The following is a 126,697-nucleotide window of genomic DNA, read 5'->3' as shown; positions in this document are numbered from 1 at the left end:
TTTCATTACCTCCCAGTTAAGATAAGGGGCTATTTCTTTAGAAGATAACGACAAGTCTATGGTAGAATGTTGTCCGGAGCTGACGCTGAAATGAGTGTTGGAACCGATATTCAGCAATACCAGTTCCTCGCTGTTGTCGATCCAGTGTTCAATTGATTTGCCCCGTGTGTCGGTATAATTCGATTCCCAAATTGCATTATGCCCATTGAAGTCGCTTACCACTACATAAGGTGGGGTTAATTGATTTTTCAAGTGTGCGAGGTCACCAATGTCAAGTTTCGTGCTATTAGGTAAGTAGATGTTACACACTGCCAGAGCGTACGGTTACTTAATCTTGACTGCTACGGCTCCGAGGTTTGTATAAAGGGAAATTTGACTGATGTTTACATCATTATTGACACTGGATAGCCATCATACATAGAACATACCTAAAAATCTTACGCTTTTTTTCCCGTGTTACGGACGTTTTTTGTCGGCTAGGGTACCCCTCCGCAACGCCCCATAAGGAACTTCGTTCCAAAAATAAAAATTTTTCAAACCGTCCGATTTGGCGTGGAATGCCCCATATGTACTTGAGGCGATTTATCTGATTACACTGCTTTAAGCTAATCGAAGAACGAATAAAGCCCGGGTCACAAAATTAGATCTGTTTTAAAATAAATGATAAATTCAAATATTTTTCCTTTAATTCAAGTTTATAAATCGTATTTATTTTATATAAGAATTTAATCTGTTTTTGCCCGTACTATTCCTTATCCAGGCTAATATCAGACTTATTTTCGTATGATATTTAGTCTGTTTTAAATCGCGTTTAGACTAAAAACAGACTTTTTTTATTATAATTATTGGTCTGTGTTCAATTGTTTTTAAGGACAAAAACAGACTCTATTTTCTACAATATTTAGTCTGTGTTCAATTGTTTTTAAGGACAAATATAGGACTTTTTATAAATATAAATAATAATAATAATAATCTAGATTTATTAATTTATTTTAATTTTCTTGGTTGTCGACTTAACTTGAAACAGGGAGTAAAGCATCCAAAAAATTATCGTGCTCTTACAAAAAATGATTATACTGTATCACATTACTTATTACGCGCGAGAAACTTATCGATGAGCTTCAATATCAAGTACTTCCATACATTATAATAATTTTGATGCAGCATAATAATTTTTTACAAGAGCATGTAGTAATTTTTTGGATACTTTACTTTCTGTTTCAAGTTTGGTCGACAGCATAATAAAAATTGGTAGATTTCGAGCCAACATTTTTCTCCGTAGCACAAGAATTTTGATGTTTTCTTATGCCAAAATATTTTCAATTTTATACAGTAAATAAGAGAAAATTCTTGACATTTTAAGAGTTGTTTTATCACTTTTATTCAATGATATAAATATTCAATGAAGACAACTAAAAAATTGAGCTGTCAAATTTTCATTAACTGCCGACATTTTTAAACAAAAGATAGTAAATAAATAGTTAATAAAACATAATCAATTCTGCAACTTAATGTTTTTTCATAAATATTGCCCATAAATTAAAATTTTATAAGTCCATGATTTAATCTAGTTTTGTCCTTGTAAATTTTCAGAACTTAAATTTTTTAAAGTTCACGAATTAATCTAATTTAGTCTGCTCGTAACGCGTTTGTTTTTTAAAGTAGCAGGTCGAAAACAGCTTAAAATTTTCATGAAAGATCAAAATCAGATCAAATAGTCCAATCAGACTAAAATCAGGTCAAATTTTTCAGTCCGGGTAGATCAAAAACAGATTAAAATTTTTATCGAAGTTCAATAACAGACCAAGTAGTCCAAATACAGTCCAGTTAGACTAAAATCAGATCAAATTTTTCGACCCGGGAAATATAATCATATTGTTCGAAAACAACATTTAATTTAATATCGTTTAATTGAGTTTTGTTTTTTCTTTTTACAGCTATAGTTGAAATTTTGAAGGAGCAATATCCAATAAAAAATTAAAAAAAAAAGAATTTTAAAATCGAGCAGGAAATAAGAAGCTGCGCGAGTCAGAATTTTAAGGAAAGGCGGCAGAAACTGAAGGGGAAAAACAAGAGAGAAGGATCTGTAGATGCGGTGAACTCGAGTTTACTTGAAACGGAAATAGAGACAGAAATAGCCGGGCTCAGCTCAAATAGTTTTAATATTTTGAAAAGAAAAATGATGGAACTCGAGAAGAAAGAAAAAGAGTTAAAAAAAAAGAAGAGGATTTAAACGAAAGAGAGCAAAAGTTGAAAAACAAGATTAATAATCTAAAAAAAAAAAAATGGAAAACAATGAATATGAAGAATAGTGTAAGCGGTGTAAAAGATATATAACAGTGCAATAAAATTGTAAGATGCTGCTTCATATATTCAAAAGCTTATGCTTTATAATATAAAATTTAATAAAAAGTTTTACTATTTGATATTTGGTAAAAATTATTTAATAGTTATTGGTGAAACTAGTAGGGTAAGTTATTCATGCGCAATGTGGCTAACACTTCGCGGATGACGGATTATGACTTAACCTACATGTTGCGCCCATAATTTTATGCAATTCATGTGTGCTCCTTATGTATTATTGATTGCCTAAAAAGCGAACTTATAATATTAAGAATATAAAAATTATACGGATGTAATTAACCAATATACAATATCTAATTATCCCATAGGTTTACCGTGAAATATGTATATTTACCGTAATCAACGGTAAATTCGCTATATGTTCCAGTAAGACATCTTAAAACTGCAATACAATCCACCGTAGATAACGGTGAATTTGGTCCGCAATGATACGCCATCATTCATTGAGAATTACTTCGAAGCTACCATAGATTTGCAATAGAATGTTCCGTAAAATGTGGCATATTTACCGTAATAGACGGTAAACCCGCTGCAATGTACGGCGAAATCTACTGTAAAATTACGGTAAATTCAACCGCAATGTACGCTAATTAGCGTAATTTGTTACATAAAGCAGTGAGATACGGCAGTGTTACCGTAAATGTGATCCGCAAGGATACGCAAATATTAAGTAAAAATTACTATGAACCATGAGTTTGCGGTCAAACTTACAGATTATTAACGGTTAACCTACCATAAAATTACGATGAATTTTCCGTAAGACGGGAGAACTCACCATAATGTACGGTAATTACCGTAATTTGCGACAATTTACAGTGAAATCCGGCAGAGACCGTAAAAAACCAAAAATTTACGGTAAATTTGGTCCGAAAGACTATGCTAATATTCTATGAAGATTACTGCAAACCTACCGTGGATTTGCGTTAAAATTGACGTACAGTACAGTAAACCCTCCGTAATTTACGGTAAAACTTACCAAAAAAATTACGGTGAAATCTACCGTAACTTTCGGTAAACCCACGGTAATTTTTGGTAAATCCACTGTAGTTTACGGTAAACGCACTGTAAATTACGGTGACTCCAGCCGGATTATTACGGTAGATTTATCATAAATTACGGTTGGCTTACCGTAAAATTACGGTAAAATCCCCAAAACATATGGTAAATTCGGACGGCAAGGGTATGCTAACATTCAATGAAAATAACTGTAAACCAACCGTGGAGTTGCAGTAGAACTTACTGGAGTTTTACAGCGAAATCTATGATAAAATCTACTGTAAATCACGGTTAATTGACGGTATATTTACCGTAAATTGTGATGGGCCGAGTCGGAATTTTTACGGTGGATTTACCGTGGAATACGGAAAATTAGGTCCGCTAGGGAACCTACCGTAAAGTTGCAGTAGAACTTACCGAAAATTTACGGTAAAGTTTTCGGTAAAGTCCACCGTAATTTACGGTAAACCCACCGTAATTTACGGTAAATCCACCGTGAATTTACCGTAAATGGTGGTAGGCCCAGTCAAATTTTTACGCTGGATTTACCGTGAAATACGGTAAATTTACGGTAAATTAGGTCCGCTAGGGATATAACCTACCGTGGAGTTGCAGTAGAACTTACCAAAAATTTACGGTCAAGTTTTAGGTAAAATCCATCGTAATTTACGGTAAATCCGCCATAACACGGTGTCCACCGTAAATTGTTGTAGGTCCAGTCGGATTTGTTTACGGTGGATTTACCGTGAAATACGGTAAATTTACGGTAAAACAGGTCCGCTAGGGTTAATTTACCTACCGTGGAGTTGCAGTAGAACTTACCGAAAATTTACGGTAAAGTTTTCGGTAAAATCCATCGTAATTGACGGTTAATCCACCGTGAATATACCGTAAATAGTGGTGGGCCCAGTCAAATTTTTCGGTAAATTCACCGTAGTTTACGGTAAATCCACCGTAATTTACGGTCAACCCACCGTAATTTACCGTAAATGGTGGTAGGTCCAGTCAAATTTTTACGGTGGATTTACCGTGGAATAGGTAAATTTGCGGTAAATTTACGGTAAATTAGGTCCGCTAGGGTAATTAATAATTTGACTTATCACTACCGGTGACCTTGACGACGGAATTTATTCTTTTTTCCGAGACATGAATTTCTTTATTTTAATTTTAATTCAATTATGATTATCTTAATAATTAGTTTATTAATTCTACAACTCTATTGTTGACTAGACTCAATAATTTCCGGTACGTAAGTTACACGATCTACCTGAAAAATTCTGAAACATTTCCGGCGAACTGCCTGGAAATATTTTACTACGCAATAGCTCCGGCAACCCGCCTGGAGTCAATTAATTTAGTTAATTTATTCAATTTAATTCTAGCCAAATTATTAATGTTAATTTCCCAAATTAATTTCGACGCGACGATGACAGATATACGACCAATTACTTAATAAATTTTTCCGGCTTCCGGCCTGGAATAAATTTATATAAATACCTTTACAACAATTAATTTTTCGCTGATTTTATCCTCGTCGTTTTATTCGTCTAGTATCTGGTCCTGGGTCTTTGTGTATTTCCTTTTGTCCGTCTCTTTAGTGTTTTTATTGTCTCGTTCTGTCTTGTCTTTGTCCTCTCGCTCTCTTTCTCTCATACCAACCCGCGTTCTCTCCTTCACCTGTTTTTCAAATACAATAAGTAATTTTGCCAGGGAAATACCGGCTATCTGCCTGGTATTTTATATATGCATTATAATTATTATCGCTTGGTTCCACAATCGAAAACCCAAGTGTAAATGGATAATTACCTGAGAATAAACCACGGCGTCGGTTGATGGCGTCTATTCTGTCTTACAAGTTTACTTTTCTACGTCTTGACGGTCCGGTCGTTCTCGTGACAAGTGCCGCTTTCCGTTCCGGCTTCCGTTTATAAAATCTTACACCCCGTATGACTTCGGGTGTCTTCGGTTATCAGTCACTCCTACTTAACGCTAATTGGAGACTGACAGACGAGCCTCCAATTTTCACTCCCCGGTCGACTAGTCGCAACCTACGCGGATAACCCTGGGTGGTATTGCAACTATATCGACGGTGTGAACAATAGATTTTATTTTGAATTTATTTGAACGCGGTAAATTCAATTTACCCCGTTACAAAATATACTTGATGAGTTTGATCATTAATAGATATTGTGATCCCATTTTCTGTGAGGTACTTGCATTCATCTATTACTTTTCTGAAGCATCGTTGTACTCCAAATTCCTTGTAATCGGTATTGTAAATTAATTGTACTAAAAATATATTCTCTAAACTTGCTGAAAATTTTGGAGGTACAGCTGCAGTTGAACAATACATACCTCCAACTTTATGTATTCCAGCAGACGATGATAAAGGGATTATTAATTTCAAATTCATCATAGTAAATATATACTGGAATGAAAGTTTTTCCAGCAAAATTGTTAGACAAGTTTTTCCATAATTCACTTTGAAAAATACTCGTGTAAATTCCTTGTTCTTTGGCTATTGAAGTTTCCATCTGGATATAATTAGATATTGTAGTAATGACTCTTCGAATGACTTTCCAAACTATTAAAAGAACGAAACTCCAAACTGCATGAGGGAATGAAACATTTTAATTTTAAATTACTAGTACTTGAAATTGCATGTTGAGTACGAATATGAAGTAAAACATAAATGACTGAGTTTAATACTTTATTACAGATGTAACACTGAAAAATAATTTTGAAAGTAATTGGTACGTAAATTGAAATTTTTACCACGTAAATCTTATTAAATAACTAATTTTATGAAAGAAATATTATAATCTTAATAACAATAGTTTTACTCTTTAGACATTTAACAGCCAAGTTCTAACTTCCTTCATACAAGTAGTAAACTTGATAGATTCTTTCATTCTATAATTATAACTTTGAATAAAATAAAATACTGTTAAAGTCTTTTCATATTGGACATTGAAAACAAAATGACTTTTGAAAAGAGTATCAAAAGCTTCTGCTGATGTCGCACTGTTTAAAAGCAAAAGTTTTTTGTTAACTGCAACGAAGTAAGTACTAATGCCTGATTTATCAGTATCAACTGCAGCAAGACATGGGTGTCTATATTGTAATCTTCGAGTATAGTACCAGTTTTTATAAAGGGAATCAAATTATCAACAGGGTCAAATGGATTAATTCTTTTTCGACCTCTTGTAGTCGTTGGAAGAAGTCTTCCCTTGTGGAAAAATTTCTCTGTAGGACCTGACAATAATTATTCATAAGTCTGAATAACAGTTCTTAAATTTTTACTTTTTCTTACAAAGTTTGAAAAAGTCTTATAAACTCGGAATAACTTTTAATTTGACGTATAAAGTCAGAGTAATTCCAAGATTTCGGACTCTTCCAGAAGAGTTATTTTGAGTTAATAGAACTTACTTAAAGAGTTACTAAGACTTATTACTTTAAAATAGTTTCCTATAAAAATTTGTGCGACTATAAAAAGAATTTTTTTGAGTTTTTCTGATTTATTAAAACTCTCAGTAGAAAATTTGTGCAGCTGTCAAAAGACAGATTTATAGAGATTTATAAGATTTATAAAATTTTTTTAATGATTCCACTCATGTGTTGAGACAAATCGCTTTTCGTCTTCGCGATTTTTACCAGCAGCCACCAGAATTCGCGGGTTGAACCCTGGCTTAGGCTGGCCTCTAACAAATTTTATTTTACTTGGATAGAGCAGTGGGCTGGGGTTCTTGCAAAGCAAAGACCCGCACTTATTCAAACTCGGCAACGTATGAGAAAACTTATCAACTTACCTCACGGCTTATAAAATTATAGAATATTCTTGTTGATGGTCAAATTACTATTTGTAACTTAATTAATATTTATTTTATAAGACTATTCGATAAGCTTACCAGTAAAATAGGAAATAAATAGGATGAACAGATAATAGATACAGTGAATGATTAACAAGTGCAATGATTGTTTATTGCCAATTATAATAATAAAAAAGGCCATTCGGCAGCTGAAATGGAAGGTAGATTTTCCAATTAATCTATATATAAAGTTTCATACATACATATCTTGTGATTCATGTTAGTGTATAGTCATGATATGAAATTAGGCTTGTTTTCTAAGAGTGAGGGAAAAAAAAAGACAACGACTATTTTCGAGAGAGAACTTCAGATAGTTGATTTGACAGAACATTATATAGGTAATATACCAAACTAACCTTCACATCAACAAAGTATATAGAAAATTTAATTAATATGATCATAATTGTAATCGTTATTACGATGGTAAGACCAGTTATAATTATAGGACGTACAGGTACGTTTGAAACAACATAAGTGATAAAAGAAATACTTTTAAAATATAAAATAGCTGTGAAATTTACAGATTATTTTTCTTCACAATAAAATACAACTGACGAAATTGAATTATAATGGGAAATGCTTAAGTTATGTGGAATAAGATACCATATTCCCAACATTTTTAGATTTTATTAAAAATTTCAAGGCTATCAAACTATTGGAAGAAATAGTCAAAACATAAAGTATAAGGTCATAAATTAAAGATTATTAGACAAGCTTTCACTGTAAAAAATAAGGTACTGAAATCAAACTCCCTAAGAGGTTGACAAATTTCCTTTTCAGTGAAACCAAATTCGTTTGAACCAACGAAAACTAGTTTGTCTCAAGAAAATCGTTTTTATTGAATGAAAATCTCTACTCGATTGTGAGAAATTGATTAAACGTTCATGTTAAAGTTTTTAAGTTTGACCGTAATTAAATTAACATTTGAACGAATAGTAAAATATATTTTAATTAAAGTTTGGATGTACTTGATTTAAAAATAAAAACTTGTTGAAGCAAACTTTTCAATTTTAAGAAATTTAACTGAAGCTCTTGAAACATTTAGTTTGACAACTTCACATGTTTCAATAAAACAAAAGTAGTTTCCTATAATACCGAAAGTGTCGTGTCAACCGACGAGTTTCTTGGGGAGAGAATCCGACGAGGTTGTAGGAATAATTTGACGCACTCACATTAAAACTGAAAAATATTCGACAAGAATATAAATGTATTCGTTACAAAATATCGAACTATATTTGAATGAAAATCTTTATATTATCGGTTAAATAAAAAAATTTATTTATTAAAAGAGTCACATATTTATCACGTTTAGATCAATGTATAAGCAATTGACTGTATATATCCATTCAATATGAGAACAAAGTACTAGAAGCACAACTAAACTAAAACTTTTCTACTGGTTCCGTACCGTAGAGGTAAAGCGCCTGACTCTCGCGCGTAAGGTGCTGGGTTCGATTCCTCCGGATACCAATTCTATGATTATTTAATTTTTCACTAAAAACTGAGTATGTCAGAATTATTTGTGAAGTGTAATGTATATAATATAATTATAAAAATACTATAATGAAATTGTCCCAATACTTAATAAAAAAAAAATAATAATAATACTAATAGTAATAATAATAATAACAAAAATAAAATCAAAATAAAAAAATACGTAAGAAAAAAAATTTTTTTTTTAAATTAATTATTGATGAAATAATTGAAGGCAATATTCTCTTGATGCAGATTACTGTTTTTTTGGATCAATGCAATGCAGCGATTTGAAACAATTTGACTTTTTATTGAATCAATTGCAAGAACAGTTTCAACGGACCTACAAAAACATTACTTTCAACACTAAAATTCATTTGCTTTAATAAAATTTTGATTTAACTGGAAATTCATACTTTCAATCACCTTACAATTTACTTTGAGTGAAATTTTTAATTATTTTATATAAAACAAAAATCATTATTCTATCAAAAGTTTCAATGACTTGAACTAATTTCTATTTTTTTTTAAATGAAAAAAGTTATTGAGTTATATCAAATACTATGGAGTTAGCTCAAACGACTTGGTACCTTCCCTCAAGAAACTCTCAGTTGAAGCAAAATATACTGTCAAACGTAGAGGGCGGTAGGCTCAATCGCTTGACGCACTTGGCTGTATCCAAACGATCCAAACGCACGGAGTACTTGAGCCAAACGAATATGGTTTGACGTCAGGAATCTTTTTTTACAGTGTTCAGATACTTCTTACGAAAATTGTCTATGGATGTTAGTTTTGAAGTTATATAAACTTTAGCAGTGATTAAAAACTGATTTTTACGAAAAATCATGAAAATTTCAAACAGCCATAATTTTAAAACTATTCGAACGATTCAGGGCATCTTTGAACTTGATCAAGGTAATCGCCTATAAAATAAGTGTAAAAAATTTCATTAAGATCCGATAAGAACTGTGGGTGCTATCGTAGTGACAAGACCAGTGATAATCATAGGGATTAGAGGTACATTCGATACATCATAAATAATAAAAGAAATACTTTTAAAATATAAAATAGCAGTGAAATTTACAGGTCATTTTGTGCACAATAAAATACAACCGACGAAACCGGATTATAATGGGACAAGCATAAGTTATGTGGATTGAAAACCATATTTTCAACATTTTTTGATTCCATTAAAATTTTCAAGGCTATCAAATTATTGGAAGAAATGGTCAAAATATAAAGGTTAAGGTCATAATTTAAAGCTTATTAGTCAAGCTTTAAATTACTTTTTACAGAAATGATCTATGAGTTTTAGTTTTAAAGTTATGTGGACTTTAAAATTGATTAAGAACTGATTTTTTCGAAAAATCGTTAAAATATCAAACAGCCATAACTTCTAAACTAATTGACCGATTCAGCCGATCTTCGAACTTAACCGTGATAATTACACATAAAATAAGTGTAGAAAATTTCATTAAGATCGGATAAGAATTGTAGACGCAATCGTGTCCTCAAAAGTCCGTTATATTACATAAATATATATATATATATACATACATATATAAATTTTTTAACGGATGGTATTTTTGAACTCTACTCAACTAATTATGATAGTTTATGACGAAATTCCTTGAAAAATCGACCATGAGGACAAATACAATAGTTAGATTTTTAAAAAAATCTACCTAAAAATTACTTACAAGAAAGTGCAAGCGCTGGATGTAATGTAGACAGATACGTGGCACAGTATAATTTTATATCGCGAATATATCGCCGGTAGCGTACAGTAATATTTAATTGAACTAACTTTGTTTATAATAATCAGTAAACTTGGACAGTAAAGTATATCGCAAGAGAATTGCCAGTAATACGACTATAACGCAAGTTAATTTCCCGATTTACAAAGTAGTTATCCGTATTAACAAAGTCGCAAATAAATTGCTAGTATATGACAGTAAAACTAAATTATATGTCTTATCGCTAATTGATCCAGGATCGAAGTGAAGTTCAATCACCGTAGGGTCTTCGGGCTGAGTTTTTGGGCTCGCTCCCCACTTCCCCTCACGGTCATGCGTTGAGGTGATAAAAAATAATATTTAAATCAAGAAATTTTACTTGGAAATATACACTTTTTTCTCTCAGTGCACAAATTTTCTACAGGAAGTTTTAATATACAAAAAAAAATACTCTGAGGCAATTAAATTGGTTTTGTTAAATTCTATTAAACTAAAATTTATTTGGGACAACTAAATTTTATTACGTTAACATGATCTTTTTTCTCATTTTTAATAAATGATTTAATAGACTCTATTTGGTTGACATTAATAATTCTCTCTCTAAGATAATAAAATCATTTGGTTAAGTTAAGAAAATATTTATTTAATAGACAACTAAATTATTTTACGGTGCCAACAACCTCAAATATTAAAGCAACATATTATGATATCAACTCTAATAAATATTACTTAGACACAAAAAAATATATTCATTTAGAATAAATATATAATTTAAATGAAGGAACAACGGCTTTACTGATCTGCTTTATTGACATCAGTTTATTATCTTGCGGGTAACGTTTCGTTAATGTTAATTAACATCTTCAGACCCATATCTATATTAAAATTACATTGAAAATTTAGTTAAATTATAATACAAACAGTATAAAATGTTTTTCCACGAATTAAGTATCACAATTAATAGTTTTCAGTTATATAAATTAAGTATAAAATTATTATAAAATAAATCAACTTACATAACATTGTTGATGTCAATCTTATTAATAATTTAAAATTTATTTACATTCAATATAATATTTTGTAGGTCATATGTTTTATTCATGGAAAGTTTTAATTTAGAATTATTTATTTGTATTGTATATAATTTTGCTTTAGGTATTTTAATGAATTTGCAAGTTTTCTTGTCCATAATTTTAGTCATTAGATTATTGGTAAAGTGCTTTTTGTTATTAGTAATTTATAAGAAAAACCAACAATCTACAATTCACCGCGTGGTTGCAGATATAATACACGAATGCTATTGTCTATGTATATATGGATAAATACACATAGCTAAAGTAAACGTTTACCATATCTGCAATCAAACAGTCAATTGACATCGATGTTGTCATTATGTGTTAGTTTATCGATGTTGTGTGATATCTGTCGGTAATGTACATTTCTTTATTATTGAACATGAATATTGTAAGTTATAGATGGTAACCATTGCTAGAGTTTATGATTAAATCAGAGTAATTACTAATTATGTGTTCTGTATCTTTTTTTCTATTGACAATGCTATTTTTATGTTTTTCTAAATAGATACTTTCTAAAACCTTCCTTTTGCTATAGTTATTTTCGTAATTGAGAATTTTATAATTATCAAAATCAAAGTTGTGATCAAAATCTAGTCCATGTATTGTTAGTTGTGTGTGTAAATGACTCGGTTTTTTAATGTCTACTTTGTGTTCAGAAACTCTACTTTTAATTCATCTGCCTGTTTGTCCGTTATACGATGAGTTACAATCTAAACAATTTATTTTATATATGTATTAGGGTGCTTCAAAAAAAAACTTTAATTTTTTTTTTTTTGCTTTTACCCCCTAAAACGTTAGTGGTTGCCAAGAAAAAAATCCTCCCAAAAGATGGGCTCTCTAGCTCAACTCTAAGAGGTCGCTATTTTAATTTTAATTTCCCATCTGATTAACATGTTAAAATTTATTTTTTCATTCAAAGTGTAATTACTCGTACGCTGCTCAATATTTTTCAAATTTATACATAAACCTTTGAAGCTGAGTCCTCAAGCTTTCCAAAACCCTATGACAAGTCATAATTATCCCCAATTGAAGCTAGCAAAAAAACAATCGAAAATTAACAATTTTATTTTGAAATACAAAATCGATACTTTTCAGATAGCTTCAATTGACATTTGAATAATAGTAATTATGACTTATCATAGGGTTTTGGAAAGCTCGAGGACTCAGCTTTAAAGGTCCATGTATAAATTTGAAAAATATTGAGCAGCGTACGAGTAATTACACTTTGAATGAAAAAATAAATATTTACGTGTTAATCAGATGGGAAATTAAAATTAAAATAGCGACCTCTTAGAGTTGAGCTAGAGAGCCCATCTTTTGGGAGGATTTTTTTCTCGGCAACCACTAATGTTTTAGGGGGTAAGAGCGAAAAAAAAAATTGGTCTGTCAGTTGACCCTGCGGGCTAGTCCCAAAACTTCCCGCTGTTTTCGAGCTCAAGAACCCCGAAAACGTTACTGTGAATATATTTTCGAGCTCTGCAAACTCGAAAATACGTTTGTAAGCTGTTGTTTTCGAAAAAAAACGTTTTTTTACCATTTTTCTCCAACGATATCTCTTAAACGAATTAACCGATTGAGACGGTCGAGGTGGCAATCGACGCGTTTTATCAAGTTCTAAAGCTGATCAAATTTTGAAATTGATTTATCGAGACGATTTTAAGATATTTAAAAAAAACTAAAAAAAAAAATTGTTTTTAATTCTTTCGACAACGGTTTCTCTTGAACGAATTAAGCGATTTTGATGGTTGAGACGGCATTCGACGCGGCTTATAAAGCTCTAGAGCCCAGTCCATTTTGGAATCAATCCATTGAGCACATTAAAAGTTATCCAAAAAAAACATTTTTGAAAAAACTTTATTTTTGGAATATCTCTGAACGAGCCCTACCGATCAAGCTCAATTTTCTCTCGGCTTCAATATATGGACAATCCGCGTCGAATGACACCTTAAAGTTCAAAATCGGTTCATCCGTTCAAAAGATACAGGTATTTACATACGTACGTACATATATACATACATACACTTGGACATCATCTTGAAATTAGTCAGAATTGCTTCCTAGGACCTCAAAACGTTGACATCTGATGAAAATTCGATTTTCGTAAATCGGACCAAAACCAATAACTTCCCGAATTTTTGAAAATTTACAATTTTCTTAGCGGGAAGTTAAAAATTAAAGTTTTTTTTGAAACACCCTAATATGTATATACGTATATATGTATATATAATATATATACATATATATTATATATATATATATATATATATATATATATATATATATATATATATATATATATATATATATATATATATATATATATATATATATATATATATATATATATATATATATATATATATATATATATATATATATATATATATATATATATATTAGGGTGATTCCAAAAACAAACAAATTTTTTTTTTTTCTTCCAAACAGGTTCAAAAGTTTCGTTTAGATAAAAAAAGACGCCTGTGAAAATTAGAGCTCTTAATATTAATATTAACATTGTCCGCATTGTACTTTTCTATTTCCCATAAGAATAACATGGGAAAAATTTTTTTTATGTCTTCTGATCTTTATAAGGAGCTAACGATGCGTCATAGGAATAATTGGCAGGCATATTTTTGTAGGGAATTGAATGCTCTACAAAAAAAGATTCTTATCATTTTTTGCGAAATCTATTTGTTCAAAAGTTATTTGAGGTTGAAGTCGAATTCATGTTAAATTTTGAGTTTTTTTTACTTTTCCGGCGAAACTATCAGACCTATTACAAAATATCATGGTACCTTTTTTGTAGACAATTTTATTCCCTAGAAGTTATACCGAATAAAGTTTTTTCGAATTCCGCATTATTTTCTAGTTATTTTCATTTTAATGTCATGCTCATAAAAAAATAGTCTTCTGATCGATTTTAAGAGCTTGACATTAAAATAAAAATAACTAGAAAACAATGCGGAATTCGAAAAAACTTTATTGGAAATAACTTCTAGGGAATAAAATTGTCTACAAAAAAGGTCTGATAATATTTTGTAACAAGTCTGATAGTTTCGCCGGAAAAGTAGAAAATCTCAAAATTTAATATGAATTCGACTTCAACCTCAAATAACTTTTGAACAAATAGATTTCGCAAAAAATGATAAGAATCTTTTTTTGTAGAGCATTCAATTCCCTACAAAAATATGCCTGCTAATTATTCCTATGACGCATCGTTAGCTCCTTATAAAAATCAGAAGACATAAAAAAAATTTTTCCCATGTTATTCTTATGGGAAATAGAAAAGTGCAATGCGGACAATGTTAATATTAATATTAAGAGCTCTAATTTTCACAGGCGTCTTTTTTTATCTAAACGAAACTTTTGAACCTGTTTGGAAGAAAAAAAAAAAATTTGTTTGTTTTTGGAATCACCCTAATATATATATATATGTCGGAAAGTCATTAAAAGCTTGGGCGTTATCCCGAGTATTGGTCTCAATATTAATATCTCTCAATTTTATTTAAACTATAAACAAATAATAATTATGCAACACAGTGATTTAATATTAAAAGTATTGTTCACAAATAATGATACTTAGACAAGTAATATAATGAAGATAGTGTCGCACGAATATCAAAATACACTAAATACTAATTAATGCAATAATCGATTACAAAGGAAATTATAATAATTGTAATGCACGACAGTCCCATAATATTCAAATAAAACCCGATCGAATAATTTACAAATACTACGGCAAACTAGGCTCGAAACGAATACACGATCGGTCGGATAGCAATGTCGTCCGTTCCTTGGCTCAATTAGAACTAACTCTCTGTACCCAATATTCTTGAGTCCCCGAATCGACCAAAACTATATCTCAGGTAATTTTTACAAACTCGTACAATTACTTCCATACGTTTGAAAACTCATTATACCGAAAATATTGCTATCTCTCGATCGTGTCTACGTTGGATGCCCAGACGGGCTCCTTCGACTTAAGTCTACCATCATAAACGTAAATATGAAAACTAACAAAATCTTAAGCGGATTAAATTGTAAAATATTTTTACTAAGTTTTTATTGTCTAAAAACGAACTCAATATAGTTGGGACTTTCCCAAGTCTCAGGAAAAACCCAAGTATTATTTTATCTCCGACATATATATTGTAACATGAGGAAAATTCGACATCGACCCGTGGTTTAAAAATTATTTGAAATAATAAATAATTACCCGGTGAGCAACTTTTGGTGACATCTATGACGAAAAATTCCGACTTTGACCGAGCAATCGATCCAACGCATGGATTGAAACGAGAGATCCGGGATAGACGCCGTACTGATCGGCCACGTTTATTTTATTTGAACAATTCGACTCTGAACAATTCTCGATTCCGACGTATGAACGATTCGAATTACGACATGTAAGATCAATCCGAGTTTGATCAACGAACAATAATTCGCGACAATTAATTACGACCGACAATAACCGATTAAGTGAACAAGTGAACAAGCCGAAGCTCGGCCCGAATCTGAACAAAGTGTACGAGTGCAATAATAAATAAATAAGTGCAGTGCGTACGTAATAATAATCAATTAAATAGTTAATTACGCGTAAAAATTATATGATCGTGCAAGTTAACGCGTTACCGAAATAAAATATTATTTTATATTTTATTTTATTTCAATCGAGCAATTCTGAGAATTCCGGATTATCCGTGTCTCATTCGTACCGCAGTCGAGTCTTACGTTTACAATACTCTGACGTCATTCGTCAAGTATTTTGTGTGAAAAATAAAATAAGTTTATTTTATTTCGACAACCGACTGTGTTTTCTCCGAGCAATGAACTAATTGTGTGTTTCGATCAACTACGATTTTTTTATAATATTGTTTATATCGAGTCAAGCCGACAACGGCATTTATATTTTTTTTGTAACCGATAATAATTTCGTGATACCGATCAATTATTTTGTGTTCAATATACGACTAATTATTTTGTTTAATTCTGATCAATTATTTATCGTAATCTTAAGTGCCTGACCTTTCCCCGATCCGCCACCCTGAGTCGACATTTTTGATAATTGTTTATTTGGTGATTATAAAATCACCTGGCGCCCAACTTAATTATTTTTGAACAAGGTTGCCCATAATCGTAAGTGTATTCGGACTTCACTCCGGTAGATCCCCGGTGGTGAAAAACCCGTTACAATATATATTTATATATATATATATATATATATATATTTGTTCGAGATTAATAAATATATATTTAATCCTAATAATTATTGATTTAAAAAGTTATGATGCTAGGCAGCAGCAGCGGGAGTAGTTCAGTGCTCACCACTAGATCGCGCCCACCTTTTGCAGTGTCCCTGGTAAGATTATTTCGGCTCTAAAACGCGTTACACAAAATTTCGCACAACGTATTTTATTGTCAAATCCTAAGTTGTTATTGAGCAAGTTAGGTGTTTTTGTGGATAAATAGACTGGGTTAAATTATAACAATTACTATATTCTATGTTTACGGTATACAAAATTTAGAGAGACAGGGCAGGCGCAGTACTGTACTCTCTGCGGGTCAATTGGTAAGTGTCAGTACAATTTTACAAGCTTAGGTATAAGGGTTGTCCTCGTACTAGGTGGGGAGAAATTTGGTATAGTGGCGATAAAGAAACGTTAGATGACGTCAAAGTTTTCTCAAAAACCCATGGATAGAACTACGTCTCAGGATAAGTGGTAAAATGGTCAAAAAGGGGATAGGTTGAAGGTCGAAGTAATATAACTGTAGGCACTCAATTTTATTGCTTTATGACAGGAAAGGATTTACTCGCCAAATGTTTAAATATTATTTAGAAATTTCCCGACCATACCGTGAGAACAAACGTTTTATTTACAAAGATACTTATTTCAGAAGTTATAAATTCTGATCTTGAAGCATTGATAGAACGCGTTACTCGCTGAATGTTAGCAGAGAGATGATAATCCATTTTTGATAGTAATATAGGGGTATCTTGTATTACACTATGACATTAATGTTTTCTTGAACAATTTGTGTCAAAGTACAAAAAAAAATACGTGTTAAGGAAATCAATTATTTTTCTAAAAAACTCTAAATGACTCTTTTGACAGCTGCAAAAATCTTCTAATGAGAGTTTTAATAAGTCAGAAAAACTCAAAAAAATTCTTTGTATAGTCGCACAAATTTTTACAGAAAACTATTTTAAAGTATTAAGAAGTCTTAGTAACTCTTCAAGTAAGTTCTATTAACTCAGAATAACTCTTCTGGTTAAAAGAGTTATATAAGCTAAAGTTGTTTCATCCCAATCAGTTTCCGCAGAAGATTTTTTCGAAGTTGGGATTAAGTGAATTTTACTCACATTAAAAATTTTTGAAGGATTAAAATTATTAATTTGGATTCCAGGATGTATCCAAGAAAATTCCAGTATTATGAGACCAGGTGTATCTACGAATCGAGGAAAATCTTCAAGTATTTTTTCAGTTTTTTCTCTGCGAAAAATTAGAGTATTTTTCATCGCTTTTTCGATTTCACTTCGATCATTTACTGGATCTGCATACGTTAAGTATTCTACAGTTTCAGATATATCTTTAATTACGATTTTATGAATAAGAGGAGATTAGTTTTCAAGTTCAAATAGTTCAGTATCTTCTTTTTCTTGAACTAGTTCTTCGTTTATTTGTAATAATTCTAACTTTTCCTTTTCTTTTTTAATCCGCATCGGGTTAAGAGTTTTTAATCTCCATTCTATACATCCACTTCTAGACCTGCTATCATAGTAAACTTCATAACCATATTTTGATTCTGTATCTTTCAACTTGGGAAAAGTATTTATTATTTTTTCAGCGTACTCGGTTTTTCGTTGGGAGAAGGATGATTGCCAAATCTTTAAATTAGACAATCGACAACGATATTAACTAGTTCTCGACGATTTGTTACACTAAGCCCATTTAATTGATCATATTCTTTGATAATATTTTCACCATAGGGCATTGAACGTATAATTTCTAGCAAATCCTAAAAGAAAAAAAAAATGAAAACATTATATAGAAGCAAATAGTTAACACTATTGTGACAAATTATCCTCATTCAATGTTTGATATTATACTTACGAAACTTTCTTTATCTTATAATCCTTTATTAGTATCATTATTATTAATGTAAGTATTATTATTACTACTATTATTACACAGGTCTACAAAAAAAAATTTTTTGTTTGGTGCCGCTAATTCTAGGTTATATTTTGGTTAATTAGCCCACAAGATGTCGTGTGAAGCTGTCAAAATTATGAAGCTACGTTCAGGTTTGTATCGATCGTTATAATAACCTAAAAAACGTATTTCATCATAATTAATGTCATTATAATCAATAAAATTTTTTTTAAGTTAATAGTATTGATATGCTGTCGATATGCCACCATTTAAATATAGTGGAAACCTAAACATGCAAACCTTCTCAATAAGACAATTTATAGATAAATTGAGAAAAATATACATAGATAGCCCGAACTGGGAATCGAACCCAGACCAATTCGATATCGCGCCGAGTGCTCTACCAGTTGAGCTATCCGGCACTATAATGAGAACGTTTTCATCAAGATTTAAAGGTGATGGAAGATAGATAACAAGGTCGCTGGGATGAGCATATGATGGCAGATTACTGTTGGAGTATTACACGGGAATGTCCTGAAGACATCCATCGGAGAAAATCTAAAAAGAGAAGCTTCTAACCTGTGACAAAAAATGTGTAATTAAATGTATTTAACTGTTTTGAATTAAATGTTCTTTTGTTTTTTAATAAATGAAACCTCGAAAACTATACGTAGCATTAAAAAAGTAAGTGTCACGTTTTTATCAGGGTACCGAATGTACTTGAAATCAGTTCTACTTTTAGCAGCACCAAAATCATTGTAGACCTGTGTTATTATTATTCAAAGTTCTCAAATCTATATTATTTAAAAAAATCATCACTGGCAGGTAAAACAAGAAAATCATCAATTGGAATTGGATTCCCTTTCGGAGTTGTGACTGAAACTGAATATAAAAAAAAAAAATTTTTATTTGCTGAATTTCAAAATATTATTCAATTATATAATTCTGCTGATAGTATTTAAAATGAAATAACAATGAAGAAAACAAATAACCTTCAAGAGGAGTCGGTTCAGAAGGATTGGTAGGTAAAACTATCAAGCTTTGAGGATGAAGGAGAAGATAAATATCTTCATTTACAATAACCTCATCTTCATCAGCTACATAAAACTCACACTTTATATTGAAAGCTTTTTTAACTGAAAACAACCGAAATAATATATAAGAAATTATTGATGAACCACACACAACAAGTGGCTTTGTAAATAATCAGTAACAAAAATCAATATTTTGAAAATAAATAAATAAATTTATTGATAAATTAAATAATTGAGTTTAAAGTTATTCTTTTTTTAAATATTTATTATTTTAATTTAATCCTCGATTGTAAATTTTATTACAAATTTTGTATTAAATTTATTTATTTATTTTTTAAATATTAAACAACCATAGTAATAGATATTTAACATTAATAATCTAAATTATTAAGAGAATAAGGAATATTTTGTTCCCGGCATATCTATATGATACATATATAGCTACATTATTTATATCGCGTTATTTATTCCAAAACGACATATTTTTATGCTCCCTTTTGGTTTTAGGGAGCTTCTCAAAGCCAAAAGAGCGTCCACAGAAAAAAAGGATTCATTGACGCAAAAAATCTTTACTCGCCTAAAGAAAATTTTTACTTACCCCAAAAATTTTTTTTCAATAATTTGCCAATATTTTCCCGTCTACTTGATCAAATGATGTTAAATTTTCAAGAAAGTTGATGACCAACAAGCTCTTTTGATTGCCACCTTAACCATCCAAATTTGTTCATTAGTTAAAAAGTTATTGAGCGTTCACATCCACACACACACGCACGCACACACATACATAAATGAACACACATACATTCGTGCACACACATACATAGACACATACAGACACTCGGACATCATTCTGGAAATAGTCAGAATAGCTTCCTAGGACCCCAAACGGTCGACATCTTATAAAAACTCGATTGTCGAAAATCGGGGTGACAACAATAACTTCCCAACTTTTTCAAAACACATCGATTTTCATAGCGGAAAGTTAAAAAAATTTTTTTTCCTTTCGACACTGGTTTTCTTTTAATAAATGAACTGATTTTGATGGCTTAGCTGCTTCGAATGCCACCTCGTAGATCAATATCGGTTCACCCGTTCAAAAGTTATAGAATATTCACATACAGACGTACGTACACATACATACTTCATACAAACACTCGAACATCCTCTTGAAAATAGTCAGGATGGCTTCCTAGGACCCTAAAACGTCGAAACTTGGTCAAACTCGGTTTTCAAAAATCAGACCGAATCCAATAACTTCCCTTGTTTCGAAAACTTTCAATTTTCTTAGAGGAAATTTGAAAAAAACAGTTTCTTAATATGAGACAGTCTAATATATATGTAAATATTTACCGCCGAAGTATTATACCTATCGACGAATCATCGTTTTAAGTTCGATGAGAGTGAAGGTGAAATAAAAGTACAATAATGGGAAATGTACATCATGACCTATTCAATAACGGATCCAGCACGATTGTTCTAATGTCGGGTCGATAAAGGCTCGTGAACCTCTATGACTATATATATATATATATATATATATATATATATATATATATATATATATATATATATATATATATATATATATATATATATATATATATATATATATATATATATATATATATACAGTCACGTAAATCGTGTGAAAGAACGTATACTAGCTATTCATGTACTCACATAACAGTTGAATTGCACATTCTTTGGATCAGTGACATTATCGGCCGTGAATATCTCAATTTCGTAACATTTACTCATCTTTTGCGAGCTCCCACAGACTTACAATACGAGAATGTTATTTCTGATTGGAAAGACTCATATTGCAATAATCGATAATACCGACTCATATATGTGTACAACTTAAAAACTGAATCTGGGCAACGGTTGGCACTGCGGGCCAGCCCCTAAATTTCCCGCAGTTTTCAAGCTCAAGGGGATCGAAAACATGGTTAAGAATACAATTTCGAGCTCCTCTAGCTCGGAAATACTCTCGGATGTCATTGTCTTCTGATGATCTTTTCAAACTTCAACCCATTATATTATGATTTATCCGGGAAAAATGACATAAAATGTTATTTTTTTAACTCTTCGTCATCGATATCTTTAAAACTATTTAAGACGAAAAAGTTGAAATCAAGTCGAAATTGACTTGATTTAGACTTATTTGACTTAAATTATCAGGCGAAAAAGTCAAAACTTAGGTGAAAAATTTTATACGAAATCAGTTATAATAGATAGATAAAAAATATCAATATTTAATATAATAATCAAAATTTCCATATATCCTTTTTTAATTAGCCTGTTTTCTCTGAAGATTTAAAAATATCCACCAGAGACAGTAGTAGTGGGGGGTACATATGATTTGAATTCTCTATTGACAGTGACGTTAAGCGCATGTCTAATTATTAAAATAAATAAATTAATAAAGCGAAAAAAAAATACTAAAAAATAAATTATCATGCCGACCAACCATTGTGCATTCGCGAATTGCACTTTTGACAGTTGATACAAGCTAGATGTTATAAAATTTGTGATGTTTATAAAACCTCAGATTGACACGAAAAACTGTTTGGAAATACGTAAAGGTCGAAAGCTTGTCAGTGCTACTAATAATTAATGTATTATAATAAATAGTATTTAGAGTGCTAATAACTATGAAAAAGCTTTGTCAACAATTAATTTTATCTCTGAGTGCACAGATAATAATATAATTACAGAATTTAAGTCCTCTGTAACACATCTCTGCTTTTTTTTTACAATCTTTGGGAATCTAAAAAAATATTTTCAATTAATAAAACCACATATATTTTACATTTTAAATACAGATATAAGAAAATTATACTTTTGTATTCGTTATATTTTAATAGATTGGCATTTAGAGTATAACCTCATAAAGTTACTAACCTTTGATTCAGTCTTTAATAACGGATTTGGATTTCCTGTTGTTGGACCATTTGGGTTTATGAAATGTTTAGCTAGTACATACATAAATATGTTTTTTTATTTTTTCAATTGTTAAATCGGTTCTTCGCGATAAATGAATCCACTTCAAACAGTTTTTCGTGTCAACTTGAGGTTTAATAACTATCACAAATTTTATAACACCTAGCTTGTATCAACTGTCAGAAGTGCAATTCGCGAATGCACAATGGTTGGTCGGCATGATAATTTATTTTTTAGTATTTTTTATTCGCTTTATTAATTAATTTATTTTAATAATTAGACATGCGTTTAACGTTACTGTCAATAGAGAATTCAAAACATATGTACCCCCCCACTACTGCTGCCTCTGGCGGATCTTTTTTAAATCTTTAGAAAAAACAGGCTAATTAATAATAAATTAAAAAACTGACATGATTAATTATAAAAATCAATTAATAGTTGTAGTATATAATTATCTAATTATGGTAAATAATTTCAATTATAACATTGGCCCTTTAGATATTTTTATTTCTGTCACAAGCGTATCAAATCTGACTTAGTGTTCGATCCTTCAGATTCCTCTAGTGACTGGATCCGATCAGGAAACAAATGATTCTGATATCCGTTATGTGGAGACTCTGTTATAGGGACATTATAAAGCTGCGGAGCAGTTAGTGGTGGTTGAGTATAGTAACCCAGAGTGACATAAGTAAAAGGCTGAGTACAGTTACTTAGAGCAACATCCGTAACAGACTCAGGATCTACAGTTCTTGGCATATGATTATAATAATCTGGAGTTGCTCTCACAGAAGATTGAGAAGTAAAATCTGAAGCGATAGCTGTTGATGGCTGAGCAGAGTGGCTTTGATCCATAGTTCTTGGCGGATGATTATAGTAATCTGGAGTTGCTGTCACAGAAGATTGAGAAGTACAATCTGAAGCCAAAGTTTTTGATGACTGAGCAAAGCGAGTTTGATCGACAGTTTTTCGGTGGGTGATCATAAAAATTGGCAATCAGACTCACAGAAGACTGACGAGAGTTATGTGTCGCTATAGTTGTTGGTTGCTGATCAGAGTTACGTGAAGTCGCGTTCATGAAAGACTGTCTAAGTTTATTCGGAGTTGAAGCTTGCTTTGGTCAAAAAGATCGTTCAAGTTCATTGAGACCGGTACGTAAATAATTAAAATTATCTGCAGTTGAAGTTGTAGTTAGCCGGTCAGATGTGGATTGCAGTGAATGGTCATCTATTTTTTTATGCTTCAGTTTACGATTTCCACACATAGTGTTAATATGCTTACATAAATCCTTATCTGTTACAGAGGTAGGCAATTTGTTTTCAATTAAATCTGAAATATATAAAAAGACTTGTGTAAGAATTAAAATAATAAAAAACAGAATAAAAAAAATTATTTTACAGCTTCGCACCTCTAATTGCTTGAAGTAACTGCCAGTATATTCCTACAGAAACTTTGCTGCCTTTTGATGAAAATTTATTGAAATCAGCTCTATATAATTCAGGTACAATTTCCGTAGCTATTTTATTCCAATCTTTATCGTTTTCATAGCGCAAACCCGGGGAAAACGATTTAGATCTGACCATATATAATTATATCTGATCAGATCTGATTTGTCAGATCTGGCCAGATCTTTAAATTGTCTCTATCTGACGAGATCTGGACAGATCTGATCAGATATAATTATATGTGGCCAGATCTAAACCTTTTTTCCCGGGATCCCTATTAAAAAAACAAAATAAATTGCAAAAAAAAATAATATAGTTTTCATTCGATCCGAAATGTAATCTAACGTATTAGAAACGTTACTTAGAAGAGTTATACATGAATTTGATTGATGAAAAAATCCCGATGACTGCTGGGCTCGAACCTGCATCCTTCAGATCCAAAGTCTTTGACGCTATCCACTGCGCTGCTCCACGTATGTGATCGCGTGAATGTAAATAATCAGATATGAACAATTTTCATGATTATATCTGAGCAGATATAACAAGATCTGATTATGTTAATTGTTGTATTTAGTTCAGATATAGTTATATCTGGTCAGATCTTACGACATATACGCCGATCTGACTAGATATAATCATGTCTGACAGTCTATCTAGCCTAGATCTAATTATATCTCATTAGATCTGACCGGATATAAACGGTGGTTGGCCAGATATAATAAGATCTGATCATGTGTAATTATTAGTTCTGATCAGATATAAATGATCTGCAAAGATATAATTTTATCTGATCAGATATAATTTTATCTGGTCAGATCAAAATCATTTTCCCCGGGTAACTACGTAATCGGATCTGATCGAATCTGATGCTGTTGACAACTTCGATATAGTTATATCTGGCCAGATATGATAAGACCTTTTCATGTCTAATGCATTTTGCAATTCAGATATAGTTATATCTGTTTAGATCTGGCCAGATATGATAAGACCTTTTCATGACTAATGTATTTTGCAATCCAGATATAGTTATAACTGTTTAGATCTGATCAGATATGACTAGATCTGATCATGTCTGATGAATTTTTTAACTCAGATATAGTTATATCTGTTTAGATCTGATCAGATATGACTAGATCTGATCATGTCTGAGCTATTTTTCAACTCAGATATAGTTATATCTGTGTAGATCTGATCAGATATGACTAGATCTGTTCATGTCTGATGAATTTTTCAACCCAGATATAGTTATATCTGTTTAGATCTGATCAGATATGACTAGATCTGATTATATCTCAAATCCCATATCTAACCAGATATAAATAGATCTGATCAGATATAATTAGATCTGACCAGATATAATTATATCTGGTCAGATCTAATCCGTTTTTCCCGGGAAGGAATTAAATTTAATCTACGTTTATTGATGTAGCATCCAGATCGTTCAAAAATTTCTACCTATCGATAACATTAATGACATAAATTAGTTAATACTTCCAATATATGTAAAAATTAAAATTGATGAGCAATGACAAATACACAAAGATGATTTAACCTTATTCATTGCAGACGATGTAATTGATTTTATAATCTAGAAATATTGATATTGTTTAGTAGAAAGCAATTAAACGAATAAATTATTTTATTGATCAAAAACATATAAACTATTAACTTAATTTTTCTTAAATTTTTTATTTATTTATAATTATTTTAAATTCAAATGTTTTTTTATTTTATTATTTCATTTATTAATATTTATTTACAAATTTTCAATAGTTAAATTTGAATTTATTTATAAATAAACATAAATAATTTATATATTCTTAGTGATATATAGAATATAAATTTTATATATAATTTAATATTTAATTTTAAGTTAATTTAATAAAACAATCTATTTAATAAATGTTAGTTATTTAATAAAAATTCAAATATTAATAAACAAAAAAATAAATTATGTTTGGTTCTAAGTATTGAAGCTTACTCGAAATAAAATGTATGAAAAATTCCCATTTACCAGCTCATGAAGTTGTTTTATATTTGTTTCCAGAAAGTTTTGATTTTCATAATTGTATTCCAAACAGCTTATCCAATTTCTTATTATCTCCATAAATTCACGGGACACAAAAAAATACTACCAAAAATTTTTGGCCACAAACATGGATGCTTACATCAGTATTTAATTGCTTACATGTAGGCAGGCACATTACTGCAGCATTGTTTATTTTGTTGCCGATTATATTTTCTTCACGATCATTTTCTTTGTCATCACTGTCACTTAAATTGACTATAGATGATTTAGTATCGGAATCTTCACGTGCTGTTTCGCTTTGTTCTACACCCGGGAAAAAATGATCAGACCTGACCATGACTGTTCATGTATGATCAGGCCTAAAATTAGACATGATCAGGCCTGATCATACCTGTCTATCCCTGTTCATATCTGAAGCGTTAAATACGCTCAGACCTAATCATACCTGTCCATGTCTATTCATGCCTATTCATGTCTGTTCGTGTCTGAAGCGTTAAATACGTTCAGGCCTGATCATGTCTGATCCAACCTGATGTATGGAATTAAATTTGAAATCTTAATAGTTATAATTAAATATACTTAACTTAGTTATAATTATATATAGCTAACGTAGTTATAATTATATATAACATATATAATTTCATATAACTATAAACCCGATGTAAAAAGGTTTTGTCTAATCATATATAATTATGCATAATCATCTATATATGATTGGATCCAAAAACCGGCCAGGTTTAATCATATACAATCAGATATGTTTATACATGATCATATATGATTATACATAATCATGCATGAACGAATATAGTTATTTTTAGAATCTCATTTAGAATATCCGTGAATTATTAATTAAGTAATTTAATTAGAATTTATTGTCTTCATCAATATACATGTCGGTTAAAATTAAATAATAAAAAAAAAAATTATTATCCGTTGACTACTATTTTACTACGAAGTCACCCGTCCAATTAACGTCCCACGCCGATGCTGCTTAACTTCGGTTATCGATAAATTGTAGTCTTATGGTCTAGTCTGTTCTACACTTACAATCAAGAAAAGTTTATGGCATTACTTAACTCAAATAAACAAATTGATACTTGATACTTTTAAATTGCTGCCGAAACCGTTGAACATTTTTTAAGTATTGGGGATTTAAGTTTAGTTCATAGTTGACAGAATAAAAATTTAATAACTTTGATATTAAAAAATTGTCTTATTATTTAATATACATATATAAATATCTATATATATATATTGTGACGTTATTTTTTTGTATGAGGCTTGGATTAAGTTGACGTCACAAGCACCAACTGATTTGGGGCATAACCGAGCATGGTAACTCAAGATTTAGAATTTAGCTACAGAAAATTGCGATTTTTAGACAGTTTTTTTTTGGTGATCGAGATATAGTTTAAGAATAAAATATGGAGTAACGTTTGGCTACAGAAAATTCATATGAGAAATTTATTATGGGATATGGTTTGAGATTAAAGTTTAGTAGGATAAAGCTTGAGTTTTGGAATTTACAGTTTTTGGTGTATTGAGTATGTGGAAAAGTCGGAGCAACAGTGGAATGGGGCTCAAGTAATTGCCACCCGGTTGCATCTGATGTCAGGATGCTTGCCTGACCCTATGAGACTCCCATGTGGAGTGCAGAGGTCTAGCTGAAATGCTAGCGCTCCAAAATAAGGACTATGGATTAGGAATATGAGATCAGGTTTTTGTTATTATGATTGGCAGGACTCAGCGATGGTTTAGTGACCACTATCGCTGTGGAAGCCGCTATTTCTGGTCATTTTTGGAGTTTTGAGTTTTGTTGGTAGGCCTCAGTAGACAGCTTTGACCAGTGTGCTGCTGAGGGTAACCGTTGGACACTTAAATTTTAGAATTATAACGTTCACTACTAGTCGTCACAACCCACGGCCGAGTGTGGTGTGTGCAGAATAGCCGTTATGGCCCACTGATGGTAAAACTGAAAATAAAAATAATAAAACAAACCAAAAATATCCCTTGGAGATGCCCACGATCCCCAGTGGACACTCAGCTCTTCCCAGGCTGGGTTAGAAAACCGAATTGGGCGCCAGTTCGTGTACCCCACGAACAAAATAACAAATAAACACTAAATAAGAAATTGAAATGAAAAAAAAATGAAATAATAGAAATTAATCAGAGAGCAGTTTCAAGTGTTGGAAAAGGATAGCAAGAAAGAAATAGTGTAATAAATAAACAAATAAAATTAGATAAATCCCAGGTTGGTAGCCATTTAACAACCCGATGTATTTTAAATTATAATACTGTTTCAGAGGATATTAATAAACAATAATGTAAATAATAATAGTTCACTTTACAATAAATTATTAACCACTGGTTAAATAACGCAAAACAATAATCATAAAAATGTTCGCCTTGACATCACTCACACGTAATGGCAAATAAATATAAATAATTATAAATAATAATTGTTGTCCACACAAATATAATTTTATCACAAATTATACTCATATAATACGCATAAATATTTTAATACGTTGAGCGATTGTAACTATTTACCACCAATAATAGCAATCGCTGATAATACTCGTAAATAGTTACAGCAAATAATCACCAGTATTTATAAATAATAATTCAATACTTGTACAATAATCAACGCAAAATAATACGGAATGATCACAAAATAATAATTACTGGTGTAAATATTTAACGCAAAATAACTGATCACTGATAACGATAGAAAATATTCAACTCAAAATAATAAATACTGATCACAAATAATAATTTACATACGAATAGATATTTACCGCAAAATAATAAATAAACCAAATAATATTATCGCATTAAGTCAAAAATGTTTCCCAGATAATAATTAATCCATTGTAAATATCTACCGCAACTAATATGAGACGTTCCCAATAATACTCAAAACTAGGATGAATAATAAATGTAAATATTATTAATTATTTACCGTCATACCATATGAACAGTCACCAATAATTATTTAATAATAAAATATAATGAATATTACTTTCCAAGTTTTGGATAAATTTCCGCTGGGACAAACAACTACGCAAGTATTTATATACGTTGAACTCTACTATAAGTATTGCGCTCCCTCTCTCACTCACACGTGTGATATATACAAATGGCCACCAACGCGGGAACAAATTACACGCCAATGTATAAAGCACAAAGGTACTTACAGTCTTCGTTGTAATATAAAATGCGTACAGGTTCCATTGGTATCAATTATTAATTTGACAATAGTTATTGCAACAACTCTAATCAACCCTGATTGCCAAGTGTCCAATACACTTTATAAATTTCAATAATTGCCAAATGGCGTCCCAACAAAGAAATATTTTACGGCAACAGCAACACACCTTGCTCTTACAATTGCTTATCCACGTCTGGCCATGGCAGCACGTGAGTACCATGCCGGCACCTCAGCCGGCGCCATCTTATAATGTTTTCTCATTTCAACCAATGGAGCAATCTACCTGTCGCATGTTAATTCACTCATCGACACCAACATGATGCATGACTTGTTTGGCATGTAATTTGTCCATTCCCGACATTAAATGACCATTCCCATATTTCAGAGCCAATTAATAATATAATTTTATAAATAAATCTCCGCTTGTTTTATTTATAAGACCCGTAAATTTATTTAAAATAAATAAATTTACGGAGGCCAACTGCTGCGTTGCCGCGCATGCGTCAACCAACCAAAATAATAATAATAGTATTCAAATAATTCCAATAAATAAATACGCAATTATATATCCCGGCGGCTATAAAATCCATTTATAAATGTATAAAATGCAGTAATTTTTACTGATGTAGCCGCAATTTTTGCCTAGGAAATTAAACAAATAATAAACACACAGTAAATAAAATAAGATAATACCATAAATAATAATAACATAAATAATAATAATAATAGTAATAATAATAATAATAATAATAATAATAATAATAATAATAATAATAATAATAATAATATTAGAGACGTGCTGAGCAGCGTGTGCTGCCATTTGTTGCCCCTCTCCGACCTAATGCGAAGATGCCGCGATATTTAAATATCGTGACAGAATTTAGTCTGCGATCTTACCGAAGCCAAGTCCAGGAGATCAAACACATTGGGATATCCATACTCAATATCGAGTTGAAGTCATGGAGTAAAGTATAGAGAGTCGGTATAAATGGCGATGATGTTTTTAGTTTGGGAAGTACAGTAAGGGATTCGACTTTGGTCGCTCGAAGCGAGCAGACGAGTTCAAGAGTGATGCTTCAGAAAGCTATAGGTTGGAAATATTGCTACAGAAGTATTATTTTAAACAGTTTGAGACGTTACTTGATATTTTATCCATCAGTAATCAGGTATGAAATAATTATTATAAATAATTAATCGATTTCGAGTTAGAATCTTGAGGTATTATGCTACGGTTTTAGCCAAAGAAAAGATGTAAGATCTGCGAAAGTTATGAGAAAGTAGTTACAGTTTAGAGTCATGTTTGCGATCTATTGTTAATATTATTTTTATGAAATAATTATAAGGAATATGTTAGTCAGTAAGTTAATTATTGCCTAATTAACGTCAAAATGAGATACAGGTACGTTAGTCGTACGATTTTGCTAAAGAAAATATGCTAGAGTAATGAATTTAAGATTATTGTTCCCGTTTACCGAGTACTATTTGAGTATCGGTTGGCTCCAGTTATTTAACTATTTTAATTAATTTAGTCATAAGGTTTTGACACGCATCATTTAGATGCCAAGTTGCCGTCCGGATTTACCTCCCCCCAAGCCGCCCAACTTTAATTTGGCTTAAATAATTAGTGTGCTATCTGGCTTGGGGAAAGTAGAAAATCTTAGAGGGGACGTTTCGAAACAAGCGGATAATTGTTTGTGGGAACCCGAAAGAAACAAGTGGAGTGGCCCTTTACATAGGGTATGGGGAGAACTTGCGTCCCACCACTAATCTATGCAAGCAGTTCACCAGAGCTGAAGTCTGGTACCATGGGGGATCCATTCCAAGCCCCACTTCGACCAGAGTCTCTCTATTTCCTGAGATGGGAGGAGTGTATGGGTCCAAATGTGGTTGGTCTCGTGGTGGTTGTTGGTGAGACACCCACATGCAATGCATGCCTAATGGGTAAGTTAATGTGAGCTTATGTTCATATTTCGCTTTTATAATATATGGTTGAGTTGATTATAAAAATAGGGACCACACGCAACGCAAGTATGCCCAAAAGGGGGAGGTATCGGCTTCCGGTCGGCGGAGGTGGACTTAGGTCCCGTAACATTAATTAATTCGTCCGGATTTACCCAATTGTTGTATTTTTCCGATTCAGTATTTTGTTATAGAGAGTAAGATTATTTGTATTATGTTCTAGTATTTCATTTATTGTTAAAAAAAAATTGCAAATCCGCTAATAATTTACACGAGTTTGGGGTGATTTAACCCGGACCACTCCCTCTCTCCAGAAACCTACACACTGAACGACACCACGGCATACCGTAACTCAGTTTTTGGTGTTCCAGTCTCTGTCTTATTTTATTTATAAGTTCTGAGCATTTTCGTTTTAGTTAGAATTTTATTTCTGCGTGGTTTTGAGGATAATTCCACAGATCAAAAATTATCAAAATTATCGTGATTTACTGGTTTGGTGATTCCAGTGATAAAAATTACCTGGCGCCCTATTTGTGTTGAGACTGGAGGCTAAAGGCAGAGAACGAAGTTATAGCGCAAAAATTAGCGAATAGTTTTTGCGTTATAATATATATATATATATATATATATATATTTATTGGAACTATATACATCATTAAATATTTATAGGTTTCATATCAATAAGGTCTGATAAGATTTAATCATACATAGACACATATAACTACATATAAGTTTATATCATTCATGCCTGATCAGATCCAATCATATATAAACTTATGCACGACTGGACATGAATTTATATTCGCTATGTCTGATCAGATTAAATTATATATAGGCCTAAATCTAATTATATATGGGTTTGTATTAGTCATGTTTGATCAGATCTAATCATGTATAGACTTATATATGATTGTATATGGGGTCATAACAGCCAGGTATGATGATATCTAATTATATATAAACTCATATATAATCAGATCTGATCATATATAGACTTATATATGGTTATAAATGGAGTTATAACAGCCGAGTATGATCATATCTAATTATATATAGCCTCATATATGATTAAACCTGATCATATATAGACATAGATGGGGTTATAACAGCCAGGTATGATCAGATCTAATTATGTATAGGCTTATATATATTCAGATCTGATCATATGTAGACTTATATATGATTATATATAGGGTCATAACAGCCAGGTATGATTAGATCTAACTATGTCGATTAATTAGGCTTGTATATAATTCCATGTATAATCGTGTATAATTATGTATAATTTCATGTATAATTATATATAATTATATATGATTATACATATGATCATATTTAATCATATATAATTAGACAAAACTTTTTTCATCGGGTAATCAATAATTAATAAATTAGATATAAAATTTTGTTGACTAAAAATCTATCATGTCGATACTGCCATTCTAATACGTCATATCCCACAAAATTTGACATTTTCGCTTTTCTTGAAAACTGGAATCATTGTAACAATGTGCACCTCATGTTAAAATTTTAGAGGTCAAATTGTTCATTCAGTATTTTTAAATAAATATTCGAATATGTCGTATGCCACACGCAGACTTTCACGCCATTCTAATATGTCGTATCCCACATCCGCATAGGTTTAGATACGCTTAACATTTCCAATTTTAAGTTAATTTTAAGGAGGTAATTAACGACATCAGTAGAAGGTAAGTACTCATAATTTTTGACTCTTCTTACAGCATATAATTCAAAATTATTTATTCACTACAAATACCTTTATTTTATGGAAAACATGAGAATAAAGTTGTAGGTCATACCAATGTAAACATACTACAAATAATTTTTCGTTCCCGACCGTGAAACATTTTTATCGTCTCCTGAAAAATTTCCCAAATGTGGGATACGACGTTTTAGAGTGGCAGTATCGATTTATAAGATATAGAATTTTGTTGACTAAGAATCTATCACGTATAAGATTTTTATTACTTGAAGTTAATACGAAACTTACATCCAGTTATCCCAGTCAACAGTGTGAAATATCTTGATATGCATCTAGACAGTAAACTAACATTCAGAAATCGTATTAACCATGCCATAAAGAAAGCCTACTCGGTGCCAAGGAAGCTATACCTACTTATGGTTAAAGGAGCACCACTATCGATGAACAACGAATCATTAATATATAAAATGATACTGAGGCCGATTCTTTTATATGCTGCTCCTGTGTGGTGTGGTGTGGCTCCAACTACCATCAAATTGCTCCAAAGATACAAAAATACATGCCTAAGACTAATTCTATCAGAAGATAGATACGCAAAAATCACTGATTTACACAATGACACTAGTATAGAATATATGAAAGAATAAATTGATAATTTATCTAATACCTTTTTTGAAAATCAACTTAATGTCAATAACTTAGCTAAAAACATAACTTACATTAGATCTTATAATTCTCCATTTGAAATTGTTGCGTAGTCACAATTACATTTAAATTCAAATGTAGTTGCACTACCGGCAGATAGAGGCATCACCTACTGGGGCCACGTCTATTAATTTAAAGTTGATCACGCGCAAAACTGGCGCATGCGCATTGGCTGTTTACTGCCTCGTGTCGAGAAGACCGATGCTATTATCGTTTGTTATATATACTGTTAAGTGTTAACACGTGCTCCCTGTTACATTCTGGCTTATCTATTGATCATACAGAATATTTTTAATTCGACCAGGTTGACGTCGTTAGGGTGTCAATAGACCCCAGGTGCGTCAGCTGTTGACCTTCTCTTATTTTAGGCAAAAAGTTCAATGACTTACCATGGTGGAGATTATGGGCCCCATAAGTCAGCCCAAATAATCCCTTTCTTGCGTAACTTCTTCGCCTCCGCTGGTGCGTACGCGTCTCGGCCGGTGGCCTTGAAGTAGGCCTCTGAGTAGTACCCGTAACGAGGGTCGTGAAAAGGGATGCTCCCACTGGGTGGATGGACGGATGGAACGTCCACTGGATCCAACTGCCAACCCTCACTGATACCAGTCCAGAAGACTGGGTTTGCCCGTGAATCCTCCTCTGCACAGGAAGAGCTTTGGAGGCTCGGTTTCTCGGTGAGGACGAGCGACTCTAGCTGTTGGACCACACCACCAGAGCTCGACGGCTCAACAACACAAGAGCTCGACGGCTCAATGACACAAGAGCTCAAAGGCTCAACGACACAAGAGCTCAAAGGCTCAACGACACAAGAGCTCGACAACTCACGAACCTCACTTAACGCGATACCCGAATTTGGAATAATCAATGTCACTGGATCGAGAAGAACTTCCTCGGCAACAATTTCTAGGCGGCGGCGTTGGTGAACTGAACGACCGAGATCCTCATGGATCGTACGAATGACCCGACGTAATTGGGCCTTTTTACCTGCCCTTCGGCTTCTCGGCATGAATTTTGGAAGTCAGGAAGGAAGTGCTTGGGCTGCCCGTATCGGCGCCCAAAACAGGTGAGAATATTAGGCTGCCGGGGACGGCGCCCAGTATGAGGTGTGTATTAATATTGGGCTGCCAGTGGCGGCGCCCAAAGTTAAAAAGGAAAACGTATTTTGAATGAAATAAGGATAGATATATATATTTTGCCTTAAAGTCCGAGTGACAGGATCAAGCCAGCGGATTTGTACAGAGTTCTTAGCTCTACTAGATCTTGTGATCGACTGACTTGATTCTGTCGCTTCTTGGTATAATGCATTATCAAAACTGTTAACGATGCATCTCAGGTTTCCTATGAGAGAATCGTCGTGGCCCGGGTCTCATGCATCGTCATCTGTTCAGACTATCCGCGAGCCACGGCGACTCTCTTATCGCAAGAGATTTTCGTTACATTGTTGGCGGTGGATAAGAATAATATTGCCAACAAAGTAACGATTTATTAATTTATTATTTAATTATGATTCTAAGAAGTGTCGAACCGTTTATTCGCCCACTGCGGCGAATAAATAATTCGAAACTTCAAAAAAAAAAAAAATTTCTAAAAATGTGTATTTAAATTTAATTAAAGCCAGAACGTAACACTCCCATTAATCGTTTTATTGCGCACTCATCTCGAGAAAATAAATAAAAATAATTATCTAAATAAATCAAGAAATCATCAAGCTCCAAAATTATATAATTATTTATATTATTTACAAATCAGAACTCAACAAAATAATTAATATCCAGAACTCAGAATTTCAGTGATCAATGACCACGTTTTTGAAGAGGTTACTCCGACGGAAACCATTCCAAGTGCGTAATTATTCATCAATTAATTAATTTCAGTGCTCATATACATAAAAGACTCAATATTATAATTAATTAATTATCATTATGCTCAATATATTAATTAAATTAAAATATTATTCTCGCTCGGTAGTTTCTGTTATCCTGCTACCACGTATTCATAACCAATTTAAAATCAGTCTAAATTATTATTATTAGACTCATTGCAATCAAATAAACTTAGGGTTCAATTTTCTCGAGATTTAATATACTCAAATATCATACGTTTGGTGCTCCAAAAGTAATTATTAAGTGTTCAATCATTAACATCGCTCGGTAACCTCTGAATTCATGTTACTCATTCTCATGACATTTTTACAATCAACTAAGTGTTCAACCTAGACTCAAATTTATTGTAAGCTCATTCAAATCAATTAAGTTAAGTGATCATTATCATTAGAACTCAATGAACTCAATTATTTATGCGTTTGACGCTATAAAACATAGTTATTAAAGTATTCAACTATTAACTTCGCTCGATAACCTCTGAGTTCATGTTACTTACTATCATGACATTCTTGCAATCAAATAAGTGTTCAAGTAGACTCAAATTAATCATCTCAATTTACTGCAATTAATTTCTCGAGTTCAATTCTAGAATTTGTATTCAATTTATCAAGTATTCATGAGCTCAAAAAATCAACAGTATTAATAAATTGAATCAACGATTTAATTTTGTAACCCAGTGATATTATGTGCTGTGACAAATAAAAATATCGTTATATTATTTAACATGCGTATTTTCCCAACATCCCAACCACCAACCAGTCTGGCGTGTATTTATTCAATTATTATAACAACATTTTATGGTCCTTCGAGCCGGATGGTTGGTTGGTTGTGTCGGTAGCATCATCAGTGGTTAGTTGTATCATATACAACCATTCCAGGTTACGAAGCTCAACATGGAGAATGACGAGAAGAATAAGGGTCCTCCAATGGACCAGCAGCACTCAGAGGTTCCTGAAGGCATCACTCCGGATCCTCACCTCTTTCCTGAGATCACCGTCGACGACAAACATGTGCTCAGCGACTCCAGTGTCACTGACCCTGGAAGGAATGGCGATGGAAATCAGCCTAAGTTCAAAACAAGACGCATTCTAAAGAAATCTGCGATTTCTCTAGCATTCGAGATGAAGATGATTAGTCAGCACTCACGGCTCAGAGCCTTCTCAGACTGGGAAGCTCTGGCTGCAACACTCACCGTTGCCGATGGTTTAGCTCAACTGAAGTCTCGGCTTGAGTTACTCGAGGGTGAATGGCACCAATTCAACCTCACTCACGACTCACTCGCACTCACCTGCACCAAGGAGTTTTTGGAGAGCTCATATGTCAAGGACGGGGTATACGACCTGGTGTATCGGTCGTATATTGCCTCCAAAGGCAAACTTATCGCACTCATCAACTCAATGCCAGTTCCAGCTGTAGTGCACTCAACCCGGGCTCCAACTCACCTACCAGCACTCGCGATTCCCCAGTTCGATGGCAGTTACGCGAACTGGCCTGAATTCAGGGACTCATTCACCTCAATGGTGATTAATGCTCAGGAACTCGCTCCAGTTCAACGTCTTTAGTACTTGAGAAGCTGTCTTCAGGGACAGGCCACACTCAGCCTTGCCTGTGCATAAATGTGCGATGACCAATTTGTACCTGCTTGGAATCAGCACAAGGAGAGATACAACAATCCTTGTTTACTCATCAGTGCTCAATTGGACAAGTTCCTGCACATACATACGCTCACTTTACGCTCATCTAAGCAGCTCAATTACCTCCTGAACATCGTTTTGGAGGTAATCAACGCGCTCAAAGCACTAGGTGTGCAAATTAACTCAGACATGAATCCACTGCTTACGCAGTTGATGATATCCAAGCTGGATTGATACAACCGGGAGCTCTGGGAAAACAAAATGGGTGCTTCCACGGAATACCCAACACTCAAAGTACTCACTGAGTTCTTGCTCAGTCATGCTCGTGCTCAAGAACGAGTAGAACAGGCGTCTTCGTCCAAACCACCGCGCTCATCCGCAAAAACAGCTTCATACATTGCTGCAGTTTTTACACACTCATCACCCAGCACTCATCTACTGCACTCGACTGTACTAAACACATCCGGCATTATTCATACTAGTACTCATCGCTAAGCAATCTTACTCACAACTTACCTACTTGCCCTTATCATCAGTTAAGTACTCATCCAGCATGTATATTGCTGGATCCAGGTTCAGAATCATCTTTTGTTTCAGATTCCTTGGTGCACTCACTTCAACTCTAAAGCACACTCATCTATACAGATCATCGGTATCAATGTATCCAATGCTGGTAGAACTAAATCTCAATTCGCACTCGAGCCTTCATCTAGGCATTCAAACGACTCAGTCATCATCGCAAACGTGTTAGGTGAACGTATTACGACAAGTTGCTGATTAACTTGAAGCACTCTGCAAGGCAGGTGGATTCCCTCTTGCTAAATGGGCAAGCAATCATCCAAATTTACAACAACTCAATCATGTGGAAGCGATCAAGAATCATAAATTCGAGGATAAAGACTCCAGCACCAAGATTCTGGGTATGTACTGGTCTTCACACTCAGATCAATGTTACATCACATACTCACCACCATGCTCTACTCAAAAATTCACAAAAGGATCATTTTATCAGAGATCGCTCAAATATTTGATCCTCTTGGATTTCTTGCACCACTCATCATTCGAACCAAGGTATTCATGCAGGAGCTTTGGCTTGAAAAGCTCAGCTGGGACACTCCATTGGCAGCTAATCATCGGCATAAATTGAAAAACTTTAAGAATGAACTCAAACGCATATCTGAAATGAATATTCCAAAATGGATCCACTCATCCACGTGTTCAACCACCGAGATCAATGGCTTCTCGGATGCCTCGCAATTGGCAATGGCAGCTGCCGTGTTCATCAAAGTCCACACACCTGCTCATAGAGTCAGAGTTACGCTGCTCTGCTCAAAAACCAAGGTAGCTCCGTTAAAACGATTAACAATACTAAGGTTGGAACTCACCGCTGCTCACATGTGGGCAAAACTCATTATACACTGCCAGAGGAGTCTGAATCTCACTCAATCACCAACATACTTGTGGACGGACTTAACAATCACTCTCACGTGGATCAAATCTCACCCGTCTCTCTGGAAGGAGTTTGTCCGAAAAAAGGTGTCACAATTTAAGATCTATTTCCAGATGGCCACTGAAAGTTTATTCCGGGCACACTAAACCCAGCAGACTGCGGAACACGAGGGTTGACACCTACTCAACTCCGTGATCATCAACTGTGGTGGACTTTCCCACCATGGTTGCTCAAGAGTTCATCGTCCTGGCCTAAATGTCCATTAATCGATGATACAGGAGCTCAAGCAGAAGAACGGCCTGGACTGGCCCCATTCTCATCGAATTCATCAATGAAATCAAGGTGGCCTATCATGGAACGGCCAATACCACTACTACGCATGTTACGAGCTACTGCAATCTGCTTTAGACTCCGTCACATGATCAAGAAATCACCGAACTCATCACTCAAGACTCCAATTACTTTTGACGAAGTAATTTCGGCACTCAACTTCTGTATTAAAGAAACTCAACGTATTTATTTCTCAACCGAGATCAACATGTACTCCAAGCACGCACCATGGCCAAATGGTCATCCATTTGCTCGATCGGTTGCATTCATTGACACTGACGGCATCATTCGAGTAGGCGGAGGATTGGAAAATGCTCCAAATCAAGACCAAAGTAAGCATCCTGCTACTCTACCGCGAAATGCGGCACCCGCTAAACTCATCATCTCTGATGCTCATCAGCGTACCATGCATGGTAGTACTCAACTTACTCTTGCATTCATCTGACAGAAGTAATGGATCATTGGCGGTAGACAACCAATACGCTTAGTTATACTAAAATGTATAAAATGCGCACGAAATCGTGCTGATAGAGCTCAACAACTCATGGGTCAGCTACCAGTATTACGAGTCTCTCCATCATCTGCATTCACACACACTGGAGTTGACTATGCTGGTCCAATATCACTCGAAAATTGGAGACGCAGATTGAAGCTATCCTGAACTCAAGACCATTGGAGCCTATCACTGAAGATCCAGATGACATTGATGCACTCACTCTTGGTCACTTTTTAATTGGACGAGCCCTTAACATGATTCCTGAACCTGCACTCATCGATACAAATAGTTCTCGATTGTCTAGATGGCGATTTTTACAACAACGTGATCAACAGTTCTGGAATCATTGTTCTACAAGTTATCTGCAAAGACAACTGGCAATCACCAAGTGGCAACTTCAAACTCATCAAATTCAAGTTAGGTCACTGGTATTACTCACCGACGAAAGGTTTCCACCAACCAGGTGGCCTCTCGCTCGTGTCATCGCACTCCACCCTGGCAAAGATCGATTGACCAGGGTCACTACACTCAAAACAGTAAACTCGACACTCACTCGTCCAATCACGAAGCTTGCACTCTTACCAATTGATCCAGAACCTCAAGAAGATGACAACGAATAACTCACCTGATTCAATGGCATGCTCAACAAAAGATCACGTAGTCAAGAACTCAACAATCGTCAACTCTGTTGCTCATGGCGGGCGGAATGTTGCGCAATCACAACTACATTTGAATTTAAATGTAGTTGCACTCCCGGCAGATAGAGGCAGCACCTACTGCCACGTCTCTTAATTTAAAATTGATCATGCGCAGTGCGGCGCATGCGCATTGGCTGTTTACTGCCTCGTGTCGAGAAGACCGATGCCATTATCTTTCGTTATATATACTGTTAAGTATTAACACATGCTCCCATTAATCGTTTTATTGCGCACTCATCTCATGAAAATAAATAAAAATAAATCAAGAAATCATCAAGCTCCAAAATTATATAATCATTAAAAGGAAATGATCGAAAGGTACTAACAGAAAAAATCAGTCGATCGGTTGACCCTACGGACCAGCCCTAAAACTTCCCGCTATTTTTGAGCTCCTTGAGCTTGAAAACATTATTGCGAATATGTTTTTGAGCAATACGAGCTCAAAAATACTTTTGGATGCCGATTGAGACAGTTAAGGTAGCAATCGGCGCGTTTATTGAGTTCTAGAGCTAATTAGATTGTTAAATCGATTAATTCAATTTCATTGTAGATATTTGAAAAAAAAAACGTTTTTTACTATTTTTTTCATCAACGATATCTCTCAAACGAATTGACTGATTGAGACGGCTGAAATGGCAATTGACGCGTTATATCACGTTCTAAAGCTGATTAAATTTCGAAATTGATTTATCAAGTCGTTTGTGAGAAATTTGAAAACTAAAAAAAAAAATTTTTTTCAATTCTTTCGTTAACGGTTTCTCTTGAACGAATAAACCGATTTTGATAGTCAAGATAGCATTCGACGCGGTTTATAAAGTTATAGAGCTGTTTAGATTTTGGAATCAATCCATCGAGCACATTAAATGTGTAAAAACATTTTAAAAAAATCTTATTTTTGAAATATCTCCAAATGCACCTTACAGATTAAGCTCAAATTTTTACAGCGTCTAGATATTAATAAGCTGCGTCGAATGACACTCCAACGATCGAAATCGGTCCGTCCATTCAAGAGCTACAGATATTTACATACTTACGGACAAACACACATACATACACTCGGACATCATCTTGAAATTAGTTAGAATAGCTTCCTAGAACTTCAAAACGTCACAATCTGATAGAAATTCGATTTTCGAAAATCGGTCGTAAACCAATAACTTCCCGAATTTTTGAAAATTTTCAATTTTCATAGCGGGAAGCTACAAAAGTTATGAAGCTTTAAACTATATTTAATAGTATCACTTTATGTTGTAATTAAATAAACAGTTTTTTGACAGATATTTAGGTTTTTTGGTTTGAAAAGTGCCATCTGGGATTTTATTTTGAACATGTGAAAAAAAATTCTTTTACTTTCAAAACAGAATCTTTTCGTTAGGTTAAAAATACAGACCCATGCAGGAGCCGCCAGAGTTGAACGACAGAGCTCTTCTTGGCCCAGCACTGGAGAACCCATCTTTGGCACATCTATATTGATTCATGCTTGGCTCAAGATTGGGTACTCAGTCCTGGCCATTCAATGGCAACCCAGGCTTGGGCCAAGACTGGGTGTCCCTGCCTTGGCCGACCAAAGGCAACCCAGACTTGGGCCAAGGTAGAATTACCCAAGTTTGGCTATAACTATTGTTTAATAAGTAGATCATATAAATGTATCAGTTCAACGTTAGTAGGTTTGTCCAGTAACTATCGTTCGGACCCAGCAATCAGAAGGACGGCAGTTCGCGCCCAGATTTCAGCAGAATTTTCACCGAGTTTGCCAAGCCTGCGCCAAGCCTAGGTCCATCGTACTTTCTTCTCTGGAGAAAGAAGAAAAATGTTATTCCTTTAAAAAAAAATCGGTCTGTCAGTTGACCCTGCGGACCAGTCCCAAAACTTCCCGCTGTTTTCGAGCTTAAGAACCTCGAAAACGTTACTGTGAATACATTTTCGAGCTCTTCAAACTCGAAAATACGTTTGTATGCCATTGTTTTGTAAAAAACCATTTTTTAGCATTTCCTTCTCCCACGATATCTCGCGAACGAATTAACCGATTTCGATGGTTCAGGTGGCAATCGACGCGTTTTATCAAGTTCTGAAGCTGATCAAATTTTGAAATTGATTTATTTAGCCGTTTTTGAGAAATTTCAAAAAAACCAAGGAAAAAATTTTTTTTGAATTCTTTCGTCAACAGTTTCTCTTGAACGAATGAACCGATTTTGATGGTTGAGGTGGCATTCGACGCGGCTTATAGAGTTTTAGAGCTGATTAGATTTTGGAATCAATCCATCGAGCACATTAAAAGTTATCCAAATAAAACATTTTTGAAATATCTCCGAACGCACCTTACCGATTAAGCTCAACTTTTAACAGCTTCAAGATATTAACAAGCCGCGTCGTATGACACCTTAAAGATCAAAATCGGTTTATCCGTTCAAGAGTTATTAATATTTACATACAAACGTACGTACACACATACATACACTTGGACATCATCGTGAAATTAGTCAGGATAGCTTCCTAGAATCTCAAAACGTCAAAATCTGATAGAAATTCGGTTTTTGCAACTCAGACCGAAACCAATAACTTCCCGAATTTTTGAAAATTTTCAATTTTCTTAGCAGGAAGTTAAAAACCTTTTTCTATCGGAATTCATACGGAAAATAAGTAAGATTTCAGAAATTTTTTTATAACAGGTGACTGATTATATATAATGCTGTTTTCTAGTTATTTTTATTTTAATGTCAAGCTCTTAAAATCGATCAGAAGACTATTTTCTTATGAGCATGACATTAAAATAAAAATAACTAGAAAACAATGCGGAATTCGAAAAATCTTTATTGAAAATAACTTTTAGAGAATAAAATTGTCTACAAAAACGGTCTGATAATATTTTGTAACAAGTCTGATAGTTTCGCCGGAAAAGTAGAAAATCTCAAAATTTAACATGAATTCGACTTCAACCTCAAATAACTCTTGAACAAATAGATTTCTTAAAAAATGATAAAAATCTTTTTTTGTAGAGCATTCAATTCCCTACAAAAATATACCTGCCAATTATTCCTATGACGCATCGTTAGCTACTTATAAAAATCAGAAGACATAAAAAAATTTTTTCCCATGTTATTCTTATGGAAAATAGAAAAGTGCGATGAGGAACCTCTTAATGTTAATATTAAGAGCTCTAATTTTTACAGGCGTCTTTTTTTATCTAAATGAAACTTTTGAACCTGGTTGAAAGAAAAAAAAAAAATTTGTTATTTTTTAGATCACCCTAATATATAGTCATATATGACTATCTAAAGGTTTCCATATGGTTTTCACTATATTTAAATGGTGTATTACTGTACGATGGACGGTGTGGCTCAATAAGTTATAGATCACATTGAACGGAATATAGTATAGGGCCGAATAGCTCAACTGGTAGAGCACTCGGCACGATACCGAATTGGTCTGGGTTCGATTCCCAGTTCGGGCTATCTATATTTTTCTCAATTTATCTATAAATTGTCTTATTGAGAGGTTTGCATGTTTAGGTTTCCACTAAATTTAAATTCCACTAAACAATAATTCCATATGGAAAACTATATGACTAAAATTTTCCAACAAACGAGACCAAACAAGAATTTTTTCCAATTTTTTTTTTTTTATGTTTTATTCGGGGGGTTATTTTTTTTTTCGTTTTTCGGAAAAAAAATTTTTTTTTTCTTAACCTTACATTTACTGAATAACTAACGCAAAAATGGAAGAAAATCCGAAAAAAATTGATTTTTTCATTTTGATAATGATTACATAAATTAAGGAACAAAACTTGTTCCTTGAATTGTTTTGTAAAACTTTGAGCAATCGGACCGGACAAACGGTTCAATGGATCAATCTGAAAAATTCCAGGGTTTTTGGGGGTATATTAAGCTGTAAAATTACCTGGCAACATTATTTTTTTTATCAATATTTGCAGAGTAGCGATGAGTCGAATAAAAAACCAGAAAATGGCCATTTTTAAAAGGTTTTTCAAATGGGTGTCAAGGATGAAAAAAAAAATTTTTTTTGAAAAAATCAAGAATGGAGCTTGTAGGGGATTTATTCAAGTTTATTAAACTGCCCTTTAAATTACTGTGTGACCATTTCTTGCTGAGATATCAATAATCAAAGACAAAAGGATCCTTATTTATTGGAAGGCTGATATCTCAGCAGCAAATTGTCGTACAGAGAAACAAAAAAAAGCAAATTGTAGCTAAATAAATTTCCTAAATAAGCCATGAATTCGTTTTTTTGAAAAAATTTTTCCCGGCCCCGTAGACCTAAAAAACGAAACCAAAAAATTTAGAAAAATTTTGTCTCGACCTTTTTCTTATGATTCCGCAAAAACCGTGGCTCAAAAAAATATTTTGCTGAAAGATCTTCATACTAGAGATTTCAAGCTTTAATTTGCTTCTTTTATTTTTTCGTACGATCATTTTTTACGAAAATACAGCCTTCCAAAAATCAGTAAAAAATTTATAAAATTTTCTCGTTCCTTTAATTTTTTGGATAAGTGTATAACTTATATAAAATTACTAGATGAAGTTTTACATGCTTGTATATAATTATATATTATCATATAAAAATCATATGATCTTATAAAAACCTTATAAGGTTTCTATAACTTTGTATATAACCCTATAACCTTCTTATAAGAATTTATATAGTTTTATAAGGATTTTAGAAAAATTGATGTGATTTTATATAAACCCGGGAAAAAAGTTTTTATAGAATCATATATAAACATGTGTTTATATATGATTACATGAAACCTTACATAATCTTATAAAATTCTTATCAGAATTCATATGATCTTATAAGAATTTTACAACAATTGATGTGATTTTATTTAAAGTTATATATAACTTCATAACAATGGCAGGTAAAGTATCATATGCTTATATATAATCATATATGCTTATATATAATCATATATGATAATATAAAAACTCATATGATCTTATAAAATTCTTATAATAATCAAGGATTATATTCAAGATTTCAACCCCGCCCTTTAACTTTCTGTGCGATCATTGGTACCTGAAATATCGATGATTAAAGCCAAAAGGATCATTTTCTGTTTGAAGGCTGATATCTCTGCGACCAATCGTCCTACGAGATTAAGAAAAAAACCAAATTGAAGCTGAATAAATTTGCTAAACGAGGTATGCATTCGTTTAGTTAAAAGAATTTTTCCGCGGTCCGTGGGCTCTTCGGAAAACAAAAAAAAATTTTTAATTTTTTGTCTCGTGGTATTTCTCATGTTTGCGCAATAACCGGAGCTTTTAAAAAATAAAAAAAAATGCACCAAAACTAGAGATTTTAAGCTATAAAATGCTTTTTGTAAAATCTCGACACGATTATTATTCAGCAAGTTACAGCCTTCCAAAAATCACTAAAAAATTCATAAAATTGTTCTGCTCCTTTAATTTTTTGCATTAGTGTATATGTTTAGGTAAAATCATTTTTTCCCAAGTATATATAACTTTATATGATTATATACGATTTTATATGATGATATAATATTTTATTTGATTATAGAAGATTTTATATGATTATTTAAGATTTTATAAAGTCATATAAGTTTTTATAAGACCAATTTCATTATAAAACTTTGTATGATTTTATATGAGTCACTTTTATATGATTTATATATGATCGTATAAGAACTTTTTTTCCCGGGAATAGCCGTGAAAAGTTTATTCCATCGAGGCTTATAACAATACATCGAAATTGTGAGTCTACAGCCGATATGAAATCTTCTTCACTGGCTGCATATAAGATCGATGAGCTTCGTAAAGATTTTGTCCGAATTTCTTTTTTATGAATCTACAGGTTCGTGACGTCTCTAACTATTAAATATAATCATTTTGTAAATGAATTATGGTAGCTTTATACAGTTTCCTTTTTTCATCTTTTTACATTAATTACGTATTGATGAAAGATGACGAGCTATTAACATCGTACAATTAATTGCGGTTTTCGTTAAGTTATGACTAAGATAATAATAGTTATCACAAAAATCATATTAGGCAATTGAAAGTGTGTTGAGTGATGTTCTCAAGGTGGGACTTTAAGTGTGAACTCGTTATATGAATTAGTCAACCAGCGTGACGTTATACTGTTGCTTGAGAGTATTGATACAATCTGTTTTCTTTCTATTTTTTTTTTTTTATTTATTCATTCAAAATTTAAAACTTTATAATAATTTATGTGCATAAATTAAAATTACAAAAAGTAATGAGATAAAGTGTGGTTATCAGCAGATTATACACAATAAACTACTACTATTTACAATTACTACTACTGTATATACTGTACACGAGTCATCAGGATTGCTATCCCACCTCTACAGAATACGTTGTCAGAGAAGAGGTACTACTCTCATGTACCGGAATATAAAACTGGTGAAAGCGCCTAGTGGCGCTCCAGACTACTGCACGGTGCGTTAGCAAAACGAGCTCCGACAACATCTTACTTTTTATAATTTTTTTTTATTTTGTTTATTCAAAATTAGTGTAACTGAAAAAAAAATAATAATAATATATCAAATAAGCTTATATTAAAAAATTAAACTATTGCCTAAAAATTTCTGAATTAATAAAAAAAAAGAATTTCTGCGTAAATAAAAAAAGAAAAAGGACAACAATAAAAAAGTTTTTCCGGATGACTAATAATCGATTCATGTAAAATTTTTAATTTTTGTCTGAACACAAAAAGGGCGTCGAAAGACGTGACACAGTTGTCGAATCGTTCTGAAGAATATACCAAGAGTGAAATAATGAAAGTTTATTTAATAGTATTGACTTTAGCAGTCTTCGATGTACTTGGGACTACCACAGGATACCCATCGCGAGTGATTCTATCAAGTGAGTAAGAGCAAATTCTTTTTTATCTGTTTCTCAATGTTCAGTGTGTATATGCATATCTAAATTATATACTGAAAGTACTTTTTGCGTTTTTTTTTTTTTTTTATATTTTATCTTGACTTAATTTGTGTTAATTCATGTGAATTAATTAAAAAAATTTAGATGAGAAATAAGTTATAAAGGAAAGTTAAATTCACTGAATTAAATGAACGTGAAAGTCAGTTTTGTAAATGATATATTAATGATAATACACTAAATAATTTTTGATTCATTATTCGCAGCGAAATAAATTATTTATTTCATTCGCGATTGTACTAACGATTCTTAAATCATGCTTGAAATATCCTTTTTTCATGATAATCAAGTTGAAGTCAGATAGGTCAAAACAAAAAAATTATTTGTATTATGAGTTTTGAAATAATATTATAATTAAATTCTATCAATTTGGTGTCAATCGTTTTTTTGATTGATCATTAGATATTTTGTTTGTTACTTCATGTGACTTTCGTTATTTATTTGATTAGAATATGTTTTATATCTTCGAAATGTTTGTTATTACTAGTTACTCTCCATTGTCAATAATCATCGATAGTTTAGTGATAGAACAAATATTATGTGTTATACCATCATTTTAGAGTTTTAAACACATTATACCGTTACTTTTAATCAAATTCGAATTATCTCACTTGAAAACAAAAGACCCATCGCAAATATTAAACAATCCGCATGATTTCATGTAAATCATAAAATAACAACAGAAAAGAAAAGTACATTTTGTATGATTGTTAAACAAAAAATATTTTATAATATAATACATGAGTATAATACCTTTATTATGTCGGAAGAAAAATTTTTTTAATTACATTCTATTATTGCATCAATTAATCATCAAAGTTCCTTAGTTAATTTTAGTTCTTTTATTAATTGAATTATTGCACGTATATTTAAAATCTCTTTGTCTCTGAAAAAATAGAACGCTACGTAAATGTGGTCCATAGTAATATCTTGACTTTTCACTTGAAGAAAAAAAAATATCAATTGCAATACAAGATATAAAATTAAACTTTGCAAAATGATTGAATTAGATTTATTAGATGAAAAATGATTGGGAATTTTTAACCCACAATGTATTGATCAACATGTATAATTAAATTTTAGAAACATTAAATAGCACAGTGGCAAAAACAATATTTTTCTTCTAACATATTATTATTATTTCCGAAAAAGTAAAATTTTATGAGTTTAAAACCTTTTTCAGCTGAAAAAAATTTGTTCGTCAATTATACCCCTCCAGTTCGAACTCCTTTATTTTTATGTGATCATAGAAATAATTAGTGGTGTTAATTACCTTTATATTCGTAAACATTGTAACAAAAAATCATCTTTGTTAAGTTGTAAATTATAAAAAGTAAACACAAGAAATAAATCTATACAATTGAATATTTACATCCTAAGGTACACAAAAAAAATTTTAACAGATATTTAATTAAATGAATTGTAATACACGCACTTATTTAACAACGAAATTTAAAAAAATGTAATTGATCTTAAACTTGACTGCAAAACAAAATTGTTTTATTTCGATCTGCATTGAAAAAATGTTTTCAATGGAAATTCATTTATATATATATATATATATATATATATATACTAGCTGTAATAGTCTATTCACGCAACTAATAATGTGCCTAAGCGACTCTATACAAATAGTGTTGAAATTGATCGCAAAATAATAATAATTCACGTGTGCAAGAGTAACCGACTAACTCACGTGCTACACGTGATTGCACGAAACTATATACACGTGCTAGTTTGGGCCTTACTCGTGTATATTGATCTCCTCTATAACGCGGCCACATAAAAGTTAATGATAATAATAATAGTGCCTACAAGAAAGAGATAGTAGTACAGTATATTAAATTGATAGCAAGGAAAAGTCTTCTGTGTCTCGTGTAGAATACTTGCGTTATATGAGTCACGTGTATGTCTTTGAACAACCTGTAGGCCTGGCTTAAATACTCACGCGACTTGAAATAGCACAGGTATTGAATTTAATACTCATGCTGTTATGTCAATTATACAGTTTTTACATGATGGTGTAGCTCATCCTTATTTCTTTATACTTTTAATGTTGTATGAATGATAATAATTTTTATAAGTGTGTTGTTTTATACGATGAGGCCATGAGCACACGACCCGGACGCTTATAAATATATGGTCTTTATAATAGCAGGTATAGCATCCATAATCCTGTCATTGACACTGATCTATCGTACCGACCAGTGACATGCTTACTTGCAATCACTGAAATCCACACAAACGTAAAGAGGAAAAATAGTTTATTGGAGAAATGAGATGTATAATTGACATTCGAAATTTTTTATTGGATTAATTATAGTTGTTTTTTTTCGTTTGCAAATTTCAAAATTTTATGAAAGCAATTTAGTAAATTTTACAGGTTTTACGGCTGGCTTTTTATATCTAACAGAAAAATCTTAAACGTCCAAATGTAACTAATTGATTGAAACTAAACTTTTTGTTCATAATGAAACCACTTCAAGCTGATATAAGAATTTCTAAGTTCTTTTTATTCACTTTCATTATGTTTTTTATTAGAGATTTTGTAGAAGATATTAGAGTGTTCAATTTAACAACAGCATTATTTTTCATGCATTAGAACTAAAATATGACCATGCGCAATGCAAAACAATGTAAAAATAAATAGTATAATCTTATGGTGGTATTCAAAGTATACTAAACGATTTTTAATACTGAGAATGTACTTTATATATCACTGTAGTATGCCGTAGTCTAAAAAAATACGAATGAAAAGTTATTTTAATTTTTTGACACACATACAATTTATTAATTTCTTGTACCATTTATAATTCTTTAGTGCTTAATTACGCTATTTCTCTTTACATTGGTTTTGAGTTTTTTTTTTTTTTTTTTTTTTTTTTTATACAAAACCTGTCAAATTTCTCACAGTACATCGATAATTAATATCTCTCCGTTATCTTCTATTAAAATGATGTTCTATCTGCAATGAATATATTTCACGTCAGGCTTAGTAGTTGACCAGCTGAAATCGATATTGAATTAAAAGAAAGTTGAGCATATGCATGCAGTACAGCAAGCGATTTACTGCGAAGGTCGATTGATCTTGTACTAGTTCCGCGTGAACGATCTAAAGGTTAATTAATCGTTTAATTAACTTGAATTATCTCTAATCTAATCACAAAAGAATTAATTGATATGAAGCCTATGAAATTGACACAAACATAAAAATAGTAATAATATTAGAAGTTATAAAAATATTAACACATATCTTATGTGCATCCAGGGTTATTTAAAGTGAATTTTCTCTATCATACAATTTTTTGTTCTCTGACTGTTATAATAATCAACGTCGGCACATTCTTCCATGCCAATTACGGCATATACCATGATAATTCTGCTTCAGGCTTTATCTTTCTTCTTACTGTACTTCCTTTCATTTCTATTCTTAATTATCAAATACAACGCAACTTTCTCGGGGCACTCACGAAAAAATACTGTACTTATATTGTTGATCTGACTACTGCAGTTGTACAATTGGTTCAAAAATTACTTTTTTCCTTTAGCTTTCAACAATTTAAATCGATTGTATTTTCTCAATAGTCTCTCTCTTATATACATGACACAAGTGTTTCCTGCAACACGTTGTAAAATTATTCTAACGACTTTAACACGCTCCAATGAAGAAGTAATGACCTGCGCGCACGTGACAGTATATATGATGATTATCAACTATTGTTGTCGTTTTCTACAAGATATAAAAATTAAACTTGGAGTCTTGTTGTATTTCAAAAAATCTCATTACGGAGAAATCAATAATTTTTTTATTAAAATAACAATATTCTACATTTATTCACTTCATTAATTATTTAGAAATCATACTTTATGTCCTCAGATTTCATTTTTCTATATTAATTTTTTCGGAATTGTTTGCTAATTATTGAATAAGTTTTTTTATTATTTACATTTTTCTCTAACTAATATATACTATTAAAGATGAAAGTACAACAATTTACTAATAAAAATGATAATGAAAATCAACTTCAAAGAACTTATTTATGTATTATGACTATATTGTCGCGTTTCTATGCACGGAGAAAAATGAGACTCACAATACATGAAATAATAATAGAAAGTACAACAAATTTTATTATGCTAGTCTACCAAACTTGAAAGAAGTCCCTACTTTTATAATTGGTGTAATCTGCACTTGTAATACTTGTGGTCTAAAATAACAAAAATTAAAATTATATTTTTTTTTTTAAATGAGCTGTATTTTATAAAAATTATTGCTTAGTATTATAAATGTTGTAGTGGTTAATTTTATTTTTACTTTCTAGTGTATCAATTTCTATCGATCTGTTTTTTTATTGTTTTTATAATGACAGTATAATAAAAAATTTGGGCATCAGTTGGCCCTGCGGGCCAGCCCCAAAACTTCCCGCTGTTTTCGAGTTCCTTGAGCTCCAAAACATTGTTGTGGATACATTTTCGAGCTCGAAAATACTTTTGGATAGCATTGTTTTCTTATGAGCTTTTCAAACGGGGAACATGACATAAAATGTTATTTTTTCAACTCTTCATCGTTAATATTTTTGAAACTAATCGACGGATTTTGATGTTCAATAGAGTAATCAGCGCGTTTTATTGAGTTTTCGAGCTTATTAAATTTTGTAAATTATTTGTGCAGTCGTTTTGGAAATATTCGCGACAAACCTTCTTTTACCATTTAAAACTTCCCGCTGTTTTCGAGCTCCTTGAGCTCAAAAACATTGTTGTGTATACATTTTCAAACTCTTCGAGCTCGAAAATACTTTTGTATGCCATTGTTTTCGAAAAAAACTATTTTTTAGTATTACTTTCTCCCACGATATCTCGCGAACGAATTAACTGAGTTTGATGGTTGAGGCGGCAATCGAGGTGTTTTATTGAGTTCTAGAGCTGATCAGATTTTTTAATTGTTTAGTTAAGTTATTTCAAAGATATTCGCAAATAACTATTTTGAAGTCGATCGTTCGTCGTTTTTGAGACATCAATAAAAAACTAAAAAAAAAAAAATTTTTTTTCATAATTCGCATATGTTTTCGATACTACTTGATCAATTGATCTGAAATTTTCAGGAAAGTTGATGGCCAACAAACTATTTCGATTGCAAATATACTTGAATGCAAAATCAAATTCATTATGTTAAATTTAACTTGTGTACTTTAATCTTTTAACAATAACGAATGTAAGCACAAACATTGATATCGAAAAATAGTCATAAAAGTTTTTGAAGATTTAAAAACTAAACATCTTCTGAATTGTCAAAAATACGATTTAAGCAACCATTTGATTTTTTTTTTTTTTCAATTTTCAATAAGCATCGCAAAAAGTTAAACGTCAAATAATTTTTAAACCTGTCAACAATGGCATTGAAATAAATGATATTGTTGCTAACAAGTAATTTTCAAAGTTCTTGAAGTTATCTATAGAAGAATGCTTATAAAAAGATAGAAAAGACGACAAAGAAGTATATAGGAGTAACGAAATAATCAGTTCAACGTTGAGTAAGATGGCCCATAAAGCAATTTCTTTCTAATCACGTAAAATTTAACATATTTCTACATGAACATAAAAGTCATTGTTAAAATAATCATTTAAAATCAACCGTTCATATTTACATTCATTTTTATCGACTTGATCCATATTCAAATGCGTATCTTGTCACGGCATTATCTTCTGTCATCAGTGTTTTCTAAAATTTTTACATTATTAGTTTGTAGTATAAAATTCTTTTTGCAACTCATGGTAAGAAAGCACGTCTCTGATTGGTTAAAAATGACACTACAAAGAATAAATATCGCAAAGAAAGTCCACATTGTTAGTGAAAAATATGAAAAACTCTACACTTTTTATATATATATATATATATATTAATATACTATTTATTAGTCACTAAACGATCCAACAGAAAACTCAATCAACAGCCGTCTCGAGTTAGGACAACAGAAAGTCCCAGACTATATAAAATCATCTAACTGTATTCAATTATAATGTACAGTTCACTATATGAAGCTTGACTCGAAACTCTAGTTATTTTTGCTGAGTATCTATGTATTGAAAACAAAAAAAAAATTTTACATTATTATAAAGATCGATTAAATCATATTTTATTGTTACTATTATTATTCAATAATCTTTTGCATCAGAAATGATACAGGAATTAATGTTATATTAATAAGATTGGATATTATTTTAGGTTAATTAAAAAATTAAATTTAATGTAGTGTCCTTTTTTATCAATAAAAGACCTTCTTTATTACGATTCGATGCAAAAACTATGGTAAAGGATTGAGTAGGAAGGGCTTCCGACACTCGTGTGTTGGCAACACTCGCCTAACGGCTCGTGAACCAATCACACTCATTGTCAAAAACACCTTCCGGTCAATGCGCTAATATACGATTAGAGTGAGATAAAATATTGAAAGATTATTCTTTTTTAATTGTTTGTATATCTTACAGAAACTTTAAATGCTGCATGTAATTTTAAAGATGTTAAAAAGTTCATCAATTTTTTAACGTATAAATTAAAAAAGAATTTTATGTTAATCAAATAAGACCTTGTTTAAACTAGTGGTGTAGATATAATGAAAGAAAAATTTTCATAATTTGTCGAAGGCAACTTGTTAAATTGATTATTAATTGTTAAGTTTTTTCATGGTTTGGATAAGTAATTACTGAAAGTTGCTTTCGAATACATCGCATAAAATCAATTTGTTTATTAAGTTTTAAGTGGTCTCTTTTATTTAATGTTAGCCAAGAATATTTATTATTTATTATAAAAGATGATTAGATATCTAGACAAATCCTAGTAAATTCATATTAATTGCGTTAGTAAAAGAAAACAATTTAACAAGACTATGATATTAAGTTAATTGAGTAAAAATACATAGTCCGTGTGTCAATTTCGTAGTATAATATTTATTTCATCGTTTGCTTCGAATCACTCAAAACTAAATCTTCTGCCTCAAACATGATAGTACAATGAACTTCTATTTTAAATTAATCACTTCAATTCGCAAAAATATGTCAAGCTATTTCATATTATTACCAATCATTGACTGTTTCTACTACCCAACAGGCATTTGGCTAGTGAAAAAACGTGAAAAACTAAAAAAAAAAAATCACTTCAGGAACTTCAATCGTTAATATCGGTTAGGAAAGTGGGTTCCGTATATCTGTCTCATATAAATCAATCGTTTTAACCATGCAAAAGTTTTATATTGGCATTTGCTTAGAGAGCTCGACTCAGCTCGTTTTACATTCTCCAGTTGGGTGGGACTATTAATAAACGTAATTACTTATTTGGCATAACAATACCTATACGCCTGTTGATTAGTGTATCATTATAAAACTACAGTACCATTTTAATATTTTATAAACCGTTTGGAGCGAAAATAAAATTTTAGTCGTTAACAAGAAAAAAAAGTAAAATAATATAGAAGTACTCAATGAATAGAAAATCTATTGTAAAGGTGGTGCAATAAACAGTAGAATAAAAGTATTTCTATAATTTATTTATTGGTTGAGATCATAAAAAATATTCATGGAAAGGCAGTTAATGAAATCCAGCGTATTAGTCACTAATTTGGTAATAATCAAAAGTGAAGTCTATCATGAAATTGGATAACTGTCACTTAAAATAGTAAACCTCTAATTTATGTTACGCACGTGTGGCTTTCCATATATTTATTTCTATGTGTATTATTATTATTATTACATAAATTGTATATATTCTTATTCTGTAAATAGCCGGTCCGATGTTCGACAAAACAGCTTCATACATTAGCCATATCTTTTATAATGAGAAGTTCATCACTTGCTTAGTCCCGAGAAATAACAATTCAAAGCTGTTAGATATTGGTTCCTTTATGATGTGTGGAAGTATTGTACAACAACAACTTTAGAGTATCGATCGTCCTGTAAATTTTTTTTTGTAATATAATTATACATATAATTGGAATGCTTATGAAATTTCGGACAAATTTAGTAAAAAAAACTGTTTTTATTATTGTTAACGCTAATTTATTCCAATATATAAATTGTAATTAATTTTACAAAATTAACATGATTCTATTTCGTTGTTACCCACAAGGAAGGTATCCTAAGTGTCCCTCTCTGATTTCAATGAGACTGAGATATGTTATCCTCCGTCGAAATTTAAGGGACACATATTTTTTTTAGCTGTGAAAAAACATATCTAGAGGGTGAAAATACCCCTCAAAGTTTAGGCTCCAAAGGGGTGTTTTTAAGTTTTGCATACTTGCAGTTTGAATAATCGAATGAGACCAATGTCATTATTTTTGGGGTGATAAATAATGAAAAGTGCCATTGGTGTTATAATAAAAAATAAACAGAACAAAAGTTAGAAGGGTTGAAATTCACAAAACTTTTATTTTTAAAAAACTATACAATGGATTTTAACGAAACAAACGGCGATCGAAAGAGGAAAAAAAAGTAGAGGATACGTCTTTTTGGGTATTTCCAAAAAATCAAGTTTATGGTGTGAATAACCCTTAAGTCCATCTACATTGACCAACAAGAAAACATCAATATTTTTATTAGCGGTGGTTTTAATTCATTGAGAATTATTTTTTCATATATTTTTATCAGCGAGGACATACTCTCTAAACATAAATTAGTTAAAATTTCATTAATTACGTTAGTGAAGCAGTATTCACTTCATAATCAGTGTATCTCACCAATAAATTAGTGAATCTTCACTAATAAATTTAGATCTATAATTGTCACTAGCAAATTAATAATTTTCACTAATGATCTAGCGATATTTTCATAATTTCCACAAGTGAAGCTATTATGCACTTCTTAATTTGTGAATTTTACAATTTCACTAGTCACATTAATGATTTTCACTAATGATCTAGCGACATTTTCATTACTTCCACAAGTGAAGCTGTTATGCACTTTTTAATTTGTGAATTTCACTATTTCACTAGTCAAATTCCACTATTAATATTGATGTCACCCCTGATTAAAAGAAACAATTCAATTCGATTCAAAACATTTAAAAAAAAAAATTTTTAATCGTTTTAAATACTTTTGAATCGACTTAATCGACATCATTTTTTAGGTAGATTTTTTTAAAAATCTAGATATTGGATTTGTCCTCATGGTCGATTTTTCAAGGAATTTTGTCACAACCTATCATAATTAGTTGAGTAGAGTTCGAAAATACCATTCGTTGAAAAATTTATATATGTATGTATGTATATATATATATATATATATGTAATAGAACCAAGTTTTAAGAACACGATTGCGCCTAGAATCCTTATCGGATCCTAATGAAATTTTTTACACTCATTCTATGGGCGATTACCACGGTCAAGTTCGAAGATGGGCTAAATCGTTCGATTAGTTTAGAAGATATGGCTGTTTCAAATTCCGACGATTTTTCAAAGAAAAAAATTTTATCCACTTTCAAGTTCATATAACTTTAAAACTAAAACTCATAGATAATCTCCGTAAAAAGTATTTGAAAGCTTGTCTAATAAGCTTTAATTTATGACCTTAAACTTGATGTTTTGACCATTTCTTCAAATAATTTGATAGCCTTGAAAATTTTAATGGAATCAAAAAATGTTGAAAATATGGTTTTCATTCAACATCATTTATGCATTTCCCATTATAATCAAATTTCGTCAGTTGTATTTTATTGTGCACAAAATAACCTGTAAATTTCACAGCTATTTTATATTTTAAAAGTATTTCTTTTATTACTTATGATGTATCAAATGTACCTCTACGACGTATGATTATAGCTGGTCTTGTCATTACGATAGCACCTACAGTTCTTATCGGATCTTAATGAAATTTTCCACACTTATTCTATAGGCGATTATCTTGATCAAGTTCAAAGATGAGCTGAATCGTTCAAATAGTTGTGAAGTTATGGCTGTTTGAAATTTCCACGAGTTTTCGAAAAAATCAGTTTTTATTCACTGTTGAAGTTCATATAACATTAAAACTAAAACTGATAGACAATTCCAGTAAAAAGTATTTAAAAGCTTTTCTAATAAGCTTTAATTAAAGACCTTCAACTTAATGTTTTGACCATTTCTTCCAATAATTTGATAGCCTTAAAAATTTTAATGGAATCAAAAAATGTTGAAAATATGGTTTTCATTTCACATAACTTATGCATTTCCCATTATAATACAATTTTGTCAGTTGTATTATAGTGTGAACAAAATAACCTGTAAATTTCACTGCTATTTTATATTTTAAAAGTATTTTTTTTATTATTTATGCTGTTTCAATCGTACCAGTACGTCCTATAATTATAACTGATCTTGCCGTCGTAATAGTAATTACAATTATGATCTCATACTAATTAAAATTTCTATACTTTGTTTACGTGAAGGTTAGTTTAGTACATTACCTATATAATGTTTTGTCAAATCAACTATCTGAAGTTCTCTATCGAAAATAGTCGTTGTCTTTTTTTACTCTAACTCTTAGAAAACGAACCTAATTTCATATCATGACTATACACTAACATGTATCACAAGATATGTATGTATGAAACTTTTTATATAGATTAATTGGAAAATCTACCTTCCATTTTGGCTGCCGAATGGCCTTTTTTTTTAAGTGCAAATGAAAATGAATCGTTTTGAAACCATAAGAATAACTTTTAGAGAGAAAAGAATCATATAGAGGAGAGGAAAGTCACCGGTGCTAGGCAGCAGCAGCGGGAGTAGTTCGGTCCTTGCCACGAGATCGCGCCTACCACTTGTAGTGTCCCTGGTAAGAAACTTATTTTAGAAGTGTTATATTGCGAATTGGAAGCAATTCTGACACAAGTACTTCTCTGTCATTTGACAGAGTAATAAGTACCGTTTTTGGTAGTAATATAGTATATCTTATATTACTTTATGACAGATAGCAATTATTATTTGTCAGATTCAATACGATTCGGTCATTCGAATTATATAGTTTTTTTTTATTATATTTTTATCACTAATATTTTTATGCCATCGTACTAATTTAACGAGTTAGTTTTACTAATCCAAATAGTACTTTACACTACTTAAATCAGTGCAATAGTCATACTTTATGTTCAGTAAATTTAACTTACTGAATTAGTGGTTTGATTTTTCTACTTTGAAACTTGACATTCACTTATAAAATCAGTGGATTCTTATATTCACTTATTGAATCAGTGAATTCAAATATTCTCTTTTCAAATCAGTGAATTCTAATATTCACTTATCAGATTAGTGAATTCTAATATTCACATATTCATTTAGTGAATTCTAATATTCACATATTCATTTAGTGAATTCTAATATTCACATATTCATTTAGTGAATAGTCACTAATTCTGCGTGGTACGATTGTAGCATTGACAAAAAGTGAATATTCACTTGGAATTAGTGAAAAATCACTAATTCATGTTTAGAGAGTAATGCTTTTTTCTAATGCTTCTATTGCTATAGTAATTTTCCTATAAATTTTTGGCGTCAAAAATAACGTCCAATTTTTTGAGAGTTACATAAGATTATTTTTTTTTCTATTGTATAGTTTAAGCAAAAATATTTATCACCAAACATATTCTATAATGTTTGGTAGCAAAACTGTTCGTCGTTATGACCCTCGTTTATTATGTACAATTGTCAACTCGACTAAAAAAAAAAAAAAAAGTAACATTTTGACCCTACTTCTCATTTATCTTTATTTTAAATTCATTGTGTTCAATTCTTATATTTCTAATAATGCTAAGTATATAATCAGTACTGAAAACATTACATACACTGTATTGGCACAAAATAACAATTTTTTATGAACTAGATCTATCGATTCAGACAACATTAGCATTGCTTGAGGCTTTTATAGACAATACATATAAGCATTACTCATAAAACATTTATATGCAGTTGTCGAGTAGACTGAGATATTTTTTGATGTCAATATTATCGAGGCGGAATTGAATTAATAGTTTCGTGTTGGTCTCGGCATTATTTATTACACTTTAGGCTCTTCGTCTTACATCATAGTAAATATATATACATGACTGACCTATTCCAATACGATTTTGATCATAAAAGGAAATGCCTTAGGGATAACTCAAACTCACGATTTCGGTATAAATATTTATCTATTTTAAAACATTTTAGCCTTCGCCACTACTCTAGCTCTTTTATTCTCTCTTTCTCTCTCATTCTCTTACTATATGTCTATATATGTAACATGTATATTATCCGAGAAGCTTTAATATTGATACTTAATAGTCGTTCTAAAACATGCTGGAGACAATACTTGAAAAAATTCACAATTTTTGAATGATGTTTACATATTCAAATTTTAAGCAAATAATAAAAAAATTAAGAAAAAAACAGACTGAAATGAAGGTATTTTTTATTTATTTATAATTCATCTTTCTATGACTATTTGTAACTAATATTGTCAATATAAACAATATTATTTTATTAAAATTGTTGTGTTCTTAAGGCTTAGGAAAATAAACTCTATTACTTTACTCAATTTCATGCACAGAAAAAACAGTTAACTTGGTTCAAAAAAATATTGAGTTCCGAATTTTTTTTCTTAATTCAATAAAAATGAAATACTTGATTCAAAAACTCTTTTTTGGTTCAAGACAGTAAATTCTAGCTAAATTGAAAATTTCTTGGTCTAAGGAAAAAAATTCTTGGCTAAAGAAAATAAGTCATTTTACTCGAAAAAATCAACGTTTTGAACGAAAAAAAGTTTACTTGGGCCAAGAAACTTTTTCTTGTCACAAGAAAAAAAATTTCTTGCTCCAATAGTTGAATAAAAACGAAAAATTTTCTCAGTCGTAAATGTATTCTCTCTCCGAAAGGTTGACGTGTTGATTCTTTTTCTTTTTTTTTATCTGACACGTAGTGATTTATTTTCTTATTTGGTGAAAAATTACTCAAGTAACCATTAATATTAAATATTAATGTCATGATGTATTATAGAATATACTATAATACAATCCAAAAAGATACTTGTCACTCTATGCAATGATGGAGGAGTACCCGAACATCATCGTGTTCAAATTTTGAATATACTAAAATTTCTATCTTACCAGGGACACTACAAATAGCTGGGCGCGATCTCGTGGCGAGCACCGAACTACTCCCGCTGCTGCTGCCTAGCACTGGTTACTTTCCCCTTCTCCGTATCGATCTTTTGTCCCAAGAAAATTTTTCTCTTGGTTTCAGCAACTTTTGTTTTCTTGGTCGGAGAATACAAAAATACTTGCGTAGAAAATATATGGTACTTGTTCCGAGAAATTTTATTTTCTTCAAACAAAAAAATATCTCTTACTTTAAGAAATATAAACTCCTGAAACAAGTAATAATTTTTTGATTTAAACGTAAAAATATGTTGACCTGAAAGAAATAATTTTGATCCAAGATAAAAATTTCAAGATAATTGTTTATTTGGTGCAAGTAAATTTGAATTTTCCAAATCGATCAAAATAAAATTTCTTGAATCAAGATGATTTTTCTTGATTCAAGTTAACTGCTTTTTCTGTTTCATAAATATTACAGGAGGCAACAAAGGATTTATACAAAAATAAGACATAGTCTTCAGCGTTTTTTGAAATGTGTTTTATAATTAAACAATACAAGTATATAGGTATATATTTGTATTAGTCTTTAACAATGCGAGCTTTACAAAACGTACTTTTGATCTTAAAAATGCTTCAGCTCATGTCTAATGACCTTTCTGAGGTTTAATGATTAACGAACCAGTGTGAGTCGTTTCAGATGTAGAGAGGGTTGCGATATCAATTTATCAAAAAAGTACGAAATAATACTTTACATTAATAATTTTTTACAGAGCATAATTACAATCATTCACGTGACACTGTTGGAATGAAATGCAATGCAGATTGCACGAACAGATCACCAAGTCTCGTGCTAGCTTACTTTTACAGCACATGCAACTCTATAGAGACCTTGATTGCACGAAGCCGTCCACGGTATATACAACTTCTCTGGTAGCTCATGATAATACACACGTATTGAAAAGAAAACGTTGTGTCGCTCGTAATTATTATAATATTAGTTGTTTCAATTTGTAAAATAGAGAACGCAGAAAAACGTAGAATACGATCATTAACTTTAAATTAAAAAAAAAAATCAAAGATTGAATATATTTTATAATTGAATTCACTTTATTTTATGTAATTCGTAATTATCATTAACAGTAATATTTTATTTGTTTTCTCGAAAGCTTATAGATACTAGAGTAAGCCTATCACTCCGTGAAGCGAAACAATTATTCGTCTTACGTCGCAACTCGTTTATAATTGCGAAACCCTTGCTCACGATCCGCGAGGAAATCTCACGCGGTTGGTGAAGCACCACATCTACTCTCTCAGATTGTACTTGTAATTTGTCGGTAGATAGTGAGTATACTCTTCTCTCGTTTCTACTTATCTATTCCTTTACTTTTGCTAGTCTAACACTTAACTCTTAACTCTATCTTAGTTTATTCTACATTTAACGTGACAATATAATACCGAAAGAGGCTTTCAAATTGCAATAAATCTCTAAGTACAAGTCAGACAGATGCATAAGTACCACCACTTTTATGGTGATGAATTAATTATTTTTTTATGATTATATACTTTTTTTTTTATCAAAAATTACGTTTAGAAAATAATTTCACAAGTATTGAAAGTATTTTTTTCCTTTCTTCAATAAAAATATTTATTTCCAGGTACGAGCATCACGTGTAAATATCATTATAAATATAGTTAAATAATTCATGCATGTATTTTATGAGGAGAAATATATGATGTTAAATGATATATGATTGAATTTCTTCCGGGTGTAATATGTGTTATTAGTATTATATGATTGCGTGTTGGCGTAAGTTTATTGATTTGTCTTCAAACCCTTGAAGGCTAATTCACATATCAAATGATACTAAATAATATAATTTCTGTTTAATTAATATGACGTACAGTTATCTTTCTATTATTAGAAATCGAATATAAAGTTAATAATTGGAATGAAAAATTGAGCTTCGTTTGGGTTTATACTGATTATAAAGCATTTATAATCTATAACGAATAAAACCAAAAATTATCTACTCAAGAAATTTTTGGTTGATGTTAAAATTATATCATGTAGATAAATTAAATATCTCCGAAGCATAAACTAATTGAGGTGAAAGTGGAACTTTACAAAATCTTATTGCATTCAAGAGGTGAAAAGAAATATCATTTTTATCATTACAAAAAGAAAAAAAAATAGGTATAAGAACCCGCAATAATTAATAAAACAAAATTATTTGTGCTATATACATGGTCTCTAGAACCAAATTAGTAAATATTCACTAATTTAGAGTGACACCCGTAACACTTATTCTAAAAACTGGCACTACTATCACTCTAAATAAGTGAATATTCACTACTTGCTAGTGAATTTCGCTAGTTGGCTATTAGAGAGTAGGGATCATTAAAAATTATTAATCGTTAGTACACTGTAAAAAATCACCGGGGTAAGTCCAAACGGTATAGGTGTTAAAGTTATCAGTGTTAAATTTACCCCTGAAAGCGGTGTGAAAATAACGCCGTCACCGGTGTAAATATTCTAGACCGGTGTTAAAATAACGCCGCTGCCGGTGTAGATATCCTTTACCAGTGTTAAAATATTTTACTTTGTGTATATTTTTACTTACTCGATCACTATACTTGTCAAAAAATGATATTCTTTATTAATTTTCATAAAGAACTGACATTTTTTGTGTTTTATAATCTTTAAAGTTAATAATCAAAGCGGACGCAGTTTACCCTGCTTTTACACCGGTTATCCCGCTTTTACACCGATGTTACTCCGTTTTTACCCCGGTTACCCCGCCTTTACACCGATTTTACTCCGATTTTACACCGGTTACCCCGATTTAACACTGGTATTTTTAACACCGGTGTAATTTTATTTTAACACCGGGCGGAGTTAAAATGAGTCCATTTTTAACACCGCTCTATTTACAGTGTATTCTCAGGCTCTGAAGTTGGTGCTTACAATAAATGTTGCACTATTATTCATTTATTTTATCATATATTTTAACGTACCAACTTCCAGACCTTGGTCATCCATTAGCGATTATTTGGATAGCGCTTCAATGAACGTAGATACGAACTATTCTGCCATTTATAACTTCGGAATGATTAGAATAAGTGAAATGAAAAACTGATGACACAAGATAGTCGTGATTAAAAAACTCCTATTTCTAAGAAATCTCCCAAAATCCGGTTAACCCTTGTAGATTTTCATGAAAATTTTATGATTATGAATAATTTCTCATAGAAGTTTAATGCACGTTACTTACATACGACTGTAAGATATATATGATTTTTTAGATCGATCATAATTATTATTGTAGAATAAAAATTTTATCAAGTACTATTTATTTTGGTGCACAGAAAAAAAAAACTTCAAAAATTTGTGTTTGAAATTATAATCCGGAACCGGAGTGTCAACATTGGGGATTTTAACATTCCAAACAACAAATTTTTCAATACGGATCATGAATTTTTTATGTTCGAGGTACTGTTTTTAAAGCTCAAATATCAATTTTTTCTACTTAGACAATAAATTTTAATAATTATCCTATAATTATTTACATTTTAATTATATATATATATATATATATATATATATATATATATATAAATTCAAAAATTATTATTTAGAATGAGTGTCTTTACTGAACACTTTATCATTATATTACTTGTCGTTTCTCAATTTATACAGTTTATTGTTTTCCGTGTAGTAATGGACAAAAATAATTATACGTGTTTCTGCATCTTGTGATTAAATTTTTCTTATGTTGTGTGATGTTTTTTAGTTGTTATACTCGACAAAAATCATTCAAAAATATCATCGAGTGGTTTTAATATTTGTCATGTGATATTATTATAGTTAGTATTTTTGTGATAATGATTATTATACTGATTTAACACCCGGGATGATAACTATGGTCATCGTGTGTTTTAATTATTAACATATTGTATTGCTAAGCTTACAATAATTATTAAATTAATAGATGTCGCGAGAAAAAAATTAATTTTACCACCATGAGATGATAATTATTATCATAAATCTCGCAGCGTGTACATGTCCCATATATACAATTTTGAGTGAATATTTTTTTTTTCCGTATGGAAATTAGAGTTCAAATATTATTTGTTATAGTGCTTCATGATTAACAATCAAATAAGAAGTGAACAGTAATAAAATTAACTGCACACTGCAAAAAATTTTGTTGTAAGAATGGCCCTCAAAATCTTGACACGGCCATGCAGTATGAAATAACGGTGTAAAATGTTATCGGTGTAGATTATCCATACGTGTAATTTTCACACGGTCTCTTTTACTTATTTTATACCATTCCGTGTTACTCGTTATTATTTTAATCAATGAGCAACAAATTATCATTAAACATTTTAAACTACTTAATCAATAACTATGGTAATTTTATCTAGATATTAAATAGTATTTTGAACATTTCAATATTTTTATGATGGTTTTTCTTAACGCAAAATTATCATAAATTACACATTTACACGCTTGACGGTGTAAAAATTTTTATTTCATACTGCCAAAATTCAACGTGACATTTAGTGCAATTTCCACACCAAAATTTTTACGCCGAGTCATTTATACTACACCGAGTCTAAAATTTTTTTACAATGCATTTAAATCAAAACATTGCATTTATGTTCATTGATTTATTTAGTTGACAATAATAGGGTAAAAAAGTTTGACAATACTATTGTCTACATTTTTCTATGCAAAAACTTTAGTAACTCTGGATCATCATTACATCTCTGCAAAATATACGCTTGTTGATGTGCAGTTCAACTGTTGCACGTTAAACTTTACTTTCTCCAACGATTACTTAACTGAAATGTAGCATCAAACAATAGGATACAATAGAATCTCCTTTTTCACAGTAGTGAGAATTAACCATTTATCAGTTAAACTTTCTTTATTGATCATGATTCACTTGATTGAACGTTGATCTCTCGACTTTTTCATCCGTGACATGTGCAACATTAGCAGCAGCACTCTTGCGTCTCGGAGACACTATTTTCTATCTGCAATAAAAGATTTAAATTTTGATTGTTCAATGCACCCGGAAGAATATCCTTTAAAACTTTAATTGTCGCGTTGCATAAACGAATAATATTTGTGTACAAAATAAATTATGCAATCCCTTAAAGTAAATTTCAGGTTAATGAAAATAATAATAAGAATAATTATATATAATTATGTTATTTTAACGATTGACATCCGGGTCAGTAAAATATATACTTCTAATGTAGTAGCGAATATTGCTAGCGACAAAATAAGTTTTTTCAATCATTGATAAATTTTAAAGATTTACATGGAAATCATTAAAATGAATTACTACTTGGAGTAATTCTTCTTGAGGAGAAATATGGTTGGTGCTAATTTTTTACTAATCATACTTATTCATAATCAAATATTCAAACTTTAAATAAAAGCATTAGTCATTTGTTGACAATGAAAGCAGCCATGGAAATAAAAGTATCGGAGTGTTAAACATAATCTGCATTCGTATATTATGTGTAAACAATCGTAAAATATCTTGAATAACTTATAGTAAAGAGACAGTGTGAGACTTTCGGATCATAATAAGATCACCATAAAAAATTTTAGCACCCAGTTCTATTTAAAATGCATAAAATTTCATTAGAGGAACAAACTACTTTCAAAAGTTCGTAATCTAGTAGATCAGCCCGTACGAAAAAAGTATATATCTGGGATATATACGAGCAAAACTGAACATATGTCTCTTACATGCGGCATATAATCAGATTTGCCCGAATATGTACGGATATATACTTTTTCTGTGCGGACGTATGAAAATATGTTGAAAATATCACATAATCTGGGAAAATTGAAGGCTCACCTCTGAGCTTGCGTGCATTGAAGTCGAGCTTTTAAAAGAGAATTTAGAGTTTGAATTTGTATTTCTGTTCTTTGAAATCAGTTGCTTGGCTGATAATGATCCGGAGGTTCTCAAATTACGTTGCATCAAAATTCTATGTATTCAATAATCATGGAGTATAAATTTAAAACAAAAAAAATGTTCTTGGTTCTAGAAATTTTTTAACTTCCCGCTAAGAAAATTGAAAATTTTCAAAAGTATAAGTATTTTATTTAAGAATATCTTTTATTTGACTAGTACCGATTAAATACTTGTTAAATGATGGTAATATATACTTTATCCTAGTAATGTTTTCTTGATTTTTAAATTTCTATAATTATTTTCGTAAGCATACTTGGTTGGAGTACATCTTCACCAAGATTAAACAAATATTTACTCGGTATTACATAAGTAAACATATATACATTGGAAAAAATTTTTTTTTTCTGTGTAAAGTTATCACAACAACACGTTTTCAGTGTCACTTAAAATTTAACACAAAATAGCAGTTAATTATATTCTAAGAATATAATTAATATATTCACTGAATTACATCTTTATTACATATGATCTGTGTTAGTTTGATATAAAAAAGATAGCGAATTAATCGCGCCATTAAATTTGTGTTGTATATGTGATTACTTACGCAATCGATATTGAAAAAAATCCAAAAATTTATGGTAAATCAACATAATTGATGTGTTAGATAACTTCTTATGCTTCAACATAAATAAAATGATATGGTTATAATGTATTTATTTATTTAATTTAATACTGTACATATGTTAAATTAACACAAAAACTCGAGTGGACCATTTAGGATATATAGTTTGCGTGAACACAATTTTTCCAACTGTCATACAAGCATCTCAACTCAGCATATCGGATACGTAATTTGAAATCCACTTGGTAGTAAAATGAAATTTGTGTGATTTGCTAAGAGTATAATTGGTGTTTAATTCTTCATTTCCTGTATAATATATTTGCTTGTTGATTTTACTGTAATTTTGTATTATATTTAATTGATAATATGTCACAAAAATATTACTTATGTTATTTACGATCATTTCCTTATACTAGTTAATATTTTATGTATAATTTTTTTGTATCAATTGTCTGGTTTAATTGCACGTGCCAATGTGATAAAAAAATTCTCGAGGCATACAATAAAATCCACTGAGGAAATAATTAATTATATTAAGAAATTATGTATCAAGTAAAAACTGCGGTAGTTCATTCGATGAGTCTTTGAAAAGTATTTCAAGCTCATTTCGCGGCACGTATATTTATCGCGTTATTCCACTTTTTGATCATTTCCGCAATTAATATATTGTGATACCGAAGAATCTAGTATAGTCAATGAATGTTATGACTTTCTATCTATAATGATTTTAATAGTATCGTCAACAACAGTAGAGAATTCTTTTGTTGATGATATTTAAAAATTCCAAATATCATTAATATGTTATATCATTGTTTACCTTTTACTTATAGAGTATTAATGATGTATTAAATTATTTAGTGAGTTTTATATTAGTGTATATACTGCTAATTGAAATTTTAGATAATAATACTGTTTGAGACGACTTGAGAAAATATGCAAATTTTACTGTAATGAGAGCTTTTTCAAGTAGATAAGGGTGTATTATGAACGGAATTTAATATATATTGTCCGTTAAGTAATCTAAAAGAGTAAAGACATAAAAACAAGTATAAAATTTCATCTCTTGATTTAAAATTGAAAATGATTCGATAAAAAACTTTGAGCCAATCGATTCTACAGTTCTTTCTATGATCATTAATATTACAATAATTCACTTAATGTTCACTCAACATAACCTTTTATGGATAACGTTGACATTTCATAATTAATTATATGACGGCTCACAGTCAAGGTTGCTTGATGTTAAAATACTTATAAAAAAAAAGTAAAATCTACCATATCATCGAAACTTCAAATTACATTTGTTTACTATAAATATTTTTCATTAATATAAGATAAGTGGTTGCATTGAAGTGTAAGTAATAATCATAACGTTAATACGTAAAGAGATATTTTAATCTGACAAGAGCTTAAGGAGAAAGTGGTTTGTACGCAGAAAGTATGAAAGATTCTCCGACGGAGATGAGTCGACAATACATCCCAGCAAGTCATTTAAGATTATATCAGTACTATACTTCATACATTTATCTTTTATTTTTTTCTACTTTTTCTCTCAGCATTGTGTCTTTAGAACAAAGATTACATGTCACATACATCTTATAATGTTTTTTTTTCCAATGTATAAAATTTTGTTATGAAACATTCATTTATGCAAAAAAAACATAAACTAAAACTTCTAGGCTAATTGATTTACATGTAAGTTAACTCGAGTAAATAATACGATAATTAATTTTAAAATACATTAGATTTACAATAAATTTATAGATCTGTCATTTGCATGTCTTCTACATGTAGCCTCTTTTCGTGCATACGATAAAATAAATTTTATCGTAAACTTTTGTGGAACATCGAATTTAAATCCTGGATCATCACGTTCTCGTGTTCCTATTCTTTGCAATATATACATTTCGCAACTATTTATAGCAAAGAAAGAGAATGTTGATGCATCCCGGACATTCAAGAGAATGATGGTCTTTTTTAAATGATATTGGCAACTCTCGTCTAATTTTGTGATGCATGTTCAGTAACCTACTTAGCTCCGTTATTCCGTTATATCATCCATGATGCTGCTAAGCACGAATAACGTGAGCTTATAGGACTATATATTATGAATGCCTAATTTCATTGTTTGAATAGAATCTCAGAAGTGGAATCTACTATAACAGGTCACAAATCACTATTCTTTTCTTTTGCACTCTCAGCAGTCAGTGAATGTCTTATAGTAAATATATTTATATACATATATACATGTATAAATATATTCCCCTCGTTTTAGCGAACGGCCTCTACTCTTTTATACCTTCACCCAGGCCTCATTACGAAAATTTGTGTAATTACAAAGTTTCAATGACTATATATATATACATATGTGTGTGTAAGCTTATGCACACTCTTTTCACAATATAAACAGCTTGAGTAATATTGCTCCTTGTATTGTATTATATCGTCTTTTCCACGGTTTATACACAAATATCGTTTTATGTAAGCTTTAATAATTGAAACTTTAAAAAAAATAGAGAAAGTTGATTGTTTTCGTTTGTTTATGAAATTCAAGTTTGCTAGTAAATGTTAACTTTCATAGGGTTTTCAGTCTGATAAATTTCTAGAATTGATTAATTCTATAGTTTTCATAATAGTCAAAAATACGCGAGGGAATTTTAGAGTAAAAATTGCTCAATGCTAGAATACCTGGGTATGATGAATTTTCATTATTTCGTTTTTCAAATAGTACTCTTACAGAAAAAAAAAATACTTTTTAAAAGTAATCTTAGATTATATGCACAAGCAAAAAGTGAATCCGGAAAAATTATATCTATCCAATGATTTATCATTAACTTTTAAATCGATTTAACAATTTCATCATATATTCAAGTCTTAATAAATAACAATTTTTCTTATTGTTTATTTACGACATGTTTTAAACGAGTTGATGAAATTGGACAATTTTCATAGTGATTGTAAATGGGTTATCAAAATCCAGCAGAAAATTTTGAGTTTAATCAATTGATTAATGAATCATTTCTTACGTTTTTTTAAAACAATAAAACAAAGAAGATTAAATGTTACTTAAAGACCATTCGAATAACTAAAATGGACCCTTAAGAATTATGTGATTATTTTTGGTTATTAGTGATTTAACATGAGAATTGTATGCAATGTGATTGTGAAAGTAATAAGCTAATAATAATTAAAAAATTTCAATTAAACCCACTTCATCAATAAGATGATGACTACCCAGGAAAAAATGCTCAGATATGATCATGTTTGAATACTCAGATCCGATCAGTTCCGAAAAATGGCCCTGCATGATCATACGTACCTGCTCATACATGATCAGGTATGATCATGTAGGTCCATTTTTCGGATCTGATCCTGCATGATCGCACATAATAATATATAACCATGTACTCTCTAAATCTGGAACAGTGACTTTTCATTGTTTCACAGTTATAAGTATACCAAGTGGTATACTTATAATTGTGAAACAATGTATATACACTACTTTTCAGTGGTTTTCACTGTTTCAGATTTAGAGAGTATGATTGTATATGGTCATGTATGATCCCGACTAGAATTTTTCATAAGGGCCTGATGAGGTCCTTATCGGGTTAACCTTATTTCAAATAAAGTCCCGATCAGAGTATCTTGACGAGGATCCTGATATGGATGTAACGCTTGAGACCCATGAGGTCCATATCGGGATTGCCTTATCAGGACCTTACCAGGATATCCTCATCAAATCCTTATCAGGATTGCCTTATCAGGTCCTTACCAGGATATCTTCATCAAATCCTTATCAGGATTACCTTATTAGTAATTATTTTTAAAAAAATATTTAATTGCAAAAAAAATAAGAGAATTTTAATTCGATCGAGAACGTTATCTATTGTATTGAGAGCATTAATTAGAGGAGTAAATATATTTATTATTGATGAAAAAATCCCGATAACTGCTGGGCTCGAACCTGCATCCTTTCGATTCAAAGTCCTCGATGCTATCTACTGGGCTGACATACACAAGCGATCTTGAAAGAGTAAATATAATATTCATTATGATGTCAAAGAATAACTGATGAAGAAGTAAAAAATCTGTGCTACAATGATTGACGTGATTTTTATACAATATTCTTTTGTACTTTTTTTAATTTTTAGCCTGTAAATGAAATATTTAAAGGAATGGGATAACTATTTTTTGAATAAGGATATCCAGATAAGGTCCTGATTAGGAACTCGTCAGGTTGACCCGATGGCAAATAACTTTTTTTTTAATAGAGATTTCTTGACGAGGTCCTGATCAGGAACTCGTCAGGTTAACCCGATGGCAAATAACTTTTTTTTAAAAAGGGATATCCTGACGAGGTCCTGATCAGGAATTCGTCAGGTTGACCCGATAGCAAATAAATTTTTTTTTAATAAGAATGTCCTGACGTGGCCCTGATTAGGAACTCGTCAGGTTGACCCGATAGCAAATAACTTCTTTTGAATAGGGATATCCTGACGAGGTCCTGACAAGAAACTTGTCAGGTTTGCCCTAATAAGGCAAACCTTATATTAACTTGATAAGGTCCTTATGGTACTTCAGGCAAATCAGGAATAAATTCTAGTCGGGATCGTATATAATCATGTATGATCGGCAGGATCTTCTTCGAATCTTATCAGATCTGAGGATTCATACCGTGCTTTTTGAAAACATCAAATTCAAGCACCCGGCAATATAATGTATGCACATATTTGCAAGAATATTTCTATACATTATTATTAAAATTTATGTTACATAACATGGGTGCGTGGACTTATGTACGCGCGTGAGAAGTTATACTTTGTTGGCATCATTAAAAAATAGTTTTCAATTGCATGCAAATAATTAATTACAATAAAATAATAAAAAGACTGGAAAATGATAGTCAACACAGGTGATAAAAATCAGTTTAAATTTGAAAAATTAAATAAATAAATATTTATTTTCTTCCATTAAGTGTAACATAAATTTTATTTTATTGTTGAAATGTTATTTTTAAATTATATCCACTGCTATAGCATCTTCCGATTGTGATATTCCTTACACATTTCCGCATCTGTTTTACCCATCTTATGAATTGGAATAGAAATTGAATAGTACCAGTATCAGTCATGAAATCTACAATAAAAAAATCATAAGTTGATGAATAAAATTGATTGCGGAGAAATTCAAATGTTAAAATAAAAATTTAAGTGAAAATTTAATGTTCATTGTTATTTAATATTTATCATTTAATTTATTTATTTATTCTAAAAATGTTTCTTATTTTGTAAATTAAATATTTGATAATTTATAAAAAATATAAAATTTAGTGGATAATAAATATATATTATATAATTTATGCATAATATTATTAGATTATCAATTTTAAATATTTATTATTTTAATTTAATATTCTATTGGTATTTTTGTCAACAATTGAAAATTAAATAATATTTAGTATAAATTATATTGAATAATAATATAATAGTTTATATCAATAAATAATATATACTAATAGTCAACCTCAATTATATTGGAGCACTCGAAAAAGTACATAAGCACAATTTTTTTCACTAATATTTACGAATAGTAAGTAATATTTACCAAAATATTCAATTTATATCACTACTGAATATAATTATCGGATTATACATAAACAGACATGATCATATCTGTGCATTTTTTTTCGGGTATACACTATTTTGATTTTCTGTATTGTACCGTGGAATTGAATAGTAGTTGTAACGGGAATTTACTTTTATAATATTTATTAATTTTAAAAAATGATGAACCCTTAATCTGATAACAATTATTGGATTTAAGTTCTTTACTATGGATTTAAATTCTTTATTATGTGATTTTATTTTTCAAGTATACTTTACTTTAATACTTACTGATCACACTAATAAATTTTCTAAATAACTAATAAATTCAATATACTTCTCAATGACACGTTTAAAAGTGATTAAATGCACACAGAACAATGGAATACATATTCTATGACTTGATGCGCATGTTCTCACTATAGGTGATGTACAGAATCCCATAACCTACCAATTTAATTTACTATTAATACAAAACTTTAGTACCCATTAAAACTTGTCTGAAGTCAGGTTTAGAAATTTAAAAATCAATGAGAATTTATCACTAAATTATTCAATACTCATTTGTATTTTAAATAACTTAATTTAATCTTAATGTCATTATTAATTAGACGATAAGAAGTGCAGCATGATTTTAAACAACTTTAGAATTTTATAAATAACTTGTATACATAGTCTTTAACCATTATGTAATTTTGAAATTTATGCGCGGCATTAAGATATTAACTTGTGGATCGACTTGCGTATGACTGCTGATTTACTTTTAATTTATTTTTAGTTTTGGAATTACTCGCATTTATATCGAAAAGTGATCATCGAGCTTCCTCATTCCCCTTTTAACGATTTTCAATTAGTAATCATGAATAGCTGTTCACTGGAAATAGGTAACTGTTGCAAATCATCAACGATGACGACGGACTAGTAGGAGAATGTCCAGTCTAGCCAATTTTGTATTGCTTACCTCTGAAAGAACTATTCCCATGTGTAAGATCATCGGCACGTAGGTCGACATGTCTCGCTTGCCGAGATCAGTATACATGATATTAAAGCCGTAGTGTAACAAGCAGCAATGTGATCGTGACATAAAGTGACATGGGGCACGGGTGAATGTTACTTCATCGTCGTCAACAAGTAGACAGGAGATAATCAAAAAAGGTCCGAGTTATGAGGAACTGAAAAGAGCTTTGAACACTCGAAAAGTCTTGCATTGCTAAGACATATCTAACGTGCTTGCTATAATTTGCTAAATTTTTTTACGAACTAATTCGCACGTGTTATCGTGAAAAGTTGAGACGTCGTTGACAATTACAGAATGCTTGAACGTGGAATAAATAAATTACGTCTCTAACGACTTTTTATAACTCGTATTTCTATAAAGAGAATGATAAAATATATATTCTTGCTCAAGATATGTTACGATGACATTTCTTCTTATTATTTAATAGATTGCATAGGCAAACTAAAACCAAAGCAACTTTTATCATTAAGCAGTTCAAGATCTAATGTAAGTCATTAAATACATATCGTCCACTAATTTAGGTCAGCTTTTACAGTTAAGCAGTTTTCTATTTTGTAGGCTGATGAAGACAATTGCAGAGATTGTTTTCATCTAGCCGAATAAAAATGATAAGTTTGAGACCTTGGAGCCGAAATCTACATTTTATATGTTAAGGATTAGTCAAATTAAAATTTAAATTTTTTTACCACTAAATTTACTTGTTTCAATGAAATATTTTCTTGTTAGTTGATTAAGAAGTAAAAAATCTGCGTACTGAAAATTCGATTCACACGATATTAAAAAACTTAAGTTTCCATTTCTAAAAAATAAAGAACAATTGCACTTTCTATTTAAACAATTTATCGAGAAAAATAAAAAAATAATTCTAAAATGCTTGTCAACATAAATTAATTATTATTTATCAACGTTTTACAACTAATGACGACATTGTTAACTCTTTATTTAGGCTTTGACTTACGTTTTATTATCGTTACATTCTAAATTATACAGTAGCACATATTTCACCTACATCATAAATCAGTGTAGTTCAGATGTATCCAATTGTAATAAATTTTATTTCAGCTTTAATTGTGTCAAAGTCTCAAACGTTAATCTTTATCATTTTTAACTTCCGGCTAAGAAAATTGAAAATTTTCAAAAAAAGGGAAGTTATTGGTTTCGGTCCGATTTTCAGAAACCAAATTTCTAACAGATCTTGACGTTTCGACGTTCTAGGGAGTTATTCTGGTTAATTTCAAGATGATGTCTGAGAGCTGCACGACATTTCACCCGCAAGACAAAACGCCCCCACGGACAAAAGGCCCCACGACAAAATCACCCAAAGAGCCGATCACAGTTATTTCCCAGTAATCCTGTTCAAAGTTAAGACTCAAACAAGAATTGATGTTGTAGCGTATGTAAGAATGATGACCCATGAAACGCCATTTTGTTGTTGTTAACTGACTCGTGTACACTTAATAACTAGTCAATAATTAGCAGATATCGCGTATTAAAATGTGTAATTTGCCGTGTTAAACCACCAAACTTATAATCTTTATCAAACTTAAAGTTGAATAGACACCGAACAATATAGGGTTTCATCCCAGATGTGTTGGTGAAATCGTCAGTGAGGCACCTCCAATACATCTTGCCTCATACCTAACACTGAAGTTACCAAAATAGTATATTAGATACCTAGGGAAGTAAAGTAAGAAATGTCTCAGATCACATGTAATTGTTGGCCGAGGCTTTCTTATTTACTTCCCGAGGAGTTTATACTATTTTCTCCTCGACGGAGGTGGAAAGCGGCAACTTCGTTTTGCACAGCGGGACGAAAGTTGACGCTTTCCGCCCGGAGGCGATAAAAATTATAAATGAGTTGGGCCTATAATGCCACCGTCCATCGTACGGTTTTAAATAAAATTAATTATTAAATATTTAAATTTTTATTTAATATATTATAAGATAGTAACCGGCTACATGTAGGTGAATAAACGCTATCTGTGTGTACACGTCTGAATTTTTCATTGTTCATGTGCCACATCACCATACAAGCGCATTTCAAAGCCGTTTCGATAGAAGTCCTCAGGATCGACCATCGGGGGATCAATTGTCCAAGGGGTATTCCATCCACGGGTATTCTTTCCGCGGGCCAAATGTCGTGCAGCCATGTCTAAGTGTATGTATGTGGGTATGTACGTACGAATGTATGAAAATATTCTGTAACTTTTGAACGGATGAACCGATTTTGATCTTCAAGGTTGCATTCAACGCAGCTTGTTAACTCCTACAAGCTGTGAAAATTTGGGCATGATCGGTAAGGTGCGTTCGGAAATATTCCGAAAGTAAAATTTTTTCGAAAACGTTTTTTTTTGGATAACTTATAATGTGCTCGATGGATTGATTCCAAAATCTATTCAGTTCTAAAACTTTATAAGCCGCGTCGAATGCCACCGCAACCATCAAGATCGGTTCATTCGTTCGAGAGAAACCATTGTCGAAAGAATTAAAAAAAAAAATTCTTTTTAGTTTCTTATTAAATTTGTCAAAAACGACTAGATAAATCAATTCCAAAATATAATCAGCTATAGAACTCAATAAATCGCGTAGATTTCCTCCTCAACCGTCTCAATCGGTCTATTCGTTCGAGAGGTATCGTTGGAGAAAAAATAATTTTATGGACCAATTTTCGCCTTCTAAGACTCAACATTTATTTTTTAACACATTTTATCAAAAGTGTTCTCCGTTTCATCTATTTTAAATAAAGTTAGACCATTAAGCTCAACCATTATAAGATCTAATTATTATTTGATTAAATGCTGACATACCTTGTTGATTGTAGAAAATAATGGATACTTAATTTTATTTCAATCGATCCAGCGATGTATACTTTCTATAATACAGGCGGAAAGCTAATATACCATTCGTGTTGATAATTATAATTCTCAACGTGAAAGTGCATTAATGTTCAGGATGTGCCAACAATCCTGTAATTAAAAGAATGATTTCAATAATATTATTCTATTATCTTCATTATCTTTACATTTGAAAAAAAAATTAAAAGATCTACATCATAATTTAAAAGTTTAGGGATTTATTAATGAAATATTGTATTTACTAGCTATTAAAAAATATAGAAAGAAATGTGTGAGTCTGATCGATACTAAGATATTCTTTCTATGAGTAGTCATAGGTAAATAACTTTTATCTAAAAAAATCCACTATTTTCAATTTTATGATCAACTAAAAACGACAAAAAGAATTTTCCAAATTAAATTGTTAATTGAATGCAATTATATATTGCAATCGTATGACAGTTCGATTGTGCCGCTACCAATTTATTCTCAGATTAAATGTTTCCACACAAAAAAAAAAAAAGGAATTCTTGAGTTCTCAAGAAGAAAGTCGTTTCTAAAAATAAATTCTTAAATTAAAATATCCTATTTTCTTGTTTGAAAAAATTTTCTCTTGGTAAAGAAAAATTTTTTTTTTAATTAAAATATATAAAGCTCTCCAACGAAGAAATTCAATCTCGATTTAAAAATATAAATTTTTGCTTTAAATGTTTTTAGTTGCTTCGAATAAGAAAACAACTTGGTTTGCTTTAGAAAATCAAGCTCTTGGTTTCAGAAGATACCAACTCATTCTGAAAACATCATTCTCTCGAATGTGGTCTATATCGATTCATTTCGATACATCAAGTTTTTGAACGAAGTAACGATTAACTTACTCCAAGTAAAAGTTAATTAATTTAAAGATTTGATAACATTTAGTACAAAATGAATGTAGACTTATTTCAAAATGATAAATTTTAGATTGAAAAAATGAAAAACTCATATTAAGATTAAATACCTAGGTCGAAAAATTTGATCTGATTTTGGCCTAACTGAACTGCATTTGAACTAATTGGTCTGTATTTGAACTAGTTGATTTGTATTTGATCTTTTACAAAAATTTAAAGCTGTTTTTGATCTACTCTTTTAAAAAATAATTGCAATACAGAAGGACAAAACTAGATTAATTCTCGAACTTAGATAAATTTTAGTTCTGAAATTTTACAAAGACAAAACTAGATTAAATCTTAGACTTATAATAATTTTAGTTATGTCTAGAAAAAAATGATAGAAAATATTCTAAGTTCCAGAATTGATTTTTTGTCTTTTTTTTGTTTACTAATTACTTAATGCCATTTGTTTAAAAATGTTCGCAGTTAATAATTATTTGACAGCTGTATTTTTTAGTTATCTTGATAGAATATTAATAACATTTAATGAAAGTAATAAAATTGCCATTAAAATCTCAACGAAAATTTCTTTCATTCAATGGATAAAGTCGACAAATATTCCGTCATTAAAAAACATATTAATATATTCCTCTGTGACATTGCATTTCGAAATAGCAACAGCACGTTTCAAATATCAAGAAAATTTAAATAAGCCTCTATATCTAGATGTCCCCGGATCACTTTTCATGAGCAGTGAGTTTAATTGAACTTTATTCATTCTTATTGTTTTCGGTAAATCATGTAGTGATTAATGGAATAGTAATTAATTTTTTCCATAAATGAAAATTTTAATTGTTTTTTTGAATTATTTTGTGAATTCAAATTTATAAACTGCTTATATATAACGCTTTCAATGAAGCAAATAATTAAAAAAAAAATTTTTTCGCGTAACTATTTTTTTGTTTTTTAATTAACTTTACTTTGACGAATTAACCCAACGTACGAACAGATCCTACATTTCAATATAGCTGTACCAACAAATTTTGAAATTTTATTTTTTTCATGGTTAAGATACTAGTTATAGACATGATACATATAATCTATAGTTCGCCCGATCGCATATTTTTACTCTTAACTGTTTTATCATGATCGTCCAAGCCGTTCTTAAGATGTGAGGGCAGACAGATAAAAATAGTGAAAATGGTAGGATTGGGATCAGTGGGTCATAAAACGACTATTTAAAACAAAATTCGACGATTTAATCACATCTTTAGACAACTTATAACAAATTTTATGCGTAAATAAAAATAATAATAATGAATTAGTAACATATATCATTTTGAGCCGATAGTACTTTCCGACACTATTCGACGAAATAAGATATTCTTGAACTTGAAGAGTTGATTTAACTTCACACTTGATTTTATCTCGGTAAATTAGATAGCAATAAGTAACAATAATGAGTGAGAGTACCTGATCATGCTTATCATGATTATCATTAGTCCATATAATCCATTAAATTAATGGGATCTTTCTAGTAATGAATATGTGCAATTTTTTTTATTATATATTATTAATGATGGCAAAGTCCTTGGACGGTTAATTGCATTCCAGATCACATCACAGCTGCACCCAGATATCAAGAAGTATAATACCAAGGATCCTTATATTATTTTTATACACTTTGGAAAATTCAATTAACAGTTTTTTCCTTGTGTTACTTTATTGATTGTCATTGACACTTATCTGTCATCAACAATAATTCATCGAGGAAAAATGCAATCGATCCATGCATTCACACGATCTCTAAACTCCTTTGAGTTTATGTATCGAGTTTTAATGATTAATAATTTCAAGTTTTTTTCACACTTTATGGATTACATTAAGTGATACACGTACGATGCAAGGAAGAGTTTTTTTTGTCGGCCCAGATGACATCTCTGGTCTATGAATATAATCGAGTTATCAGGGTTAAAAATTTTCCAGAAGTACTTCAATGAACACACCCAGCCAGCGTATAGGAGTTAACCACAACCATTATTCTGAATCTCTTTGAAACATCACCTGGTCCACGCCAGGAAAAAGAGAGACTCTGTTCGGAGTGAGATTAATAAGACTTCCCCTAGCACAATTTTCCAGTGATTACTAATAGGCTCCGAAAAAGATCTGACTGAAATTTTTCGTCAGATGAACCGTTTCCTTATAATCTTGCCTTGACCATTGGTATGATTTTACAATTTGATTGTTCAACTTTGAAATTTTGGAATCAATGTGAAAATTAGTCTCCGAAAAAAGCCGATGAAATTCTCGAAGCCAATTAAATGCTATGCAAAAAAAGTATCCTAACAATTTTGGCTAAATTCACTCCTTCGAAAGTTATTCAAGGTTATTGAAGTTGCTTGGACTTAACTTCAACCTCGAATAACTTTCATATAACACGGAAAAATAACATGGAAAAAAAAATGTTTTTTTTTTTTTAGAATTTTCTAGCTCACAAATTAATCAACGGATTTTTATGTGCGATAAAATTTTTGTAGGAAATCAAACGCTCTACAAAAAATGTCTCTTAGCATTTTTCAAAAATCCATCTGTTAATAAGTTATTTAAGTTTGAAGTCAAATTTATAGTGAATTTAGAGATCTTTTTACTTTCCCAGCGAAACTATCAGCCTTATCACAAAATTTCATATGGCTTTTTTTGTAGACAATTTTATTTTCTACAAATTATCCAATGAAGTTTTTCAAAATTTCGCATTGTTTTCTAGTTATTACCATTTTAATGCCAAGATCTTGACAAAATAGTGTTTAGATCGATTTTAAGATCCTGATATTAAGACGGTATAACGGTAGGGAACTTAGTGTTCTTCAAAAGTTCCCATAGTTACTTAGTTGCTATTCAAGGTGTATCACTTGTGTCCGTTGCGAAACTCATTGTTCCTATAAAATTGACCTTTATTGGCTCGCAGAACGTAAGCCAATAGAAGTACACTAAAAACATTAACGGGAATCTTATAGGAAATTTTATTCTATTCAAAAAAAGTCTTATGCATCAAGTTGCTACAGCCCATACATTCTGAGTTGTAATAATTTTAATAATTTGAAAAATAAAATATCAATTGTAATTTTTCTTTACATTGTCTTTTCGAAATTATTAAAATTATTATAACTCAGAAACTATGGACTCAAGAGATTTAACTCATAGGACTTTTTTTGAAGGGAATAAAATTTCCTATAAGATTCCCATTAACATTTTTAGAGTACCTGCATTAGTTTACGTTCTGCAAGCTGATAAAGGTCAATTTCATAGGAACAATGACTTTCGCAACGGATACAAGTAAAACACCATGAATAACAGCTAAGTTACTATGGGCACTTTTGAAGAATACTACGTTCCCTACAATTCGCAATAAACGACACTTTGATATCATAAAAAAATGCAGCTGAGGATTAGAAAGTTAAAAAAAAAGTAATTTAATTTACGTGTATTTCAAATGGTATATCTTTTAAATCACTTGGAAAGTACTTAGGATTGAAATTAAGAACTCAAACTTGGCAGAAATTTTCGTTTCAGCATAAAGAATAATATTTTGGTTGATAAAAAACGAAAAACAAACTTTCGCCGGAAATGAAGCACCCTAATATATATATATATATATATATATATATATATGTATATATATATATATATATATATATATATATATATATATATATATACATATATGTAATCGAGAAATAATCGAACGTCCTCTGAGAGAAAGTCCAGTTACCAGCTAACTAACGAAATGAATAAAAGGAGTAAAATTTCTCATACCGTTTCAACTCTGCTCATCTTCCCGGAAGTTCTTTAACACACCATAATTTATCTGACGATCTTTACAATAAGATTCATGTAAGACATTTCCGTCATTAGATGCTCTTTCTTTAGAAGGAAAGATATCTCATTCACATAATTAATCAATTATGTAATTGTTACTGGTAAAATCGCGATAAATTTAAGATCGTTCATTAGAATACCATAATTCCGGTTGACTCTACAAGTCGTGCCTATGACTTCTGACTGTCTCCAAGCTTATAAATAGTATTTAAAGAGTTTGCACTTTTGAATTCAGTTACGTCAAAAAATCATCCTCTTATTGATGAGATAAATAACAACAAAGAAAGAAGCTGAAAAAGATGGAGATAGCTCAACAAAATTAAATATGTGAAATGAATCAAGTGATATCACATTCATATGAATCTACTGATTTAAAAACGTAATTTTCAATATTTTCAACTTGACAATATCTTTGATTACGCTGGTGTTTTCAAACTTAAAAACGGTACATTTTGTATTGAACTTGAAAAAATCAAGACATCGAAAAATACTTAATAAACAAGCGTTCTCAAAATTTTTACTCACGATTATAATAAAAAAATCAATGTAATCAGATAGAAATCAATGTCAATGATCAAAATAAGGATTTTTTGCAACTCATGGTAAGAAAGCGCATCTTTTATTGGTTAAAAATGACACTACAAACAAATAAATATCGCGAAGAATGTCCACATTGTTCGTTAAAAATATGACAAATTCACACTTTTTATATATATATATATATACATATATATATATATATATATTGGGTGTGTCATTTTAAGGCTATACTTTTTTTTTTATTGCTATACCAGAAAATCTGGTAGCATATAGAAAATGAAAAATTATGCCACTGGGCTGAAGGGTTTAAGTCCAATAGCGGCTTAGCTCATCAAAAAATTCGATTTCCCATTTAAATCCCTGGTCAAAAATAAAACTTGGTTTAGACTTGGTCGTTTAAAATCGTGACTAAGTAAGACCAGTTAAGTCGAAACCAAGGCGAACTCACGCCACTCGTCTTGGTTTCGACTTAACTGGTCTTACTTAGTCACGATTTTAAACGACCAAGTCTAAACCAAGTTTTATTTTTGACCCGGGATAACACGGGAAATTTTTTTTTAACTTTGAGTATTTTTAACTCGTGAAAAAATCAATAGATCGAATCGACTAATACATAATTTTGTAGGAAATTGAACGCTCTACAAAAAAGGTCTCTTATCATTTTTCGATCAATCCATCTGTTCTAAAGTTATTAGAGCTCGAAGTCAAGTTATAGTAAATTTCGAGATCTTTTTACTTTTACGGCAAAACTATCAGACTAATCACAAAATATCATAAGACCTTTTTTGTAGACAATTTTATTTCCTACAAATTATTGTCGGTAAAATTTTTTCAAATTCCGCATTGTTTTCTAGTTATTTTTATTTCAATGTCGAGCTCTTGAAATCGATCAGAACACTATTTTTTTAAGAGCTTGAAATTAAAATTAAATAGTTTTGCCGGAAAAGTAAAAAGATCTTGAAATTTACCATAACTTGACTTCGAGCTCTAATAACTTTAGAACAGATGGATTGATCGAAAAATGATAAGACCTTTTTGTAGAGCATTCAATCTCCTACAAAAATATGTATTAGTCAATTCGATCAATTGATTTGTCCACGAGTTAAAAATACTCAAAGTTAAAAAAAAAAATTTCCCGTGTTATTTAAATGGGAAATCGAATTTTTTGATGAGCTAAGCCGCTATTGGACTTAAACCCTTTAGCCCAGCGGCATAATTTTTTATTTTCTATATACTACCAGATTGTCTGGTATAGCAGTGAAAAAAAAATATAGCCTAAAAATGACACACCCTATTAGATATACTATTTATTCGTCACTAAACGTTCCAACAGATAACCCAATGAACAGCCGTCTCAAGTTAAGACAACGGAAAGTCTCAGATTATAGAAAATCATCTTACGACAAGGGCCGAAAGTTAGAGATTTCTGCACTGCGCATCTCGATGCACGAGGTGAAGTAGAGGTAATCAGACGTACAGTTCAGGGCTCTTCAACTTTCTGCCTGTGCAGTGCATATTATTTTTTTTTATGCCTGGACGAAAGTGCGTTAACAAATCAAACTTATATGGATTATTTAACTACGTTTTAGCAGCCCAACATTAGCGGCACGAGCGAAGCGAGTGCTGCTGTTCGGGGGGCAAGCATCAAATACATCTACAGAAAAAATTATCATTACACATAAAAATTTCTGAGAACCTTGTCCTCACCAGTCGTTTCATCATATGAGAATATTTCGTCCATTATAATTGGTTTTCATTAATCTTTAGTGAATATTACTTTTTCAAAAACACAGACATGTAAAATTTCAAATTAATTCAAATTCATGAACAAAACAATTTGAATCAACTAATATATAGATATACACTTAGCATGGATTAAATCATTTTTCTTAATCAGGATCATTTAAAAACTGCCATTAACGATTTTTAAATTTAAAAATATTTATGTACTTTCAAAATTTTAATTTGTAGAAATCGTATCGACATCAGTAAGTTTTTTTTTTTTTTTTTTTTTTTTAAATTTCAATCTTTATTTAGTGAGAAAACAGAGATAGAAAAAGTTAAAAAAATTCAAATGATTAGTGGCATGACAGCCAGGCTGTGATGGGGTAAACTTTATAAAACGAGTTTATAAATAAGCTAACGCAAGTCTTGGGTATAAATTGCGTTGGCCCAGGCAGATGCCATCGAACTCGCTTATCCTGTTTAAAAGAAAAGTCTTTCTGTTACTACTGTTGTTGATGGTGATATTGGTAGAAAGAGAAAATTAACAAGAGTGAAAGAGAAACTTAGACACTGTCAAGGCTAAATTTATCAGTTATTCACAAACAAGTTGTTAATAATATAAAGTTCAAGTTGTAAAGAAAAATTCGAATTCAATAATCCAAATTAGAAAACAGTGAAATAAAATTTTTTGAGATATCTTAAAATTTCTAAAATCTTTCGTTTTAGTTATACATGGTCGTGTAAATGTGCATTTTACTGTAATGAATAGTTGTAGCTAGCATTTATAATTGATTGAACAAATGTTAAAACAATATCAAGAGATCATTGTGGAAAAAAAGTGATGCAAATAGTTCAAGATATAGAAATTTTGACTGTCGTCGGTCTGAATGATTGTAAGACAGTTGACATTACGAACCTGTCGAAAGTTGACCACCGGTTGATTCTTAATCGAATGATGATTTTAGTTTTTGTGGTTGATATTTAACCGAATAAGACATATTTGTAAAGAAAATAATTTTTAATGGTTTTAATTAATTATATTTAATAATTGATAGCAAATTTTTTGATTTTTATTCTGCCTCTAATTCGTTGAAAAGAAATATTATGTAATGACTCAATTTGATTAGTTAAAAGTACATTTATAAACTGACTGATCGGTTTTTCATTTAATTCACAAACTTATTGCTTTTAGTGATGATAACACTGGCACACAAAAAAAAATAAGTTCTCTGTACTTTTGACGGGACCGATTTATTCCCATGTATTTTGACCCGCTGAATCCGAATCTGAGGTCCGTTTAACCCGTACACCCTCAGATTTTTAGAAAACTTTAAAAAACCTCAAAAATACACAAAAATCGACCGTTTTTTAAATTGATAAATTTTTTTAACCCTAACTAAGCATGATTTTTATGTATTTCGGTCCTCCACATACTAACCTGAAGTTTATTTAAAACATTAGCCATTTAAAGTCTGAGTAAATTCCAAAAAACCCCATAAAATTGCAAAAAAGCAAAAAAATTCTTAGTGTTGTGATGAAAAAAATTTTTTGAAGCATATTAAAATTTTTTTATGGTTTAAGCCAAAATATTTTTTATATATATATCACAGATCGAACAATGAGATTTCTTTTATTTATTTCGATTTAAAAATTGATTATTGTTATACCAAATTTTATTTTTTTCGATTTTTTGGGAATTTTTGCCATTTATTTAAAATTTTAGAGATGTCTGAGCCATGGATGTTCGAGAATTATATGTGACAGATAAACATATATGAAAATAATTATTTATTTAGCCCTATAAAATTTTTTTCATCACAATACTAAGAATTTTTTTGCTTTTTTGCAATTTTTTGGGGTTTTTTGGAATTTACTCAGACTTTAAATGGCTAATGTTTTAAATAAACTTCAGGTTAGTATGTGGAGGACCGAAATACATAAAAATCATGTTTAGTTAGGGTTAAAAAAATTTATCAATTTAAAAAACGGTCGATTTTTGTGTATTTTTGAGGTTTTTTAAAGTTTTCTAAAAATCTGAGGGTGTACGGGTTAAACGGACCTCGGATTCGGATTCAGCGGGTCAAAATACATGGGAATAAATCGGTCCCGTCAAAAGTACAGAGAACTTATTTTTTTTTGTGTGCCGGTGTAATTGAAATCTATTTTATCAATTGGTCCCAAAAAAGAATTCAAACTTTGATGCCAAGAGATCGCACCATAAGAGACTCAACTTGCATTAAATCTTGCAGATCAAAACAGACTGCGCGTTAATTGACAAGCAATCATCATATTAGTAATCATGCCATTTTTCGATCCGCTATCACCTTTTAGGGGCTACGTATTAGATTATTTATGATTTGATCAACATAATCAATAATTGTCATCTCCATCACTAAGGATAGTCATCGAACACAAGTAAACTCAACATTCCTAAGGTTCCTTGTGTTATCTTTGAATATAGCGAAATTTGTATTATAAACACCAGATTCTAGTAGTTTATACGAAGGTATCGATCTCCTTACGTTTACTTCTTTAAGACTTTTTATTAAACTGAATCATTTTTGTTAAATTTCGCGTTAAATTTAAAAAGTCTTCTTCAAGAGATATTTATATAAAGGAAACTTATTGTTTAATAGTTATTAATAATTCTTTAGTTTTATCTCTAGCTTTTCATTTTTATGTTGAGAACTTAATTTTGTAAGACGATTCCATTATAATTTTTATTTGAGCTTTTCTAAATAAGGAAAACTGTAATCTGTGATTATAGTTAAACGTACAGAGAAACTATTTCCTAGTGTTCTACATGGGCATAGACCAACGGATTACTAAGCATTAAGATGATTATTGTTTATTATGATGTACTACAAACGTGATTTCCTGTGGTGACTTTACATGTGTATGTATAAATGCGTACTAAAAGACAGTATTAAGTGATTAGAAAGAAAAATTTGCAGGTATATAAAGGCTATTGAATTCTCAATACGTTGAAACTCTTGACTGATCAAACAAATTGCTAATTTATTACTTATATTAGCAGTTGTGTTTGTAATTTGATGTTAGGATAACAAGAAAAGACAAATAGGAAGTAAAGTGTATATAAAACATTTATGTCTTGTATTATTAACTTTCCGTATACTTTCAATCACTTTTGATTGCTACAAAAAATTAAAATAAAAAGAAAGAAAATCAAGTAAATAATTATAAAAATAACTAGTAGTCTATCGAAAGAATGATTCAAATAATTTCCTTATGTATGGTAAGAATATGTTACTATGTATCTTTCTAGATCTATCTTTGTACTAATTTGCCATTAAATTGTATCATTTTCAAATTATTTATATACAGTTACAAGTAAACAATAATAATAGTAGTTCAGGCTCTCGAGATTTTCATTTTTATCCACATTATATTCATATATATATATATATATATATATATATATATATATATATATATATATATATATATATATATATATATATATATATATATTAAAGTATTGTGTATAACTTACTTACATTTGAATATATGTTTAATTTGCAACATGAAGATTGCAGTAAAAACAATAAAAATTTGCTAATCCTAGATCATTACTATTATTAAGTATATCACGTTCGTGTACTAAAGATAAGTTTTATAAGCTAGGGTTTGAGTATACATACTTCTTTACTCTTGCAAACGAATAAAATATATTAGTATAAGATATAAAAGTTTATAACGAGTATCTCCGTAATATCAGAATCTTCGCTATTTGTTATCTATTTAAATATGAACGAGTCTTCTTATATGTGTACAGTATAGAGTAGAGAGAAAAGTAATTCAACGACTTTCTCTGCAATGTAGTAAGAGAGAATACGAAAAGGCAATCGTATAAACGGGTACGTAATTAATTACTCGTCGCATGGAAAACATCGTCAGACCTCGGACTAGCGCAAGCTATTTCACTTTGTTTCCTCCGCGACAATTACTTAAAAGTTTGACGATTAAAATCATGACAATACATATACATATATTAGACTGCATCAGAAAAAATATGCTTTTTTTTTTTGTGATTAAATACATTTTAAAAGTCACTTGAATAAAAAAAACAATCCTAAAATTTCAGCACTGTACCTCAAAAATTGAGCTAGTGTGAGGGGGAGTCCCCTTTCCCATTTAAAGTACGTTGAAAAAATTAAAAAAAAATTTTTTTAATAACTGAGTGAAAATTTTTTTTTTTTTCAATTAGTTGATTCTGTGATCTTGTACGTAATTAAATTCTCTACAAAAAGGCATTTTGTATCCTTAAATAAAAAAGGCATGAAATGTATGAAGCCTCTTTTCCGATTACTTGATTGGTCGAAAGCAAAAAAATATATACAAACGACACGAAAATATACATTAAAATAAATATATGAAAAACGACACGCGCGCACTTGCGCGCGAAACATGTACGCTAGTCATACATTTAAAGTTGATAAAAAAAAAGTTACAGAGGTTGAAACTTGAAGAGAAAAAATCGGATTTTTGAGATGAAAAAATTCTTTTGTTTTTTATTTGTTAACTAGCAGGATTTGTTTTTTGTTTATTATTTCGCAATTGAGGTTTTGATATAAAATTTAATTATCTATAAAAATGGTTCTTAAGTCGTTTTGATAGAGATTATCGAAAAAAAGTTACAGAGTTCGAAAGTTAAATAAAATTGAATTATTAAGAAAATTATTTTATTTTTTTTCTACACTATTCAATTGTAATTGAAATTAATTACTTTATAATTGTAATTGGGATTAATAAATTAGCTCCGAGAGCTCAAAAACGTTATGATTGGTAAAATTTTGAACTCTGCGAGGTCAAAAAATGATTAGAACGAACATACGTACATTTTGCTGAAAAAAAGTAATTTTTGTCCGACGATATCTTCGGAAAAAATTGACCGATCTCCACGAGCTCTGCGGAAATCAAAAGAGCTTGTTAAGACTTAGATTTAATTAACGACGTAGATAAATGTACAGAAATAGGTGGGGTAGAATAAGCGACAAGCGCGCGGCACGATAACGTGCCAAACGATAGGCTATTCCAAAGAAAGGTTTTTTTCTATGTCTTTAGATAATACACTGTAAAAAATTTGCGGAGTGAATGCGGATTGAATGCGGAGTGAATGAATTGTTAATTATTCACTCTCCTCGAAGTGAAATTCACTCCGCAGGGGAGTTTTCGCGGAGTGGATAATTTTTTATTAATTTAATCCCTCCGGAGTGAATTTCACTTCAGAGGGGAGTTTTAAAGATATTAAATATTTGATTATTGAATAAAATATAACTGCACTAAGTAAAATCGAAATAAAAATTCGCGTATTACAGTACTGATCAACCGATACGCACACACACGCACACACACACACACACACACACACACACACACACACACACACACACACACACACACACACACACACACACACACACCTGAACACACATACGCACACACCCAAACACAAGCACGCACACATTTGCACACACCCGAACACACGCATGCACACACACGCACACATCCGAACACATTCGCACATACGCACACACCCGATCAGACACATGCACACACATACGCACACGCATGCACACACGTGAACACACACGCGCACACCCGAACAAATTCGCACAAACGGACACACCCGAACACACACACGCACACATTTGCACTCACGCACGCACACACATCCACAGACACGCGCACACAGACACCCGCACGCACGCACTCGCACTCGCACACACACGCTGTTTAACAGTTGAATATAAATTCATTTAAATGTTAAAACTCCGGACCGGAGTGAATTGGGAGTGAAATAAAATCCGTATCACTCCGAGATCACTCCGCTAAAAAAAACTCCCAATTCACTCCGCATGCGGAGTGATTTTTTTTTAAACTCCGGAACTCCGAGTGGCGGAGTGATTCCGGAGTGAATTCGGATTTAATTTTAATCCAGATTCACTCCGGATATTTTACTGTGTACGTTTAATTAAACTACGAAATAAGTCAGTCGAGCGAAGTACGAGTTCTGCCACAAAAACTTGGAAACAAATTTTTTTAATTTTTTATTTTTCATATGACTTGTAAACTCAATTGATCGATTTCAAAATCTATTCAGTTCTAAGGCTTAGTGAGATTTTTCGATTGTCGTAAAGCACCTTCAAATCGGTTGATTCGTTTTAAAGATATTGTCAGACAAAAAAAGTGCACACACACACACACACACACACACGCGCGGCTGGACGTTCATCTGTAAATAGTTGGAATAGCTTCCGAGAACCTCAAAACGTCAAGATCTGATGAAAACTCGAGCTTCGAAAATCGGATCGAAACCAATAACTTCCCCTTTTTTTGAAAATTTTCAATTTTTATCACGGGAAGTTAAAAAAATAAATTAAGATTATAACATAAATATAAAATAAAAGTAAGGATTAAAAAAAACGTTTAATTAGCAAAATTTTTAGTTATATCATGAATTTTTCTCCGTGAACTTTAAACTTAGGGCTTCGATATCTATTTAATGGTTATCTTGATCATTTCTGTTAGTTCCTGTCGGAAAACATTGAAGTGATCAAGCATAATTGTGAGCAAAACGTTAAAAAACAATCCTCATTGATTATTTTAAATTCCTCGAATTTTCGGAGATTAATACAAAACCTGACTTTTTTCGAGCTCGATAATTTTAATGTACTCGAAGGTATTGTTGAGCTCAAAGAGCTCGAGCATATATTGGCCATAATATTTTCGAGCTCCTTGAGCTCGAAAGCAGCGGGAACTTCCAGGGTTGGCCCGCAGGGTCAACCGGTTTCCAGATTTCTTTTATTTTATGACTAAAAAAGTCTAGAGAGAAAATGACAGCCAAAAGTAACAATCGCTCATTGAAAAATATTCACAAATACATTTGTTTAACTTTTATGGACCGAGATTGTAAGAAAGCGGTTGTTGTCCTTGAACCGTATGCCTTATTACTCTGTTTTTTCTTTGCAGCCTCGTGTACAGATTATATTATATGAGGAATTTGTTTGGTTGAATGATAAATGAGACTGGTTACGTGTTTAATATAGTATATGTACAACCCGAGTATGTGCTAAGCACGAGACTCCTGTCTACTAGTGGGTGGCTTGTTCGTATTATTTATTTCATTGGCAACTCATTATACAAATACAAAACTAAATAATTTAAGTAAATGCATCATAATTTCTGTATCCATGAATTAATTTCTTTAATAAACTTGACGTTTAAAACGGAAAATTTATTTAATTATTTATATCATATTCCATTATTTTTGCGCCTTATACTGATAACCACTGATGATTATTAATTATTTGCTTATTGTTATAGATGGGAGTGCAGTCACAAACATCAGGGGTGTTTACGAGGTGAGAAAAACATATAAAACTGAGAATTGCTATTTTGTCGAGTCCATTGTATGACAAGGAATGAAACGAAATGATTTTAGACCCGGGTGAAGTTGGCTGTCCGAGTTAAAGGCGAAAACTAACGTCATCCGCAATCTTAAATCGTGTTTCATCCAGTGTCACATAGTATATTTCTCATGATTACCTGCATTGAAACTCCATGTATCAGTATCACCAGCCAGTTAGACAAGCTAATTTAAGATAAATGGCGCAATAGACTAGTAGTCCGAGTCGAAATTTTAAACCTTTCCTGAACCTAGAAACTCTAAAATTAAGAACGAAAAGGACTTACTGAATACTTATTTTCTATAAAAAAACAACTCCTATATAAAACCTCTAAATGTCCGTTACGGGAGAGAATGACATGTTCAGTCGTTAAATAGGCGTAAAAATTAAAAATTGTAAATACATTTTAGAGCCTAAGCATAATCTAAAATCTTATTAAGTCCTATTCATTCTACAGTGATTAAAGTATTTTTAGAAAACGTATTGGTACTCCATATCTTAATTAAGACCTAGGAATTCTGCATTATCCATTAGGACCTACTAGATCTATGTTTCTACCATAATTAGTTGAACCTATCAATACTCAACTTTCGAATTAAACCCTAGAAATTCTAAATTATATCAAAAAAAAAAAATTAGCAGGCTCATACTGTTTTTATATTTACTTGGATTATTTGTAATTAAAATAGGTTCAACGAGTAAGATAATTTTAAAAAATTTTTAAATAACTGATGGAAATTCTGAACAAAAATAATACAATGAGATTTAAGATATAGAAATTTTTTTTGCAAGTTACTTTCAAAAGTGAATTTTCTTCATAAAAATTTTTCGGCTTAAAAATAGCATAAATCTACAAAAAACTGTTACATGTCTTTCTAATAATTTAAAATTAAAAAATGAAATATTTCATTGAGATTTATTGGATATTGAAATTTTTATTTATTAGTTAGTTTATTATTTTTTTGTTCTTGTTATTAAAGTAGATTTATATTGTATGATTTTTCATTACATCATTAATATAATTTTAATTATTATTATCAATTATTCTCTTCATTCTCAGCGTCTGGTGATGTAGGTCTTTTTTTTCTTATTTTGGAGAATCAGTGTCACAAGTGTCTTTTTTATTTTTTTTATTATTATTCATATCGATGCTGGACTTTCGTTTGTTAGAGCATTCCTTATTAATTGCAGCCCTAAAGATTGTCCATATATCATTGATATTGTTGTTACTTTCTATTATCGTTGATGATAAGAAAAGTTCCTTTAGATTTGAAAAAAAAGGTGATTTTTTTCTGTTATAAAATCTGTAGGAGCTATTTAGCGTATAGAATACTCATAGGGCTTAGTTAGGTTCACTGAAAGATGTTAAATTAGAAAAATAAGTAACGTAGAATTTAAAGAACTTATATAGGAGTTGACAATCATTTATATTTAGGATACTTAGGTTTTAATTAGAAAGTTTAGAATTCATCCTATCCAATGATAATGAATAGTTTTTATAGGTTCTTCAAAGATGTTGAATTTCGACTTTTTAGAATCCGTAGGACCCGTTAAGAGTATCAAGTATGAAAAATACTTATTTAGGTCCACTTAAGAATCTCAAGTACTAAAATAGGAACATTTAAGTATGGTAATGCGCGTTTTCATTCCCCGACAATACATCCCCGACAAAATATCTTTCGATATAATTTTCACAATTTTTCTGGAAAACTAGCACTCTAAATAGGCAGTTATTATTGATTTATAAATTCCCACAATTTTCCTGAAAAACAAGCACCCAAAATAGATGTGAATAGTACAAATAAACATTAAAATTTTTTTGGGGGACAATATCCCCGACAAAATATATTTCGATATAATTTTCACAATTTTCCTGGAAAACTAGCACTCTAAATAGGCAGTTACTTTTTATTTATAAATTATCACAATTTCCCTGAAAAACAAGCATCCCCCGTTTAAAAATAATCTTAGGTCATGGTGATCATCATAATAAGTCTCATGATAATATCACGGTGATTATCATTATGATCTCATACTTTCACACAATTATGAGCTCATGGTGAGAGTATTATGGAACTAAGATTTGGATACGAACTTATTCGTATTAATGTGATAAGTAGTTTTTTACAATTATATCATGATTTAATTTCATTTTCTCGAGTTGCATGATTAAACAAAATGCATGCAACAATATTATAATATTCTGATCAGAACTCTATCATTAAATCTAACAAATTTATCATGAATGAATTGTTACCTTTGTGTCTGTATGCTTTTAGTATGAAGACGCTTTGCTGTTATACTAACTTTGACTTGAGTATTCATAAATTTAATAATTCTCACATTATTATTCATCGTTTAACATGATCAAATCATTGTTGTATAATTCATGACCCGGGAAAAAATGATCAGACCTGATCAGACATGAACAGTCATGAATCTTCAGGCCTGATCGGACATGAAAAATGAACGGATAGGATCAGAACTGATCATGTCTGTTCATATCATTCTAATGAGTTTTTTATCAGGAAGTCATCAGGATATCCTTTTTCAAATTAAAATTATTTATTAATTGGCGGTGGATCATTGAATTACCGTAATTTAGGTGGATTACCGAATTACCGTAATTCACAGTGGATTACCAACTTACTGTACTTTACAGTGAATTGCTGAATTTTTACGGCAAATCGTCCGTAAATTACAGTAAAGCTGCCGTAATTTACGGTAAATCTGTATTTTACGGTAGATTACCGTAATTTACTGTAATTTGGGTTCACTAGGGATAGTAAGCTTATGATTCCTTCATGATCTTTTGATAATGTTGTAGTGAAAATTTACGATGATGGTACTGTAGGCTTATATTCTAGTAACAATCTTTTACAGATTATCTTCAGGAAGATGTATATTGTGAATTCCTTATTCGACAAAAACTTGCTAAAATCTTGAGCAATATTGCTAAGGGGGTAACGAGTCTGCTATGATTTAAGAATGACCGCATGATCAATATTTGGTGTGCGTAGGATAATATTTAATAAATACAGTCGAGTATTTGATATATATAATTTATCAAATATTGATAAATCAATTTATCAAATATGAGTAAATTAATTTATAAAATACCAGTAAATGTTTCTCTCAGTGTATAATTTTTTTACCCGGATGGGCATGAACATACCTGATCAGATATGAACAGACATGATCAGTTCTGATCCTATCCGTTCATTTTTCATGTCCGATCAGGCCTGAAAACTCATGACTGTTCATGTCTGATCAGGTCTGATCATTTTTTCCCGGGTCATGAATTATACAACATTGATTTGATCATGTTAGGCGATGATTAATAATATTAGAATTATTAAATTTATAAATACTCAAGTCAAAGTTAATAAAACAGCAAAGCGTCTTCATACTAAAATCATACAGACACAAAGATAACAATTCACTCATGATAAATTTGTTAGATCTAATTACAGAGTTCTGATCAGAATATCATGATATTATTGCATGCATTTTTTTTAATTATACAACTCGAGAAAATACAATCAAATCATGATATAATTGTAAGAAACTACTTATCACATTAATATGAATAAGTTCATCTCTAAATCTTAGTTCCATAATAATCTCACCATGAGCTCATGATTGTGTCAAAATATGAGATCATCATGATCATCACCGTGATATCATCATGAGATTCATTATGATGATCACCATGACCTAAGATTATTTTTACACGGGGCAAATTAGTTGTGAACTGTATAAATAAAACATTTAAATAAAAAAGAGATATTTTGTCCATAGGATATTTTGTCGAGGATATTATGTCTGGAGATGAAAATGCGCGGAATCTTTAAGTATATTGAGTACTTAAAGCGAAGTTAAATTTCGACTCGGGAGCGTAAGCGTAAATTATGATTTGCAACTAAGGTGAAACGCGAAAAACACATATTACACTAAAAAATAGTGCTTGCTTTTGATTTGGTTGAGCAAGTCCTACGTAAGGTGAATAAATAACTTTTTTTCGACTTGGTTCAGTACGTCAAAAGTAAAGTAAATGACTATCGTGCTCGAAGTGAAGCCGAATAAGTTCAAACTGAGATTAAAAAAGCTCTGAGAGTTGAGAAAAATTTAACTTAAGTCGAAAAAGACGAGATCTTATTAGAAAATCGGTAACTTCAAATGAAAATAAGGTGAAGCGAACCTGAATTACGTTTTATTTTCGACCCGGGTTGTTGAATGACTTACAACATGAACATGATATCATAGAAAACTTGATTAATTTTGTTTAACAAAAATTTTACTTACTGAATTTAGGAGATTTTATTTTAAAATTTTAGGAGTCTCCTGATCAAAACTAGAGAGGTGGCAACCCTATTTGGAAAGCTCCAAATTATATTTAGTTGTTTTAAATTAATTCAAAATGATTCTAATTTGTTTAGAATGTTTTGTATTGTTTTTTCAATTTCACAGGTGATCTGAAAAATTCTATAATACTTTTAAATTTTCAAAATTATTTAAAAATTCTTCCAATCAGTCTAGAATGTACTGGATTGTTCCAAAAATTTCAAAAACCATTTGGAAAGCTCTAAATTGTACTTGGTTGCTTAAATCTCATGAATATGATTCTAATTTTTCTAGATTGTTTTGGGTTATTCTGGAAATTCAATAAAATTCTAATATATATATGTAAATGCTTAATTTAGTTCGAAATTATTTTATCGGTCTGAAACGCACAAGATTGTTTTGAAAATTTTTAAATCATTCCCAAAAATTATACAATATATTTAAAAGTTGTAAATTACGCGAATATATTCCGAACAACCCGATCGGAAAATATTCTAGACTGATAACAATTAATTTTAAATGATTCGATATTCAAACATTTTAGAACTTATGTGATTGTTTTCGAAATTTTAGAACAGTTCAGAAAATAAAATACATAAATAAAAACTTTTTTTGTTTTTACTGTACGAGCATTCCTCTCCAAGTTACAGGATGTTAAAAATCGCACTTAAAAATTTTGATTTTTTTTAATATCCCTCAATCGTTGTCACTAATGTGTATATATTTGTTCGGCATTGAAAAAGAAAAATTTCAGAATAAAAAATTCAAAAAACTTGTAAATCACAAAAGTTATTAACAGGGGTTATCAGATATTTTCGGGTGAGTTCTATCAATAGCAAAATCTGTAAATACAATGTACGCATATTGGTGCACTACTGTCTAATTTAGCTAAGTGTGATTTATATTTTTGATAATATTCAATTGTTTAGGAGACAAGCTCGGCTAAAGTTTCTGATTACTGTACTAAAGCAACAAAGATAATACCTTTCACCCATTTGGGTGCGAGAGAGAAAAAAGTAAGAACCTCTGTTAACAAAAAACGAGTCTTAATTGACAACAAAATACACTCAAACGATTAAAGCTGTGGCTTTGAAACAAATGTTAAAAAAATTCAGTCAACTTTCAATTTTTAAGATATTAATAACGAAATTCAAAATTCTGGCTATTTCATATTTTTATAGATTTTTCAGTGATTACTATTCATTGCAATAGTTAATAGCAATGAAAAATATACGACCACACAAAAAATAAAAAAATTAATGCGTTTAATTGTTAATTCGTTTCAAGAAATCGTATTCTGGTCGATTTTAGTTACTTACGCTTGAATGCATGTAACTAAAGTACTTTTTAAAACTTTGGAAACTTTATGGCAGATAATTTGTAGGAGATAAAATGATCTACAAAATGTTCTATCCTATAATAAAATTTAGATGAAATGTATGTGAAGCCAAACTATTCGTAACGTGATTGGTCGAAAGCAAAAAAATATATACAAACGACACGAAAATATACATTAATATAAATATATGAAAAACGATACGCACGCGCTTGTGCGCGAAATATGTACGCTAGTAACATTTTAAGATAAGTTTGATAGTTTTGCCGAAAAAGTCAAATAATACTAAAATTTATTATGAATCCAACTTTGACCTTAAATAACTTATGAAAAATTCAATTTATCGAAAAACTATAAGAGATCTTTTTTGTAGAGCGTTCAATTTTCAACAAAACTACCTATTGATTGTTTCGATTCACTGATTCCCTGGCGAGTGATAAAATTCCAAACTTTAAAAAAAATTTTTCCCATATTATTTAAATGGGAAATCCAAAATTACGATTAGGCGGTTGTTAATATTAATATCAAAAGCTCAAACTTATCGATATTTTTTTTTCGTCATCTCGAACAATATAGTCCGTATAATTTTTGAAAAAAATAAACAATCGATTTTTAAAAAATAAGTCTAGTAATTTTATTACATTTTTAAAAATTTTTATTCCATTATTATTTTTATTTCGATTTTAACCAACTTGATATTATGCTTAAAATAATTTATCATAAATTTTTCGTATTATTTCTTCCAAAATTGACCTATATTTATGATTTTGTAATTTTAGTTTTAATGTTGATGTAATTATATTAAAGTTCTTGAATTTTTTGTATTAATATTTCTAGTTCTTCCGATTTTAATTTTTCAAGTTGTTTTTAACTGAATACTTTTTGTTTCCTTTACACTAACCAAATAAACATTTTGATTGTAAGAAAAAATTATTAAAGCATTTAAAACTTACAGCCGTGATATTTAACACTACTTGTTTCTAATAATTTATAACTCTTATAGAAATTTACAATTTTAGATATTTTTCTTTCATGTTTTCATACATTCATCGCCCTTTAAAATGATACTTGGCAGAGTACCTGCGATAAATAGCTTTGGAGACATAGTTATTTTTCGTTACCTGTTTTCGTTTTTTCTTAACAACAATTGACACACGCAGTGTCTTTATTCGTATTTTTACTTCAGCCTTTTTATGGCATTATGGACTGTAAAAAAATTAGTGGGGAGTGATCATCCCCAGTTCATCTCGATGAAGAAATACTTATTTGCCTGTATTATAGTCATCTATGGCAAAAAAACATTCATAATTCTATAATCGCACCTAGTAAATGTTGTAACCTATACTACAGATTTTAATGTGAAGATTTTCAATAATGACGGTATCAACCACCGCGACTATAAGTGTTTATGTTTTCAATTTTTTTCTTTTTTTTCTTAGCGTTCTGTATAATAAATATAATTTACTATGGATAGCGATATTTGTGAGATGAACGTTCCTCGATCTTTAGAGTTTCACATAAGGTTGTTGTACGCTATGAATAAGAAATGCTAAATGTCAAGGCAACAACGAAGTCACGTTCCCTTTTTAAATAATACACGATCACGTTCTATTTCCTTTATTATCCTTTATACAATGTTAATTTATTTCTCCATTTAATATATTCTCATAATTTTTTTACTTACATTTTGGGCCTTACTACGTATATAAAATTTTGATTCATACTTTTACTATTTACAGGATTCCATTGCTGCTGCATCTGAAGTTCATAGCGAAGATTATAATGACTCAGATGATTCAGATATATATATGGAACCAGATGGAGCCGAAACCGAGAATCGAGAATCTGAACAAGCTACAAAACCACCAGCTACACTCTCAATTGACGAAGAATCATTATCTGCAGCGACAACAGTAGCAGATCCGGGAACCGAAGTTCATAAAGCTGAAATAGGACTAACAGCTCAAGAAGATAAAAGCTTAGAACAAGAAAGTCAGAATTTCTTTCCATCATTTGCAGAATTATTTGCCAATCATCGACTTACGTACAATGAGCAACAACAGCAGCAACGTTATCGCCCAAATCGTTTTCTTGGTTATTTTCAACGTGATCGTAATAATGCCTATCAAACATCAGCATCGACATCCAAAGATACACAACATCCATTACTAGGTTCGGGTAACTTTGGCGTTATACGAGGTGGAACATATTACCCTGAAGAAAAAGAAAATGATGAATACAATGTTGATGAAAGTTTGTATAACCCCTACTATTCGTCTAGTTCTGCTGCTAGAGGAAGATCAACAAATTATTATCGAAATCCTAAGCCACAACCAGTGCGTGCTGGGGACTTTTTTTCAAATTTCCGGGATTTTGCTGATATTACAGCACCCCCTAAATCTAGTTTCTCACATTTATCTGTTGTTTATGCTAACAGAAACGGCACAAAAAGTAGTAGAGCTGAAGGAACCACAGAACCAAGAAATATTATTGAAACTTTGAAGATGTTAGAAGAAGATAATATTGAGGATGACAATATGACAACGATTGAAGCACCGATGAAAAAGTTGAGTCAAGGCAAAAGAAAACTTTTAAAAATGAAAAAATACCATGAAAGCAAAGCTAGAAAATTTCGTATGACAGTCGAGCCATTGCTTGCTCTAAGTTGAGTTGATTAATTAATTTTATTTGTATTAAAAAAATCATGACGTATTCTTTAAGAGTGTGTATTTTTTGTATCGAGTGTGCGAGTAATTTGGGATGATATTACATCCCGGACATAATCTGGCCTCGAGAGATCAGAACCAAAGTAAAAAAAAAGTTAACATTCTTTTTTTCAAAGTTTCATGCAACGATACATAAAATGTGTACGATGAATCATTATCAATTGATTCAACTCTGATCAGTATAACATTTTACTATAACCTATAAATATAGAAGAATCTAAGAGAATCGCGACATAAAGGTTATAAGAAAAAATTTAAGATATTGTAGTACTAAAAAATCGATTTGACATTTATTAAATAATATGTCACAAAAATTGAGCATTGAATGTGGTTAGATCAATAATTATCATTGTTTTCATTATTAAACTATAAATTAATAGACTACAGATTTTGTTTTTTAGTTTGTTTGTAGAAAATTCAAAGTATTTGTTTTGCCTCCTTGTTTGTAGGTTTCATTTAAAATTTTTCAGAAGATCCAAATTCTACACGATTTAAACACATAATCCAAGATACTTTTTTATGCCCCTTCGTTGCAACTGTTTTTTTTTCTTTTTTTTTTCCTTCATACAATATTGAAATGTAACCGTATAATTACTTTTCCATTAATTATTTCAACTCTGGTAAAAACATGTAGTTTCTATTTAATTTATTACACATCGTTTCTTTTTTTTTTATTTTCTTGTTTTTATCGTAAGAGAGTCTAAAAGACTTTATGTAACTTATGTCCGAAGAATACACCACTAGCTGGCTAAAGTTAGTCGCCTAAAATTTTATACTAAAATGAAATTCTTTCTGAATGGTCAAAAGTGTAATTTACTATATATTAAATCACTAATTTTAATATTAAATCATGAAATTTAAGTGAGATAGATCGTGTATATTTCTACTCAATGATTCAAGCCACTAACGAATTAATGAACTCCTTTTTTTATTGAGTCATTTTGAATTTAGCTACTTCATTAACATGACTAAAGTCTCTAGACTGCACAGTGCATCTAATTAATCACCACACACTTGCATGGATTCATGCAATATCAGCTGAATTTTACAACCTCACATATTTCTATTAATTGATATGACATAACACCAAAGTTGACATTTTTTTCTTATTGAGTGAATAGTTTTCAATTTAACAAATTATCTATACCCATTGAGTATGAATCTTTTTTAATAATAATATAGTAAATTTATTTTACATGCCCAACTGCATGACTCTAACTGTAGACATTTAGCGGCGTTTTTTCCGGGCATTCATTACATATGCTATTGTATACATATAGTAAGATCGAGTAGTGTACTCTCGTGTATTGACAACACTCACTTCACTTGTGCCGCGAAACCCTCACTCAAGTATAATCCCGATTTTACAAGATGTATACTATCGTAGTGCTGATGAGGGCTAAGTAACAAAAAAATCTAGTATTGTGATTTCAACTCTTGTTTAATGATCAACTTTTCAAAGCATTCAACCATACCTTAATATTACTTGATAATATTGATTAATTTTTTTTACTCTACATTTTGAGAATATTGTTATGTCATTAATATTTACAAGTATAAGAACATTTAAGTTAAAAAAAAAAAATTTGCAAAAATTTCATTATTATATTGACATTAATTAGGCGAGAATTGACGTATATTGTTATGTTATTTGTTGTTGAGTAGTGCAGTGGTAACGATATTTTTTAGTAAAATGTGTGTATAATTGAATATTGTTTTAATAATAAAGATAAGGTATATTAGTTAAAATAGATTTTAACATTAACGATATTTTTTTTTTTGTAAACGATTGCAACATATGTATATATGCCCATCTTAATAGGTAATTAATAAATATTTTCTCAAATAAAATCGCATTATATAAATAATTTATACGTACAGACAAACAGATTAGAGTGAACTTTAATGTAAAAATTTCAGAATTTTAATCAAGTGCTGTTTCTCTCAAACCTTTTCAAATACAAAAAAAACATCCTGCTAAATTTAAGCTGTTAATATTAATCGAAAAATATTCCTTACTATTTTAATAACAAAAAATTGTAGTTGAGTTTTTACAGTTATAACTCCATGGAAAGTTGAGTTCTCTGTTAAAGAAAAGTCTCACACATTGCATCAATAGAATCGATAGAATAAGAGACCGATTTTAGAAGATAAGCAAAAATTGGAGACTTCAATCAGTATTACCAACTCTACCGGCTACTATTTTCTATGATTCTTTCAGAGTATCTAAATCAGTTATATCATGCTCTACAGAAAAATGAGAAAAACTATATAACTAAAATGATAATTATTTTCATATTAATAAGTTTCAAGGTTTCCCATATGTATGAAGACTTTAATCTTATTTGATGAATTGTAATGATTCATCAACATTGGATATAGTTCACCTAGAGCCTATGAATTTAGCAACACATCCATTTCAATCAATTTTTGAAAAACTTTATGGGTCACTTTAAACTTTTTTATTTAAAACTCAACACAAAATTTTTTTTTTATGTTCAGTACTCAGTATCATATCTTTATCAAGAAAGGTTATAGCGTTATCTTTTTAGGAACGATCTTCACGGCGCACCGTAAAAAAGACACATTCACTCTAACAATAATTTATTAACTGTTAATAAATATGTGTTAACTATTAATAAATATTTATTAAATGTTAACAAATATTGATTGATATTTAATAAATGAAATTATAGCATCTAATCAAATGAATTTATTAATATTTAATAAATTCTTCTATCAGTGTACTGATTTGAATACGAACGTAATTTAAAACGACTTACTTCAATTTCTCAACACTTAATATTATAACTGATGCTTCAACAATTAAGGCATCGTAAAACAGTAAATAGTTTAGCATATCTTTTCCATTCTAACATGGTTACAAGTATTATAGTCACAATAAGAATAACATTGTTCGAAAATCACAACTTTCTTAAATGGCTGTCGAGCATAAAATTAGCGGGGACTAGTAGAGTTCTACTTATCTCCTCTTACTTCATTGACTAGAGTAATTAATTTCTCTTGACTCTGGTAGTTTTTCACCAACGAAGAAAAAGGCGACGTCATCATCGCCATGATGATTATCATCGTAACGTTCAACCAGTGTGTTTCACGCCATTTCTCATTCTTTAGTTAAATACGAGTTATTTCACAATTCTCGAGCCAAATTAATAGTCTTTCTCAGTGATTCATCTCAATGAGTTATCCAAATTGATTATTATATTAATACTACTCTTCTCAGCTCGACTAACAGTAAATTCTCAGTTATTCAAGCCACGCGCCAGGTTCTGAGTTTTTGTGCACCACGTGCTATTCCATATCTATTCAGAGTGCAGTGATCTTAGTTAAATATTGAGACAAATCGCTTCTCTTCTTCGCGATTTTTACCAGCAGCCACCAGAATTCGCGGGTTGAACCCTGGCTTAGGCTGGCCTCTACGAATTTTTATTTATGCTGGACAGAGCAGTGGGCTGGGGTTCTTGCAAAGCAAAGACCCGCACTTATTCAAACTCGGCAACGTATAAAAAAAGGCTCATCAACTTACCTCACGGCTAATTATAAAATTATAGATTGTATTTATTTTATACATTATACTTATTGATAGTCGAGTTACTACTTGTAACTCAATTTATAATTATTATATCCTATTATTCGGTGGTCTTACCAATATTTTAGCACTAGGATAGGACAAGGGCAATGTATAATGTCAAGGATTGATGTTATCGAAATACGCAAGTTTATTGCCAATTGTAACAAAGATTCATTCACTTACATTAATTTCCGCAAGGTACAATAACGCAGTCCTGGTTGGAACACTGGATACGCAATCAGTAACCACGTGGAATAACGCCTTGTTATACACTGATTTTATTACTTAATCCTAATTTTACTACCGCGAATGTGTCGCCGGTAACGTATAATGCTTCCAATACACTTAAATTTAATTATAATTAATAACTAATAAACAATAAAAGTATTACTTTGCAAGTTAATTGCTAGAAAGAAATATAAGATTTACAGAATATAAAGTACGTGACTATTGCAAGTATAATTGCCTGATTATGATTGATACTAAACAATAAAGACGTCTGAACGCGATTTGATCCAGGATCGAAGTGAAGTTCAATCACCGTAGGATCTTAGGGCTGAGTTTTTAGGCTCGCTCCCCACTTCCCCTCACGGTCATGCGTTGAGGTGATAATTAGTCATGTGACCATGGCACTATGACTCTAGCTTTAGGTGGTTTCAGACGGCAACGAGACGGAGACAAATGGGAACCGCAAGGCTGAGGGAGAAGAAGACAATTCACATTGTCTCAATATATTGAATTTATGAGTTGAATATCATCAGAATAATTGAACTGCCTTTGTTGTCATGTATATTTTTACATTCTTATTAATTTAAATACTTAAAATTGAGTTAGCCATAAAACCACGTGTCAATTATAGCACTGACGCGTATGCATTAGCTGACAAATAATAATAACCTGACTAAAAAGTTTTATGTCATGCCTATTGGGTCCTTATTCGGTAGTCTCAGCTATCTCCCAATAGACAAAATCTTCAAGAGAAACTACCAGGGCATTCGAACCAGGGCCCTCATAGGGACACCACAAGGAGATCCCACAAAGAACATCCCTATCCAGGCCCTGATAGAGATATCCCTGGAATAAAAACTAAATTAAATATCAAAAAAAGCAATGACAATTTGTTTGGGCAAGAACTAGATTGTATAATTAACAAATTTATTGATCTTTGAACAAATTATCTTATGTATTAATTATTGTAAATTCATGTTGGACTCAGATGGATGTTAGAGTAGTGGACTATATTTGATGACTCTGGTGCTGGTGCTGGTGAATACTCAGCAGTTTGGATTCCTCCTGGCTGAGCTGGTGGCAACAGAACTAACGTGCTCTGACTCGGTCGGTGTTGAGTGATGATGATCTGGAATCGAGCCTGATAAAGGGCCCGCTGACTAGTAGCTCTGGTTGATGATGTTTTCGCTGTGCCAGGCGAAAGACTCTCGTAGTTGAGGATCTCGTTATGTCAAGCGACACGCAGTAAGTAGATGATGTACGTTGTTGGTTCTAGCTTGGCAGGGCCAAGCAGCTGCTGGCGTGATTAGGTGGTCTTAGACTTAGTTCAGGATCTTGAATCTTAGGGTGAAGACTCACAGTGCTGGTTCAAGCTCGTACTTGCTCGTTTAGATCTCGTAATTACTCGTTTGCAGCGACTAGGCAGTAGCTGTTGGTAATAATATGGTGTTAATGGCTTGCTCAAATATTAGAAAGATAGCGGCAGATCAGTTTAGGTGTCAAAAGGTGATATTAGAGTTCTTGCGAGCCACGCACTGGTGTTACGCGAGACTCAAGCTGAATGTTGTTAGGTTTAAAATTAAGTAGGCAGATACATGATCATAAGAATATCTCGAGACGCATGTCTCATCTAGCCGATCCTTCATAACCGCTGACGGGTCACCACGGCGGTGTCCCGGTCGCAGAGAACCCCGATTATACTAGATAAATACATTAGTTTTGGTGACAGATATTTAAAATACCACATTTAGTCGCCTATAAATGGCATGTTATAAATCCGCGTTTATTTATTTGGTAAGATTGTTTTGAGTATTTGTTGATAATTAGAGAGAAGTCGGTAAGTGGACGAATTAAAATGATGATAAATTTTGTCACAAGATGGCTCGTTAAGTTACTTCAATATTTTTTGGTCGTTTGATATCCCACATGTAACCAAAAAATATTTTTTGATCCGATGATGACGTCATTATTAGAACGATTAGGTATCTTTTTTACCAGCTGTATCTTATCTAATATTTTTAGTTGCCGGCTATAGGCGCTAAATGTCGTAGATTTCAAGTGTCTGTCACAAAAAACCTGATTATGAATTAGTTGATCAAGCCGTATGGATGTGGTTTCAAGAACGTCGTCGAGCTGGTTGTCCGATCACTGGAGTACTTACAAAAGCACAAGCCTTACGTTATGCAAAGATGTTAGATGATAAAACTAAGTTTACTGCCAGCCAAGGGTGGTTAGATAAATGGAAAAAACGTCATGGCGTCAGGAAAATCGTGGTCAGTGGAGAAAAACTATCAGCAAATCACCAAGCTGCTAATGATTATCAGCAATCGTTTTCTGAGATGATAGCAAAAAAAGAACTCACTGCTGATCAAATTTTTAGTTGTGATGAGTCAGGATTAATTTTTCGTGACATTCCGAGGACAACATTAAGAGCAAAAATGAAAATGCTGCGGGTTTTAAAGTACAAAAGGAGCGTGTAACAATTATGGCTCGCAGTAATGCTTCAGGAACGTCAAAATTTCCAATAGTTCTTATAGGTAAATCAAAGAAGCCTAGAGCTATTCAAAAATTATCACACATCCTCGTATCATATAAAAGTCAAAAAAGTGCATGGATGACAGGACCCTTATTTGAAAAATGGTTCTACGACGAATTTGTTCCAAGGGTTACAGAGTTTTTACAAAGCAAAGGATTACCGACCAAAGCAGTTTTATTTGTTGATAACTGTGCATCGCATCCCAAAAATATAAAAAAAGGGGATATAAGAGTTGAGTTTTTACCACCTAATACTACTTCTCTTTTACAACCCATGGATCAAGGATGCTTACAAAATCTTAAAATGAACTACCGAGTGCATTTAATGTCATTCCTTTTGAGTAAACTAGATATTGGACTTGGTGTTATTAGAGCTTTAAAACAAATAACCATGAAGGAAGTTATTTTTTGAGTATCCGATGCTTGGAATGCTGTTTCACAAACAACAATTATAAAGTCTTGGAAAGGGATAAGGGCAATCATCAAATTATCTACAAATATTTCATTGATAATAGATAGTATTTCAATAATAAATTAATATTTCAATTATGTTTATTTTTTTGAAATAATTTTCAGCTGTGGCGACAAGTAGAAACAATTTTACAGCATGTTATCAACTCTAAAAAATCTAGTGTCAATCAAGTGGGTCAAATTAATACACAAGACATCGTAAACAAGTTTTGCGAAAAGTTCAGTGAGTCAGATGACCACGAGAATAATTTGGCAATAGTCACTGAATGGATAAACTTCACTGCAATGTCTTCAGAAGACTATTTAACCGACGAACAAATTCTTCAAGCTGTCCACGATGATAAAAATGAAGATAATCAAGATAAAAATGAAAATACTACGAATCGTCACCCACCCGATTGGATAGTTCTCAGTGACTCTGTTAACTTGTTAATAAATCACTGCGAAGGAAATTCTCACTATCGACTTGATTAGGTGACAAATTTAAAAACTATTCGTAAAGCGATCGGAAGTGAAATGACTATGTGAGATGTAAACTTCGATCATGTATTTTTGAATAATTCAAATAACTTGTCTAATATCGAACAATTTGACTTTATAAAATTATTCCAGCAATATTATTAATAATTCGACTTAATTTTTTAATTGTGATGATACTTGTATTGAAATATCTGTTTGTATTACTTTATTTATTCAACTTTTCGTAGATCTCACTATAATTAATTTATTACTGTGAATAGTTACGACTTTGTAACAAATTATAGTTATATCTTCTTAAATAGATTATTAAATTATTAGTTATTAATATTGAAAAAATTAATAATTTAGTTGTGATGTTCTTAATGACAATAAAAACTGTTGACATTTTAATTTAATTTGTATTTTTTTTTAATTTTCTCTTTCACTATTAACTAAAGAATATTCATTTTCAATTTAGATAATAGATTTAATTCATTACTTATACTAATTATTACATCTAAGAATTTACTAAATTTTCAATGGAAAATTTGCTACTTGCAAATAATAATTTGGAATTGTTATTAAAAAATTTTTTTGTATGATTTGATTTAGAATATTTGAATTTAATATTTTATTAAAAACTGCTTAGTATAGATTCTTAATAAAATAATCAATTTTTCGCTTGAAAATTTTCATAACAAAAAAAAATTTATTTACTTTTACTATTAAAATGAAAAATTGATTTTCTATTAAAGAAGTTTAACAACAATAAAATTGACATATCAATTTTAGAAAAATCTAACCTTCAAAATTTAAAAACTTGCGGGTCGTTTTGACTGACTCACTTTTTTTAAGCCACGCCTTCTAGTAAAAAGAAGGGGTACTTCTACAATTTTAATTCCTGGAATTTCGGTTTCGTCTCAGTCAAAGTTAGAGAGACTCCACTGTAAAATATTTGTCAGGATACAAGATTTGCTGAGTTGGAGACCAGATTGTTGTTGGTTGAAATTCAATTCGAGATAAAATGTTGTGGGGTATCTTGATTGTTTACTTATACTGGGTAGTTGACAATCAGTCTGAATATACTTTTTAATATGACGTGTTCAAATCTCCCGCGATTATTCATCAATCATAGGCAGCTCTGCTAGTCGCATTCTCATCGCAAAGACCGCTCGAGTGGGGATGAAGAAGACGGATGCGCTGTCTCTCTCACTCTTTTAACGCTCTCTCTCTATTATATTGTTTACAGTTCTCGTGGCTGACGCATCGTGCTAATTTATAATCTCGTTTTCTCTTAATAATCAATTGCGCTCTCATAAATTAAATCGTTGCATTTTGCGTGAAATAATTCAAAGTAATTACTTCTTACATGATTTTGCTCTCATCTGTAAATCTCATTTATTCTCAATTAAATTTGTCTCATCGCGTGTACCGGCATTGTTCGCGCCTCGATGCCATCTTGGCCACGTGTTGAACGCGAGTGATTATAACGAATACTGTTTTTCAAAATCCGCAACGGAGACGCGAACCACCCCAGTACGGTATGCGGTCACCCACATGTGTAAAAGAAAAATTATAAATTTAAAGTTCGGAAAATGAAAATAATAATAAATGTGGCTTCACTTGATACTTAAATTTAAATAAAATAGTAATGTTTAAATACTTATTACTGATGATATTAAATTATAAATGAATAAAATAAGGGTGTGCCTGGACCAGCTCCTCAGACTGGGTTAGTGCACGTAGGCGCCAGACCGTTTATATAAAACGGACAAAAATAATTTATCAAGAAAATTTGCAAGGATTGATCCGACTGAGCAGCTTGTTCGAAGCGGATAACAATCGAATGAAATAAATAAAAGAAATAATCAGAAAATAAGCACAATTAAATACATAGAAAATAATAAAGCAAGTTAAATACAGTAGGAAAAGACCTAGGAAAAATACATATTAAGTATTTCCCCGAAAATTGTTGGCTTAATTATTTATATAAATTACCAAAACGTCTAATACAATTGTTTAATTTTAAATATAAATTATAATCATCAATAGACCCCTGAGGGTAGATTCTATATAATTCCAAAAACCCGAACTTAAATCTCAATATTATTAATTAATATATTATAATAATTTCTTTTAAACAGAATAGATAATTCACCAAAACTAATTAATAGAAAAAAAATAAATAATCGCAATAATTATCCGGATTGCCCCTTTACAATTTATGGGGGGAGAAAGATACGGTTTACCCTCACTCTCATTCACCAGTTTTCGGGAATCATAACATAAATTCTTTTAAATAAATAATAATCACTCTTCCAATAATTATAAACAGTCAAAAATATAATATAAATTTATCGACCGCTGGGGTAAATAATTACTGTAAATCATACACAGAACAGAAAAATAAGTAGTAATATTTTGGGTATAATTATTCAAATAATAATGGCAATAATTGTAAATAACATAATAAATAATAATAATTCCGTTTCAATAATTATTATTATTGTCCAGGAATTTTTCCCTGAACTATTACGTCGTCGCCTCAGGAATTTTCTTTTCGAGCCGGCGTATAGCTATAGCTACAAGTATAGATATATCTATACAGCAAACTGCTGTAAGCGCGCAATTTCTAATTTTTAAATAAAAATTTAAACAAAATATAATTATTGATTATACACAATCCTTTTTATATGTGTATATGTATCATTCAGGGGGAAACGCAATACAAAATTAACCAAATTATTTACGGGTGTGCGATACACACACGTGAATTTTGCGTCGCAAATACCAACAATTCCCGGGGAGGTTATCAGCAACAATGCATGGAAAGAGAATACAAGAGTACTTACTCGATATCGTTTCCCGAATAAATCCAAAACAAAGACTTGAACTCAATCGCCCGGTGAATTTATTTATATTTCGATTAATTAACCACTGTTAATTGCCGGCAAAAAATAAATGTAATAGCAACGTAATTTGATCTGATAACAGCAGCGTCCACTCGTCAAGACTATCCGTACCTTTCTAATTGCTTTTTGGGCCGGCCACTCATTGGCCACCCACGTGGCGCAACAATCGCCCTTAACTATTATTATTATTCTCTAGCCCTGGGTCTATTTTAAATCAAATAAATATATATAAATATATATTTATTTGCGTTAAGCAGGATACAATCCTCAATACAATATATTACAAGAGATTGGATTTAGGGTAATTAATACAAAAAGAAAAAATATAAAAGTGGCTTTGAAAGTGTCTATAGAAAAACGGTTATGAATTGAAATGAAAATTAGAGGCTGTTTCTGATTTTGTGACTAGATTTACAGTAAGCAAAAAGCAATTGGGTTGATTCCAAGGTCCAGGTTACTAAAAATTCCAAGGAGATGCTGTGATGTAGGTCGTTGAGGGTCCATTCGTTTAAAAATTTCTCTCTGGGTTCACTTAGTGCTGGACAGTCGGACAAGAAATGGGAAATGGAGTCAGATTCACTAAGGTAGCAGCATGGACAATTCTTCTGAGGGGAAAATTTGATGGTCTTTTTCCCAATCGATACGTTGCAGGCGTAGTGTGATGCAAGGCGTAGTTGGCAGAATAGTCTGGCCAGGTGGTAAGGCAAATTGCTGAGGATTATGTTGGAAGCTGTGTGGCCAAAAGTCCTGTGATCGAAAATAATCTGACATGCTGAAGATTTGGTATATCTATCCACATCTAGGAAGTATTGGTAGTTTCTGAATTTTTCCACCAGGGCATCCTTTTTTAGACTCGAGTGAACTGGTGGGAGATTGTTGAGCATGTTTTCTTCCCCGATCTGTTCCAAGATTTTAGAAAGTTGTTGGACCCAGTTCAGTTTGGCGGAATTGAAGGGAGATTTTGTGAGAGATGCGAGGTACTTCAAGCAGACTTTGGAAAGTCGCTCATCAGGCATGTCCAGGATTTTGATGACCCAGTTTAAGGCAGCTTTCAGGGCTAAGGTAGAGAAGTGATCTAGCCCGAGTTCCAAGCGAAGGGCATAGTTGGGTGTGCACAGCGGTATGTTGAGCAAACGTTTAAAGAAAAATAGACTAGCTGATTCCAGTCTTTCTAGGTTATCAGGTTGCAGGCCCCAGACGTGAGCAAGGTATGCCATTGTGGACCGGATGATGCTACTGTGCAGTTTCGAGACTCCAGCCCAGGCGCTAGTCTTAAGCTTGGCGAGAATTCCCAAAGCAGAGCTGGCTGCAATTTTACTCTTTTTTATGGCTTCGGTGGTGGCCAGGTGCCCTTGCAGTGACGTACAGAAGGTGACTCCGAGGTATTCGAACGATGGGACGACTTCAATGATCTCGCCCTTGTAGGTGAATTTGCTTAGCTTCCTTGGAATGCGGCCAGTAGATCTGGTGACAAGTATCATGGTTTTTCGAGTGTTTACTGTGAGATCGTTGGTTAAGCAGTACTCTTCAAGGAGCAAGAGGCTTCTGCGTAGCTTTGCTTCGGAGGTAGCCAGAAGAGCGATGTCGCCTGCATACATCAGAAGCAGGATTTCGCGGGACCCAAGAAAGAGTCCTTCGGCACCTTTGTTATGCAAAACCTGGACCACATCACTGATGTACAGGCTAAAAAGAAGAGGGCTTAGTATTTCCCCTTGGAAAATCAAGTAAATAAATTATAAAAACATTCTTTCCCAACCTGAATGATACATAATAAATTAAATACATATATCTAGTATTTATTCCTGGGAAAATTATAATATTTAACTATACGGTAAATTAAATAATAATTATTTAAACACATGTAATCAGTGTCGATATTGGAAAGGAAAATATCGATTTTCCCCTACCCTGCGGCCGGTATTTATCCAGACCTTGATACCTGGATATCAAGTTAAATCAAAATAAAATAAAAACAATGATTGGGGCATAATGTGACCACACATTATGTCCCCCAGATAACGCAAAATAATAAATGTTTCCTTGTAAACAATTAATATGGAATATAATTATTTTTAAATTATAAATTAAAATATTGGCACACACGTGCTCTCATTCACGCCGCGCGCATGCGCCACTCCACGAGCAAACGCTGTCTCCACACCGGCGTGGTATCGAAATGCCCGCGTAACCATTTAAATTTAAACTTAAAGACTATTTTTAATTCTTATTACTAATTAATTATACATTAATTTGAATGGTTACGTGACATGATAATTAATTTAACTGAATACTAAAAACAATTTATCTAGTGCTTTCTCATGCTCATTAATTCTTAGCATATGTAAATAGTGTAAATAAAATATTTATTGTTAATATTTACGAAAATTCAGTGTTGAATAAAATTATTCACTACCCGCCAATTCACACATACCAGATCCTTTCATTCTTATCTAATTATTATTAAATATTTAAACATGACGAAATTTATTTAAATGTGAATAATAAAGATTAAAACAGCATTAATATTCAACAGAAATAATTTAATTATTTAAATTATTTGTAATGTTGAATAAAATAATTAAAAATCAAAATTATTATTATTTAAAATAATTCTATTTAAATTGTATAAATTCTAAATTTAATTATTAACGACTCGAACGAAGAATTCAAAATTTAATATTTAAGGAATATGATTATACGTAATCAGGAGCATGATAATTAATAAGCATAGAGGAGCGATTTGCGGCGGTTTTTATAGAAACTATCATCGATTCGATCAAATAAGGTGGACTATCGTATGATTATGATATTTTTAGTTTGTCGTTATTTTGATTATCTATCGAGTTAGTTAAAGTAAAATTTATCGATATAGTCGTATGTATTAGAGAGAGAAATGACCGGATACATCACGCGGTACGTTACAAGAAGAAACTTCGGAAACGCGACAAGGCAGGCAGTAGTAATTTCTATTAGTGAAAGAAGGAGGTTCAATCCAATGCTATTAGATGGGCTTATTTTAAGTAGTTAATTACAGATTATCGGTTAAGATTAAGGTTTGAGTGTTTAATAATTAATAATCCACTTTTCCTTATCTATCGATGGGCTATTGTAATTTATCCCTATTATTGGTGGTTTAAAGGTTATGCCTGTTTTTGATTATAAATATTCAATAATTTGCAATTATTATCAATTTTATCGGTAAAGGGGCACCAGTGAATTATTATGATAATTTTGGTTAATCATAATTTTATTTATGTGCTGAGATATTGAAGATTAAAGTTATTAGCTTATGTTTGTGTTAGAGAGAGAGACGGATGAGAAAGCGAAATAGTTAGGTTTCTCAGTTGCTTTCGGATGGTTAGTTAGTTGATGTATGAGTTTTTATTTAGACGAATCCTTTTTTCATTATCTAATGATCGATTATAATTACTCTTATTATTATAGTTAGTCGGCTATAAATTTAATTATTCTCCGTGGGATGTTAAGGAAGTATTATTATTTTCATATGCTCTGCCATAATATGTTATGGTTGTCCGATGTTATGTAGTTAGTTAATTGTTATCTTATTCTATTTTTTTATCAATACGTTGGAATATTGCTCCTCTAGTTCTTAATATTTATTTTACCAATAAGCTTCTTAGGTTATGGTGCAATAGTTACTGTTGCGTATCAGCGTTATTTATGATTTTACTTACTGACATTGGTGTCAATCATAGATTTTATTACCTTGTTTTTATTGATAATTATCAGTTTGTTTTATAGTTTATTTAAAATCTTCAATGAATTTTGATGTTAATTTGGCTATTCGATACTAGAAGGGAATGTGGAGAGACCAAGTGAATCGATAGTTAAATGTAAAGTCAACAATGCACAGATGTAAAGGTTTTCGGGATGGTGATACTAGACTTCCTAAAGTAAAACGGGAGAACGTCGCGCGGCGTTATTTGAAGTTGGTGCTGTTTGGTCACGAGCATTGGGGAGATTATCATAGCTCAGTTTATTAGCTGGCTTATTATTTTTTAATAAGTAATAAAAAAGGAATATCTGATGTTTCTTTCTAAATCTGACAACTCATCTGACCTTCGATGTGTTTAGTTTTAAAATTCAAAATTTTATTCAATTATACGTCATTTCGTATTTTGGGATGGTATGCCGTAACACTCGGATATATAATTTTAAAACAAGAGGTGAATAGTCTACCTCGCACTGACATCTAACGATGTTTAATTGTTCTCGTTAAACATGCTGCATTTGCCAAGGATGAATACGGTTTCCAACTTAGCGGCTCATCTCGGTGCACATTTTCTATTGCAAGTTTCTTTTTGTTAGATTTAAGTGCAGTAGTTGACGCCCGATCGTTGTGAAGAGAGTGTATAACAAAATAGAAAACAATCATATTTACAAAAAAGATAACTTCATCATGATTTACGTGACTGGGAAGAACTACAACGAGTTTAGTGTACCTGGTTCCAGATAGTGAACTATCGTTGCAGCGCAAGGGTAAGATGGTTTAATTTATTTTTACCAAAGAAAAGAAATAAACAAGAATTTAACAATGAGAAAAAAAAACATTTTTTTTCTAAGCCCTGCTGTTGCTGGGGATTCTAGAGGAAGCCCTGGTTCCCCAATTAACTCGTTGAAGGCGGTCCAGGTGTTTTTCTAATTACGTCACCCAGCACGGGCCCTTCCTCCAGAGTTGAAATAAATTAGCATACGGAATAATCTAGTACTAGTTTAGCATAAGGAATAGTCCGCCCATGAGTGAGTAAGAGAGTCGCGAGTCGCATAAGTGAGAGTGCTAAAGACATCATCCAATTGGTCGCCTCTTTATCCGCGATTGTAGCTCTCAAGAGCGTACTAGATCAGTGGGATGCAAATTATTGAACGCATCATTGATCTCGTTTGAATAAATCTTGCAACCGGCAAAGAGACAAAGAACTCGGTGATCGTGTTTTTTTGTTCTTTGTATAAGGTCTAAAATCGTCTACATCTAGTGATATAAATGCGTATATATAAGTATATATAAGTATATAAATTAACATATAAGTGAGTATATACCAGTGAATTGTCGAGTGATGATTATGATTATAAGATTTCCTTCAAAATTTTCGATTGTCTGGTGTGATTTGTGTGTAATTTGCAAAGGTAGGTACAAATCAAAATTGGTCAAAACACGTGACAGGCTTGAGGTAAGTAATTACACGTAAATTGTTCATGAGGAATCACCTCGACTACCGAAGATAATTTTCTATGCTAATATAGGTGGCATATTGGAGAAGCGGATTTGTTAAGTGCTTAAAAAGAAAATTAAGAAAGAAGATTTTGAAATGAAGCCGCTGTTCCTGTAAGAGAAGATGACAACGTACTGTAATCGTCATCCAAAGACGCGCATGCGCCAAAGACAGTTAAGTGTGTTAATATCGTGGCGAATAGTTAGGGATAATGGCTTTGCTTCAACAAGACCTTTCCCGTATTCTTTCCTGTTTCCTCGAGTGTCTAGATGATTCCATCTTAAATTCTGTAATTTGGATATGAAAGATTTTTTTTTGGCATTAAAAATTTTTTGATTTTAATCTACAATGATGTGAAGATAAAGCAGGAATCCTTTTTTGAAGTGACACGGTGCGCTGTTAGTCAGAGAAACGAAAAACTTTCGCAGCACAAGTTGGATAGATTCGTTGGCTTGCTGCCTGGAGAAAATAATTTAGATCTGATCAGATATAATTATATCTTGGCAGATCTATTTGTATCTGATCAGATCTTATATTTAGATACGATCAGATCTCATTATATCTAGCCAACCACCGTTTATATCCGGTCAGATTTAATCAGATATAATTAGATCTGGGCTAGATACAATATCTAGCCCAGGTTTTTCTATGAAATCGATTGTTTGTTTTTTTTTCATATTTATCTGATACAAGTCAATCAGTGTTAAATGAAACTGGAAACCCAATGAAGCTTTTGAAGATTACATCGGGCGTTCCTCAAGGATCTGTGCTTGGGCCTATACTATTTCTACTGGCAATGAATACAGTTGTGAAATGGCTCAAATATTGTAAACGGGGATTATTTGCTGATGATACCTACATATATCTTTACTTTAAACTCTTTCAACTATGGGAAGCAGTTTGGGCAGCCTCTGAAGATGCGCAAGGTTTCGCAGATTGGGCAGAGAGTATCGGATTAAAAATAAATTTGAGTAAGACCAAAGCTATGATATTAGGTTCACCTGGCAAACTCAGGTCGATGAACGGTCTAAATATACCGTCAGTAGTAGTCAACTCTGTAGAAATTTCATTTGTAGAATCCACCAAATGTCTTGGTATATATCTTACAAATAACTTGTCTTGGGCGAATCATGTATCTCAAATGACAAGGAAAATAAATTTTTCATTGCACAGTTTGAAGCTGAGGAAAAATATCTTCTCGACTACCATGCGCAAATTATTAATCTCAGCTACTATCCTGCCACTTGTTGACTACTGTATAGTCGCAAGCACTGACTCAACCATTGCAGATGACCTCAAGCTCCAACGTTCAATAAATAATGCCATCAGATTCATTTTTAACCTGAAGAAGGACGACCATATTACTCCGTATCGACGCAATCTTGGATGTTTATCAGTCAAATCCCGAAGAGTTTATTACCTAGCTTGTTATTTTTATAAACTTCTTGAAGTAGGGAAGCCTTATTATTTGCGTGAACTATTTATTGAAGATCTAGATAGTCGAAGATCCGAAAGATTAGCCGCAAAGCGAAACCAAATTTCGTTTAAGATCCCAAACTTTGTGACGATATATTATAAAAACTCATTTGTTGTCTCAGCTATTCGTCTTTCGCAAGACCTACCACTGGAAATTATCCAATCCAGTAGTATTGAGGTGTTTAGAAATAGAATACATGATTATTCATTAAATCTAGATATCAAGTAAATTTCATTTGAGCAAAATTGTAAAAGTGCTTTCCTGTAGTTGGTTTGAGTTGAATCTAAGTTAGTCTAAGTTAATCTAAATCTAAATCCTAAGTTAGTTCTAGAATTAAGAATTTATGTAACGTAGTAGAATTAAGAATGTAACTTAATGTTAAGTTAAAACTTTATACAAAACCTGTAAAAATTGTAGAAAACTCATAAAAACTGTATCGTGAAATTGCCGTATGGCCTGTGCCTTGGCATGATTAATAACGAATAATAATAATAATAATAATAATAATAATAATAATAATAATAATAATAATAATAATAATAATGATATCAGACATGATGATATCTAGTCCGTTCCACGCATATTTTGTGAGATCTGATCAGATAGCTATATTTGAACTAAATACAACATTTAACATTATCAGATCTTACTATATCTGCTGAGATATAATTATGTACACGTCTTATTTTTATCGAAAATTGTATATATCTGGTCAGATCTGCGTATATCTCGTAAGATCCGTTCAGATAACTATATTTGAACTAAATACAACACTTAACATAATCAGATCTTCTTATATCTGCTCAGATACAACCGTATATACATTGAATTATTATTGAAAACAGTTCATATCTAGTTATTTACACTCACGCGATTCACACGTGGGTCAGCGCAGTGGATAGCATCAAAGGCTTTGAATGGGAACGATGCAGGTTCGAGCCCAGCAGTCACCGGGATTTATTCATAAATCATAATCATGTACAATTCGTCTGAGTAACGTTCCAAATACATAACATTACATTTCGGATCGAATTAAAACTATCTTTTTTTTGCAATTTAATATTTCTTTCAATAGGGATCCTAGGAAAAAAAGTTTAGATCTGACCACCTATAATTATATCTGATCAAATCCGGCCAGATTTTGTCAGATAGAGATAATTTGAAGATCTGGCCGGATCTTCTTTGTCAGATCTGATCAGATATGATTATATATGGTCAGATCTAAACCTTTTTCCCCGGGTGGGAAGACGACACGAGCTGAAGTTAGTGGAGCTTCTTTGAGCTGGATGACCTTGGGTTGGTCCTTGATTTCAACGACCTTTGGTTTAGCATTAAAGGTAGGCTTGGTTTCTTCAGTTGATTCATGAAGAGTCTCGACTGCCTGCTTGTTTTTCTTGTAGGTGAAGCAGCGTTTTCTTCTCACATGAGCATCATTTGAAGATCAGTGGGAATATAAGGATGAGAGCCAAGAGGTTTAAGGTGAACATATTTCCTGCCATTATTGTTTGGTAGATTTTTATCTTCTTCGCGGTGACAAGATATCGACATTCGGTTCTCGGTTTCTTCAAATCCTGTTCCCCAGGGTTCAAATTTGTCCACAGTTTGGAGCAGATCGATGTTACTTTTGAAGACGAAACTGGATATCTTGGGCTGAGCTAATAAATTCAATGATAACGACTCTCGGATCGAATTTAACCTCAGAAAGGTGATGTTCCGCAGAGTGATCTCTTCGTCTGTGCTTTTAATAAAGTATCTTGCGTTCTTAATTTTGCAACTGGTGTCAATATAAACCATTCTAGTCCCATTGATGTAATAATCTTTTTCGATTGAATTTAAGCACTTAAATCTCAGTTTTTGTTTTTTACAAGTCGAGTATGCCAAATAATTCGGTTAGTTAAATGCGAGTATCGCAAACTTGCATGATATCTTATGTTGACTCCAACAACAATCTCATTTTACTATCAACTTCGTCTGGAATCTCCATGGACTGAAATGGAATTTCCGGACAGCATGACACGTCATGTTCAATACTCCTGAATTTGTTGATGTAGTCGAGATTTGCAAAGTACAATTGTTGCAGACCTAAGTCTGTGATCAAAAATTTTTTGGATGATTAAATCGCTAGTGTCTGAACTTTGCCGTTCAGATTTTCTAGTTTTAGCAGTGATCTCATTTCGTGTGATAATAATGAAATCTTGTGGAACATGGGCAAAGTTACTAAAATAGGTAGGTACCGTTTTGACTTTGCTACTTTTGCTGTTGACACCGTTAACAAGGTCAGCATGTCCATTCTTTCAATTGGCTGTGAAGGGTTTAACTCGGGATTTTCCTTCTTGAGGTCAACGGTCTCTTGACATAACTGTCCTGGTGTGACTCTTGACATAACTATCCTGGTATCCTGGTGATGACTTGAGGCAAAACTCTTCCCGCATTGGCTTCTTCGATGATAGTTTCAGCTTCCCTCAGCACTTGGAGATGGTGAATAGCTATTTGCTGTCACTCATCCTTTAGCATCATAACTTTCAGTAAAAATCCGAAGGTTCTCAAGGTGTCACGGGTTGAGTTTGCCAACACGAGTTGCGTTTACGTGTGGGTCTAGGTTGATTTCCACTTGTGCTTTACTTCTGACGATGGTGTTAATTTCGCTCTTGATGATTTGGGTAGCGTTTTGTACCAGATGTGCCATTTCCAAGTTGTCTTGGTATAGTACGTTGATCTCTTTCTTGATGTGTTCATTGTCATCATAGTCCATGGTTTCAAATAATTTTTTTGATGATCGTATCCAGCAATTCGAACCATGGAGCTCGCTGATTTCGATTAAGAGTTCGAGTGAATCTGAAACAGCAAGCTCTACGAAAGTTTAACCTTTCGATCGAAAGCGAGTTTGGCTTCAATCTTTCGTTGGTCTCTTAGAACAAAAATAAAATCGCTTACCTTGAAGGTTTTAGAGTAGATGTGCTTATCGTATCGAATTTTAGAATCATATTTCATCTTATTGAGCAGTCAGCAGCGATTTCTTTAACCTGTCCTGGTCTTTCTATAAAATCAGCAAGGTAATCGGAATGTATCGATTGGTCTGATAACCAGGCTCTCTACTCAAATGTCAACTCGAATGGAGTAAGCTTGGTGGAAGTATGCACGTTAGTGTTCTAACTCAATGCTGCAAGACTTACAGATCGATCCCAGTTCCGTTACTTATCTGAGATCACTCTTAAAAAATCTATTAGTGGTTGATGACTTTTTTCTAAAGACCCATCCGATTGAGTATAATAATAACCCAAAGTTGTTAATCTTTGAATTTTCAGTGCTTTTGCAAGCTGCTGTATCACTAGAGATTTTGTGACTAATACGTTACCCATTTTTGGTTTAGCCATCTTCAGGTTCTCTTTATTATTAAATGCGGAGGTTTCTTAACAGAAGCAAGACCGGTTCACCGTTTTGCACTCCAGAGATAAATAATGCATCATGGGATCCCTCATATATGTGATGCCATCTCGACTGACCCTGAATTGGATTCCATCTTCAGGTACTTTTGGAGGTCTGTGCGACTCAGAATCTGACGAAGAAGAGACCTGGGGTAGTGGATAGCCTTACCTACTCAGATCTTCCGCTATTTCCATGGAAAGAGGGTGGAAGACACACCACGATGGTTGAATTGGAAATTGGTTAAACAAAATCCAGCGCTAGCTCATTCTCCAGTTGTTCGTCAACCACCTCAGGTAGGACCTTTCCGTGAGAGGTGAAGTCATGTGCCTGAGAATTTCCATTGCTTGGTTCTTGCTGAGCGCAAGCCTTAATCCCCGTGGCTTCGTCAGACTGGCTGACTTCGGACCGATCTAATGGTGGAAAACTCTCTGGTGTTCCTGAGTGGTTCTTCATAGAGTTTCCTTCTGGCGACCAGGATCACTGACTCTTGGCTAGGAATATCTTGTCAGGATTTTCAGAGATAGATTTCCCAGTTCACTTGGGAGTTTCCAAGTGCACCAAACTGGATGAAGCTGCTATACATTTTCAATATTTAGTGTTTGGCAAGTGAAATGTCTTGGTACAATCATAGGGCTGATGGTGTATAAGGTAAATGCCTCGTCATAGAAATAAGGCTGCAATTGTTGCACAGTGTACAAAACTGCCAAAAAATCTTTTTCATTGTGTGTTGAGACAATGTGCATTGTCTTCGTTATCCTCCGCCTTGCGGTACCTATTTTTCTCCGTCTCGTTGCCGTCTGAAATTGTATATCACAGTGCCATAGTCACATGGCTAGTATTCACGTCAATGCATGTCCGTAAGGGTGAAGTGGGGAGAAAGCCCACAGGCGAGTCATATGCCCTTAATTATCGAGCCAGCACTTTGGTCTTGGATCAATCAGAGTAAAATGTCTCTTTATTGCAATTCACATTAATTATTCATCATAACTGCAGGTTTTTTACTTGTAAAGTAATTATTAATCGGGTAATTAACTTGCACAAAATTTATATAACTGGCAATACTGTTGCGCTTCTATTCTATGGTTCCAGTTATTAATTGTTACAAATAAAATTTAGTCTAATTAAGCATTATTGTACGTTACTGGCGATATACTCGCGTTACAAATAATTGTTGAGAAAAATAATAAATTTAGTGTGCTGAAATTGCGATGTGCCACGTGGATAACTGTTGAATATCCAGCGTTTATACCAGGACTATTCCTATATTGTATTTTACGGATAACGTTTATTGTAAGTAACTGAACATTATTATAATTGGCAATAAATCTCCACTGCTTCAATTCATTCCTTCACTTTATCTTTTACGTTTGATCTTATTCATATTCTTATTCTACTGGTAAGATTCTAAAATAGCTTAATGAAAATACTATTAATTAACGTAGAAATAATGATTCGACCATCAATAAGAAAATAATTCATAAGTCATAAGCGTTGAGGTAAGCTTGTGAGTTTTACATACGCTGCCGTGTTTGAATAAGTGCAGGTCTTCGCATTGCAAAAATCCTAGCCCATCACTCTGTCCCGGTAAAATAAAAATTTGTTAGAGGCCAGCGTAAGCCAAGGTTCAACCCCCGAATTCTGGTGGATGCTAGTAATAATCGCAAAGATAATAAGCTATTTGTCTCAGTGTGTATCTGGTTTCTGTCTTTTGCCCAACTCGAAACCTACAAGAGACAATTTTCTCGACTTCAGCGTTTGGATCAACAGAACCTCAATTTTCATCATCGAGTCCCTGGCTCAGGGTGCAAGAAACACCGACATTGGAAGAGCTAGTCGCTAAACTAAAAGGTCGGCTAGAATCCGGGTAAGCGAGTAATGAATTCTCGCATAACGCATTCATAATGTCTGTAGGAATAATTAATTTATAAATACATGCCAAGACTGGTTGGTGGTTGGGATAATGAAAAAATGAGCATATTGAAAAATATAACATTATTCTCATTTGTCACAGCACAATTATCACTGGGTTACATTAAATCGTTGATTTGATTGATTAACACTGTTAAATTTTTGAGCTTGTTACGTCTAGCTTAAATGCTAAACTTTGTATTTTTTCATTATATTCAATTTTATTGTCTTGTAAAAATATAGTAGGTGACCAAATTTGACTTTCAAACAAGTTCAGACTGATAAGACATAATGTAGTTTTGAGTATGCTTTTAAAATAAGCCGAGGTTGTTTTTTTGAAATTTATTGGAATCTCAGAGCAAACACCTAATTCAAGTTTTAATGACTCCTCCGGTTATGATAGAGAAAAGGCCCAAGGGCCAACTGGAAATACTTTTTTATGAAGCAATTAATGGATCATCAACAAAAACGTACGAAAAATATTTTAAAGAAAAAAAGTAAATTTTAGAATGAATTTTAACAGTGACTCATTTGAAAATAAATAAAACAATGGAGTAATTTTATAAAACCATTCCTTTTTTTTTAAGTGCACTTTTGCAGATAACATGTCGGTATCTACGTAAACGTATAACAAATACCTAAATGTGATTCTAATGACTTGTTATTCGAAATATTTAATAATAATTTGAATAAATTAATAATTTCTAGATGCAATAGTTTTCAATAACAAGTTTGCAAATGAATAAAAAATTATTTAAATAGAGTAAAATTTAAATAAAAGAATAGGCAAATGGCCATTCTACAACAATTTATAAACATGTAAGTAAATTTTAAAGATAATGTTATTCAGGATTATCTAATGTTATAAATAAATTGGAATTATTTTTATGAATAAAATATTATACATGCGGGTGTATGTGTGGGTACGCACCCACGTAGGCTAGAATCGGGGCGTGTCCTTACTGTTTTCCTGACGTGACCTATAAGTAAAAGGGAAAGGACCCAGAAAACTACATTCCGATTGGATGCAGTTTTCCCCTAAACAATAGACGAAATGGGTCCAGGTAAAACACGTATGAAGGGCCGTTGAACCTAAAGTAATTACTCCAGGATAGGAGTTCCATAGAGATAGTGAAATTTGAATCACAATGTCTTCACACAAGTTTATTTTACACTAGTTCCGCACTAGTTTTTTTACAAGTGTTCTCACACTTAAGCTATTAATTATTTTTTATCATTCATGCGATATAAGTGCTATCTTGGCGCACGCTCTTTTCTTCGCCAAATAGCTGTTTGCCCATTCAACTGTTTCCACGATATTTGTATGCGTTATACGATTATCTGCGTGCGAAAAGTAAATTTGAGTGCGACAAGTAAACTCACTTCGTTCGTGCGCTCAACTTTGCTCTCGTGGGCAATCGACAACTTACCGCACTAGTTGTACAATATACTATTACAAGTATCTAGATTCATCGTTTCATTTCGTTGTTGTTTATAAATAAATTTAAAAGTAAATAGAATTGTCATAATGCGAAAAAATATAAGAGTCAGTGTTTCAACAAATTAAAATAATTAAGTTGCTGCGAATCAAGGTACTGTCATCTTTAAGTTTATGTTATGTTAAAATATGAAACACATTTCCAATCGACGGAAATATCGTGATAAATTATATTGTATTCAAATTCTATAGTCCTCTCTAGTTACTGAAACCAATTTTATCGTAACAATTTTATTATAATTTCGAATTATATGATTAAGTGTCGGCTGCTAGCCACCTCATATTTTTACAATAATTTCAAGTTTTATTGTATTCAAATTATTTGAATCATCAAAATTTTTCGTGAATTTCAACGCTCCTGGCTATTATTATTTAAACTGGGTTTACTGACATCGCAGTGGGGGCAGAAGAGACAGCTGCAGCAGGAAGCTTCTAACTTTAGGTACTTGTTGTAATAATAATATTATAAATACATGGCAGAACTGGTTGGTCGTTGGGATAATGGAAAAATACGCATATTTAAAAATATAACAATATTGTTTGAGCCTATGTTTGAGCTCATGAATACATGATAAATTGAAATCAAACTATTTAATTGAGCTCAAATAATTGATTGATATAATTATATTGAGTCTATAATAACACTAAGTTTATTGTAAGAATGTCAGGAGAATAAGTAACGTGAAAACAGAGGGTTACTGAGTGAAGTTAATTATTGAACACTTAGTAATTATTTTTATGAGCACCGAACGCGTAAATATTTGAGTACATGAAGTCTTAAGAAAATAGATCACTTAGTTTAATCGATTGCAATGAGTCTACAATAAAATACGCTGATTTTAATTTGTTTGTGAGCACGTGGTAGCATGATTCCAGAGGCTAACGAGCGAGAGTAATATTAAAAATAAAGAATTGAGCATAAGAATAATCAGAATAATTATTATTAAATTGAGTCGTTTAATTATTTGAGTACTTGAATTAATGTATTAATGAATAATTAAACATCTGTAATGGGTTTCCTTCGGAGTAACCTCGTTAAAATCGTCGTCGCTGATCACTAGAATTTTTTGAGTTCTAATTTAATTATTTTTTCGAGTTCTAATTAGTGAATGATATAAATAATTATATATTGTTGGAGCTCGATGCTTTCTTGATTTATTTAAAGAAGTATTTTTATTCATTTTCTCGAGATGAGCGCGAAATAAAATGATTTAATGATAACACGTGTTAATGCTTGAGATTTACGTTGCGAAAGATAATGGCGTCGGTCTTCTCGACACGAGGCAGGTAAAACATAATGCGCATGCAACGCACTGCGCATGATCAAGTTTAAATATTGCAGCAACTAGCTCCTAGTAGGTGCTGCCTTCATTCGCCGGATGTGCAACTACATTTGAATTCAAATGTAGTTGTAATTACGCAACATCCCGCCCGCCATCAGCAGCAGAGTTGATGATTGATGAATTCTTGAGTACATGATCTTTCGTTGAGTGTGCTAATGAAACAAGTAAGTTATTCGTTATTATCTTGAGGTTCTGGTTCCACTGGTACGAGTGCAAGTTTCGTGATTGGGCGAGTGAGCGTCGAGTTCACTGTTTTAAGCGTAGCAACCCTGGTCAACCCATCTTTGCGGGGGTGGAGTGGGATGACACGAGCGAGAGGCCACCTGGTTGGTGGAACCTGTCGTCGGTAAGCAGTACAAGTGACCCAACTAGAAGTTGATGATTTGGGCGTGGCCACGTGGTAATTGCCAGCTCTGTCTAAAGATAGCTTGTTGACCAATGACCAATCTGATTCCAGAACTGTTGAACACATTGTTGTAAGAATTGCCATCTAGACAATCGAGAACTGTTCGTATCAATTAGTGCAGGTTCAGGAATCATGTTGAGTGCTGGTCCAATTAAAAAGTGACCAGGAGTGAGTGCGTTAATGTCATCTGGATCTTCCGTGATTTGCTCTAATAGTCTTGAGTTTAGGATAGCTTCAATCTGCGTAAGAAGAGTCGTAAATTTTTCGAACGTGAATGGAAATTCGCCAACTGATCGAGGGAGGTGGTATTTAAGTGATTTTACAGCAGCTTTCCACTTTCCACCCATATGTGGGGCTACTGGTGGATTGTTAATGCCAAGTAATGCTGTTCTCAGTGATGTGATCCATTATTTCTCTTGACTCATGAGTTCCTTGAGTGAACAGACGGTTGAGATTATTTTCAGGACCTATGAACGTCGTTTCGCAATCGTTGTAGAGTGTTGTGCAGACGCTTCGTCAACTGACGAATCTGTGAAGTGCTGCGATGAACCCACTAGAGCTGTAGTCGCTGACTACCTCTAGATGTACTGCTAATGTAGAAAGACAGACAAAAACACAAATCCAGCCTTTGTATGTGTTTGCACCTCTGCGTCTCCAATTTTTGAGTGATATTGGCCCAGCATAGTCAACTCGTGTGTGTGAATGCAGATAATGGAGTGACTCTTAATACTAATAGCTGACCCATGAGTTGTTGAGCTCTATGAGCACGATGTCGTGCGCATTTTATCCATCTGAGAATAACTGAGCGTACTGGTTGTCTACCGCCAATGATCCAGTACTTCTGTCGGATAAATGCAAGAGTAAGTTGAGTACTACCATGCGTGGTACGCTGATGAGCATCAGAGATGATGAGTTCGGTGAGTGCCGCATTCCGTGGTAGAATAGCAGGATGCTTACTTTGGACTTGATTTGGAGAATTTTCCGGTCATCCGCCTACTCGAATGATGCCGTCGGTGTCAATGAATGCAACCAATCGAGCAAGTGGGTGACCATTTGGCCATAGTGCGTGTTTCGAGTACATGTTGATCTCGTTTGTAAAATGAATATGCTGAGTTTCATTGATACAAAATTGAGTGAGTAAGGTGCTTCATCAGAAGTAAATGAAATCTTCAGTGATGAGTTGGTGATTTCTTGATCATGTCACGGAGTCTAAAGCAGATTGCAGTAGCTCGTAACATGCGTAGTAATGGTATTGGCCGTTCCACAATAGGCAACCTTGGCTTCATTGATGAATTAGATAAGAATAAGTTCCGTCTAGGCCGTTCATCTGCTTGAGCTCCTGTGTCATCGATTGATGGGCATTTAGGCCAGGTCAATGAACTCTTGAGCAACCATGGTGGGCCAGTCCATTACAGTTGATCATCACGGAGTTGAGTAGGTGTCAACCCTCGTGTTCCGCAGTCTGCTGGGTTTTGTGTGCCCGGAATAAACTTTCAGTGGCCATCTGGAACTAGATCTTAAATTGTGACACCTTATTCCGGACAAACTTCTTCCAGAGAGACGGGTGAGATTTGATTCACGTGAGAGTGATTGTTAAGTCCGTCCACAAGTATGTTGGTGATTGAGTGAGATTCAGAGTCCTCTGGCAGTGTTTAACGAGTTTTGCCCACATGTGAGCTGCGGTGAGTTCCAACCTTGGTATCGTTAGTCGTTTTAACGGAGCTACCTTAGTTGTAGAGCAAAGAAGCGTAACTCTGACTTCATGAGCAGGTGTGTGGACTTTGATAAACGCGGTAGCTGCCATTGCCAATTGTGAGGCGTCCAAGAATCCATTGATTTCGGTGGTTGAGCACGTGGATGAGTGGGTGCATCTTGGAATTTTGATTTCAGATATGAGCTTGAGTTCATTTTTGAAGTTTTTCCATTTATGCCGGTGATTGGCTGCCAATGGAGTGTCCCAGCTGAGCTTCTTCAGCCAAAGCTCCTGCATGAATATCTTGGCTCGAATAATGAGTGGTGCTAAAAATCCGAGAGAATCGAAGATTTGAGCAATCTCTGATAAAATGATTCTTTTTGTAAATTTTTGAGTAGAGCATGGTGGTGAGTACGT

At 31.7% G+C, this 126,697-nt stretch overlaps 2 protein-coding genes across 2 annotated transcripts; both read left to right on the top strand.

Annotated features, from left to right (window-relative positions):
• The first annotated feature begins 46,621 nt into the window (after positions 1-46,621).
• Positions 46,622-100,945, top strand: LOC130674789 (uncharacterized). The gene is made up of 3 exons (XM_057480205.1): positions 46,622-47,071; positions 90,613-90,650; positions 98,115-100,945. Exons 1-3 carry the CDS (start codon positions 46,984-46,986, stop codon positions 99,042-99,044), a joined length of 1,056 nt encoding a protein of 351 aa, XP_057336188.1. The 5' UTR covers positions 46,622-46,983; the 3' UTR covers positions 99,045-100,945.
• A 4,461-nt stretch (positions 100,946-105,406) lies between these two features.
• LOC130674193 (jerky protein homolog-like) lies at positions 105,407-106,401 on the top strand. The gene is made up of 2 exons (XM_057479463.1): positions 105,407-105,856; positions 106,033-106,401. Exons 1-2 carry the CDS (start codon positions 105,407-105,409, stop codon positions 106,399-106,401), a joined length of 819 nt encoding a protein of 272 aa, XP_057335446.1.
• Positions 106,402-126,697: the final 20,296 nt, after the last annotated feature.

Source organism: Microplitis mediator, chromosome 9, assembly GCF_029852145.1.
Source record: "Microplitis mediator isolate UGA2020A chromosome 9, iyMicMedi2.1, whole genome shotgun sequence".
In the NCBI taxonomy this organism is placed as follows: domain Eukaryota; kingdom Metazoa; phylum Arthropoda; class Insecta; order Hymenoptera; family Braconidae; genus Microplitis; species Microplitis mediator.
This window is presented reverse-complemented; position numbering and strand designations above follow the sequence as displayed.

What these genes read in the sequence shown, in the direction of transcription:
- LOC130674789 (XM_057480205.1), top strand. Translation starts at nt 46,984, where the DNA reads ATGAAAGTTTATTTAATAGTATTGACTTTAGCAGTCTTCGATGTACTT. An exon ending in ATCGCGAGTGATTCTATCAA is followed by an intron (nt 47,072 to 90,612) that starts GTGAGTAAGAGC and finishes TTATTGTTATAG; the next exon opens with ATGGGAGTGCAGTCACAAAC. An exon ending in ACATCAGGGGTGTTTACGAG is followed by an intron (nt 90,651 to 98,114) that starts GTGAGAAAAACA and finishes TACTATTTACAG; the next exon opens with GATTCCATTGCTGCTGCATC.
- LOC130674193 (XM_057479463.1), top strand. Translation starts at nt 105,407, where the DNA reads ATGGCTCGCAGTAATGCTTCAGGAACGTCAAAATTTCCAATAGTTCTT. An exon ending in AACAAATAACCATGAAGGAA is followed by an intron (nt 105,857 to 106,032) that starts GTTATTTTTTGA and finishes AATAATTTTCAG; the next exon opens with CTGTGGCGACAAGTAGAAAC.